This window comes from Cotesia typhae, unplaced genomic scaffold (assembly GCF_013202065.1).
Source record: "Cotesia typhae breed Kobodo isofemale line unplaced genomic scaffold, CoteBio_Ctyphae scaffold_45, whole genome shotgun sequence".
Lineage (NCBI taxonomy): Eukaryota > Metazoa > Arthropoda > Insecta > Hymenoptera > Braconidae > Cotesia > Cotesia typhae.
Window position 1 is genome coordinate 367,501 of NW_027423777.1, and position 140,000 is coordinate 507,500.

The 140,000-nt window shown below is 30.8% G+C and overlaps 18 protein-coding genes and 1 long non-coding RNA gene across 32 annotated transcripts in view; 5 read left to right on the top strand and 14 right to left on the bottom strand.

The window, feature by feature from the left end:
• The window catches only part of LOC141536733 (uncharacterized), a 7,903-nt gene extending 1,975 nt beyond the window's left edge, over positions 1-5,928 (bottom strand). Inside the window, exons 1-3 of one of the 2 annotated variants that reach the window (XM_074257440.1) lie at positions 5,759-5,928; positions 2,319-2,525; positions 1,983-2,243 (exon numbers count right to left, since the gene is read on the bottom strand). In XM_074257440.1, the coding sequence (XP_074113541.1) occupies positions 1,983-2,243; positions 2,319-2,525; positions 5,759-5,831 (541 nt within the window). In that variant the 5' untranslated portion in view covers positions 5,832-5,928. Of the gene's footprint in view, positions 1-1,982; positions 2,526-5,758 lie in introns of both variants that reach the window. The other variant, XM_074257439.1, reaches the window with a different exon arrangement.
• A 3,180-nt stretch (positions 5,929-9,108) lies between these two features.
• LOC141536841 (uncharacterized) lies at positions 9,109-12,627 on the top strand. 2 transcript variants are annotated; one of them, XR_012480801.1, is made up of 3 exons: positions 9,109-9,753; positions 11,975-12,186; positions 12,263-12,627. It is a non-coding gene; the product is annotated as an uncharacterized LOC141536841 (long non-coding RNA). The 2 variants fall into 2 exon arrangements; XR_012480802.1 differs by having other exon boundaries at positions 9,109-9,681.
• A 10,905-nt stretch (positions 12,628-23,532) lies between these two features.
• Positions 23,533-24,905, bottom strand: LOC141536825 (uncharacterized). Its single transcript, XM_074257577.1, has 2 exons — positions 24,834-24,905; positions 23,533-24,766 (listed from the first exon to the last, which is right to left on the bottom strand). The coding sequence occupies exon 2, from the start codon at positions 24,691-24,693 to the stop codon at positions 23,536-23,538; it is 1,158 nt and encodes a 385-aa protein (XP_074113678.1). The 5' UTR covers positions 24,694-24,766; positions 24,834-24,905; the 3' UTR covers positions 23,533-23,535.
• An 18,500-nt stretch (positions 24,906-43,405) lies between these two features.
• On the bottom strand, positions 43,406-56,438 carry LOC141536796 (uncharacterized). 2 transcript variants are annotated; one of them, XM_074257535.1, is made up of 13 exons: positions 56,190-56,438; positions 54,708-54,800; positions 54,439-54,570; positions 54,166-54,354; positions 52,974-53,243; positions 52,152-52,296; positions 51,906-52,078; positions 51,632-51,832; positions 46,790-46,933; positions 46,110-46,273; positions 45,256-45,364; positions 44,664-45,070; positions 43,406-43,926 (listed from the first exon to the last, which is right to left on the bottom strand). In XM_074257535.1, exons 1-13 carry the CDS (start codon positions 56,277-56,279, stop codon positions 43,779-43,781), a joined length of 2,265 nt encoding a protein of 754 aa, XP_074113636.1. In that variant the 5' UTR covers positions 56,280-56,438; the 3' UTR covers positions 43,406-43,778. The 2 variants fall into 2 exon arrangements, with proteins under 2 accessions (XP_074113636.1, XP_074113637.1); XM_074257536.1 differs by lacking the exon at positions 56,190-56,438 and adding an exon at positions 55,345-55,380.
• Positions 47,986-51,420, bottom strand: LOC141536903 (uncharacterized). Of its 3 annotated transcripts, none has more exons than XM_074257694.1 (2): positions 49,070-51,420; positions 47,986-48,715 (listed from the first exon to the last, which is right to left on the bottom strand). In XM_074257694.1, the coding sequence occupies exon 1, from the start codon at positions 50,482-50,484 to the stop codon at positions 49,624-49,626; it is 861 nt and encodes a 286-aa protein (XP_074113795.1). In that variant the 5' UTR covers positions 50,485-51,420; the 3' UTR covers positions 47,986-48,715; positions 49,070-49,623. The 3 variants fall into 3 exon arrangements, with proteins under 3 accessions (XP_074113795.1, XP_074113796.1, XP_074113794.1); XM_074257695.1 differs by having other exon boundaries at positions 47,986-48,730; XM_074257693.1 differs by having other exon boundaries at positions 48,833-51,420.
• A 1,938-nt stretch (positions 56,439-58,376) lies between the features above and the next one.
• LOC141536804 (uncharacterized) lies at positions 58,377-59,819 on the bottom strand. The gene is made up of 3 exons (XM_074257549.1): positions 59,660-59,819; positions 58,725-58,868; positions 58,377-58,629 (listed from the first exon to the last, which is right to left on the bottom strand). The coding sequence occupies exons 1-3, from the start codon at positions 59,732-59,734 to the stop codon at positions 58,495-58,497; spliced, it is 354 nt and encodes a 117-aa protein (XP_074113650.1). The 5' UTR covers positions 59,735-59,819; the 3' UTR covers positions 58,377-58,494.
• Positions 59,820-61,993: 2,174 nt separating this feature from the next.
• LOC141536851 (uncharacterized) lies at positions 61,994-71,033 on the bottom strand. Of its 2 annotated transcripts, XR_012480805.1 has the most exons (10): positions 70,591-71,033; positions 70,237-70,460; positions 69,698-69,793; positions 69,395-69,575; positions 69,103-69,224; positions 63,898-64,030; positions 62,953-63,081; positions 62,362-62,565; positions 62,219-62,281; positions 61,994-62,161 (listed from the first exon to the last, which is right to left on the bottom strand). XR_012480805.1 is itself a non-coding variant. In XM_074257619.1 (5 exons), exons 1-5 carry the CDS (start codon positions 70,742-70,744, stop codon positions 69,130-69,132), a joined length of 750 nt encoding a protein of 249 aa, XP_074113720.1. In that variant the 5' UTR covers positions 70,745-71,033; the 3' UTR covers positions 68,767-69,129. The 2 variants fall into 2 exon arrangements, 1 of the variants encoding a protein (XP_074113720.1); XM_074257619.1 differs by lacking the exons at positions 61,994-62,161; positions 62,219-62,281; positions 62,362-62,565; positions 62,953-63,081; positions 63,898-64,030 and having other exon boundaries at positions 68,767-69,224.
• LOC141537008 (uncharacterized) lies at positions 66,367-67,817 on the top strand. The gene is made up of 3 exons (XM_074257847.1): positions 66,367-66,789; positions 66,964-67,247; positions 67,317-67,817. The coding sequence occupies exons 1-3, from the start codon at positions 66,411-66,413 to the stop codon at positions 67,815-67,817; spliced, it is 1,164 nt and encodes a 387-aa protein (XP_074113948.1). The 5' UTR covers positions 66,367-66,410.
• Positions 71,034-73,132: 2,099 nt separating the features above from the next.
• On the bottom strand, positions 73,133-75,282 carry LOC141536847 (uncharacterized). Of its 2 annotated transcripts, XM_074257612.1 has the most exons (3): positions 74,843-75,282; positions 74,417-74,745; positions 73,133-73,987 (listed from the first exon to the last, which is right to left on the bottom strand). In XM_074257612.1, the coding sequence occupies exons 2-3, from the start codon at positions 74,587-74,589 to the stop codon at positions 73,603-73,605; spliced, it is 558 nt and encodes a 185-aa protein (XP_074113713.1). In that variant the 5' UTR covers positions 74,590-74,745; positions 74,843-75,282; the 3' UTR covers positions 73,133-73,602. The 2 variants fall into 2 exon arrangements, with proteins under 2 accessions (XP_074113713.1, XP_074113714.1); XM_074257613.1 differs by lacking the exon at positions 73,133-73,987 and having other exon boundaries at positions 74,139-74,745.
• Positions 75,283-80,616: 5,334 nt separating this feature from the next.
• On the bottom strand, positions 80,617-81,947 carry LOC141537009 (uncharacterized). The gene is made up of 2 exons (XM_074257848.1): positions 81,577-81,947; positions 80,617-81,491 (listed from the first exon to the last, which is right to left on the bottom strand). Exons 1-2 carry the CDS (start codon positions 81,752-81,754, stop codon positions 80,617-80,619), a joined length of 1,053 nt encoding a protein of 350 aa, XP_074113949.1. The 5' UTR covers positions 81,755-81,947.
• A 5,563-nt stretch (positions 81,948-87,510) lies between these two features.
• Positions 87,511-90,330, top strand: Arl6 (ADP ribosylation factor-like 6). 3 transcript variants are annotated; one of them, XM_074257629.1, is made up of 3 exons: positions 87,511-87,787; positions 88,236-88,415; positions 88,520-90,330. In XM_074257629.1, the coding sequence occupies exons 1-3, from the start codon at positions 87,610-87,612 to the stop codon at positions 88,732-88,734; spliced, it is 573 nt and encodes a 190-aa protein (XP_074113730.1). In that variant the 5' UTR covers positions 87,511-87,609; the 3' UTR covers positions 88,735-90,330. The 3 variants fall into 3 exon arrangements, with proteins under 3 accessions (XP_074113730.1, XP_074113731.1, XP_074113733.1); XM_074257630.1 differs by having other exon boundaries at positions 87,511-87,694; XM_074257632.1 differs by having other exon boundaries at positions 87,511-87,694; positions 88,257-88,415.
• A 1,669-nt stretch (positions 90,331-91,999) lies between these two features.
• On the top strand, positions 92,000-93,931 carry LOC141536858 (uncharacterized). The gene is made up of 2 exons (XM_074257633.1): positions 92,000-92,298; positions 92,398-93,931. The coding sequence occupies exons 1-2, from the start codon at positions 92,080-92,082 to the stop codon at positions 93,835-93,837; spliced, it is 1,659 nt and encodes a 552-aa protein (XP_074113734.1). The 5' UTR covers positions 92,000-92,079; the 3' UTR covers positions 93,838-93,931.
• Positions 93,883-95,557, bottom strand: LOC141536859 (uncharacterized). Of its 2 annotated transcripts, XM_074257635.1 has the most exons (3): positions 95,280-95,557; positions 94,862-95,165; positions 94,549-94,665 (listed from the first exon to the last, which is right to left on the bottom strand). In XM_074257635.1, exons 1-3 carry the CDS (start codon positions 95,408-95,410, stop codon positions 94,636-94,638), a joined length of 465 nt encoding a protein of 154 aa, XP_074113736.1. In that variant the 5' UTR covers positions 95,411-95,557; the 3' UTR covers positions 94,549-94,635. The 2 variants fall into 2 exon arrangements, with proteins under 2 accessions (XP_074113735.1, XP_074113736.1); XM_074257634.1 differs by having other exon boundaries at positions 93,883-95,165.
• Positions 95,558-99,039: 3,482 nt separating this feature from the next.
• Positions 99,040-100,386, bottom strand: LOC141537010 (uncharacterized). The gene is made up of 4 exons (XM_074257849.1): positions 100,083-100,386; positions 99,500-99,904; positions 99,275-99,424; positions 99,040-99,200 (listed from the first exon to the last, which is right to left on the bottom strand). The coding sequence occupies exons 1-4, from the start codon at positions 100,384-100,386 to the stop codon at positions 99,040-99,042; spliced, it is 1,020 nt and encodes a 339-aa protein (XP_074113950.1).
• A 103-nt stretch (positions 100,387-100,489) lies between these two features.
• LOC141537011 (uncharacterized) lies at positions 100,490-101,182 on the bottom strand. Its single transcript, XM_074257850.1, has one exon. The coding sequence runs from the start codon at positions 101,180-101,182 to the stop codon at positions 100,490-100,492; it is 693 nt and encodes a 230-aa protein (XP_074113951.1).
• A 4,201-nt stretch (positions 101,183-105,383) lies between these two features.
• LOC141537012 (uncharacterized) lies at positions 105,384-106,757 on the bottom strand. The gene is made up of 3 exons (XM_074257852.1): positions 106,626-106,757; positions 105,542-106,560; positions 105,384-105,413 (listed from the first exon to the last, which is right to left on the bottom strand). Exons 1-3 carry the CDS (start codon positions 106,696-106,698, stop codon positions 105,384-105,386), a joined length of 1,122 nt encoding a protein of 373 aa, XP_074113953.1. The 5' UTR covers positions 106,699-106,757.
• Positions 106,758-115,282: 8,525 nt separating this feature from the next.
• On the top strand, positions 115,283-117,035 carry LOC141536928 (uncharacterized). The gene is made up of 3 exons (XM_074257734.1): positions 115,283-115,298; positions 115,394-115,495; positions 116,129-117,035. Exon 3 carries the CDS (start codon positions 116,234-116,236, stop codon positions 116,891-116,893), a length of 660 nt encoding a protein of 219 aa, XP_074113835.1. The 5' UTR covers positions 115,283-115,298; positions 115,394-115,495; positions 116,129-116,233; the 3' UTR covers positions 116,894-117,035.
• Positions 117,036-127,774: 10,739 nt separating this feature from the next.
• Positions 127,775-132,794, bottom strand: LOC141536866 (uncharacterized). 4 transcript variants are annotated; one of them, XR_012480808.1, is made up of 10 exons: positions 132,439-132,794; positions 131,776-132,024; positions 131,614-131,682; positions 131,478-131,534; positions 131,141-131,350; positions 130,948-131,078; positions 130,649-130,856; positions 130,396-130,568; positions 129,187-129,560; positions 128,966-129,113 (listed from the first exon to the last, which is right to left on the bottom strand). XR_012480808.1 is itself a non-coding variant. In XM_074257645.1 (9 exons), the coding sequence occupies exons 1-9, from the start codon at positions 132,541-132,543 to the stop codon at positions 127,923-127,925; spliced, it is 1,281 nt and encodes a 426-aa protein (XP_074113746.1). In that variant the 5' UTR covers positions 132,544-132,786; the 3' UTR covers positions 127,775-127,922. The 4 variants fall into 4 exon arrangements, 1 of the variants encoding a protein (XP_074113746.1); XR_012480807.1 differs by having other exon boundaries at positions 129,187-129,647; positions 130,392-130,568; XR_012480809.1 differs by having other exon boundaries at positions 129,187-129,647; positions 132,439-132,778.
• Positions 132,795-135,326: 2,532 nt separating this feature from the next.
• LOC141536867 (uncharacterized) lies at positions 135,327-139,176 on the bottom strand. The gene is made up of 9 exons (XM_074257646.1): positions 138,715-139,176; positions 137,461-137,668; positions 137,222-137,266; positions 136,841-137,020; positions 136,637-136,772; positions 136,444-136,538; positions 136,156-136,369; positions 135,709-135,846; positions 135,327-135,591 (listed from the first exon to the last, which is right to left on the bottom strand). Exons 3-9 carry the CDS (start codon positions 137,231-137,233, stop codon positions 135,458-135,460), a joined length of 909 nt encoding a protein of 302 aa, XP_074113747.1. The 5' UTR covers positions 137,234-137,266; positions 137,461-137,668; positions 138,715-139,176; the 3' UTR covers positions 135,327-135,457.
• Between the last annotated feature and the right edge of the window lie 824 nt (positions 139,177-140,000).

Below are 140,000 nucleotides of genomic sequence, written 5' to 3' on the forward strand. Positions count from 1 at the left end.
AAGACTATTAAGAAAAAAAAATTTATTTCTTTACAAAAGATATAAAATAAAAAATTAAAAAATCCAAGTAACCGATATGGTTGTATATGATTTTCGAAAATTAAAAAAATTTTTGTAAATTTAAAAATTAAAAGAAACAATTTTGGAACGTACTTGGTGTGCGTTATTGTGTACTTCAATTTTTTTAAGTGTCCTAGCAGATGCAATTTAGGAATTTCATAAAAAGTGAAATATTTCGTAACTACACACACTACGTTCCAAAATTGTTTCTTTTAATTTTTAAATTTACAAAAGTTTTTTTAATTTTCGAAAATCATATACAACCATATCGGTTACTTGGATTTTTTAATTTTTATTTTATATCTTTTTGTAAAGAAATAAAATTTTTTCTCTTAATAGTCTTATGAACGTGGACTTGGCACGATTTTTTTACAGTGAAACTGTTTTTGTTCGGATATTGTTATCCACTACAGCTATGAAAAAAAAAAAAAAATAAAATATTTCACTTCATACCAACCAAATTCATGATTTATATATTTCGTACTTTTATTTAAAAAGTTTTCCTTTTACCTAAAAGTCATATTTTTTGCTAATATTTTTTTTTTGAAAAAATCAGAGAAAGTCTTTTTAACTCTTCATAACTCTTGCGAAAATTCCGAAATTTATGGGAATATTTGACTTTTGTAGGTTTTTGTAGAGTTATGAAGACTTTTAAACTCTTCCTTTTCCTTATTTAAGGTTATGTTGACTTTCAGAAAGTCTTATAAAGAGTTTTAAAGAGTTTTGAAGACTTTCTTCAGAGGAATATTTCCACAAGGGATTACTTTGAAATTCCAAGTTCGATCAATCTAAACTCAAGAATTCTTCATGAGACTTAAAAAACTGCGTCAAATGCCGCCAACTGCGTGAAAATCGGTTCATTCATTCAAAAGTTACTGCGGTTTGAAAATTCAAAATATAGTGTTTTATTAAACTTTTATCAGATTTTTTAGCTTGGAGAGCTCAAAATGACACGAAAATTATTTTTTTGAGCTCGAAGAGCTCAAAAATGTAATAAGTGCAATTCCGAACGCTTAAGTATGGAACTAACGGGAAGTTGCAGGGATAGCCTTTAAGGTCAACCGTTTTTTTAATTTTTTTTTTTTCACATTTTCAAAGCTTAATTCTTTTACACTATGTCTTCAGGAGGATTTAAGAAAATTCAAATCATTTTTAGAAATATGGCTGTTTTGCCAACGCGGCATCCAAACCAGTTTGGTCGGAACTAGACTGCGAGAAACTTTTTTGAAACTCCTCACCACATTAATTGCTAACTTTTTGAATTTTTAACTTTCTTAGGTAGATTTCATTAGGAATCTAACTATTGCATTAGTTCCCACGGTGGAATTTTCACCTGATTTTACAACCATTTATCAAAAGTTTAAATATGAGCTCAATTGGTCAATTAGTTTGGAAATGACAGCATTGAAATTCAAAAAATTTTTTAAATTTCATATTCTCACTACATCAAATAACTTTTGAACGTGTTGATATGGTCGATTTCTGTAAAATTCATCCGAAATATGAGATATTAAGCTTCAATTTACATGTTTACATGTTTCTTTAAAGCAAGAAGTATCCATCTTAGTATTCTTTTTACGAAATTTTACTGTTGCGGTTGTTTTGTCCAAACAACACTGACTGGAAATTACTGACATACAGTAATTTTATTCCATTTATTATTGAACGTTATTGACTTGACAGTAAACTTTAAGAGCTAAAAACGTTCTAAAAGGAAGTTTAAAATGAAATCTACTTCCATTCCGGATGTCAAATGGCTATATTTTCTTCTGTATTCTATAAATATTAATAAATATCTTATAAAAAATAAATAATAAAAACATTGATTGCCTTTTTTTACGGCACTTCCAAAATTACTTTAAATCCAAGTTTCTAGACCAGAATACCTCCTTAAGTTTTTGGACTAATTAAATTCAATTTACCTTTGCTTATAAGTTTGATACACTTCCAACTATCATCAGCACGAAGATCTGCTAAACGGCTTAGTCGGTTTCGAAATGATAATGAAGCTGTAATTGCAGCTGTTTTTGTTGTCAGAGATGCAGATGTATTTGTTGGAGGAGCTAAAGATGTAGTTGGTCTTGAAGGTACAGTTACATTTGACGGAGGAGCTACAGATGTAGTTGGTGTTAGAGGTGCAGTTGCATTTGTTGTAGGAGCTAAGGTTGGAGTTGGTCTGGGCGCTGTAGTTGTAATTGGTACAGTAGTTGTACGTGTAGTCGGTTTAGTAGTTAGAGATGTAGTTGGTTTAGTATTACCAGTTGAAGTTGGTCTAGAAGCTGGAGTTAAAGATGATGTAGGAACTCCAGAAGATGTTGTAATCGTACTTACTGTAGTTGGGTTGGTTGAAGAATTTGGTGTGGTACTAATATCTTCACCACATGTAACCAAAAGAGTTATTGGAGGATCAGCCCAACAGTCACCACTACTATCAGATTCGCATTGGTAGCACTCTAATGACGTTCCTACAAAATTTTTAAAAATAATTAGTGAAAATAAACAATTTAATGCTTAAGGATGTAGTCTAGTTGATGACTTTCGAAAATTCAATTTTTGCTTTTATATTTTTCAAATGTATGAGTGTCTAAAAATTTCATACAATGTGTTAACTGTTTCGGGCGAAGGCTCGCAGATTCAATTTTGGTACGATTATTTATGATTTTTTATTTAAAGAAACTTAAAACGCGTTTTTCTCTAAACTACATTTTCACCGACGGCCAACACGATTTTTCCGGAACCTGAGGACTGATCTTTCTGAAATTTTAACCACATATTCTAGACATGTATATGGATATATATGTATTGCATTTCATGTATATATATAATTATCATATGCTTATATTCTGTAATCAGAACATAAGTTATATTGTAGGTCTCTTAAGTGAAGTTAAAATCTGCCTAGGTCAAAGTCCAGCGAATTTTGTTGTTAATTAAAATTTTCTCCGTAATAACAACAATTCATCGATTAATGATCAATAAAAATAAAATGTATGTTAATCTCTTAGTCCGTTGACTCAATAGTTACATATGAAGTAAAATTTTAGAAACCTTATAATGATGACTTTTTATCTGCTGCTAAAGAGACGATTGTTGTAAGAAAATATAATTATTAAGAAAGAAAAAAATTTTAATTGGTTGTCCTTGGAGGCCATCCCTGTGATTTTTTGTTTCTCCTGAGATTCTATTAAATTTTATATCTATAGGAACAATGTGAATTTTTTGACAAACATCACTCCCGCACTCCTATGTAGGGGAGGAATTTCGTACGATCCTATTTGAAATGATTTCTACATTGTAAACAAAAAGTTCCAACAAAAGTTTGAGGCCATAAAAACTATTGTTTAAAAATAAGAGATTTTCATTGTTAACGCACGCGTAATCCCTTTTGAAGTCAGAATTCGAGAAAAGCTATTTCTAGCTGAATTTAACATCATATGTGAATTTATTTTGTTATTAATACGCTGAAAAATATGTAACCTTGAAATTATGAAAATATTTTTAACCGAGAACACCATTTTAAACAAATAAATTTTTTTGAGTCAATAGAAAAAATTATTGCCTCAAGGATAATTTCTGGGCAACAATTGATATCGCGACATGTTAAATGCGTAAGAATTATGAGGTAGATGTGTAGGAGGAGGTGGGTAGATCAAAAGTATTTTCAAATTCAAGGTTTGCAGGAGCTAAAGCTCGGATATTAAAAATCTTAATTGTTAACACCTACCCCCGCAATCCATATTATAAGTAGGCTATCATAAAATCCGCTCTTATAGCATTCCTACATCACATACAAAAGATTCTTACCACATTTAAAACCTGTAGAAGCTATAGCTTGGAAATTAAAAATCTTAATTGTTAACACCCACCCCTGCAATCCATTTTGAGAGTAGGTTGTTATAAAATTCGCTCTTACATCATTTTGAAATCACTTATAGAAGATTCCTACCAAATTTGAGAACGATGGGAGTTATAGCTTGAAAATTAAAAATTTTCATTGTTAATAGCCACCCCGCAACCCTTTATGGGGGTGAGATATCGTGAAATTTGTTCATAGATAATTTCAACATCTCTTACAAAAGATTCCTACCAAATTTGGAGTCGATAGGATTAATAGTTTAAAAACGGGAATTTTTCATTCTTAACGCCCCCGCAAACCCCTTTGGGGGAGAAATTTCTTAAAATTCGTTCTTAGCTGACCTCTACATGGTAAAAGTAATATCCCTACTAAATTTGAAGTCGATGGAAGTTATAGCTTGAAAATTAAAAATTATCATTGTTAACAGCCACCCCCGCAACCTCTTATGGGGGTGAGGTATCGTGAAATTCATTCATAGATTATTTCTACATCTCTTACAGGAGATTTATACCAAATTTGGAGTCGATAGGACCTTTAGCTTGAAAATTAAAAATTTTCATTGTTAAAAGCCACCCCCGCAACCCCCTGTGGGGGTGAGATATCGTAAAATTCGTTCATAAATTATTTTTACATCATTTACAGAAGATTTCTACCAAATTTAGAGTCGATAGGACCTTTAGCTTGAAAATTAAAAATTTTCATTGTTCAAAGTCACCCCGCAGCCCCCATGGGGGGGGGAATATCGTGAAATTCATTCATAGATTATTTCTACATCTCCTACAGAAGATTCCTACCAAATTTGGTGTCGATAGGAGCTATAGTTTAAAAACGGGAATTTTTCATTGTTAACGCCCCCGCAACCCCCCTTGTGGGTGGAATTCCGTAAAATCCGTTCTTAGCTGACCTCTACTCGGCGAAAGGAATATTCCTACCAAATTTCAAGTTTCTAGGTCTGATGGTTCCCGAGATATCGTGATGAGTGACTATATAGATAGGAATCTCTTATATATATATATATAGATTAATATATTATATTATCTGTAGCAATGATATATTTTACAAAAGATACATTACTGTTGTAAATTACATAGTTATAATTGAATACACAATGTTATTATATATACTCTTGTATCTTGGCTAGATGTGCCAATCAGAATTACTATGTGTACCTTTTTGTAACCTTCTTATTGGCCCCAAAAGGCTGTTAGGTTCATTTCAATAAAAAAAATAAAAATAAACATAAATACTCACAAAATACATGATTATCAGATTAAAATATGGATTTTGTTACAAATAACAAGCGAAAAAAAAAAAAAAAAAAAATTTTCAATTTTTTTGGTTTTTTTACATAAAATTATTTAAAATTAATATCTACAACACTTAGATTTTCTAGTTTCAGATAAGCCGTTGCCGAAATATCGTGTAGGAGCTGACCTGCCTCGAAATTATGGTGTTCCGTGTAAGTACGAATTTTGTGTAAAAAAACTGAGAAAAAATTAATGAAAAAATTTTTAATTTTGTTATTGAAGACTTCAGTTATCATTCCTAAAAACTTTTATAAACATATCTTTCATAGAAAGCTCACGAGAAATTCCCAAAAATAACCAACTTTTTTGGCGAACTAGACTACACCCTTAATGAAAATCAATGAAGCAGAATTATTTTAAATGATTAACTTTAGCCTCAAACACAAAATTTTTGTTCAATTTTTTCATTTTGATATAGTTTTATATATTTTAAAACCAACAATTGATTGAAATTTGAATTTGATTAATAAATTGATTTATGAGTATTTGAATACCGAACTTTGATGACATTTTTTCATTAACATACACAAATTACCTCTATGAAAATTGAAAATAATTAACAAACTCATGAACATCAATGATCTTAAATTAATTCGACTAGTAATCATTTTTGGAATTTATTGTAATAAAGTACACAAACTAAAACAGTACAATACAATTCTGAAGTTCCTAAGTCAATGATCAAGTTACAAGTCTGATCAATGTTCTGACTTAAACTATTATTTGAACAATAACCACTGTTAAGTAGAGAGACGAATTAACGGCTTATCATAAGACTTACAATCAATAACACATCATAAATTTATGGATTTAGTGGATTTATCATTAATCCATCGATAGTCAAAGTAATCGATACTCATCTAGGGAATCATTCGAATGGTCATTCTGACCAAAAATAGTATTTTCTATGGTAATACTTCACACGGAAAAAAATAAATAAAATATGCAATATAATATGAACCATACCCAGGAAAAACGGATTAGATCTGGCAATATATAAAAAGATCTGGCCAGATCTTTAAATTCTTTATATCTGACGAGACCTGGTCAGATCTTTAAATTGTCTCTATCTGGCAAGACATCGCCAGATATAACTAGATCTGACCCAGATATATACTAAAAAATTGTTTATATTAAATATTACAAGATCTGAATAGATGCCCTTGTGGAAATAATTCTCTGAAAAAATTCTTGAAAAGTCTTTATAAGTGTATTCAGATCTGATCAGATATTACCAGATAAACCGATGCAACATATCTACTCGATATCGATGAATACTCTTATAAAAATTAAAAATTATTTATGTCAAGTTCCAATAACTTAACCAAAATTTATTAAGGAATAAAAAAGAATGAATATATTTCTCAAAACATGAATGGTAAGAATTAAAGACTTATTGTTATTCATTCTTTATCATTTACTATAATATATGTATAACTACATAATTAGATATGATCGAATCTGATGCTGTTGACAGCTCCAACATAGTTATATCTGACCAGATATGGTAAGATCTTTTCATGTCTAATAGATTTTTCAACCCAGGTATAGTTATATCTGTTTAGATCTGATCAGATATGACTAGATCTGATTATGTCTTAAATCCCATATCTGGTTAGATCTAAATCTTTTTTCCCGGGTAGGTGGGTCACCATAAAAAAACATCATGTTGCGATAACATGGAAGTCATGTTATTGCAACATGAAAAAACCATATTCTAGAAACTTGATTGTGATGTTGCTACCAGTGCAGCCAGATCGTGCGATTTTTTTACCCCCTCTTTAGCGTCGCGCGCGCCAGGCACACAAGTAAGTGATGCCTGTCTGTGAGTCGGAAAACCGAGCGGCGCCGAGGGAGTCCGAGAAAGGTGAACGAATCGAGGGGAATAAGCCTCCTGCCACACGAAACAGAGGAATAACTCACACAACAGTAGCTCCCTGTTCGTGTGAAATTCTCAGAATCCGATTTCAGCCGAACATACAGCGGGAAAAAGAATACTTTAATTTTTATTAAAATAAATAAATAATGCTTTTTTGTTAAAAATATGTAGGTTTAATTTTTTTTCTATATAAAAAATAAATTTTTTTTATCAATAAAAATTAAAATACAGAATTTTTTTTCATAAAAAAATCATTGTTACTTTTTTACGCTGTTATTAATAATAATTTATTATTAAGTAATAATAATAATAATAATAATAATAATAATAATAACTGTTATTATTTTTATAAATAATAATAACAATGGTTATTTATAATAATTATTACTAATAATTTTGGTTATTGGGAATTCCCAAACGCAGTTTTATCTTAGTTTTCACATTTTACCGGCAAGACCTGCGGTGGCTGCGCGGCGTAAGTGTAAGCTTACGTCGGCAGAACTTTGAGATCGAGTCCTCGCCCAAACAAATTTTTTTTTAATATTTTTTTATGTTGCTACAAACAATAATAATAATAATAAGAATAACTGTTATTATTTTTATGAATAATAATAACAATGGTTATTTACAATAATTATTACTAATAATTTAGGTTACTGGGAATTCCCAAACGCAGTTTTTATTTTAGTTTTCACTTTTCATCGGCAAGACCTGCGATGGCTGCACGGCGTAAGTGTAAGCTTACGTCAACAGAACTTTTGAGATCGAGTCCTCGCCAACCAAATTTTTTTTTAATATTTTTTTATGTTCGTAGAAACAATAATAATAATAATAATAATAATAATAATAATAATAATAATGATAATAACAATGGTTATTTATAATAATTATTGCTAATAATTTTGGTTACTGGGAATTCCCAAACGCAGTTTTTATCTTAGTTCTTACTTTTCATTGACAAGACGTGCGATGGCTGCGCGGCATAAGTGTTAGCTTACGTCGGCAGAACTTTTGAGATCGAGTCCTCGCCCAACCAAATTTTTTTTTTTTAATATTTTTTTTTATGTTGCTACAAACAATAATAATAATAATAATAATAACTGTTATTATTTTTATGAATAATAATAACAATGGTTTGTAGCAACATAAAAAAAATATTAAAAAAAAATTTGTTTGGGCGAGGACTCGATCTCAAAAGTTCTGCCGACGTAAGTTAACACTTATGCCGCGCAGCCATCGCACGTCTTGTCAATGAAAAGTAAGAACTAAGATAAAAACTGCGTTTGGGAATTCCCAGTAACAAAATTATTAGCAATAATTATTATAAATAACCATTGTTATTATCATTATTATTATTATTATTATTATTATTATTATTATTATTATTGTTTCTACGAACATAAAAAAATATTAAAAAAAAAATTTGGTTGGGCGAGGACTCGATCTCAAAAGTTCTGTTGACGTAAGCTTACACTTACGCCGTGCAGCCATCGCAGGTCTTGCCGATGAAAAGTGAAAACTAAAATAAAAACTGCGTTTGGGAATTCCCAGTAACCAAAATTATTAGTAATAATTATTGTAAATAACCATTGTTATTATTATTCATAAAAATAATAACAGTTATTCTTATTATTATTATTATTGTTTGTAGCAACATAAAAAAAAATATTAAAAAAAAAAAATTTGTTTGGGCGAGGACTCGATCTCAAAAGTTCTGCCGACGTAAGCTTACACTTACGCCGCGCAGCCACCGCAGGTCTTGCCGGTAAAATGTGAAAACTAAGATAAAAACTGCGTTTGGGAATTCCCAATAACCAAAATTATTAGTAATAATTATTATAAATAACCATTGTTATTATTATTTATAAAAATAATAACAGTTATTATTATTATTATTATTATTATTATTATTATTATTACTTAATAATAAATTATTATTAATAACAGCGTAAAAAAGTAACAATGATTTTTTTATGAAAAAAAATTCTGTATTTTAATTTTTATTGATAAAAAAAATTTATTTTTTATATAGAAAAAAAATTAAACCTACATATTTTTAACAAAAAAGCATTATTTATTTATTTTAATAAAAATTAAAGTATTCTTTTTCCCGCTGTATGTTCGGCTGAAATCGGATTCTGAGAATTTCACACGAACAGGGAGCTACTGTTGTGTGAGTTATTCCTCTGTTTCGTGTGGCAGGAGGCTTATTCCCCTCGATTCGTTCACCTTTCTCGGACTCCCTCGGCGCCGCTCGGTTTTCCGACTCACAGACAGGCATCACTTACTTGTGTGCCTGGCGCGCGCGACGCTAAAGAGGGGGTAAAAAAATCGCACGATCTGGCTGCACTGGTTGCTACACTGTAAAAAAAGCGGTTAATAATAGAGTTTGACACTACTCGGTTTTAAATAACATTTACACCGGTATAGGTGGTGTCATTCTCAAGTGTTAAAATAAAGGTGCTAAATTAGTGTAAAAATTAAAATAACACATTAAAAAATCGGGAGTGTATTCAGAGTGTATTTTCACACCTGTCCCTAGGAACATCGGAGGGAAGAAACAAAACACTCCGTGACCGGTGTAAATCAAAAGTTTTTTTTTGCGAGAAGATTCTAAAATAAATGTGGACTTTAATCTATAAAATGTCCAAGTATGAAGTTGTTGAGATGAGAATAAATTTACATTCAGCTGAAATTAAATTCACATGCCAAATCTTTTTTTATTCAGTATAAAAAAATTTCAATCGTAAAAAAAATTAAATTCTGAAAAATTTTCCAAAAAGTTCTAATTTTGAATAAATAAAACAAAATTGAAAAAAATTTTTAATTGAAAATAAAAATGTTTATTTTAGCTTGAAAAAAATCCAGAATTTCCATAAAATTCAAGTTTTGAGAAAATTAATAAATAATTTTAAACAGTTTAACTAACTGAATATGAAAAAATCCTTAAATTTTAGTCAATAATAGAAAATAATCCCATTCTTTTCATCATGAACTTATTTTATTAAATAAAAAAATCATAAAAATTAAGGTGATTCCATTTTTTTTTAGTTCTCTTGATAGTTTTTTATTAGTCATGCGAGGAAAGTAGTATCTTGGCGCTCGCTGGTGCGATTGAAAAAGAGCTGTTTACCCATTTTAAAATTATAATTTTTATTATCACAAGAAATAAAAGTATTGTCAATTGGAAAACTGGAAATATTAAACTAAATATCTAATGGAATAAATTAAGCATAACTATTTTTGTAACTTAAGTTATATCAGTATCAGTACAATAAAGCTAGGATTTTTTTTTTTTGAAATTTTTCACTTTGTAAGCTCGTATTGAAATTAAAATTACGTGTGAGTTTTTTTTCATAAATGAATAGTATATTACATACCTAGGCCAGTAAAATAAGAAAAGTCTCAGATCACATGTAATTGTTAGCCGAGGCGAAGCCGAGATTGACAAACATGTGGTCTGAGGCTTTACTTTTTACTGGCCAAGGTGTGTATACTATTTTTCTGCTCGACGTAGCCGGAATGTGGCAACTTCGTTTACCGCAGCGGCCAGAAAGTTGCCACTCCGGCCGGAGGGCAGAAAACTGTTATTTGAGTACGATAAGTTTACTTGTCGCACGCAAATTATTCTTGACACACTCAAACTATCCTTGTCGCAGGCAATTGACTGTGAAAACTGATAAAATTAAAATAAATACTAAAAAAAAAAAAAAAAAAAACATAATCTATCTGTCAATATTAAAAAAGTGAGGTTGACATTACAAAGTTCATATTTTTAACGAATGTAAGCAAAATTAATTAATATCGAGCTGTTTAATTGTGATGGAAATTAATTTAGCAGAAATTTGATCATTTTAATAATTTTTGTAACAAATAAATTATGACAAAGAACAATTTTTTTTAAAATTAACTTGTAGGAATTTTATAAAATAAAAAATGCAATTTTTTATGAATAATTTTTTTGGAACAAATTTGTTTGTTAAAGAAAATTAAAATATACTATTGTATAATCATTGTGTCAAGCCATAGCAACGTCACAATCAACTTTAGGGAATAAGTAGTGAAGCTGGGGGTGATACCGATATTACAGAAATCTGTTTTACCGACAGTTTGAGGATATGGTCGAGGTTTTGCAGGTGGCGCTGGTGGTGAATTCCGCCGCCATCTTACTGTCCGCCATTTCCCCGCCATTTTTAAAATTTATCCGCCATTTTGAATTGTGAATCCGTCATTTGAATCCGCCATTTTGAATCCGTCATCTGGTGGCTGCTATCAGCCATTTGAATCCGCCATCTGGTGGCTGCTATCCGCCATTTTGAATCAGATTTCCGCCATCTGGTGGCTGCTATCCGCCATTTTGAATCAGATTTCCGCCATCTGGTGGCTGCTATCTGAAATCCGCCATTCTGAATCCGCCATTTTGAATTTTCTATCTGAAATCCGCCATCTGGTGACCGCTATCCACCATTTTGAATTGTGAATTCACCATTTTGTTAAAAAATGCACCTGTGATCTAACCATCAACTATAGTTGCTTAGATCACAGGTGCATTTTATTGTTCATAATCTGAAAAGGTTTATATATTCAAACTGCATGTATGACGAGTACATGCGAGAAGATACACCATCTGGTGAGGTTTTTGTCAACCTTAGGTTTAAGCCTGTTCAAGGTCATACGCAGTTTTCTTTGTTCTCCTGCGTAGTAGATGACGTCATCAGATAGGTTTGAACCTGTTCAAGGTCGCGTAACTGCGTAGTTTTCTTTGTTCTATTTCTAACTGTGTAGTAGATGACGTCATCAGACAGGTTTAGACTTGTTTTGTGAAAGGGGTGGGGGAAATTTCCACGAACCAGACGACTCATTCTGTTCTAGAATTTTCTTACTGCGCAGTAGATGACGTCATCAAACCGGTTTCGAGGTAGAGGAGTGGGGGTAACTACGCAGTATTTTCTGCCTATATAAGCAGCTCGCTGAGAGCGTACTTCATAAAAACGAAGTACACGTCTCCAGTGAAGTACCAGTTGTCGACAGACAGTAGTGAAGTATTGGTGATATACATCTTCTGCCTATCAGTATTACTAATTGTAAGTATTCATTTACTGTCTAATTAAAATATGAATTGAATGAAGAATCATTTAATTAATTAAAAAATTTTTACAGCTATCAATCATGGATTTTACCAAGATAAATGAGGTTAATTGTCTTACTCGGATTCTTCCTGTTAAAAAAATGATTCATTTGGAGTTTAATCGAGAATATAAGATTAATGGTATCAAAGCTATTACAACTCAGTATGGGACTAGGATTGTTGCCAATCTAAACGATGAATTTAACATTTATCTACCATCTAGAACTATTCAACATTTAAAAGATGATAACTTCCTGAAGAGTTTGAATGAATTAATAGATTCCAACTATCTGTTTCTACGTTTCCATGGTGGAAAATATAATAAATTTGAATTTATTAATTCTAGTCTTGATGTAAAAATGACCAGCTGAATTATTTAATCAATAAACTATTGGATTTCAATATAAATAATTCATTATTTTTATTTATAATTCCTCACATTTTTAATTTAAGATTAATATTTATAATTCAAATTCAATAAGTTATACTTAATCATAATTTTTTAAGTTACTTATCATAATGATAGTTTGAATTTCGCGCTTCTTGTACTAGAGCCATCTACTATCAGTTTATTCTTAGAGCGTGAAAGCTGTCAATTCATAAATATTAAAAAAATTTTCTAGTTATATATACATATACAGAATAATACATGACTTTTAATTTAAATAAAAGATAAATAATTATTATTAGTTTATAATATTTTGTTATTAATATTATTAATATTTATTTAAATTAAAAGTTATGTATTATTTGATAAACTAATATGGGGTTGATGTGCTCTGTATCGTCAAATCCAAAAATCTTCTATATATTTTGAAAATCAATACTCAGTTTTTATTTTTAAATGGTTATATAAAATAATGCATGACTTTTAATTTAAACAAATATTAATTATAAAATTTTAGAAAACAAAAACTGATTATTGATTATCATAATTAAAAATCAAAACCATTACGCCATCTGTTGATAAGTATTAATATCAGTAGTAGTGTTGGAAAATTATTTGAATTTAATAACTAACAATAATTAATTCTATTCTGAATTAAATGTGTTAGGATGAAATAATAATAACAATTGTAATTAATTTATTTTAGATTTATTGAGTGCTTACAAACCAATATTTTAAATTTTTTACATTTTCCAAGGCACATAAATCAGATAAACGATCATGATAATTACAAAAATGATTGTTACAAATTTTCATACTTTTTAGAGAGGGACATTTGAAATTATCGAGATCGATTACAATTTTATTATTACAATCAATTAAATTTTGAACCCATAACTTTTTCTCGATACCTTTGACATAAATAATTTTTTTATTACAAGTTAAATAATTAAGAACTTCTTTGAGCTTGTAATATGAAGTTGTTCCAGCGTTCCAACCGATTCCATGATAATTTCGAATCAGCCAGGTATTCAGACGTTGATAGTTGGCTGGTAGCACTTTCCAGTGATATGGCGGTTGAAATAGTGTGTATGACAACTCTTCAAGATTATCAATATCATGTTGAATTGTTATTGAGGCCAACTCCTTAACAATGAAGCGATTATCAGCTCCTCTGAATCCTTGAACGTCTAGAATGATCTCCATTTTTACTGCTCTTGACAACGAAGAGTGACTGAATGATGACTCTTACAATCAATTCAACCTTTTTATAACCCGATCTCTGGATTTTACCCCCACCACTCGATAATCTTATTGGTTAATTAATAATTTGATTGGTTATTCAAACTACGTCGTAGAGTTTTAAACTGCGTAGTAGATGATGTCATCAGACAGGTTTGAACCGGTTCAAGGTCTCGTAGCTGTGCAGTTTTTCTTTGTTCTATTTCTGTTGGGTAGTAGATGACGTCATCTCATTTTTACAGGTTATGTTTATGCTTTCCCGCCATTTAACTCATTTTACAGGTTATGTTTATGCTTTCCCACCATTTAACTTATGATTTCAGGTTATGTTAAACTTCTTGTGCGTCATCTATCATAACTGCGCAGTTTCTATTTTTAGATTATGAGTCATACTATTCTAGAATTTTTCCAACTGCGCAGTAGATGACGTCATTACCTTACTATAAAAGCAGCGCGCCGCGAGCATACTTCATCGAAGTGAAGTACGAGTGAAGTACCATAGTGTTGTGTGTTAGAAAATATCAAGCTTTTGAAATCTGCTGTTCTGAAACTGTTTTCTGAAGCCTGCTACCACCTGTTGAAATCTGCTACCTCGTGCTGGAATCTGCTACTTGAAATCTGCTGAAGAAATCTCAATCATGGCACCGTACCGTAAACATCCTGTTACCGATACAATGCATGAAATTGAGAGATCAACAACTTTCAAGCGTGTCAAAGTTGAAGATAAAACTCCAAGCCCGTTGATGTTCAAGAGGATGTGTGAACTTGAGGTGGGAAAAACTTACAAGCTAACTGGGATTAGAACGGTTATGACAGATCATGGACTCAACGTTGAAATCGATCTGGAAAACCACTTTTCAACGTTCTTCCCTGCTACCACCAACCAGAAATATCTCAACAATCCTGATATGATATTTAAAATGAAATTTTTAATCTTATGCAATACTTTAAATCGACACTACATTGGGGCCAATTATAATAAATTCAAGCTTATTAATCACTCTGGGAAAACAATTACAGAAATTGTGAGAGAATTGTGTTTTGATATGTGCACTTAACTTTTATTCTAAATAATTGTTTTATACTTAACTTTTATACTAAATAATTTTTTATACTTATTCTAGTAAGGTTTGTAATTAAAAAACATTAAATTACAAAAACATTGTTATTTATTTACTATTTTTAATTACATTAAGTTTATTTACTATTTTCCCTTGCGACTTTCAAATCATTCTGAAATCAGTCTGAAAAATTCTGGAAACGTTATGGAATCATGATGGTTTCAGAGTGGTTTTGTGCCTATTTTCCAGCATGAAACCAGAGTCAACCCAGACTAAAGCCAGAGTGGAATCAAAGTAAACTCAGAATTAAATTAAAGTGGAACCAGAGTGAACCCAGACTAAAGCCAGAGTGGAATCAAATAAAAAACAACTGTTACGCTCGGGAATCGAATCTGGGACCTGACGCTTGAAAGACTAATTCTTTACCAGTTTACCGATGAGAATTACTTGAATATTAGAGTTTTTAACAAGTACAAGTAATGCAAATCGTATACACGATCAATGCGTAATGAACAAAATTTTTTATTTCGTTTGTAAATTATTAATTATCAATATACACTGATAAAAAGATGTATTAACTATTAATAAATTAATTTATTCGAAGACAATTATTTAATTGGTTAAATTTTAATAATTTAAAATTAAAATAATTTAAAATTTAGCTCGATCAAATATTAAAAACAAATACATGTAATGACATATAGTTATATATAAATTATATGTAATTATATGTAGTTATATAAAAATTATATATAATCTTAAAAACAAATGTATGTAGTGACGTACAGTTATATATAAATTATTTGCAATTATATATAGCTTTATATAATTACATATAATCTTAAAAACAAAAATATGTAAAGACATATAGTTATATATAAATTATATGAAATCATATAAAGATTATATATGGTTCTATAGAATTATATATAATTTTTTTCCCGGGATCAAACTGATCCCTATGTGAATTTCTAGTATTTTCAAAATAAAATCTTTTTAAGTCATACAAAAATTCATAACATTTAAAAATTTTTAAATAGGGAACCAATTAATAATGTATAATACTAAATTCACCTGTTGACTTCATAATTTAATATAATAAAGATAAAAATAGACCTTTAACTAATTGAAAGTATTTTCAAATTACAAAATTTGTTATCTCTTATTTTGTAGAATGAAATGGTTGTTAATTATGTAGTCGAAAAATGCTATATGATTATCAATTTATTAACCATTTGTCGTCTAACTGTTAATATAATTAGGTAAATTATGAAAACTCAATACACTACACTCGTGTTAAAGTTATCATAAATATACCAATGACAAAATTGAGAATTATTCGAATTTACTCTGAAAAGCGCTAAACCCACGTTGAAAACATTATCAAGACATTCTGAAAACACTCTAGTTTCATTTTGAATTCACTTTAGTTTCATTTTGAATTCACTCTGAGATTACTCTGAATTCACTCTGGGATCACTCTGGATTCACTGTGATTTGACTCTGGAAAAAAGGCACAAAACCACTCTGGATCCACACTGGTTTCAATATGATTTCACTCTGACTCTGAATACAGAGTGATTCCAGAGTGAGGTGAAGGTTGCAAGGGTTTAATTACATTAAGTTTATTGATTAGTATAGGATCAATAATGTTATTGATTTGTTGTATTCGTCGGCGAAATCGTTCTCCGTCTCTTGCTGCTTGTTCCCATGGACCTTTCTTCGCTTGTCTGGATGCAAAGTCCCATACATACATGTAATGTATGGTGGGTTTGGGATCAAACTGCACCATTAAGTAAGTTTTCTCACAGTGCTGCTGATGGGATTGTACTCAACTATTCGGTCGTGAATTATCAAGCAGTAAGCAGCAGTTTGATTTGGAAACTGTGCTGATGATTCAAATTCCAGGCGTATATCCACAGGTCCAGACTTGATTGACTCGTTCTGCTTGGAACAGTTAATTATATACAGAGGTGCTGTACTTAGAAATTTTTTCTTAGCCAATAGCGGTTCAGCTTCTTTCCCATAGTAAGCACTTTGAAAATTTGTGTACATATCATACATCAAGGCATACTGATTATGCACAATGTTGAGGTTCAAATTTCCATATGGATAACTCTGAGAGTTCAAGAACAGCTTAATGTCTCTTATGCTGCAGTGATCAAACTCGCTTGCGTTTTGATTCGATTGATTCTTTCTTGCTGTTTGGAATCCAAGGATAACAAAACGAGGTTTCTCAAGCTGATTTGTCGTTTTGATTACCCAAATATGCTTGTTGGTAGCTGGTAGCAGTGGATACTCATACAATTCCCAAGTCCGGAAACTGATTGGAATAGCTGGATCGGAGGTTATGTAATTCAGCACCATAATTTTTTGCTTGTCAGACATTGTTATGTATGGTACAATCCACTCAATTTTTTGAATCGTAATTGAAACATTTTCATTCTCAACGGTAACAACATAAGCATTTTGATCAGTATTTGATCTGATCAGTATCAATTCATGCTTGGCATTCACGATAATTCGTTGATAATCTTCAGCAAATCCAAGAATGAAACTCAGCGGTACTGAGACATCAAAGTAACCGCTATTATCAGTCAGCTTGTTGTCATCTTCATTAACAATCCAACCAGCATTTTCCAGAATATTTTGTTGTCCCGGACTCAGAGAAGCGTATCCTTTCATAACACTGGTGATACCAACATTCTTACATCTATCGATTTCTACACCATTGAGTTCATAACGTATCTCTTCAAACATATGACAAACAGCCATGTTGACCATCTTCGTAGTAGCACTTACAGCAGTACCATCAGCTTTCCTCATTCTTCCATAAAAATGTAATGTGCTTTTGCTTGGGAGCAAGCACAGATCTTGATGTTGAACAGCAATCCTGATTTCATCACTGTTGTTGAATGTTGATGATGCATATGGTAAGTGTGAATGAGCTTCATAGTGTGCAATAGACTCATCGAAAATAATTGATTTTTTTATATCTAAGATTTCCGCCATGGTATCACACAAGCTAGACAACAAAAATTTATTTTTATCTTGTGAATTTTCCACGTAATTTTAGTCCTAGACTTTTTAGGAACTCTGCGTTTTGACGTGTCAACACTTTCAGAGCTCGATGATGACTGATAATCTTTGGACATCCTGCAATCCTTTTATACCCGTTACCAGTCTTTGTCTCATATACGATACCCATTACAGACTTTTTATATGCAGTCTTATCGTTATAGTCTCGCCACGGAAATTTGCTATTCTCCCATCCTGATCAACAATGCGGAGCCTCAAGTTGTGTATTGCTCGTACGGCGACTGGTAGGTAAATGATGTTTGTTGGCACTTCCACTATCTTATATCCTGCTGGAACCCTCGGGAAAAATTCATGGATTGTGTGATTCTTCTCACCATTGATGTACGATCCAGTAGTTATGTTGCACTCGACTCTCAGAGCATTGATTTTCAATATTTTGACTGGTAAATCAGATTTATGTGCTGTGTTAGGTTCAAGCACGCGGTTGGTAAATCCAAGTAATGATCCAATGGAATCTTCAGGTTCAAAATTTATATATTGATCACATTTTATTTCACTTCTCAACTCATTGTTGTTTGCTTTTAAAGTGAAACTTAATTCAGGTAATATCTTGTTTATATAAGTTTCAATATCTTTAATTTCATAACTCCCTGTTGGTATAGTTATTTCTTGAAATCTCTTGATTGTACTTCTTTTGGATCTTTTTGATGACACATAAAATTTATTAGCACCAACATCAATATTTGGTATTGAATTAAATGTTAGGAGCTTAACAAGCCCAAGAACATAATTTTTTGTTGGTGATAGCTCAATCGGTGGAAAATAATTTGCCTCCAGTATGGAGGCGTTTCCGGATAGTGTCAAGGTGAATGACTCTGCCATGACTGACGCTTGTTGTCTCGACTCACTTCAATTTATAGTTGTCCAGCCAGGAATTTTAAGCACAAATGTCCACATATGATTGTATCAAAGTCTTGATATCTTTTATGATTGTACTTTACGCTACCTACATCGAGATATTTCATCAAGTCTTGTGGGGGTTGTAGATTACCAAAACTGTCAAAGTAAATTACTTGATTATGATTCTTCTTGTATGCAACCCAGTGAGTTCCAGGCCCAAGTTTATCATCCAAATTTATTATTGCTGATTCGTTTGTCTTTGGTCCAGATTTTGGTAAATCATTTCTCATAAAAACTCCTCGAAAATTTGGAATTTTAAGCAGCTTGGCATACTTTAATAAGTCGATGTTAGTCAGTGCTCGATGTGGTAGCTCTACTGGTTTTTTGACTTCTTGCAGCAAGCTCCTTCTGGGTATGGTTTCAGATAAAGTCCCATACCACTGCGGTAAGGTTTGAGGTATAATCCTCTACCTACAGCTATTTCCTCCATCTTCAAGTTATGACGTTTCTTTTCAGCTAATTGATTTTTGGCTGCGCTGGCATCGTTCACAGCTTTTGCAACACCTGCAGCTCCACCTGTTAGAGCACCAACCGCTGATAACCCTGCAAACAGGGGAATCAAGAATGGAAGTACTCCACCAATCTTTGATGGAACTGGTAGAATACGAGGCAATCGAACGTTTTTCTTCCCACCAACTTTCTTGACAGCTTTGCGGGCACCTCCAAGAGCTGTTTTAACTGGATCTCCACCAGGCTGCATGGACTTTTTAGCTTCATCAACAATCTGTCTCAGAGCAACATCCTTCTTCTTGGTTGTCTTTCTTTTGACTGTCTTACGCTTCATTGTTTTTCTTTTAATTGTCTTACGCTTGGTAATAGGTTTTTCTTTTTAAGACCCATACCGAAACGTCTTTTCAACTTCATGATTTTATTCACACTCCAAGCAGCAGCTTTTTCACCAATAGTAGCGTCCCTCGCTTGAAATCGTTGCCACGCTTTCTCAGCAAGAATTTTATCAGCCTCGTGACGGGCTTCCAAATTTTCACGATTTTTAGAGTAAGCTATATCGTGTTCCTTACACGCAGAGTCCCAAGGATTTATGCCTGGATCACCTCGAGCTAACCTCTTAGCTAACTTTGTACCTGGACCACAATACTGATATCCTGGTATGTGAAGTTCAAGTGGAAGCTTATTGATTATGTTGTTGAATAAACCTTCACCACGTCTGCTCTCAGACATGTCACATCAAAGACTGACATGCTAATCTATATAAGCTGGTATATATACCCCTTGAGCTCAGAATCTAATCAGCAGTCATGGACAACAAACCAAGAGCTCAGTTGCCAGTTATCAATTTTGATCAAATTGTTCAAGGGACCGGTGTGAAACTCAAACGACACGGTGCATTACTTCCCAACAGTATCCGTGCAGTGTTTTGCGGACCATCAAACTGTGGAAAGACCAACGCTCTACTGTCTCTTATTGTACATCCAAACGGTTTGAGGTTTGAGAATATATATCTTTACTTAAAGTCTCTTAACCAACCAAAGTATCAGTTCCTGGAGACGCTGCTTAAACAGATTGATGGTATTGGATTCTTCACATTCAGTGAACATGAAGCTGTAATCAAGCCTGAAGATGCTAAACCTAACTCCCTGATGATATTTGATGATGTTGCTTGTGAAAAACAAGATCACATCAAGGCTTTTTTCTGCATGGGTCGACACAAGGATGTAGACAGCTTTTATCTCTGTCAAACTTATACACGAATACCGAAGCATCTGATTAGAGATAATGCAAACTTTCTCGTGCTATTCCGTCAAGATGAAATGAATCTGAAGCATATTTATAATGATCATGTCAATACAGACATGTCGTACAACTCATTCAGAGATTTATGCTCGGCATGTTGGAATAAATATGGGTTTGTGGTAATAGATAAAGACAGTGAATTGAACAGTGGTAGGTATCGCAAAGGATTCGACTGCTTCATTAGTATAAATTGAGGTACTTTAGAGTGTGATAGTCATACATGCTGTAGACGTTAACCTGTCAACATGAAGCCTGAAGAAATATCAAAGCAGAAAGATATTCTGCATCAGATATCTCAAGCCAGTGATGCCATCCGACGGAAGCACAAGATGCTGAAGTTGGGTAAAGATACAGCTGAGAAAGCTATGGAGGAAATGTTCAAGCCTATTGTGACACCACTCCAGAGTATAGTTGAATCTTCAAAGTTGAAAGGGGAAAATATTAAAAAAGAAGAAAAACCACAGGTTCAAAAACAAGAGGTTGAAAAATCTCTGTATGATGATCCAGAAGTATACAACAGTTTAATAACAGATGATGAAAGTTCATTTGATAATACAGCACTTGCTATTACTCAGCCACCACCATCAACAAGTACTCCAGCTCGTAGAAATCCTCTTCTCACTAATTATCTACAACGTTTAAGTAAAAACATAAAGATAATGATATGAGATATGGTGTACGCAGAAAACGCGGTGAAATGCATATGGGTGATTCACCTATTTCATTTGCAAATGATACAATAACTGTCAAAGAAAAAAATTATCCAATAACTCCTGGGTTGTTGGAATTATTATTTAGAAAATCACCAGAGGATGCACTCATCACCCCAGATGATAAGAAAAAGTACTTGGACATAATTCAACATACCAACGCTCATAGGAAAAATTATGATCCAAATCGTACCATTTATGAAGATACAACAATCAAGTTCAATAAATACATTGCTGATTTTATCACCAAGTTCGGTAAAGGGTTACCAAAATATATGATTGCAAGAAAACAGAGATTACCAATGGACTATGTTTACTGGGATGATCCAAATGAACTAGTTGATCGTTTGCGACTACTTATGGCATCTCAAGCTGCTGGAAATCCAAGTCACACGAATGAAATCATGTCAATTATTGAAGAGCTTAGGGAGGCTGGAGTTATATATTAAAAGCTTCTGAAAAATTAAATCATTCACACGCTGACAGTCAAAGTGTTCACAACCATGAGCATCGATATATTTGGACGTCCACTGGACAATAACTTAGGTCAACGAGGCCCTGCTGGTAGAGGTTTCAATGTAACTTCTGATGGAAACTATAACATTGAGAATAAAAGGCTGTGCAATCTCGGTAATCCTTCAAATGAACATGATGCGGCGACAGTGCAGTTTGTACTGAGACAGATGTCTGAACTGAATAAAAGTATAGACAGTGAACAGAAAGAGATTATTTCACATTTACACTCTGAAATAGTAATACTGAAAGCTGCTGTGGGAAATTTGCAGACATCTATTGAGGAAGTTAAAGCAGTACTTTCCTCTCACCAAAATAATATCAAATATCTCACTGAGAAACTCAATGAACGACAAAAAGACAGTGATAGCTAATGAGCTTCACAAACCGGCTCGCAGGAACTATAAACGTCGTCATGTTGACATCCGAGGTCTCGACGAGACATGGCAAGCTGACTTGGTTGAGATGATTCCATATGCGACAGTCAATAAAGGACACAAGTATCTGCTTACAATCATAGATATATTTTCTAAATATGCCTGGGCAGTTCCAATTAAATCAAAAGGTGGTGTAGATGTCACTAGTGCTATGAAGTCTGTACTCCAGCAAGGTCGTGTACCTAAGAATCTCCATGTTGATCAGGGTAAAGAGTTTTACAACAAAGAATTTAAAGATCTGATGAAGCAGCACAAGATAAATCTGTATTCAACATTCAGCAATCTCAAAGCATCCATATGTGAACGTTTCAATAGAACACTCAAGACTAAAATGTGGCGAGAATTCACAGCTCGTTGCAGCTACAAGTGGACCGATATACTTGATGACTTGGTGAATACTTACAACAACACTAAACATCGCACTATCAAAATGAAACCTGTTGATGTTACCGCTGCTCAGGAGAAACAACTATTGGAAAACATATATCAACCACTGCAAGTCAAATCACAACAGAAGAAGTTTAAAGTTGGAGACAAAGTCCGAATCAGCAAGTACAAGCATGTGTTTGACAAGGGATACACGCCAAACTGGACAACAGAAATCTTCACAATCAAGTCGGTGCAGAACACGAATCCAACGACGTACAAGCTCGTGGACTATCAGGATCAACCAATTGAAGGAGGATTTTACAATGAAGAACTCAGCAAAGTCAAATATCCAGATGTATATCTTGTTGAAAAAGTAATTAGAAAACGTGGAAATAAATACTATGTTAAATGGCTAGGATTTGATACTAAGCATAATAGTTGGATAAATAAATCTAATATGTAAAACACAAATTATATATTGTTTTTATTTACAAACCTTAAAACTATATTTACATTGTTTTTTAATATTACAAAACTTTTTGCTTCTTATTATCATTATTATTATCTTGCACAATCTTTCTTTTCTTAAAAACTAGTGGCCCCTTGTAACCCCATGGTAGGGTATCAGTGCTAGCCTCAATAAGTTGACGTTTATCATCACCCCAACTGAGAGCAAGTTTCTCCTGCTTTATTGTGTGTACTTGATGATTTTTACTTTTTATCATGTACTGCTCTTTTCTTAATAATACGTTTTCAAACAGACATCGTTTGAAGTCATCAAACGTGATTGTCTTCAAGGTAGATCCTCCGATACCCTTTGCCCGTTTCTTGATCCTATTCAGGATCCTTCTCACGATTGTGAATCTCGAAGGCGTAGAGCTTGGCTCTGAGACCCACAAACTCGGACATGATTTTTCCATTGTTCTCATCCTTCATAAGCCCCAGGACCTTTTTGTTTGCTAACGGCATGTTGAAGACATTTTGGGGTGGGTAGTCAGAGGTATCAAACCTTGAGATATCACGTTTGATGTCTTCGTATACGTTCGGTACATTAAATTGGTAAATAAGACTATCTGTATCGGTATACAATAATTTAGATGTCGTTTCATAATTTTTCATTACATAATTATAATGGAAATCGTAGATAAAAGTCTTGGATAAGTCTAAGATACTAAAGCCTACATAGATTGGCTTGTTAAAAACAACTCTAGCTTTTTTCATTTCAATTATGACTATATCCTCATCAAATACAGTTACGCTGTGGAAGGTTGGCTTACAAATCAGGTCTGATACCTGATAACGCCCCGCCCACTTTGTTCTTAACCAAACTTCTTTGTATTTACGAACATTCTCCATTGTCTTTCCGAAAACCGCGTTGTTCATCAACTTGTAAAAATTTTTCTCAAAATCATTTTTCGCTATTTTTCGACAATCAGTATTTTTATCAATGTATGATTTGAGCCAGTCTGATTGTTCAAATTTCAAGACTCTGTGTATTTTCTTAAGTTCTAAGCCTAAATCTAAACATTGTTTCAAATTCTTATAATGTATTACATAATTAGTCTTATCATACAGAGTTGTTGTTAATTTTTGTTGTTTGCTGCCAGGTGGTATAAAATGTTCAGGGCAGAGAGGCAAATCTTTGTGTAGATCATGTAATTTCTCAGGATAGTGTAGGTCTACTTCAAGGATGTAGCCTACACTTTCATCATCATTGAAAAACTGATCTACATTATCTACATTTTCAACCCATTCAAATTTACCCTGGGGTAAAGACATACTCATCGCTGCGCCATACAAATTATTTACATCGTAGTACATCAGGTATGTTTCGAGGTTGTTTGAATCAAAATCTTTGCCCATATACCGGTTGTTAGCTTCAGCATGTCTATTAGCACACATCGATACCCCACCACGAATACCCTTTTCAATGAAAAGAAGTATCTCAGGATCAGTTAACAGTTCAAGTTCTACTTCAGTATGCTTCAACATTGCAGAGTTTGAAAGACCTGGTGCTGTATAAAAATGTATGGCATCAAGATTGTATGTTTTGAAACAACTCAATCTAAAATTTTCAAACACGTCAGCTAAAAGAAGTACATCTGTTTTCAAATATAAATCTGAGTATTCACCGAGAGTACTAATATCAAACTCATTCCAAACTACTTGAGCAAATGCATAATCATTATCAGAAATGGTAGAGTTGGTTAATTTTGAAAAAATGAATCCTGATCAGGCAGCTGTTTTTCATCAAGTCTATCAATATTATCAATGTACTCATATGGGAATACACCCTTACGTGTTGCTAATTTGAATTTATCAGGGTCTGGGTAGTGTAATTGTGTAATTTTCTTGTCACTATCATCAAGGTATGAAGCTAATTTCTCTAAACTGGAAGCCATGAATCTAAATGAATCAATAAATCTTAAAGAGACTGAAGTATTTTTAACTGATTTTGTAAAAGAAATGTAACGCTCTTTATTGATCGGTAGTAATGAAATTTCACCTTCAAATACTGTAGCTAAGGATTTAATTATAAAGTGTGAGTCATAGCCGGATAAATTATGAAAGACAATGGGGATAATGGTAGATTTCTGATAATTAACGTTACATGATTTATGAGCAGCGTTTCTATAGTTCCCGGTGAAGTGACAATGATCATAAACTTTATCATTAGGAGATGTTATAGGTTTTTCACAGATATGACAAACAGTTGCCTGATTATGCCTATCTTGTTGTTCTTTGGTAAGAGGTTTCATTTTGATGGGATTCTTTAAAATTTTTTCAAAGTCAATAGCTAATGATTCTAATTGTTTAACAAACCAGTTGATACAATCTGGAGAACGGTTCAATTCAAATTTAGACAATGTATTGTCATAGCTACAATGTACATAGTAAGCAATACTGTGTGGAACATGCTTGTGAACTTTTTTGACATCATCTCCCTGGGGTTCGAGTATGCATTCAAGATCTGCATAGACTACAAACGGTACAGGATCTTTAGATTTGAAATCTTTGAATTTCAAAACTCGGTTTTTTTCGTTCGGAAAGTCCATGCGGACTTTGTTAGATTTGAAACAATCAGATATATGTTCTTTATAACTTTTTTGATGCTTAAAATGATTCAAGCAACGATCGCAAAAGTACAATTTATGTTTACCTTTAGTTATTTGTTTAGTAATTAATCCGGAAAGATTATGTATCCATGCAAAGTGATAGACTGACTCAATATGATCTAAATTATCTGTATAATTTACACTTTTTTTAATCATCAATAAATGAATTGCAGGTATTTTTGATTCAGAGTTACTTAAATATAATGGAATAATAAGACTTCTCTCAGACTTTTTACTCGTAAATTCCGACTCTATACTGTATACGTTAATGCTAAGATTATTCATTTTTTCAAATTTCGGAATGTCATTAAGTTTAATTGGAAATTCTATACCTTCATAGTTCAATCTGATGCTAAAGTGTTGATATTCTTCAGGTAGTTCTGGATTGAGAACAGGTGGATGTAACGCAGCATTGACGCATTCTTCTTGACAATATCCTTTGGCAATCTAACGAAGGTGGAGTTTCCAACTTGGGTTGGTGCGAATCTTGACATAGTCACCATCAAGCTGTTCGGTCCAAGCAGACTCCATCCAGAACCCTCATGTTCAAAATCTTCGATTCTTTGTAGTAATTTGTCGTAGACATGTTGACTAAACCAATCCTGAAGAGATGTGGCAGGGAGAATCTCGCGACTTTTGGTGACAAAAGATTTTCGTTCTTCTATGTCTTGTTGATGTTTCCGGAATGTGCAAAAGAGTTCAACATTCACTTTCAACCCTGCCAGATCTCTCAAGACACTCTGCACCTTGTTGATGACGATGTCCCGTGAGGCCTGGAGAAATGATGCTGGATCTTTGTGATGCTGGTTGATAATACATCCAGTGTGGATGTTACCAGCGAAAGCGTTTTCCAAGTCCCGCCATTTGACTCCTTGGTTAAGATCTCCACCAACAACTAGGTTACCGAGTCTGGAGAACTGATCGGCAAACCAGTTGAGTTGGTTGATGTGTGCTTGAACACTTCGTCTCACTTGAATTGATGTTCCAGGATCGAGTAATATAGTGTTGAAGTACTGGATAGTTTCATTGCACACCCTTAAACACCTTTGACGATGATTATCAGTGAGCTGCTCTCCTAACAGATCATCATATGAGACAGCAATAGTGTCCACCAAGTTTTTGAGAGCCTCAATGAGGTTAGGTTGAGCCATCTTGGGAAGACGCACACTTCACTACTGTCTGTTTACACAATATTGAAGGTTATATACACTGTTTATAGGTTATGTACACTTTTATAGGTTATATACACTGTTTGTAGGTTATATACACTGTTTATAGGTTATGTTCACAATAGTTTATACACACACTGAATTTACACGATAGTTTTTGGTACACTGGACTACAGTTTATGCACACAATAGTTTTTGCACACTGGACTATACTCGCGTACTTCACAACACTAAACTTCACTATATTTTATATAACACTGAATACTGTTTAATCATGAGAGATGTACTTCGTTTTTTATGAAGTACGCTCTCAGCGAGCTGCTTATATAGGCAGAAAATACTGCGTAGTTACCCCCACTCCTCTACCTCGAAACCGGTTTGATGACGTCATCTACTGCGCAGTAAGAAAATTCTAGAACAGAATGAGTCATCTACTGTGCAGTTAGAAAATTCTAGAACAGAATGAGTCATCTGGTTCGTGGAAATTTCCCCCACCCCTTTCACAAAACAAGTCTAAACCTGTCTGATGACGTCATCTACTACGCAGGAGAACAAAGAAAACTGCGTATGACCTTGAACAGGCTTAAACCTAAGGTTGACAAAAACCTCACCAGATGGTGTATCTTCTCGCATGTACTCGTCATACATGCAGTTTGAATATATTAATCTTTTCGGAATCACCTGTGATCTAAGCAACTATAGTTGATGGTTAGATCACAGGTGCATTTTTTAACAAAATGGTGAATTCACAATTCAAAATGGCGGATAGCGGTCACCAGATGGCGGATTTCAGATAGCAAATTCAAAATGGCGGATTCAGAATGGCGGATTTCAGATAGCAGCCACCAGATGGCGGAAATCTGATTCAAAATGGCGGATAGCAGCCACCAGATGGCGGATTCAAATGGCTGATAGCAGCCACCAGATGACGGATTCAAAATGGCGGATTCAAATGACGGATTCACAATTCAAAATGGCGGATAAATTTTAAAAATGGCGGGGAAATGGCGGACAGTAAGATGGCGGCGGAATTCACCACCAGCGCCACCTGCAAAACCTCGACCATATCCTCAAACTGTCGGTAAAACAGGTCACATATATCGACAAATGGTACTTAGCACGGACACGAACCATCTGTCGGTAAAACAGATTCCTGTAATGTTGATATCACCCCCCCCCAGCTTCACTACTGGAATATGAAAAAAAAAAAACTAGTTGATTCCAGAAACATATTTTTTTTTAATTTTACCCCTGTTTTGAGATAATCAGTTTGAATTAATTCAACAACCTAATCTGCGAATCAAGAATATCTACCTCTTGGATGACGAAATAAAATCCTGGATTCAACAATTTTACAAATTCAACTAAGCTTTGGGGTGTTTTTTATGATTATTTCATTTCCAACACAAAATTTTTAACAAAATTTGTAACAATTTTTCCCTGATAATTTAAGTCGTTAATGTTAATTCTAAGTATTTTCTTAAAGTGTGAAAAGAATTTCTATTTAAAATTCACGTAAACTTGGATTTTTAACTTCCCGCTAAGAAAATTGAAAATTTTCGAATATATCGAGTTTTCACTAGATCTCGCAGGTTTGAAGTCCTAGGAATCTTTTTTAACGATTTTTACGATGGCATATGTGTGTGTAAATTCCTGATAATTTTTTATCGATTTGAACGATTAAAACACGGTTGGCGCCATTCGAAAGGGCTTGACTAAACTTAAATTTTTGATATGATATTAGACCGACTTAGACCGGTAGATTTTAAGAAATCTCAAAAAAATTACAAGTAAAAATTTTTTTTAAATGTGGTTTGTTTTTAATAACTTTTCAACAGCTTTATCGATCGATTCCAAAAACGAATCAGCTCTTAACATAAGAAAACCACGTCTATCACGGCTGGGCTGGTCAAAATTGATAGATTCGTTCGTGAGTTATCGTTACCGACAAAATTCAGAAAACGTGAATTTTTCAGATTTCTCAAAAACTTTCAGTCTAATCAAATTGTGTTTAAAAGTAAATCATATGATTCGAAAAACTGTGTCAAATGTTGCCAATCACGTGAAAATCAGTTTATTCATTCAAAAGTAATTACAGTTTGCAAATTTAAATATTAATAATGTTTTATTAAACTTTTATCAGACTTTTGAGCTCGAAGAGCGCAAAAACATCGAACAGCGAACTCTTCTGAAATAGAAGAGCTCAAAAACGTCATTAGTGCAATTTTAAGCGCTTATAAGTATGAAATTAGCGGGATGTTGAGGGGAAGGCCTATAGGGTCAAGCGTTTTATTAATTTTTTCCTTCAGAAATTGCATCTAAGGTAAATGTTCCCGTAGTTGACCGGGCACCAGTAGTTGACTGCTTTCATAAGAAAGTCCAAAAATTATTATTAACTGCATTTTTTATGACCTTGAAATTTATTTTGAACTATTGTTGAACTTACAACCATTATAATAAATAGGTATTCCGAATATTATTTAATTTTTAAAACATCGAAAATAATTCATGAAAATTTTTTACCGCATGATCTGACTAAAATCGGTCAATTATTATAGTAGAGTATCCGAGAGGTGACTACATACTTTAATTAACAAAAAAGTTCCTATTAGGTTAATCTTGTCAAATTAAATTCTGAAGTAGTCTTTAATAGTTTCTTAATAAATCTTCTAATAAGATTTTACAAAAATAATCAAATAAATACCAATTCAACAACCGGTCAAATACTGGCACAATAAAACATTAAGCATAAATACTTCTTTATTACTAATAATTTAATAATTATTAGTTATTTTAAATAACAACATTCATATAAACATTAAATTATCACGTAAACAAATTTATATTTTTATTTGATAGAGGTTACAAACTTAAAAATGTGCATGCGATCAACTACTATCCGACTAGAAATTTTTTCGTGATCCTTAGAAGGACCGGACCGGGCATGCCCGATTTAGACCAGATAAGGAATGTAACGCAGATGATTTGCCTGGACCTGATCAGGAAAACCTTATCTGGACCCGATCAGGAAAATTTTATCAGGACCCGATTCGAAATTCCTAATCGAATCTGGATGAGATTTTCCTAATCGGATCCAAATCAATCATCTGCGTTATATACCTTGGCTAATTCAAATCGGGTATGCCTGGTCCGGTCCCTTTAAGAAACACGAGTGTTTGGTTTCGAGAAAATTGTTTGATAAAACAAATTTATCAATTGATATTATAAATGTGTTATTTCATATATTATTATATTTATCATTACACTATTATGTTATTATTAAATAAATATTATTAATTATATATTAAATATGTTTATTAAATATTTTTAACCAACTAATTAATTCTTATTAATTTTTTTGGTAGAATATTTTTCACAACAAAAAAAATGATTAAACAAAAATGAATAGGATAATAACGATGTTTTTTATTTATCTTCATTAGATGCTTGTTTTTTTATTCTTGAAACTCTGTGACCATCCCAATCTTTAGCATTATTCTATACTGAAGATAATGCTTGATGCAACTTGTTATCAGGAATAATTTCTTCATTATTTTGAAATTTCTGTGACTCATGATGTGAAACATGTCATACTTAAACATGACATACTTACACATTGCATTATGTTGACTTTGACATTTAGTGTAATAGCATACTTTATTATTAGATTATGTCATTATAATTAAATTTTTTTATATATTTTTCAAATTTATGAACATGATATGTAATCCTAAGTTTATATCAATGTAACTTTAAAAAAGTTTATTTATTAAAAATTGAATTTATTATTATTATTATTATTATTATTATTATTTGTTATTAATTGCTCAGGGGGGTTTTCCCCGGAGTCCGACTCTCCGAGGGCCCAGCCTGAGCGCCATCCATTACTGCTGCACCACTCCACACAACAAGGCGGTTAGTGAGTGCAGCAGGCCAAATTCATTTGCCTAAGTAGACGCAGGGATCCCAAAATGACAGCCTTTTGCATCCGCACTGCTAGAGACACGGCTGCTGAACTGCAAGCCGGTATCTTCGCAAGTGAAGACACAAAAGACTGTTTCATCCCTCCAAGGACGCCGACAACCAAAACGACGAGCTTGACACGGTAACCTGGGTACAGTTTGCCAATTTCAAACAGGAGATCCTGATATATCTGGTGTTTGTGCTCTTCTTTGGCCGAGATATTGTATTCGGCTGGGGCCGAAAACTCAATGACATAAATGTCACGAGTAGCCTTGTCAAAGAGCACAATATCAGGTTTGTTGTGGTCAATCCGCCGGGTTGTTGCGAATGGTATGTTCCAATAAATTTTGGAACTGTCATTCTCAACAACCTGCGGAATATCTCCTGGCAGATAAGGCAGCACTGGTGTCTCATCGATACCGCAGCTATATCTGAGATGATAATAGAGTACTCGCAAGGCAGCATTGTGACGCTGTATGTAGGCACCTCTTGCCAGCACAGGACATGCCGACAAAAGATGCATCAGCGTCTCCGGATGTTGTTTACACGTCCGACAGGACGTGTCCGGAAGCTGCGCCTGGAGCACCTTGCTACGGTATTCGAGAGTGTTGATAACACCATCTTGGCAGGCAAATATAAACCCTTCGGTCTCGGACATCAGGCCAGCTGACTTCAAGAAGGAGAATGTCAGCTGGGTGGACAAGCCATGGTCACGGACGTGTTTGAAATACACGCTGTGCATGGACTTGTCCATGTGTTCACCGAGGAGTTTTTTTCCTCGGCTATCCTGACGACGCTCTTGAACTCCTTTTTCGGGAGTTCAATGAGAGCGTTTATTTCTCCGAGACCTAAGGTATTTGCCGCGTAGATTGCTGCCTTATACAAGAACGACCCCTTCCGCGCATTTTCATGACTATGAACAAATTGCATCAGGAAGTCGTCCTCGTCTGCTGTGAAATTGGCAACCTCGTATGTTAAACCCAGAACCAAACGATCGTGAAGCCGCTCCAAGCTCTGCAATCCTCTCCCTCCGATGTTCCGGGAGAGGTACATCCTGGCGACTGATGAGTTAGGGTGCATGCTCTGATTCATATTGATGACTTTACGGGTTTTGATGTCGAGATCTTTCAACTCATTTCGAGGCCATTTCAGGATCCCAAAAGAGTAAAGTAGGACCGGGACAGCGAGCATGTTAGTAGCTGAGACTTTGTTCTTGCCGGAAAGTTCTGATGACCAGATCTTCCGGAGTCTCCTAACATACTCACTGCGAAGAGTTGTTCGGACTTCAGAGACGGCATGCATTTGCCGCTCTTCAATCCCTAGATATCTGTACAACTCTCCGGCGTCTAATTCTCTTAAGACGCTCCCATCCACTAATTCGACATCTCCACCCGTATCAGAGCACTTACCCTTCGCCAGGTGTACGACCGCACACTTGTCCAACCCAAAAGACATTCCGACATCTCGTGTGTACTCTGCTACGATGTTGATGGCCGTTTGTAGATGATCTTTGTTGGCACTGTATATCTTTAGATCATCCATAAACAGTTGGTGAGTGATCGAGTATACTCGATCACTCGGTAGCCCCGCAGAGTACCCACGAGTTTGTCGGAGGGCAACAGATATTGGCAGCAGTGAGATGCAAAACAACAGAGGGCTCAGAGAATCTTCCTGAAAGACGCCTCTCTTGTACTGAACAGTTCCGGTTACGTGCAATGCATTTCCACTTCCTATGTGAAAACGCGTTCGCCAGAGCTGCATCGTACGTTGTATGCATCCCACTGTTTGGCGATTGATTCCGAGGCATTTGAGCAGATAGAGAATCAACTCATGTGAAGTTGAGTCAAATGCCTTACGGTAGTCAATCCAGGCCATAGACAGGTTGCGTTGGTAGTAGATTGCGTCTTGAATGACGCATCTATCTACCAACAAGTTGATCTTGCAACCTGACACGCCCTGTTTACTGCCACGTTGTTCGTATATCTGTTGCCACACAGGCTCTATCTCCTGCAAGATACGGTTATTTAAGATTTTTGTAAAAATCTTGTAAACCGCATTCAAGCAAGTGATAGGCCTGTAGTTCTTTGGGTCGGACAAGTCACCCTTTTTAGGGATGAGTACGGTTCGCCCTTCTACCAGCCAGTCTGGAATTGGTTCGTCGCCCTGAATGTATGATGTAAAAATCCGGGCCAGATGAGCATGTGTAGAAGAAAATTTCTTCCACCAGAAGATGTTTATGCCATCTGGACCCGGGGCAGCCCAGTTCTTGCTGCCATTCAGGGCTTTACGAACCTCTTGCACACTGACTGCAGGGCTCTCTTCGGCGATATCCTGCCGTCGGTGTTCTCGACAGAATGCCTCGAAGTCGTGCAGAGCTGGAGTATCCGGGTTGACGTTTGGTTGATCTCCGTACAATTCACTCCAAAAGGCTTCCACTCGCTCAGATGATGGATAATTCTCGGGAACAGCGGTCTTAGGTGACAGAAAGCGTGAAGGGTTGGATCGAAACAAAGAGTTGTCGATCAACCGCTTCAGCCTTTTCTCTAGTGACTTTTGGATGCCACCAGAGCCCGCAACCTGTTAAGAGACTCTTCTTTGATGACAAGAAGAGTACTCTTGTTCAGTGTGTGATGTCGCCTTCGAAGTTCTGCCGCCAGGCGACGAACTTTGGCGTGTACGGTCTTTGAGTACTAACATACTCTATCACACACTGAATGCGGGAGACTTGTTTCCGAAATGTCAATTTTGTGTCCAAGTTGAGCGATGCGCAGCTTCAACTTCGCCTCGAAGGAGAGAGAATGTCTTCTCTCTATCGGCAGAAGCGAAGCCGCGGCACCGTAGACAACTTGGTTGACAGTGAGCAGAGTGGAGTCCTCTTGAAGCTGTGTGGGGAGATCTTCGTTCACCGTGTCGAGCTGTTGTTTTGAGTGAGTCATCTTTTGGAGATGCTCACTTGTCGACCTGTAAAGAGGTTGTCGTTGTCCTCGGAGAAACGGTGCCGTTCTTGGTGTAGCGGTGCTGGAAATGAAGGCCGATTAGACTGCCTTCTATTTGGCAGCAGCGATCGTCGATTATGCCGAAGGTATGAGGCGTAATTACGCAGATGTTTGGGCGTAAAATGTCTGTGCTCCGGATGCATGCCACACCAAAGTGTGTGCATCCGGGCCATATACCCTGATACCTCCGGCTCGCTGTTCTGCCAGCACACCAAGAGATCGGCGCGAAGCTCCTCCGTCCACTTAAACTTAATCCTATAAGCGCCGGGGTCGTCATAAGTCATCGGGTCCGGTGTGCTCCTCCCACCTGATGACTGGTCCTCATCCGAAGAGGACCGGTTGTGGGGAGCACTTCTGAGATTATACTGTTTTGGAACTCAGATATTACGGTGCAACGGGTAGTTGGCCCGTTGCTCCGGTTACGTTGTTAGCCTACAGACCAGATGTTGCGGTCTGCGTTTCCCGCGGTGCGCCACTAGGAGGCCACGTAACAAGCACCGCTATTATTATTATTATTATTATTATTATTATTATTTTGTTATTAAATGCTCAGGGGGGTTATCCCCGGAGTCCGATTCTCCGAGGGCCCAGCCTGAGCTCCATCCGTTACAGCTGGACCACTCCGCTCAACAAGGCGGTTAGTGATCACAGCAGGCCAAAGTCATTTCCTTTAAGAGACGGAGAGAACCAAGTATAACAGCCTTCTGCATCCTAACTGCCAAGAACTCAGCTTTTGATGAGCAAGCTGGAACTTTGGCAAGTGAGGATACAAAAGACTGTTTCATCCCTCCTAGGACGCCAACAATCAGGGCGACAAGCTTGACACGGTAACCTGGGTAAAGTTTGCCAATTTCCAACAGGAGATCCTGATATATTTGTCTTTTGTGCTCTTCTTTGGCTGAGATGTTGTATTCAGCCGGGGCCGAGAACTCAATGACATAAATGTCACGAGTAGCCTTGTCGAAGAGCACAATATCAGGTTTGTTGTGATCTATCCGCTGGGTTGTTGCAAATGGCATGTTCCAATAAATTTTGCAACTGTCATTCTCAACAACCTGGGGAATATCTCCTGGCAGATAAGGCAGCACTGGTGTCACGTCAATACCGTAGCAATGACGAAGATAGTAGTACAGTACTCTCAGGGCAGCATTGTGACGCTGGATATATACACCTCTCGCCAGCACTGGACATGCCGACAAAAGGTGCATAAGCATCTCCGGATGTTGTCTACACCTCCTACAGGAAGTGTCCGGTAGCTGCACCTGGAGCACCTTGCTACGGTACTCAAGAGTGTTAATGACACCATCTTGGCAGGCAAATATGAACCCTTCAGTCTCGGACATCAGGCCAGCTGACTTTAAGAAGGAAAACGTCAACTGGGTGGACAAGCCATGATCACGCACGTGTTTAAAGAACACGCTGTGCATGGACTTGTCCATCAGTTCGCCAAGGAGTAGTTTTTCCTCGGCGTTCCTGATGACGCTCTTAAATTCCTCCTTTCGGAGTTCCATAAGAGCGTTTATTTCTCCAAGACCAAGGGTTCTTGCCGCATATATTGCTGCCTTATACAAGAATGACCCCTTATGCGCATTTTCATGTTTATGTACAATTTGCATAAGAAAGTCATCCTCGTCTGCAGTGAAATTGACAACTTCGTGAGTTAAACCCAGGACCAAACGGTCGTGAAGCCGCTCCAAACTCTGCAAACCTCTCCCACCGATGGACCGGGAGAGGTATAATCTGGCGACTGATGAATTGGGGTGCATGCTCCGATTCATATTAATGATCTTACGGGTTTTGATGTCGAGATCTCGTAAATCCTTTCGGGTCCATTTCAGGACACCGACAGAGTATAGTAAGACTGGGACAGCGAGCATGTTAGTAGCTGAGACTTTGTTTTTGCCGGAAAGTTCGGAGGACCAAATTTTCCGGAGTCTCCTAACATACTCGCTCTGGAGAGTTGTTCGGACTTCAGAGACCGCATGCATGCGGTGCTCTTCCATTCCTAGATATCTATACAACTCCCCGGCGTCTAATTGTCTTAAGACACTCCCATCTACTAACTCGACATCATCACCAGTATCAGAGCACTTACCCCTCGCCAGATGTACGACCGCACACTTGTCCAACCCAAAAGACATTCCGACATCTCGTGTGTACTCTGCTACGATGTTGAGGGCTGCTTGTAGATGATCTTCATCAATAATAATAATAATAATAATAATAATAATTATTATTATTATTATTATTATTATTATTATTATTATTATTATTATTGTTGTTGTTGTTGTTGTTGTTGTTGTTGTTGTTGTTGTTGTTGTTGTTGTTGTTGTTATTATTATTACTATTATTATTTACTTGGCTGTATGAAATCTACAAGATCAATATCGAACGATTGAACTCATTAAAATTTTTTATGAAAAATATTTTGAATTGAATTAAGTTATCATTGAATATAGATAAATGACTCTTATTAATTTGATCTGATACAAATACAACCTAACTTATGGTATAAGTATGACAATCATGATGTGAAACATGTCATACTTAATAATTTTTTATACTATGATAACTGTATTTAGTCCTGATGCAGTATACTTTACAATACCTGATTATATTTTACATCAGGCTAGCCTCATCAAGTCCACACCTGGTCCTGATAGGGCTTACCGGATTTGGCAAGCCTTATTCTATCCTGATCCGGTCCAGATTTATTATCTGGTTCAGCCTAACTTTTTTTCTAGTCGGGTAGTATTTAGAAAAATCGCATGATCGAATAGATGACCGAGTGTCAAAAGAAAATTGCTATTTTTGCTTTTGATTTTACATAAATATTTGTTAACAGTTAACAAATATACATTAATTATTAATTAATATTTATTAATAAACCCTATGATGTTAACAAATCATTTATTAAGAGTTAATAAAGCTTATTAAATATAAACAAATCTTTCTATCAGTGTAACAAGTTTAAATATGAATTTTTTTATTGACATTAGAAATAATAGACATAAATTTACAGTAATTAATGTTTTATTTTACACAATACCCATTATTTTTAATAATAATTGCATGCATGTAACTCAACGAAATGTTTTGCCCTTGTCATTATTGAATCTAAGTTTAAATTAATTTACTAATCTGTTACGTTTTTACTATTATTAGTTTTTTTTTAAACTAAACAAATTTTGTTTACTAATAATATAAATATAATTTAAATAAATAAATAAGTATAAAAACATTATACATTAAACATAAAAAACTAATTAAAGTTTAAAAAATAACCAATGTTTGACAATCGGTCAACTACTGGAACATTCCGCGGTCAATTACTGGAACAAGCCGGTCAACTACTGGTGTTTTTATCTTACCTGCATTTACATGTGAATTTATATGTAATTTTATTAATAATTCAAATAAATAACATCACCTATCAAAAACTTAACTATTTAAAGTTTTTAAATTAACTTTGAATTATTTTTTTTTAACATATAATAATTAAATTACGATCAATTGAAATGTCAAAAATCCTTAATCGGTCAACTACTGGTATACTTACCCTATGATTCAATAACAATTTATAGGAAAAAAAAAAAAAAAAAAAAAGAAACAATTCAATAACAAATTATGCGGATAAAAATTAATCAGCGTTTTCAATGCGCCTAAAGATAGACTTCAAATGAAAGAATATTTCAAAAATCCAATTTCCGCTGAGTTTAATTTGAAAACTGACCTTCGTTTTAAATGAAAGTAATTCAAAATGTGTAGATATCACCGTTAGATCGGATTAATTAATGATAAAAAAAGTGACGGTGTATAATTGTATAAAATATTAAAGTCAAGGTCACTGTCTGCTTGCAAGATATAACATCGAAAAAATAATAAATGAAATATAAAAAGGGAAAAACAAATACTACTTCTTCGTATATATTAATAAATGTCATGTTGAGTGCCGTAATTTACTGACTTATATTACTAGTGTTAGTATTATTTTTTATTTTTATTTTATTAACGCCGTTTAATGTTAAACCCATGCAGGATAAGATAACGTATGCTGTTTCCGTATTGTCTATTATCGATATTGATGGAGATAATGAAAGTACTATACGCTTTTAGAAATAAATAAAAATTTTTAAAATAAGTAACACATATTCAGAATAATATATCAAATATTAGATATAATGTCCCTGATTTATTAATGTAAGACGAAAGTTTATTTTTTGAAATAAAGAGGACACTATAAGATATAAGTAACAATAATTTATTCTTATGCCGTGGGATAACTCATACAATGTAACGAAGCGCAATTTCGTTAAAAAGTTGTATGCGGAGAAGAATTGTTTTCTTAACATTCCCATCGTATTTTTTATTTTAGTTTATTCTTTTCAAACCTTCCTTCTCTCTTCTACTTGTTTCTGACATCTAATGCTTACTCCTCCCTCATGTCTTCTGTTTATATATGTATGGATGTATATATAGTTAAAATGGCGGATTAGGACCAACACTCCTTACACCTGTAAACATATTTCCCCTCCACTCTTTCACTTCCGCAGGTTCCTTCGTATTACTTCGCGGTCCCTGTAAACATGTTGCTACGTCCTTATCCTGGTCCCCGTGGTCATCCGACTGGCTCTACTCACCATTACATCGTCTTAGTCTGCACCACGGAATGTGGTTGTACCACTTGGGTATACATTTATATACTTGCATGGCTGCAGCTTAAACTTTGTTCTTTATTGCTTGTCCAAAGGTTTTGCTTTTGGTCCTTTGGCCTTGTTTCATGGATATTAGGTATGATATGGTAAGTTGTCAATAATTAATTGATTAAGTGAATTCCGAAATAATTGATTTGAATCAAAGAGAGGTAATTTTTCACCCAATTTATGGTGAAGACAATCGGTTGTTAAGCTTCAAGAATTTCTTGTTTTGAATTTTGCGATCTCGACGCAAGAGACCAATATCTTCGGTTGATAAATATTATTTCTTAATCCAAAAATATATTATCTTCAATTAATAGAATCGAATTTCTCAGCCAAGAATGATTCTCCAAAGCTAATAATAATTTTTTCTTTCAAGAACTATATATTTTTCATTTAAGAATCAATTTCCTTATTTAAAGTACTAAAAAAATATAATCTTTCAAAAAACCGAAATTTTATTGCATGCCTTACGTGCGAAGCGCGCAGGTATGCTCTACTCTCGCCTAAAAATCGTGATTTCGATTAAAACGTGATTTTCATCATTTAAGCGACAAGACTTATGTATGAAGAGCATATTGAGATAAACAATGATAACTACAGAACACGTTAAAAAGATTTTCTTATTGATTCAATAAGATTTCTCAAGAAAAATTCGTTTTTCTGACGAATTAAATGAATAAGAGCGTGATATTCACAGGACCACTGGGCTTGATAACACCACAACTTTGTCAAAAATCATTTTCAAGATTTAATTTTTTTTTGTTGTATTCCTTAGGAAATTTGCCAAAACGGTTGTAAAAATTGCGTGTCAAAATAATTTCGTTTTAATACAATTAATTTTTTTCGACTGTCAGTTCGGTGACTTTTTCTGCGATTTCGGCAGCCATATATATTATTTTTCATAAATAGGATTGGAATAACTATAAACAAGCAGAAACTAATCATACGTGATAGTATAATTACTAACTGTTTTATTATCTGTTAATATTTTTTTGTAGCTCGACCTACGGAGAAAATAACACCACTCGCGGGAAAATTCAAACAAAAAAACGAATAATAAAGAATGAAACCGTAACTCTGTAAAGTCTCAAACGAAATAACAGTCAATCTAAATAATTTGTGTATGACATGAGCGCTTAAGGCATGCTCATTTGGATTTTCCAAACTTTTTTCAACATATTCTTAAACGTATTTGAAACTTTTCTGTTTTGTATAGAAAATAACAAAGCTTCCAAAAATTTTTGTCAACTTTTTAAATAATTCGTCGACCAAATATGTGTGTCTTGTTCAAAAACAGTACATTTTTGACTTCTTGCTAAGAAAATCAATGATTATCAAAAATCGGGAAGTTATTGGTTTTAACCTGATTCTCAAAAATCAAGTTCTTATCAGGTCTTCACGTTTTGAGGTTCTAAGAAAGCTATTCTGACTATTCCTATGATGACGGTTGTATGTTTGTCTGTGTGTGTGGAGGAGTTTGTAAGCCTCTCAAAACTTTTAAACGGCTCAACCGATTTGAACGAAATTGGCGTCATTCGATAGGGTTCAACGAAACAGACTTCCTCGTAGATTTATACCGATGCAGTGCAATAGATTTCAAGAAATTAAAAAAAAAAAAAAACGAAAAAAAAATTGCTAAAATGATATCTTTTCGAAATAACTTTTGAGAAACTGAGTAAATTAATTCCATAACTTAATCAGCTCTTAACCTAAAAAAAGTCGTTGAATGCCGTTTGAAAATTCAAAATCAATTCATTCGTTCGTGAGATATGGTGGACGAAAAATTTTGAAAAAATTATTTTTCTAAATAACTTCATTTTTGATGCAATAAAATAACTATTAATGCCCCAAAAACTGCATTAAACGTCGTCAATATCGTCGAAATCGATCAATTCATTCGTAAGATATTTGATTCTAAAAAATTCCAAAAAAGTGTTTCTTCAACATAACTTCATAACTTTACATCGAATCGTATGTTAGATAAGAAATAATCTTTTTATGCTCAAAAAGGCGCAAGCCTCATCAAAAATTAAAAAAATTTTCCTGTTCGTCATATATGAAACGCTGAAAACACGGTAACTTGCGAAAAAATAATCCATTGATTGAGTCTAAATTTTTTTTTGAAACATTCTTTGAAATAATTGTAGGCCATTGAATGGGAATAGGTAGATAACCTAGTCGTTTATTTGCAATAAATAAAATTTATAAAAAGCCAAAGGATTGTATATCTATATGTACATATTGAGCACATTTATCCCACTAGAAGCGCGTGCACATTACCATTCTATTTCAGCTGTTTAATGATTTTTTTCACATTCACTTTATTTTATTATTATTTCATAATTAAATGAGCATTATAATTATAATTATAATCTTAAATTGTGACTTAAGTCATGCACTTTTGGACTTTCCAAATTTTTTTGAAATTCTACGTGAAATTTTTATGATATTAAATGGTTGCTTTTAAAATACAGTTTCTAAAAGTTATCTTTTCTCTTTATCAAGCTTAGTTTAAATAATGTAATACAAAAAGTTAGACTCAATTGAAAGTGATTTTTACATAAATATTTATTTAGAATACAGTTGTAAATGTAACCTGTTTACATAAACAATAAACAAGTACTTTACTCTTTATATTTAAGTATGATACATTACACATTGCTTATATGTTGATAATTTATGTTGCAGGTAAAATTTATTTTTTTCATGACAATAATTTATAATTCGCTAAAAATGATAGCGAATTCATAATATGTCATTCGTGATTAATGATTAATTTCTGTAGCATTAGTAATAATTATAACTATTATTATTTGTTTCAGGAACTATATAATTTTACTTTCAATGATAAAAATTATCAACAACAATTATTTTCTATTGAACACTTACAATACCATGTTGATGATAAATTTTTCTACTTTATAAATTCTAATGACAATTAAAGAAATTAATAATGACTTGAAGTTACATTGCACTTAGATCAATAACTTTTGACTTGAGAATTAAAACTTTCTTTTTTTAAGTGATTTTCTGAACACTGAATATCAATACATTATTTTATATATATTATATAAATAATTATTTCTTGACTGAAGACTTTATAGTTCAAGTATTCAATTACACGTTTTTCAAAATAGTTTATTAAATTACTTTAACTTTGAAAAAAATACACTACTGGAAAAAATTAAGGGATCAAAAAAAAATTCCAAATTTTTCGGTAGTTTTCAACAGGCCGTAACTTTGAGAGAAATGGTCGTACAGGAAATAAAAAAAAAGGAAATTGTAGCTCCAAGTGTCTAGTTTTTGGATTAGAACTTCAAAATTTTGTAGCCTCCGCGGTTTCTGAGTAATCGTAGAAAAACCAGCAACAAAAAAATTCTCAAAATTTTTTTAGTTTTTTTTTTTGGTCTACGGGCGTGGAAAAAATTTTTTTAGCTTAACCACCATAAGGATCGGATATTTTGTTCATTTAGCTTTAATTTCTTTTTTTAAACACCCTGATACGTCCACTCCTCGCTGAGATATCGGTCTTCAAATGGAAAAGGATCTTTTTGTCTTTGATTATCGATATCTCAGCAACCATTGATCGCACAGAAAGTTAAAGGTGGGTTTCAAGAACTTGAATGAATTCCCTTAACGATTGTCCATTGTTTTTCGAAAAAAATTTTTTCTTTCCGTCACATGAATTTGAAAATGCAACAAAAAAGGGATTTTAGTGGTTTTTGGAAAATCAAGCGCTGGATCGAAAATATTGAGGAAACCACTAATGTTAAGTGTGCCTTTTACAGTTCAATATGTCCACAAAAACCCTACAAAGAATCAAATTAATCCAGCCAGCCGTTTTTTGTTTCACTTGATCGAATTTTTGAAAAAATTAAAGGATCACGTTTTTGCTCTGAAAAGCTCATAATTTTTAAAAATGAGAAAAAAAAATGGTTTTTTCGAGCTTTTCCACATTTTCGTTCCAAAAAGTGCTTAAATTTTCAAAAAAAAAAATTTTCAAAAAAAAATTTTTGAAAAAAATTTAAAAAAAAATTTTTCAAAAAAAAATTTTCAAAAAAAAATTTTTCGAAAAAAATTAAAAAAAAATTTTCCAAAAAATTTTTTTTTAATTTTTTTCGAAAAATTTTTTTTTTTGAAAATTTTTTTTTTTGAAAATTTTTTTTTAAATTTTTTTCGAAAAAATTTTTTTTTGAAAATTTAAGCACTTTTGGAACAAAAATGTGGAAAAAGCTCGAAAAACCATTTTTTTCTCATTTTTAAAAATTATGAGCTTTTCAGAGCAAAAACGTGATCCTTTAATTTTTCAAAAATTCGATCAAGTGAAACAAAAAAACGGCTGGCTGGATTAATTTGATTCTTTGTAGGGTTTTTGTGGACATATTGAACTGTAAAAGGCATACTTAACATTAGTGGTTTCCTCAATATTTTCGATCCAGCGCTTGATTTTCCAAAAACCACTAAAATCCCTTTTTTGTTGCATTTTCAAATTCATGTGACGAAAAAAAAAATTTTTTTCGGAAAAACAATGGACAATCGTTAAGGGAATTCATTCAAGTTCTTGAAACCCACCTTTAACTTTCTGTGCGATCATTGGTTGCTGAGATATCGATAATCAAAGACAAAAAGATCCTTTTCCATTTGAAGACCGATATCTCAGCGAGGAGTGGACGTATCAGGGTGTTTAAAAAAAGAAATTAAAGCTAAATGAACAAAATATCCGATCCTTATGGTGGTTAAGCTAAAGAAATTTTTCCACGCCCGTAGACCAAAAAAAAACTAAAAAAATTTTGAGAATTTTTTTGTTGCTGGTTTTTCTACGATTACTCAGAAACCGCGGAGGCTACAAAATTTTGAAGTTCTAATCCAAAAACTAGACACTTGGAGCTACAATTTCCTTTTTTTTTATTTCCTGTACGACCATTTCTCTCAAAGTTACGGCCTGTTGAAAACTACCGAAAAATTTGGAATTTTTTTTTGATCCCTTAATTTTTTCCAGTAGTGTATATTTATATTAATGTTTCTTTTATTTTATTTTCAAATGAGTGAAATTATCATCTGTTGACCTTAAACTTTCGATTAGTGCGTCCACATAGAAGATTCTTGTAATTAACAGTGAAATTTAGCCCGCGGTCAAGGCAGCAAACTACTTCTTACAGGTCGCTTGTACTCATCGTCAATTTCGTGAAGATCAGGTGGATCCGCAAAACCACTGTCATCATAACGTGTACAGCGGGATCCAGGAGACCGAGGTGGATGAACGGAATGGACTGGATGGATACTATTATAAAAAAAAAATTAGTAATCTATAGACTAATATATTCTTTCAATTGAGCTGAAATTTTTCACAACGTACAGATAAGAGAATACTCAGACTTAAATTTAGGTTACAAATTTTGAATCCTAATATCTTTAACCAAAATACTACTTAATAGATTTAAGAGTACTGTCAAGACTAAAGATTAATATCGTAAACTTTCGATTGTTTTTTTTTTCTTACATTTCATTTTTAAGATTTTTAATCGAGTATAATCGAAATGAAATTATCTATATTAGCATACAAATATTTAGACTGTATCCATAAATACAATTTTCAAAAATTTTGTTCAACATTTTTAAAAAATAAATTTCTAAAAGATGAATAAGGTTTTAAGAAAATTGAATTAATATAATTTCGATGGAATAATAATTAATCTTGACAATTCATTAAAAAGTTTGTGTTGAAAAATTCGATAGTTATACCGATAATGTTCGAAAAAACAACTCGATTTTTGAATCACCAATAAAATATTTGAAACATTTGGTAATTTTCGAAAAAAAACTTTCAAAATCTATACTATAAGTAATTAAAACCACTTTTTTTATGTAAAAATATCAATTAATCGGTTTAAAAAACATTTTAACGAGTCGAGGTATTATTTTTTGGTTTTAATGAAGCATACCTTTGCATGCAATATGACGTCGCAAATCAAATAATAACAATAATAGTAATAATGATTTTTGTTAATTTATCATTACCTAGTGCAACGTGATGGATTGGTCTCCAAAGGCTCGTCGTATCTGCGCGATAACATTGTAAAGTCTCGATGAGCTGATACCATTTTTTGCAAACGCGAAATAATTTCATAATCAGGTGTACAAATAGGTTCCGAGAGTGTTTTAACAACAGAGACTCGGAAAGTCTGCAATTGTGATTCTCTTCTCGTGACCTCCGCTAAATTTTGTTTAACCTGAGCCAGTTCGTCTCTAAGTAATTGTAATGAATGATCATTAATCGATCTTTCTTGATCAGCACTCTCAGTCGTTGTCCGCATTTGATCTTTCAGCATCGTTAATTTTCTGCTGTAACGGGTTCTAAGCATTTCACTCTCCACTAGACGCTTTTGCAACTCTTCTATTTTTCGACTGCGCTCTAATGCCGCAATCTGTCAAATTCAATTATAAAAAAAATCATTTTTTTTTTACAATATTCTCAATACAGTCAATCAATGTTATATAAACTCTCTTCATCGGTATGAAAAACAAGTTATGTTCAAAACAATAATTTGTTGTATTGAAAAATATTTATTTAAATTAATATGTCGGTAATTTAAATTAATTGAGACGATACCTTGTAATCAGCAGCTTCTGTTAATTGAGCACTCAATTCACGATTCCGGGATTTTTCTTCCGCCAATTGTATCTGCAGTCGATCTATTTGCTTCATTGCTTTCTTAGCTCTGAAATTAAAAAAATCAAATATTATGTCTTCTTAATCCCTTCATTTATCTAATTATCACCACATAGAAAAAAAGGTTCACTTGAGACAAGAAAATATTTTTCTTCCTAAGTATTTTTTTGAGCGAAAAAAAAATTTTTTTTTGACACAAGAAATTTCATTTATTCCAACAAAATGATAATTCTCTTGCTTTAAGAAATACAAATCTTGATCCAAGAAAATTTATTTAAGTCAAAAAAATCTTCTAGTTTTGAGAAATTTCAGCCTCTTACTCCAAAAAATTAAATATCTTGATAGAAATAAATTTTCATTAATATTTTTATTAATTAATAGGTCAAATGGGAAGATCAAATAATATTGAATCATTTTTTTTTTCATTCAACATGTATAATTGCACGCTAAAATAATATGAAATGGGTATCAAATATTCAAGAGAAAAATTTTCTCGAGGTGAGAAAATTGTTTTCTCAGCTGAAGTAGATAGTGCCGCTTCCCTAAAGTATCTAAAAATCTTGATCAAATATAAAAATTTATTGTATAAAATATTTATGATAATTTGAATTAAGAAAAAATTACTTCCACCAAGAATAGAATTTTAAGAAAAATTTTTACTACAGCCAACACAAGTTCGATTTTCCTTCAAGCACCCAAAAATTGAGTCAAGAATTTTGTTTTCCAGTCAAGAAATTTTTCTTTCTGTGCACTTTAAAATTAAAAATTAAAGTAAACTCGAAGAAACAAAATACCGTAAATTAGCGTCGTCTCTCTCCGCTTGTAACATCGACTTAATTCTCACGCCATCTTCCTGCAGTGAAAGCTTTCTACGCAATAGATCCAAATGTAAATCCCGCCGCTGCAATTGTTCCCGTAGAGTTCTTACTCGTCTTTGAAGTTGATAAACAACAGATGTCTAGTAGAGATAAAAAGTCATCATTAGTTACAATAAAATTTTCGACATAGAAAATATTTCGTAATATTATGATTATAATTTATAGCATTATTTTGTAATTTTAACTATCAATACAGCAGTATAAATTGATAATATAATAAAAATAAGTGAATAGGTGATGAGCAGTGCTATGAAGAAATATTCTACAGTTAGATATGAAAGATTATCTATTATTGAAAATACAGGCTGATTTTGGACGTTCGTAATTAATTTTCCTGCCTACTGTATTCGGCTTACTTCTTTTAGACAAGGAAGCTCGAAGGACCGCTCTCGCCGTATCCTGGGAAATGTTGTGTAGTTGTAGACTAGCTGTTAAAGTACATACACGGGACAAGACAATAAACACCGAGATTAGAAGCAAAACACTCAAGGACAACTAACAATTAACAATTTTTTCTTTTAATTTTAATTATACACTTATAAAGCTATTGTTCCTTATTAATTATCAATAATTGTTGTTTATTTGGTTTCTTTTACCTTGTCAACGAGCTTATCTGTCTCAAGGCGTGCTAACTGTTCAGCTCGTACTAACAGAGCTTCTGTTTGAAGATCCAAACCGATTTCTTGAGAAATATCATCCATTTGCATAGCTTTGCCCAGACGTTCCAAAAATATTGTAATCTATAAATTAATATAATTATAATAATACAGATATTTCTAGGTAGAGTTTCTAAAAAAAAAACAAGTTAAAACGATTAAAAAAAAAAAAAAAATATTATTTTGAAATTAGCAACATCAAATTTTTTTTCAGTTTTCTTCAACAAACAAATAAATTAATACTGAAATTTAATTCTCAATTGCCATATTTCATAGTTAAATTTATCATTTATTGATAAACTTGGAATAAAGAGATTAAAGGCAAAGAAAGCACTTTATTCATTGGGAATCTTCGTAAAATGATACTGACAAAAATATTCTGAGAAATTGACAGGGAGCGCAGTAGCCTACACTGACAGAAAATTTATGTTGACTCAAGAGATATTTCCTTGATCTAAGAATTTATTTTGGAAGACAAATGATTATTTTGCTTTAAGAATTTCTTGTCTTGATTTAGATTTTCTTGGCTTAAGAGCTATATTATCTTCAATTGATACATTTACTTTTTCAACCAAAATAACATTATCGTTCAAAAAACTTAAAATAATTCATCAAAGTATATTTCAAAAACTAAATAGTCTTCAATTGTTACACCGACAAAAAATTATTTCTTGGAAATAAGTAAATTAATGACTCAAAAAAAAGCCATTCTTAACACAAGTCGGTAACATCTTGAATCAATGCTATCGCATATCTTGAACCAAGAGACAAAAATTCTTGAAAGAAATATATCTATATCTAGTTGAGGCTGGTAATAGCTTGGTCGGCTCGGTGCTCGCTTTTCGAAGGAGTGGAACCCGGGTTCGATCCCAGCACGCACCACTATTTTCAATGATTATAATTAAAAATTATGTGCGTTACATTGCCAGCCTTTGGATGTGGCAGAGATATCCGGGTGGCACACGTCTGACTTGGGCGATCACACATTTAAGCAACAACTTGAATGGGTAACCACTTTAGTTGGCGTTGGCTAGCGCGAGGGATCTCTGCACACTCGGAGAGGTGCCTAATGCTCCAGTGGTCGATGGAGAAGAGTTATTATCAATCACTGTAGACTTTTCCCAGCTCCGACTGTACTAACATAGGTTTTCTCTGTGGTTTTCCCATGTTACTGTTTCAATAGCCGAGTGGTGAGGATTAGGGTGAATACGGTATAGAAGGCACAAGTCGGTCCACAGCTGCAATAAAAAATGGAGAAATAGTTGATTCCCTAAAAAAAGCGTGGGGATATCAGCCTTGTAAAATCCAGATAACGGTATACAAATAAAACTCAAAATAATAATAATATTATCTATATCTAGTTTCAAGAGTTCAAATTTTGAAGAAAAAAAGTTTCTTGAATCAAGATTGTTTTTCTATCAGTGTATCGGATCTGGTCCTTGCTTTCCAAAATGTATTGGACCGGGTTCGAGTCCGACGTACACCAATGATTATTTTCAATATTTAAGTGTATTATTATTCTGCTGAGCCCAAAAAGATAAAACGAGTTCCAATCTCAAAAAGTTTACCCTCTACCGTAGTCGCTCATGACCTTAGTAGTTTATGCGACTTTAAACAATTGTTTAAGGGGCACACCTAGTGTAACGGCCTAAAAAAAACGTGATTTTTGGGAATTTTTATTAAAAAAAATACTTTATCAATTATTTTAAAATTTTAAGAATATATTTATACATGTTTTAAGAATACATAATGAAATTTTTGTAGAAAAAAATTAAATATTTTTTAAGTTATCGTCGATCTCTAACGGCGCGAAAAAAAAAGGTCCTTCACTGCTGCAGTGATTCCGGCCTTCTCCGTGGATGAAATCTAAAAAAAAAATATCTCGTTAAACTAGATAATATTGTCTGTACAATGACCTACGATAAAAAAAAAAATCAAAAATTGACAATATGGCGGCGTTTTAAAAAAATAGTCGAATTTTACCTAAAATTTTGGTCGTTTGTGGCCTGCGAAAATTCGATTTTTGATCAGATCAAAAAATCGATAGGTCATTGTACGGAGAACTATATATAGAACATGTAAAAAAAATTCGATAGTGATCGGATCATTTGTTTTTGAGTAATCACTGCAGCAAATTCGGAAAATGCTGTTTCGAGAAAAACGCGTTTAAAGATAAAATGATCGTCTCCACTGTTATAAGTGGTTTAAAATCATATTTACAGCTAATCTGCTATTCCAGGGCCATATAATACACCTTCCTCTTCTTCGAAAAGGGCTTGTTCAGCTGAAGAAGCTTTTCTTCGAGATGATCGACCTTCTTTTGAAGAAGCCCTTTGGCGATAATCAGCGATTCGTATTCTCGTGTCGTCCTTAAGAGCCGCAAAATCTCTTGCTGCAGGTCCAACTATCACTCCCATTACATTGAATATCTTCAAAATTGACGAATAACCGTCATTAAATATTGCAGTTGCAAAATTATTTGACAATTCAATAGTTTTGAAGCCATTATGAAGATGCTTGGGTGAAAAGTGCCAAAGTAAACCGTTGTAGCTTTCATTGTTGTTTTGAGTATTGTTAATTTCTTATTAATGTTCTTTACACTTCGGCAACGTGTTCCCATTATTTTTTCACATGTAGATAGCATTCCAATTTAGCAACAGGAATATCATAAGGATTCAAATCTATAAGTCCTTTGTGGGTAGCGCTATCACCATCACCAATATAGCGGGTATATTTTACACCATATTCACTAATGGAACGACCAAACATGTCTTTTACACTATCCACTTCCATTTTTGAGGCAGATCCTTTATGATTGGCATCACATTCTTCATCGTGTAATGATAGCCATTCCTCATAATCTTCAGGTTCGCTATCTTTTTTTTTCTTCCAAAAACACAACTCTGACAATATGTAGATTTTACGCATGAATCAAGAATTTTCTTGCTGTATTTTCCTGCCAGCGTAACTACTCCAAAACGGGAAGTATGGCCACGTTTTTTCCAGGTACCATCGCCGCTAACAGTCAAATTTGTCTCCGAATTTTCTTTCTTTAATGTAAGCTCTTTTTCTTCATTTATAGCTTGCTGCATACTGAGCTTACAAACAGTTTCGGCTGCAATATGTAAATTCGTAAAACATCCCGCAAAAGTTTGGTCGTAAAATTTGCATGCTAAATCCATTAATCCACAGAAAAGATTTATCCCATTTATTCCGATGCCCAATAGACGCATCACAGCAACAATACGTTTATTTATTTCAAATGCGTTATTAATCATTGGTCCAGAATTAATATACGAATTGCCACATTCACAAATAATAGCAATTTTGAACCCTAGGCCTCTTGAACTTGCTTGATTGAAAGTAACTTTTTTTTGACAGGTTTTACACACCACTAAATTACTAATTGCACTAAAAACTGATAAAAATTGCAAAATACAATATCCATGAGATGGGTCAATCACAACATTATTGTCATTATTTTGTAATAACTTTTCTGCGGACGTACTGGTATTCGCAGTAGATTGCTCAAATGTAAATCTATTTCCGGTAAACTTGCGTTTTTTCGCAATTGATCGATGCTTAGGAACATTGTGAGTTCCTTTTTTATTTGAATATGAAGATTGATCACTCATTTTCAAGAAAATAGCACGTGTAAAATTATGATGCGCTCGATACAACGATCACAATGAGACTAAATGTGTCTGGCTCCGAAAATAATTTACGTGGCAGTAAACGAAAAATTTTTAGAAATTTGTAGAAATTATTATAATGATATATTTTTGTATACCTGAGAGCCAACAATAGAAACTGGAATCGTGTTATAGGGGCTGGAAGAGACAGTAGACTCTGAACAATACTTCAGGTACGTCTCGCAGCTAATGACACTCTAGCTGCCGAGCGGCTGCTCTTTAAAATGTTATAACTCAAAAACTATTTGATATATCGATTTGAAATTTTAATATGTTATTTTTAAAGGTGTAATCTACCGAAATATGAAAAAAAAAATCGACTTTTTCGAAATTTCACACTAGGTGTGCCCCTTAAACAAATAAAAAAAAAAAACAAAAAAAAAAGAAATTGACATTTAATAAAGTTTAACCGATATTTATTTTATTTTTTAAATCGTAAGACTACCAGATGTTTGTTATGTTTAGTTTTATAGAATAAAAAGAAATTTCAATTTGATTTTAAAAAATTCGAGAAGTTATTGGTTCCACGACGATTTTCGCAAATCGAGTTTTCTTAAGATAACATCAAGATATTTCTATCAGTTCGTTCTGCTAATTACAAGTAATTTTCTTATGCTCAAAAAACTACATTAAATGTCGGAAACCGGATCAAGATCAGTCAATTCATTCAATAGATAATGCTGTCAAAAAAAAAAAAATCAGAATAACTTCGTCTTTTTTTTTCGTCTAATTTCGACATTTTTTGTCGAATCATTCTGCAAGAAAGAAATAATCATGGTTAAGTAAATTTCAAGCTTTATCCAATCCACTCTGTCAGCAATAGAATATATTTTTTTAAACATTCGCAATCAACTTTTTAGAAAGGGGTTGAATGACTTTTGTATCACGCACTTCTAAATTTTCTAAAAATTTTTTAGATTAATCAATTTCAAATACTAATTAAATCGTTCAAAATTAAAAGTTTTATCAAAGTTTCAGTTTCAATTATAAACTAAATCCACAAGCTAAATAATTTTTTTGCGTCTGTAAATAGATCTAAGCATGTTATATTATACTACGCATTACATAATTGTATAGTTTAAATACTTACACTATGTTTATCACGCCTGAGTGACTCCTTAGTCAATTCACAACTTGTTAATTCAGATTCTAATTTATGAACTTTAGATTCTAAACTTGCACGATCATCTTCAAGGCTCCTTATTTTCATCATACTTGACTCTAATAACTCACTTTGCCGATTTGATGATTCCGACATTGCGTTTAATTTTTCTTTCAGGCTATGGATTTTCTGTTTCAAAAAATCATCACATTGTATATTATAAGAATGGAAATTTCTTCACAACTTTTTGTTCAAAACTTACAAGGATATAATCTTTGTTTTCGGCAGTGATCTCACGTATCCGATCTTTTATTGAATTCTCATGAGACTCAACAAATCTATTCGGAGTGCTAACGAGTATTGCTAAAGATTCAAGAAGATGACGCAGTTCGTTTTGTACTCGAGAGAGTTTTTCTTCTCGGTTTTTTAAATCATCTAGGAAATTAATTTAAAAAAAAAATGATCAAATCAATGATTAAATTATAATTTGAAGTATGATAATTTTTACCTCGTAATTGACAGATGAGCGTTTCTTGACTAGAAACGTTTCCTGTAATACTCGTGAGATTTCTATTAGCATTCACTAATTTGTCCCTGAGTTCATTCAATTCCCTCTCAGTGACCCTGTACTGCATTTCAAGGCACTCTTTATCCTGTAAAGCGTCGTTGTTAATTTAATCCTATTTTACTAAATATAGAAATAAATATAGAAACGTTTATTTTTTATTTCTATAAATAATTATTAATAGATAATAATTTTGTAATTAATTTAACTTAGGTCGTTTTAATACCTTATAGTTAATAAAAAATTTAATGGAAAATGTGACGGAACTAATAGACGATTCAAAACTCCTCCAAGATTTTGACATAAAAAATCGACTATTATTTAAAAGTACATAAAATCGTAAAAAGGCACAAATTCACGTCAACCTTTCTGATACCAAACTTAACTATAGAAATTCCTTTTAAAAGAAACATATGCTCGTACAAAATTTTCTTTATTCTCTTAATTGTTTAGATGATAAATTTATTATAACCGAAAACAATATTAAACCTTGAAAAGACATAAAATTAGGTTACGACTTTTCTGATAGTACTAAATTCCACTCGGTTGATATTTGAATCTATTTATAACTACTCCGAAAACTTATCACAACAAATTAACGATTGTTAAAAAGCATATAAAACTTTGAAAAAAACTAAATTCAGGTTAACGTCTTTCTAATAATGCTAAATTTAACTTTCAAAAACCCTTTTTATATGACAAATACGCCGAAGAAAAAATTTTCATCATTTTCTTAATTACATAGAATACGTGATAAAAATTGACCTGACGAAGTCGTTCCAGTTCAGCTGATTGCGTGCTAACTTGTCGTTGCAATTGATCTCTTTCAATACTAGATCGTTCTAATAAATCTCGGCAGCTCTTAGATTCAACTTCTACGCTAGTTAATTGGCTTTCAAAATTAATACTCTTGGTACGGAGTCGATTAACTTCCTGAACAAGTTCTTCAGCTTTGTGAATCACCATTTCTGGACTGTGGTGTGTACTGTCACAAAATTCACTGTTCAATGCATGCGCTAATCTTCTTACAAAGTCCTGAATTATTCAAATTTATAGTCGTTAGTATATTGTAATTGATTAATGATGCTTGCAAATAACAAATTTTTAAGATTTATAATTCATTATGTAAAATTAACACACTACAAAAAAAATTATTTCCTTAGAAGTTTCTCTCTTATTTCTATTAATAAATGAAAAATTTTTCAGAAGAATTATTAAAGTATAATTAATAAGTATATTGTATCATAACTATACATAAAATATTAATTTATTGCTTATGTAAACAGATATTCTAGATACTTATTTATTTAAAAATCACTTTCAATTTTTGTTAATTTTTTTTATTACGTTATTTTATCTATGCTTGATAATAAAGATAATCTATAAAAAATTTCTTTTATAAGCAAACATTTTTTATCATAAAATTTACCCACAGAATTTGAGAAAAATTTTTTTTGACGAAAGAAAATTGAAAACGACACTGAAAAAATAATAAATCAAGAAAAAAAATTTTAAGCGAAGTAAATAATTTTGAAAAGTTTCATTGTCTCGAATCAAGATCGAAAGTTCTTGAGCCAAGTAAAATTTACTTAAAACAGGAAAAATTTTTAGTTTAAGAATTTTTCTACTCAAATAAAAAAAATGAAGTTCTTCAAAATCAGTGACTGGATTCAAATAATTTTTTTTTGTGTATTATTACAGTTAGGTGAAAAAAGGCATATAATAAAAATGTTAGTTTTATTTTCTTCTTTTTAAAGAAACTTATTTCCAATCTAGATATTTTTGCATATCGTTTACTAGACGGAATTTGAATTTCTTGTTGAACAAAATAATTTTTTGTAAAATATTAATAGAATTAATAACTTAATCATGAAAAAATCATGGCGCTTATTTGAAAAGTTTTTTCATCCAATTTTGTCAATTCAATTGATTAAAATATTAAAAAGAAATGTAAAACCTGTAAATTTAACCGCGCACGTTCTTTTAAATCAGTTTCTTCCGTGATGTGATGTTCTAGTTGTCGCATTTTCTTTTCATACTCCCGATTTTTTTCTTCATGATATTTAACATCACGTTGTAAGCTTTGAACTGTTATTTCAGTACGCCCATGTGTTGCATATAAATTTCTCTCTCTATCTTCGAGATCCTAAGAAAAAACAATAATTTTTTTATAAGTCTCTAGCTAAATTATTATAATTAAGAATAAGTATTTAATAAATAAGTTAATAACTTGTATCCTTTTTTTAAGACTAGAAATGATAGAATTTTGTCTAGCTGCTTGCTCACGAAGTTGATCAGCCTCCATCTGTAACTCGGTTACCCTCTGGTCTCGTGATCTCAACGTAGTCTTCATCTCTTGAAGCTTTAAATAACAATTCATCAATTTAATTGCGAACGTAAATCATAGTTGCTTGTAGTACTTGAAGTTTTTTTATTCATTGTTATTATGAAAATTAATTAACACTTGAGTTCAAGATAATAAACATTAACCAGGCTTACTTCAGATGAAAGTCGGTCTCGTTTGTATTCCAGAGCTGCTAATTCACTTCTTAAGCTTGTTGTGACGTCATGCGTCATATCCTCTTGATCAAACTATAATTTTTATTCTAAATTTATTTTGTGTCAGAAAAAGATCATTGATGTTTAATAAAAAATTCTTTTTGTTAAATCAATAATTTTACATATTTTTTTCTAATTTAGTCAAATTCTTCTGTAAGAAAAAAAATTGACCAAAACGTATGTTTTTTTTTCTCAAAAATATAAAAAAATATTAAAGGTAACTCTCAATAATTTTCATCTGCTTTTTTCTAAAGAGTATTTTAAATGGGAAAAAAAAAAAAAAAAAAAAATCAACTTTTTTTTTAATCTGTAAAGTTTTTTGGTTGGTTAAAAAGTTGGAACAAGTGTTGAGAAATTTTTTTCAATGGAGTAAAAAAAAACTAGAAAATATTCAGTCAAATCGGAAGAGGTCAGTATCATTAATACCCAAATGAACGCTTCAAATTAATGTAAAAAAAATTTCTTTTCTCTACTATACAAAATTAAAAAATTAATTTTTTTTTTATGATCAGTTTAAAAAATATTCAAACAGTTATATCATAAAATTTTACAAAAAATAAAACAAACCATAAATTACCTTTAAACATTTGATTAATAATCGTGAAGTGTAAAGTTTGCTCCATACAAAATATTTATTAATTAACGAAATACACTTATAAAGATTAATTGTAAAACTTTGTCAGATAAATTTATTGGCAAGGACAAAAGTTCTAAAAAAAAAAAAAAAAAAAAAAAAAAAACCATAAAACAATAAAATCTCAAATAATAGAATGAAAAACAAATTTTTCAAAACCTAAATGTATATCGAAGTAAGCACAGCATATTGAGAACTGAGAGTTATTAAGATTCTGTCAAATAAACAAACGTTCAAAACAATTTCATGTATGTGTACAAATATTCACCAGTACATTTTTGTATATGTGTATAGAAATCCACAAAATTGGATCGAAACTCGTGATAGAGCGTTTCGTGATGTACTCGTGCTATGCACGAGTTAACTCTATGAGCTAAATTTTGTTGGATAAATAACATTTTATATAATACAATTTAAACAAATAATAAATCATTTTCAATATCTTTTATCAGATTTATAAAATGTTTCAGATTTATAAAAATTGAACAGTTAGTACAGTGACAGGTAATATCGATTCGTTGTAATACTATGGCAACGTGTACACTATTCTCAGGTCAATATTCGTTTGTGTATTATTATACAAGCAGCACATGTACTAAATTAAATAAATTTATTTAACTAGGCTATTTAATATTTTAAATAAAACGTTTCCGAACAAATTATAGGTCGTTTTTTGGATAAATAATTTTAATTTATTTGAATCTTTAGTTTTCCAACAAAATTTTATTGTTAAGTGTCTTGAAATAAAAAATTTATGATAAGCTACTTGTTAAATATAAAAAAAAAACCTTGTCTGGTGAAGAAATATAAAGTGTCTCAAAAATCTTCAAATCTTCCTCTGTATTTCCAGGCAGATCCTTAGAATCTTCCGATGCCATCTTCCGTCAATTGAATCGTCACAGGTTTTAAATTTAACAATCGTTTAATTCAAAAATACAAGAAAGAGAAAATATTTTTTTTTACTAAAATTTGCTTAACAACTTTCATTGTTTAAATTAAATGATAAAGAAACGCGCACGTACGACGCGGACGCAATGCAAAAGCGCTGGCTTCGTCGATTGAATGTCAACACGCAAAGTCGAAGGGTTAATCGTATGACGCCATTGTATGCACTAGTTTACCTTTGAAAATAATCGAAGAAGTAACGAGCAATCGTTCATCTAAAACTGCTGGTTTCTTCATGCTTTGAATTTTAGTTTTCAAGTATAATATTTTTATTTTGTTGAAGATATTTTAAACCTGAAGAAATTAAATGTTAATAAACAAAGAAAAACCTTCATTGTTTTAACTTAAAAAATTTTTCATATCGCTGGTTGTTTTGTTATAAAGATTAAAAATTAAAAATAACTTATCTTTTACGTGGTGCTGAGAATCCCGCATGCGATATAAAGTGATAATGGTGATGAAAATAAAAATCAAATTACATACATGAATTAAATTGAATATGGGCGATTATTGATGTTAATAAATGCTAATTATTCAGGAGAAAATTTTTTTTTCTATAATTACAAGGATTTACGATTGGTTGTTAAAATAAATTACTGTACACTATTAAATTTGAGAAATGTGTAATTGTTTCATTTCTCAGTTCTTCATTTTAGAAATATCTGATTAATGAGAAAGAAAACAAAAGCACTTTAAAAAGATATAAATTAAATTTTACAACTTTGAATTAATTAAATTTAAATATAAATTAGTTATTAGTTCTTATGAGTCTAATTTTTCAGCGAAAGTAAAAATCCCATTCCGCTTGTATTTATTTATACCATAATTAAAGTCTTATGTTTGTATTTTTTTATGATTCGTGACTAATATTATTTATTCATTTATTCATAAAACTATTGATTTTATTTACTACCGCTATGTTTATAATTTGATGAAAGTGAAACTTCAAATTTCAAGCGATATATTTTTTTTTAATTTTATTAATTGTTGTATGTTTTAATTCGTGGTTTAACAAAAAAAAAATGAATTGATAATTGATCATTCATGTTTTGATAAAATCAGATGACTAATTTATTAAAAGAACTAAAATTATTTCTGTTGACAAAAATTTGTAATCAACATTTAAAATTATAAAGATAGTAAATAATCTGAATGATAAATCAGAAAAATTTTTTGACCATCATTGATCTTAAATACTTCGTATTTGTTTACATGTAAATCTTAGTACTTAAAAAGCCAATATTGATAATCAAAGCAATAGATAATGAAATATATTTTAAAGAATCGAATATAGAAATAGAATACAAACATGGTTGCATAATTATATTCAATAAATTTTATAAACAAATTACGAAAGTAGCATTTTCATAGAAAATTTTTACAATACACTAAATAATACGAAATGAATGTAAATAAATTCAGCTAATATAACAGGGCATCAAGCACTATTAATATTTAATCTTGCCTTTTTAGTACTTGAGAAAGCCAGAAAACTGGCGAAACGTACAAAAATTATTAATAAAGATAATAATGCAAAGTATCTTCAAAACTGTTAGAATTTATTTGATTAATATTTAATGATTCATATCCAATAATTCTTATAGCAATGGTTTTAAATAGTTTATGAATCTATTAATTCGAAAAAAAATAAGATTAAAAATAATAAAAAATTTAAGATGAAAAATGAAAACTTTAAGTCGAATGTTAGCGATTTTTGTTTAAATTGACATTTTTTCAAGCAAGTGGATTAACTTGAGAATTCCAAACAATTTTCAATTTTAGGGATATTATTTATGATTATAAAGAATATTATTTAATGGAGATATTTTATAAATTAATTGAAACTTGTAATACTTTTCATTGATGACCTAATCGTTCAATTATGTTTTCATCTATTATTTGATAATTTTACCAGATAAAAAATTATTCGTATTTTTTCATCAATTGAAAAAAAATCTAATAAAGACAAAAGTATAGAATTGGAAATAAAAAATAAGTATTGAGTAAAATATTATAAAATAAGAGTAAAGTTACTGACAATGATTTTTATTGAAACCAGAGCTGACAATCATTAGTGATTTATAACATTTAAGCATCATCTAAATAATTTAATTGATAATCTATTAACTTTAAAGTTTAATAAAATATTTATTTGGTCCAGATGTAGGGCCAGTAGAATTTTGCAGACATTCCTAGACCAAAAACGGTCAATGCGCAGGTGAAACCGAACAGAATTTTGTCAGGAGTACCTCCCATCAAGAAAACTGGCTTTGTAGTGTCCATCTGTAATTAGAATTTTTCAATTAATCGCAAGTGATCTTATTTTGGTAGTTGAATAAATTTATTTATTAAAATATCGAATGTTAAATTTTTTGTACCTGGAATTTTTTCATTTTTGCTTCCAGTTCTGGAGGAATAGTTGAGTAAGATGCAGTTGCTGCTCTGTCGACTGAGACAGGTTTAGTTCTCACTGTATCATAGATCATTTTTGGTGCATCAGTTTTATTCAATGGAGTTGGTTTCTGTTATTAAGAAAATAAATATTAATGTTGTATCTTTGAATTATTTTAAATAAATTTTGATTTTTTATATTTTTATGGTAATTTGTTCAAATTTAAACTTGTAACAAATCTTTCAAAATCATTCTTAAGTCAGCATTGACGGTGCAGTTATTGTAAAAAAAAAAAAAATTGCTTATTATGTATTAATGGATTATCTAAATCAATATTCTTTAACAGCAAAAATTTGTTAATTCTCTAATTAAATAAATTAAATTGAGAATAAAAGTAATTTATAAATATGAAATTTACTCATGTTTGTTGAATTTGTTTAATTTGATAACTATTTTCAGTTTCGTGACTTTCTATATAAAAATGGAAACGTATATATGTTCATAGACTTATATAAATCATTGTATAGAAAATTACTGACATAAAATAAAAAAAAAACTGTTTTACTGACAAAATTAACGACAAGGCGTATTTTTAGTTTTGAGAATTAATGTTACGAATAATAATTAATTTTGTGAATAAATCTCAAATCCATTGACCAATTGAGGTTAAGATTCCAAACTAATTTCTGATAATAATGAATATTTTAATAAATTATCAAAAAATTAATCACACCACAGTTAACAAACCTAAAAGATTAAAACTTAATTAATGAATTAATAATAATTAGTTGAATGTATTAAAATAATATCATAAGGTGAGTTGGAGTGAGTAAAAGGGGATTTAGACGAGAACATAGTAAAGGTTTTTCGACATGGATGAAATGATGTTCCGATTAATTATTAGTAAATCATGTAACTTACCAAAGGAAATAAAGGCTGCAATTTTGCAGAAGCCTGCAATTTTCCAGCAAGTCGATTAAATTCGCGAAATACCATTTTGACTTATTGCGCAATCAACTCTACAAGAACTTTGTAAAATAGTTGTCGATGGTCGCAGCTCTGAACTGTAGTAAAAAAATTCACAGACTGCAGCGCTATGAAGAGAAACTAAGTCTCACGATTCAATTGGTATGGAAGGGAATTACTCGATCATATGATCAAAATGTTGTGTACATTATTTTGCAGTTACTGCTCGTTGTTGGCTCAGTCGGCTCAAGTAAAAAGTAAATCCCACAAAAAACAGTTTCACTGTAAAATGCCGCGCCAAGTACACGTCCAACTATTGTAACAGAGACGATGATAATCTCATTTTTGCAAAAATAAAAAAATCTGATCTTTACAAAAAAATATGAAATAAAAAAATCCAAGTACACAAAACTCTGATTAAAAAACAAACACTCATTGAAAATAGTGAAAATTCAAAGAAAAATTGGTGTAGTTTGCTAATGAAAAAACGAAAGAAAAATTTGCTCTTTACAAAAAAATATAAAATAAAAAAAACTAAGCAACTGCTGTGATTTTCAGTAATTGCAAAGTTTTTGTGGCAAATTTAACAATTGAAAACATTTTTTCAAACGTACTTGGCGCGCGTCATTGAGTACCCCCAATTTTTTCATGACTGATGTAGCGCCAGAAACTTGGTGTGGAAAAGGAGTTTATGAGCAACAATTGTAACACTCCTTCGACACAGTCGTCGACTTCATTAATGATTATTTTGATGTTTTCAATTAAATCAATTACATCTAAAATTCAAGCTCGTTCTCATTTTTTCACGAATTAGATTATATTTATACTCATATGTATATGACGCTTTCTTGCATTTCAAGTGAATTAAGAAAAAAGCAGAGGATTTGATCACTAGTAAGATAAAGTACTCAGTAGCTCCTCAGGAACCTGGTACCTTCCCACTCTTTGTATTTGTATATTTCCATTTGTAAATATAGATATACAAACACACAGAGTGGGCAGGTACTGGTTCCTGAGCATTTATTGGGTACTTTACCTTAGATATTTATTAAATTGCTTTTGAGAAATATAACATTGATGTATGTTTGAGCAACACAAACTTCTCAAACTAATGGTTGACATTAATAAATTATCTTAGTGATATTTTGTGAAATCATTGACGATACATCGGAAAAAATTGGGGGTACTCAATGACGCGCGCCAAGTACGTTTGAAAAAATGTTTTCAATTGTTAAATTTGCCACAAAAACTTTGCAATTACTGAAAATCACAGCAGTTGCTTAGTTTTTTTATTTTATATTTTTTGTAAAGAGCAAATTTTTCTTTCGTTTTTTCATAAGCAAACTACACCAATTTTTCTTTGAATTTTCACTATTTTCAATGAGTGTTTTTTTTAATCAGAGTTTTGTGTACTTGGATTTTTTTATTTCATATTTTTTTGTAAAGATCAGATTTTTTTATTTTTGCAAAAATGAGATTATCATCGTCTCTGTTACAATAGTTGGACGTGTACTTGGCGCGGCATTTTACAGTGAAACTGTTTTTTGTGGGATATCTCTTTTTTTTGTAAAGAATATATTATGTAAAAAATAATTACATTTCATATAAACACTTTAAAATTTTAAATATGTACTCCTTAAGTAATTCATCAAATTTTTTATTCATAAAATTTCTCAAATAATTTAATAACAAAAAACGTTACTACTATAACAATACTTTTACTTTAAATGACGCGTGTGACCAACTAATGCAACATCTTCGTATTATTTTTGATTCTTATTATTATTATTATATTATATTGCCACCGAGAGTATGTTCTCATACGGCCGTTGGGTTATTTGTGTTAAGGGAGCTGTGTTGGTTAAGAACTTGCCTTAAACCTAGGCGGCGCTGGAGCGAACTTCAGAGAATCGAAAGATATCAGCATGTGAAAAATCTTTCGACTCGCCGGGATTCGAACCCGCGCCTTGCCACTAGAGTTGTATGAACGGATCAACGCATTGAACCGCTCAGCCAACATCGAGGCGTATATTTTTAATTCTATTTGATTTTTGAAGTTAACATAGACCATGCGTTCCCGTTATTCCTCCCGTTCAAATATTTAAAGTGTAAAAAAGATATCAGGTGGTGTTACGGGCAACTTGAGCGGCAGTTGAAATCAATAATTTAATTAAAGGAAATCATTTTTTTTTGTTTAGTAATAAATCATGTAATAAGCTCAAATATGCATTTAAAATAAACACATTTTTTATTCTTGTCCAATATATGATATATTGTTCCAACAGTTGATAAGAAAAATATTAAAACGTTAGATTTATTAATTTCTTTATTGTTTTCTTAAGAATAATCTAAATCCAACTCCATACGAAGAAAGTTATATATATTTACTTGAAAACAATGTACTTATTATTTTGTTTATTGTCCTTTACGGCCTTTAGATATTTTCCTTTCCAGAAACTAAAAATTTAAACAGTAAAGAAATGACTTCAATTAAAATTAAGAAATACTACATACATAATGTCTCGCAATTTTTGCTTACTACCAGCTCTTTTCCGCTTAAGGTTTTTATTCTTGTACCTGTAACAATGGGAAAACGAATTGTATTCACAATGATAAAAGTATGACAAACTTCAGAAATTTGAAGTAAAATTACTTACTCATTATCATAATTTTTACCCGGATAAGTGTCGCCATATAATATTTGGTATGCTTGACGAGCTTGATTTAGCCGAGACTCAAGATCATTAATACTAACTAATAAACTTTGAGCATGATTCCTTTGGTCAATACCAAAATGTGGAGGATAATCCATTTTATTTTTATCACCATTCATGGTATTTTTATCAGCAATCTAAAACTCACTATAATAACTATAATAACTCACGATAATAACTCGCAATAATTTTATGAACGTATTATATGTAATTTAATATAATGATTATTAAATTTGACTACAATTTCAATGGACAATTTTATAAAGACATGAAAATACCAAATAATTTTTTTATTTAGAAATTTTTAAAATATAACTCGAACATACGTATGAATTTTTCAAATTTTGAATTATCTCCATTTCATTCACAAAATATTAGTTTTGATAAGTATACGTAATCACAAATGCTGTAAAGACTGCAATATTCCATTTATTAAATAACTAAAATATTTACTATGTGCAATGACACTATCAATAACTATTCGAATAAATAAAATTCGAATAAATAAATATACCAATGTTATTTTTAATTTACCTCTGTCGTATTTTCTAAATCAATTTTCATGCAGCTACCGATATGTAATGAAGTTAAACAGCCCAAACTAGTATGGTATTGTGGACTAGACTGGCCACTGGATTTAATGTATTTTTATGCAAATTGTAGCTGTAAAAGTGACAAATTTGAGTGACATTAAATTTCATGCTACATTAGTGTGTTTACACATTTTGGTATATACATAGTGAAAGTAACTACAGGTGGCGCTAACAGTACTTAAGGACATTTACAATATAACTACTACAAAGACTGCTACTTGGTTAATTTACCTATACCTAATGTTACTTTACTTTTTTGTTACCATGTTGACAGTCGGAAGAGTAATTACAACAATACGAAATAGTTACTGATTTCTATTCATCACTAGCTGGAATAATATTGTGACCGGATATATTTTTTTCATTAATCTTAAAACTTCAATTATACGAAGAATCAAATTATTTCATTACAAATTAAATAGAAATTTCAGAATTTGTGACTAAGAGTATTTATGTGCTGAAAACTTTCCACCTGAACACAACATAATTAGTAAAAAGTCAAAGAAAATATGATTATTCAACAAAAACAATAAATATCATAAAAATATTGAATATATAACTAACCTTTTAAAATAAGTTAATTTTATAATTAAGTTGACAATAATTAAGAAAAGTATTACGCAAGTGTGATAAAAAATGCCGCAGTAATAGTTTCAAGTAGATATTAAATAATATTGATACATAAACCTGAAAAAGATTTATTAATTTTGACAGAAAGTGTCAAATAATTACAGAAATTTGTCTATTTTGATCATCAATAATTTCTTACAGACTATGATCACTGCCACCTAGTGGAATAGTTCAATATAATGGTACCGAATAAGAGTTGGGATCGGCAGCCAGTACAGCCAGCTGATTAGATAATAATAATAAGATATATACTTACACAGTAGTGACATCTAGATGCGACTAAAAACATCGGAGAAGTATCCATACTGATCTGATGTAAACATAAATACTTATTGGCATCTTCAAATAACTTAAACACGTATATGTATGGTAGTGACATCTGTATGCGACTAAAGAGCATTGCAAATGTGTATATCCAAATCATTATGTTATTATTAGCATGATTAATTAAATTTTGTTAATTTGTTAAATCGTTATATAAAACTTCCGCTAAATTTGATTGAAGTACCACCTATATCTATACACTGCTCGAATAGAATTACTCAGAGAACAACTGACTTTTATAAAGAAAGCAAACCCCAAACAATTTTAGCTCTCTTCGGTATTAACTCTAATTAATAAATAAAACTTAATTAGAAAGTATGATTTAAAATAATACATGTGTGAAAATGTTCGATTGTTAATTCTAGAAATATTATAAATCAAGAAATTTTAACGTTTTTTCAAATTAAAAAAATTTTTAATTCAAAATTTGTACTTTTTCCGCGGATATTAAATGTTCATAAGATTATTATATATATATATATATATATATATATATATATATATATATATATATATATATATATATATATATATATATATATATATATTAGGGTGGGTCAAAAAAATCGAATAATTTATTTTTGACTTTATACTCTGAAAAATAGGTTCGTAGACACCTAAAAAGAATTCTCTCCAAGTATAAGCTCTTAATTATAACGGGAAGGTCCTCCGCTTTGCGGGTTTCTATTTTTTTCGAATAATCAGATAAAAAAATTTATATCTCGCTTCCAACTGCTTGGAAAAATATTCCGTGGCATAGATTTTGTGAGAAATTGAATGCTTTACAAAAAAGGTCTCTTATGACTTTTTCAAAAACTCAACCGATTAAAAGATATTCATAGTTGAAGTTTGGCTATTTTAAGGAAAATATTCGTTTTTATTATGAATTTTATAAGTCGATGAAAAAAATTATTTCGGATTGCGGAACTCATGATTTTGTAGGAAATTTACTGCTCTACAAAAATGGTCTCTTATGATTTTTTGATTAAGTGAAGCCGTTACGAGATATTCATCGTCAAACATTAACGAATATCAATATTTCCAGTTTTTGATCAATAATTCGATAAATTTTAATTTAAACTATGAGTTTCAGGAAAATTTACATAAATTTAAATTTCTATCATAAAAGTCACTCCTACAGGAGTTATTTGTTCAAAAATTCACTAAGAAGTTTTTGTTCTAATGATATTTTTGTAAGCTTTATTTGTAATAATTTAAAATGTCAATTGCATTGGCATTTCATATTATTACGGTTGTTTAGTATGTATTTTCAAATTTTATTCTACCAATTATACATAAATTTTTTTGTGAGAGAGGCTTTTTGTTCTGAATTACATTACTTCTTCTGTTGGTACTCTAACGCTAGCGCCACCTATGTTGTTTTTCTTAACTATCTTCGTTGTCTACTTTTTATCAGTACATTTTCAGTGCTCCAAAAACTCATCATTTCGTATACATGATAATAACAATTTTTTCGAAATAAGTCATTTTCTCATTATATAAATTCATTTATTATCAATAATTCTACAATGAATAAAGAAATAGGTTTAATCGGTATACCTGTGCAAAAACTCACTGACCGTAAGTTACCAAAAGTGAAAGAGGTTATGAGAGTGTTTTTCTATCAACTTAAAGTTTTAAAGTTTTCAATCAAACAAAGTGCAAAAATTCAGCTGACAAGGTTATTGAATTGTGGAAAATAAATCAGATCCCTACGAGTGAAGCTCCTAATGTAGTCAAAAAAATTCTCCGTTTTCATAGTGAGTGGTTGAAATTACAAAAAGATTTTAATAAGAAAAGTGATAAGGTAAAGGAAAAGGAGTTTCAGACTGATCTTGAACAATTATTCGACATTGTAAGTAAAAATTTCCTAAAAGGGGTGGATGATAACATTAGGAAGTTGTATTTGGATCAAAAATTCTGTACACACAAAGAGATTCTTTCGAATATTGTACCTGCGTCAAACTCAACTACAGATATGATGGAAATCGATGAAAGCAGTAAGTATCTGAGATAAATAATTGTTATAAATTCAGGTAGGAGTGTAAAACTTCCTTTATATTTATTATAAACAATGAGAATATCATTTTTCTACTTTACTTGCATTATAAATATCAGTATTCCTACGTATGACATTTGACTCGACGGTTTCTGGTACTCATGTTTAATTGCTTCTCATCATAATGAATAAGTGTTGGAAATTTTGTCTGTTTAATTTAAAAATGAACTCTTATTACAGACTTGAATCAGCCGTCTACCAGTCATGGGATTGTTTTAAGTGGAAAATCAGAATCATTCTCGACGCATACATTAAGTGGAACCACAAATTCTGGATCTGATTTGGAGTATGAACCCCCAATTCCGACAAAACGAGCAAAAATAAATGTCTTAACTGCTGAAGTCGTTTCTGCACTTGACAGAGCTAATGTCAGCAGTAGAAACGCGATGTTCATTATTGCTCCGGTTTTATCAGCTGTTGGTATAAAAATTGAAGATACAACGCTCAGCTATAGGTCCATCCAACGAGCTCGTATGGTTCAAAGAAAAGACATTGCTCAAGGATTAAAAGACAATTTTAAAACACACGATAAATACGTAGTGCATTGGGATGGTAAAATGCTAAATGATCTAATTGAATCCAAATCTGTGGAACGACTACCGGTTCTTTTAACTGCGTATGGTACTGAACAATTACTTGGAGTTCCAATAATGAATTCTGGGACGGCAGTTAATCAAACATCCGCCATTTTATCAACATTGAGTGAATGGGGTATTATTAAGTATGTCAAGGCGATGTGTTTTGACACTACGGCTGTTAATACAGGTAATCAATCAATTACAAAAATATTTTATTGTTGTCATTCTAGTTTAATTTCTATTTCTTACTGAATTTTACTATCAAAATGTATTAATCGTTTACTCGTTTGGATTTGAAATATAACCATTGATTTTTCTTAAATACTAAATTTAACGATAGTCATTTATTATTGTTCTACAGGAATTCACAACGGTACATGTAAGGAAATTGAAAAGATTTTGGGAAGAGAGTTGATCTGGTTATCATGTCGTCATCACATTTTTGAGATCGTATTAAGGGGCGCATTTGAAGTATTTTGGCCTGTGTCATCTGGGCCAAATGTACAGATGTTTGGAAGGTTTAAAAAATTTTGGGATGATATAGATATAACTAATTATAAATCTGGTGTTGAAGATGCTGTTGTTGCTGATATCATTTCGAATAAAAAAGATGAAATCTCTAGTTTTATTACGAAATCTTTACAGGTATGATTTAACTGTGATTTAAATTATAAAAATTTCGTTATTTTTGACAAATTTTTTTATTTTTGATAGTTACTACAACCCCGAGATGATTATAAAGAATTATTGGAATTATCATTGATTTTCCTTGGAGAAATGCCTCAAGAAAAGATTTCTTTCGAACGTCCTGGTGCTGTTCATCATGCTAGATGGATGGCTAAGGCCATTTATAGTTTGAAAATGTATCTATTCATAGATGAATTCAAACTCTCTCAGAAAGAATTGCATGGTCTTCGTCATTTCTGTATTTTTATAGTCACATTGTATTTAAAAGCTTGGTTTTCATCAACTTCTGCAACAACTGCTGCTTATCATGACTTGCAGTTTATGAAAAATTTATTGGAGTACAAAAATATCAATCCTTTGATTTCTTCAGCTACGTGTGAAAAAATGATTTCGCACTTATGGTATTTGAGCGATGAACTTGCCATTTTATCACTGTTTGACGATGGCGTTCCATTAGAAGTAAAAAAAGTATTGTTGAAGCTGTTAATACTCGTGAAGGTACAGATTCTAAAGCTAAAAGATTTGTAATTGCTAAAAAGATTTGAATTCATTGGCGCAGAGAACTCTGAGTGACTTTGTGTCTAAAAAGTCATTAAATCTTTTCAAAATCTTCGATCTACCGTATGACTTTCTTGATGTCGATGTTGAATTATGGCCTACTAATGAGAGTTATCTCGAAAATAAAGAATACTTTCAACAACTAAAAGTTGTCAATGATTCAGCAGAGCGAGCTGTTGCATTAGTCAGTGAATATAATCAATGCTTGACAAAAAATGAAGAACAATTCCAGTACTTATTGCAAGTTGTCAAAGAACATCAAAAAACATTCCCAAATTGTAATAAAAGAAATTATTTATAGTAATAGCGTACTGTTATGTTAAAAATATAGACAATTATATTGCAATTGATAATTCAATAAAAAATTTATCTATAAAAAAGTTAAATACTGGTTGTTTCTCACTTGATTCAATACTTTTCATATTAAATTTGACAAAGAAATATGTCATTCACTTCAAATTAAACTAATCATTGGCTATATGTCGAAAAAAATGCTCTAATTTCTTGTTTTAATGCAATCAAACAAGCTCAAGACTGAAAACAATATTAAAAAATTGTTTATAACATTTCTTTATCGATCGAAACTCAAATTTATGTAAATTTTCCTGAAACTCATAGTTTAAATTAAAATTTATCGAATTATTGATCAAAAACTGGAAATATTGATATTCGTTAATGTTTGACGATGAATATCTCGTAACGGCTTCACTTAATCAAAAATCATAAGAGACCATTTTTGTAGAGCAGTAAATTTCCTACAAAATCATGAGTTCCGCAATCCGAAATAATTTTTTTCATCGACTTATAAAATTCATAATAAAAACGAATATTTTCCTTAAAATAGCCAAACTTCAACTATGAATATCTTTTAATCGGTTGAGTTTTTGAAAAAGTCATAAGAGACCTTTTTGTAAAGCATTCAATTTCTCACAAAATCTATGCCACGGAATATTTTTCCAAGCAGTTGGAAGCGAGATATAAATTTTTTTATCTGATTATTCGAAAAAAATAGAAACCCGCAAAGCGGAGGACCTTCCCGTTATAATTAAGAGCTTATACTTGGAGAGAATTCTTTTTAGGTGTCTACGAACCTATTTTTCAGAGTATAAAGTCAAAAATAAATTATTCGATTTTTTTGACCCACCCTAGGGTTTATCACTAGGAACAACACTCGTGAATTTGTTGTCTTTAACGCCGGTGAGATCATCTAGTTCGTATTCATCAAATAAATTTTTGCTTTTATCATCTGAATTACCTTTTTTGCTCATTTCTTCGTCTGTGTCTACTTCTGAGTCAGTTCGAGAATCATCGCAATTCTGATTTGCTGTTTTGGATGATTTTTAACAATCGAAGAGTTAAACTCTTTCATTGATGTAGCTATAGAAATGATAAAGATTTTCAATTAACCTTAATATTTACCTAAATGTGATTATTTATATTTTTATAATTTGAATATGATAACTTTAAAAAATACTTAGAAAAGAAAAGAAGAGTTGAAGAAAATTAAGAAATAACATTCTATAATAGAAAATGAAGACGATATTTACCATTAACCTTTTCGGCAAAGGCAAGTTTGTTTTGAATTTGTTCCAGCATCTTTTTCAATTCATCCTTCGATGGACTAGACGATTTTTTTCCAGGGACTTTGTCCGTCTTATCCAAAATACTCTGTTCAATTGATGATTGAATCAAATCATCAGCCTTCTTTTTATAACTTTTTTTTAAGTCCTGGGGGAATATATTTTATCATCAAGCAAGTACTTAAAAAATCCATAGTAAAATTTTTAATGAAAAATTTTCGCGGTAAAATATTAAATGATTATTAATAATACTATAAAAGAATATATTACATCTTTATCGCTTTTACGGCTCTTTTTATGAGAATTATTTTTATTGGATGATTCAAATTCATCAAGGTCTGTCTTCTTCCGTTTTTTCAAAGAGTCCTAAAAATATCAATTTTTTTTAGAAAAATATTATCCACAATTTAGTACAAAATATTAACAATACAATTAATATAGAAAAAAACTTTCTAATTTTTATTTAAAACTATAATTAGCCTCAATGTAATTTGTAAAAAATTTTTAGATCATTCAATTTAAAGTTTTAATATTTTCTGTTAATAATTTTACTGTAAATAGTCAACTATTATTTTAAATTATTTATAAGTACATATACTCTACTCATTAATTATTAAAATTATTTAATTTAAAATGAAGAATTTGTCAAATTACATGAAACTTAATTAAATTTTACATAATAATAACAAAATTTTTCGTTATAAAAAAATATAAAACATCAAACGTCTTAATAAATAGTATTTGATATGAGTGTTTCATACAAATAAAATAAGATCTTAAAAATTTTCCTTGAAATACAATCAAATTACCTGTGACGAATCATTGTTCAGCTTTGTTAAATTAAACAAATCAAGATTTTCGTACGACTCTGATGAGTACTTGTGATTAACCTTTCTTGGTCGTTTTTTTGGAAGAGTCCTTGTTTTAACATCATCACAATCGTCATCATCACCAGAAGACGAAGACAAAACGTCAAGCTTTCTGGACTTTTTCGTTAATTCATAGAAAGTTTTGTCAATAACACTCACATCATCTGAAAGATAATTTCATTGAAAGACAATGCTGATCAATTAAAAAGAGAATCATCGTACTAAATTAACGATAGCAATGACACAAAAATAAATTTTATTAAGAAAATTAAAATGTATTTGAAAATTACTTACTAGATATCATGACAACTTCTCCTCGCTCTTTAATTTTATTATAAAAAAAATAGACTTCGTCACCTTCATTGGGTGGGTTAGCTTTGTCAAAGATGACATTTTTGTCATCAACTTTAGCGTGTGAATTATCACGTCCACATTTGACAATAAACATGATGTGGTTTTGTTTTTTAATCAAAATTTTTATTATATTGAAGCAAATAATATATTTTTTTATATAACACTATTATTCACATGAAATATTTAAATTCAACGAGTGGACACACACGCTAACTTAAAACAAGTTTTGATCTGCTGTAATGACGCCAAATTAAACCTTCGAGAACCTTCGATAGCCCGCGTTGCTCTAATATGCTTATTGCCGGCGTGCCCTACCTAAGTTTGTAACATGATCCTCATACAAAATGGCTACCGTTATTCTAATTCCGCGGTCAAAAATTATATTATCGATTGGGAAACTGAGGATTTAAATACGCCGTCTGGTGGTTTAAATTCAAACTAGCGATTGTAGGATAGAATCATATGTTTACCACTATGTCAGTATCAAGACATTAGCAAAATACGGTGTAATTTTCATTTAAACAAAAAATAACCAATACAAAAAGTGAATTTCGTTATCACACATTTATAAAAATTATTATACATACATCGATATATTTTTAAAAATGGAGTTTTCTCCTCATAAAAATAAAAGTCATGTGTACTGCTGTGTTTATGGCTGTCAAAGTCATGCATTTAAGCATGAGACAGTTCGTTTTCATTCTTTTCCAAAAAAAAAAGATAGTTTAGTGAAAATTGTAAATAATTTCAATCAAGAAGAGCTAGTCGATAGACATGATGTTTGGGTGAAAGTTTTAAGAATGGGAAAAAAATATCAACCTCCATGCGAGTGTGTTCACGACATTTTACTCAAGATGATTACATTCCTTCTTGTAAGTATATCAAATAAATAAATATTTCAATTATCTTCAATTTTTATACGATCAAAGATTATATTTTTTCTGATTTTTCAGTAAGCCAACAGCATTATCTGAAGAAAACAGCTGTCCCTTCAGTTAATCTATCGAAAAGCTCTGTTGACTCCTCAAAGAAATCTAATCATGTTCTATCGGCTCTACGAGAGCAAAGAAAAATTAAAAGATCATCTTTAAAAATGAAAGTACTACTTATAATATTCAGCAACAAACTTTAGAGGAACCTAGTGATTTTAATACTGCTAATAATTTTCAAGATTTTGTGGTTTTGGATGATCAGATTGATCAGAGACTGCTTGTAGAAAATCAAACAAAAAATTATGAAAAATTTAATCTACAAACTGATCAAGATTTTGGTACTGAAGAGGCCCTAGTCTACAAACTAAAAGACTCTAATCTACAAACTGATAAAGATTCTGGAACTGAAGAGATGTCAAGTGTCAAAAGTAATCTTGGAATGTCTATAAAACAATTTAAAGACGTTGCAACACAAGTGAAAACTGATAATTTCATTCCAAAATTTTCTGACTTTATTTCCAACGACAGCGAACTAAGTACGTTAACTGGGATTCCTAATTTTGGTTTATTAAACACAATTAAAAAATTAGTCAATAAAAAAAAACCGGCAATGTCGCATTCTAATACTAAAATGGATATGTTAGACATAATCATCATGACTTTTATGAAACTGAAGCAGAATATGTCATATGCACTTCTAGCCTTTTTTTTTAAGTCTTATACTCCAGAAACTTGTAAAGATAAAATTTTGCAAATGATTGACCTCTTATATATTTGTTTAAGGCCAGCAATACAATGGCCCAATAAAAATAATATTCTTAAAAATATTCCTCTCGATTTTTTAGGATTCGAAAATGTTCGTGCAGTAATTGATTGCACTGAAATTTCGATTCAAAGACCAAAACATCTGTGTTGCCAAATTATGACTTATTCTCAATATAAAAGTTGTTACACAGTCAAGTTTATGACTGCTGTCACACCTGCTGGTTTGATTTCCTTTATTAGTAAGCCTTTTGGTGGGCGAGCTTCTGATAATGCTGTCTTTGAACAGAGTGAAATCATTAAAAAATTCGATCAGGAGATGATGTCATGACTGATCGAGGCTTCACTGTCGATGAACTCTGCAAGAAAAATGATGTGAAATTAATTTCACCACCTTTTCTAAAAGATCGAAAACAATTTTCTAAATTGGAAGCAATGAATGGAAGACGAATTGCCAAAGCTCGTGTACACGTCGAACGCAGTAACCAACGAATTAAAACTTTTGAAATCTTATCATCAAAAATGCCGATTGGTCTTGTTCATAAAGTTGAAAAAATTTTTACAATTATTTGTGCAGTTGTAAACTTAAGTCAGCCTATCTTAAAAGATGAAAAATTTGTTCAGGATCAAAATAATATTGCTACGGATTAAAATAATGTTATTACTGATTAAGATAATTTATAAAAATATTTTATTACATTGTTAAGTTATTTTTCAAAAGAACGTACAAATTAAAATTAAAAATAAAACTTATAAGTAACAATTACAGTATTTTTATTGTTTTTTTGTTTTTCACTCTCCTCTTTTTGTTTTATACATATATTGTGTATCATTTTCTTAAAATATACTTTCTTTAAAGTTATTAATAAATGTTTGGTGAATTTTTCATTAAAACTAACAGGTATTATTTTTATATTTTTGTCAAAAGATGAATATATTATAAAATCTGTAGAAGATAAATTAAGTATTGCCATACTTATTTGAATTTGAGCGTAATACATATGCTTTGATTTCAAAGTTACTTCACCATGTTCTTCAGTTAACCATTTAATCGATTTAACAGTATCTTCAATACCTTTACGTTTACCCTCTTTTGGACACTTAATTTCAATAAGTTTAAATGGTTTATTATTCTCAAATACAATACCATCTGGAGAACAGCCTAACCAAGGATTCAATTCAGAAATAACTAGACCACATTGAACTACTTCCATAGACATTAAATTTTCATAAATTTCACGAGCATAAGTTTCCTGTTCTAAGCCATATTTTGTATCGTCATTACTAAATGAAGAACCGTAAAAGTAATCATTTGATTTTTTTTTTTCCAGTCTGGATTTTTATTAGAAAAATACGTGAATAATGAGTAAGCTCTACTAGCTGTTATTCTATTTTCTCGTTCAGCAAGCCATACAGAATAAAATTCAGTACTTTTTAAACAAATTGTAGAAGCATCCATTGATAGACGGCTAAAAGTTTCAACACAGCAATTTTGTATGTGACCAATTTTAAAATTTTTCAAAACAGAAAGTAATTCCGATGACTTTTGGCAATCGATAATTTTCTGTAGTTTTTCAGGAGATAAAACTAAACTATTATTATTATTATTATTAATTTCTTTAATAGCTTCATGTCTTCCACATCTGCATGTATTAAAAAAAAAAAAAAAAAAAAAAAAAGAAAAAACATAATTAATTAGTAAAAGTATTATTACTTAAAATCATTTTCCAAAATTCGAATAAATTAACTTTAAAAGAATTCATTTCGGTGTAAATTGATGATGTAAACTATTTACAAAAAAAAAAAAAAAAAAATTTCGGAGTCAAATATCAAATTGATCATCTAAACTCTTTACAAAAAAAAAATTCGGAGTCAAATATCAAATTGATGATGTAAACTATTTACAAAAAAAAATCATTTCGGAGTCGAATATAAAATTGATGATGTAAACTATTTACAAAAAAAAATCATTTCAGAGTCGAATATAAAATTGATGATGTAAACTATTTACAAAAAAAAAAAATTTCAATAAAAAAAATCCATTGAAATAAATTAAAATAAAAATTATTTACAAATGTTTTGCTAACGCTGATGAAGGATTTTCTTCCACCATTATTTTTAAAAATTCTTCATATTCTGCTTCATCTAATTCAGTTAAACCCATGTTTGAACATACTGAAGGATCAGTAGCAGCTTCTTGAAATGACGTATTTGCCTTAGAGTGATCTGACTTAGATTTCTTCATTTTAACTTTATCTTCATCTTTTTTTGTTTTCCTTCAAAACATTTGTGTTCAAATAGAGGCTTCGCCTCATATTTTTCAAGAGCTGATTTATAAGGTGCATTCCAGGCACATTTCTTATCTGTACACGTAATATCTTTGAAATCTTCTAAGTTATTTCTGTAAGTACAAAATAATAAAGTCAATTATTTTTATAATTATTTAATAATTTTAGAGTTTATTGATCAACAAGACAGAAATATAAATTCATAATTACCGGTTACAAAATAAAAGGACTGCCACAATATGTTTGCAGGTACTTCCCAATCCAGCCTTGCAAGAGCATTCCATACCAATTATTTTTCCGTTCTTTGAGATTTGACCATTTATTTCATGAGGTTCATTTCTTAAACCAGCTGTTTGTAAACAAAAACCAAGGATATGATAAACATCACTGTCATCACTATGATTCACTTTCCCACAATTCAATAAATGACCACGATCAATAATATTTTCTCCACCAGTAAAATTCCTACTAGCAGGTGTAGCTGAAGCAAATTTACAAATTTCTTGTAAACTTACACGCATTTTTAATTGAATTTTGGTCACACGTAATTTTTAATTTAATTTTTTATCCGGTTTACACGTTTATTTGCATGCATCAGCTGTCTCTAGAATCCTACAATCGCTAGTTCATTTTTTAGCCACCAGGCGACCAAAAATTAAGCCACGCCTCTCCCACGGATCCCAATAGATAAGCTATTATTCATAACACTGAAGTTGACAGATATAAAAAATATTATTAAAATTTTATGGCAATTAAATTGTTATAAAAAAAATTTCATATGTGAAAATTAATAAAAATTACAAGTAAAAATTTTTAGATGTATTTTTTTATTGTAATTGATTTATTATAAACATTTTTAAAATTGACAGCTCACGGCTAACTTCAGTATTATTATTATTTAGTAGTTCAGTGGCGCTAGTGTCATACGACATACGTTATTAATATATGCATATATATATATATTTTTTATCAATATATGATTTTTAGTAGTGCGACAAATCAAACATAATCGAGCTCAATTATTCAGAAAATCACTTATCCTGGAAAATAAAATTGATTTTAAAGTTAATTTGAACAATGTCAAAGCGTGGAAATAGTGACGATAATCCGCTATCTCCGATCCATGGTAAAAAAATACAAGCTTTACACATCTGACTCATCTATGCAGGTAAGCACAACAGTTTTTATAAAGAAATAAATGAATTATATCTAAATAATAAATAACTGTAAATTAGTTTCTTCAAGTGCATAAACATTTCTTTACAATTAGTAATTATATAATTGTAATTGATCTATTTATATTTCAGATTCCATTGAGGACACTATGTCGCTGACGGTCAAGAGGTTATTTCGATGAAGACATTTCGACTCCAAATAATAACTTTAATAATTCTGATGATGATGATAATGATAATAATGATCAGAATAGTAATTATCAATTACAAGAGATTTTGAACCGTTGTGACACTGAAAATGTTGATGGCAATGATCCTAATAATTTATTATCTGATTGTGACAGTGTTTCCAGTGAAAATACAGATGATGAAAATCCTGCTCCATTAAATATAAGTGATGAAGAATCAATAAATAATGATATAAGTGACAATGATGATAATTATAATGAAAATAATTTTGATGAACAAGTTGATGAGAATAGTGATGACAATGATACTATTGGTAATGCGTATGAATACGAAATGTTGCATGAAAACAGCAATGTAACGACGGATGAATGTGTTTTACAGTTATTAGATTTTTATGTGAAACATAATATTACGAAAATTGCTTTGCAGCAGTTGTTACAAATGCAACTAAAAATTTTACCTGCAGACAATCAATTGCCAAAAACAGTGTATAAGTTATTTCAATATGCCCAAAATATTGCTCCTGTATGCCGAGTTATTAAACATTATTATTGCAGAAAATGTTTATTTAATTTAAAAAGTCAGATGTTAAACAAGAAAATTACATTTAAGTGTTCTATATGTGCGACAACTAATTCAAAAGATTTTTCTTTTTTCATGAATTCGATATTGGTGATCAAATTAGAATTTTATTTGAAAATTACAACTTAGCTGAAAAGTTAAAAAAACCTACATTGCAAAATGTTGAAAATATATCGGATATTGTTGATGGTAGTGAGTACATCAGAGTTAACTCTCGAAATCAAAGAACTAACTTTGATTTAACTCTGATTCTTAATACTGATGGCCTAGCATTAGTAAAAAGTGCTAAAAGCCATTGTTGGCCGGTTTTATTCATCATCGCAGAACTTCCCCAAGATATTAGAGATAAATATGTGATATTTGCTGGGCTGTGGTATGATAACCTTATTAAACCACCGATGAATGTTTTTCTTATGCCAATTTGTTTAAAACTAAGAAAATATTTTTGTAAAGGTATTGATTGGACAAATCCTAAAACTAAAGAAATAGTTAATACTAAAATAGTTGCTCCATTAGTTATTGCAGATGCACCAGCTCGGGCGCAATTGCAAAACATCTTAAACTTTAATGGTCGATATGGATGCAACATTTGTGAAATTAAAACGGTTAAATGCACAAAAATTGCTGGAAAAAAAACTGTACGTTGTTATCCTTTTCGAATTGATTCTAAAATTAGAACTGGTAAAAGAATGGAAGCACAAGCTGAAAAATTACGTCAACTAGAGAATAAAGATCAAATAAGAGGTGTGAAAGGGTATTCTATTTTATCTTGTTTACCGTTAATTGACATTGGAACATGTGTCATACCAGAATACATGCATTCGGTTTTACTTGGTGTTGTTAAGCAACTCATGACTATTTGGTTTGATAAAAAAGGTCCTTGGAATATTAAAAACAAAAGCGAAGATATTGATAAGTTTATGTGCAGTATTCGAGTTCCTCAATCTTTTTCAAGACTACCAAGACAGTTATCTCATTTTAAATTGTATAAAGCCTCAGAAAATTATAATTTTCTGTTATTTTATTCTCTTCCTGCACTTGTTGATCACTTACCTCAGAAATATTTAGAGCATTGGCTATTGTTAGTAATATCAATTTTTAATTTAGTCAGAACGACAATAACTCAAGATTATCTTGAAGAATCAGATAACTTGCTGCAGTTATTTGTATCTCAAATCGAAAGTCTTTATGGTGATAGAGCTTTGTCATACAACTGCCATCAACTTATTCATTTACCACTTTGTGTTAAAAGATGGGAACCTTTACGATCAACTTCTGCCTTTGTATTTGAAAACTACAATGGTTTCATTGCAAAATGTGTCCACGGTAATAGGAATTTTGGCCAAGAAATTGTCAATTGTGTTCAAATTGCTCAAGGCATCCAGATGTTGAAAAATCGTATAGCTGAACGAGGAAACGTTACTGCTAGAACTAATCAGTCAAAAAATTATGAACTTTTAGGGCATAACGTTATAAAAAAGAGCTTGATGTTGCGGAACGCAATATATTATTATCTAATGGTTGGGAATTTGAAAATTTATCTATTTACACACGTATTAAAGTTAATAAAGTTATTTATACATCTGAAATTTATAAAATTACAAAAACAAACAGTCATACAGTCCAAATAGATACTAATGTTTTTACTGTGTATGGTTCAATTAAATTTTTTGTTCAGAATCAAAATGATATTTTTATTGTGATTCGTCGTTTCAATGTAACTCATATCAAAATGTTTCATAATTCTTCTACTAAAAAAACCGTTGAGCATGTTATACCGATTGTGGAAACTAATAATTTGATGTTGTTGAATTTAAACGATATTAAATCAATGTTTCAACTTGTGCGAGTTAGTCATTATATTTGTAAACAACCTAATGATTTTAAAATGGTTTGGTAATGATAATGAATGTTTAAAATAAATTCAACATTTTATCTTTGATGTAAAATGGTTTATAAATTATATATGCTGCACTATTATGTCCAACGTTTCATAAAATAAACTTTTTTTTTTTTATTTCCACCACAGTATAATTATTTAAGACCACCAAAACAATAATTTAAAATTTTGAATTTGTAGAATAAAAAATGCAGTTTTTATTTTTTTATTGTTCACATAAAAATGTTTATGGTTTTGTTTCTTCTATCAAAAGGTTTATAAATTTATATAGTTATTGTAAGTTTACAAAATATTTTGAATATGACACTGTAATACCATATATATATTTTAAACTTAGTAATTTGATTTATCAAAAGTTGTCTTAGATTAAAAAAAATTCATCTTATTTATAGAGAGCGTATAAAATAAATTTTTTAGAAATGCAATATAGAAATTGATTTTATGATATATTTAATCTCATTATAACATCACATTTATATAAACAATAAAGTAAATAATGATTTCATTTGTAGACAGTAAAAGAGCAAACCAAGACATCTCATAGAAAACGTAACAAATTTTTTATTTCAGAATTATATGAGCTTAATGTTAAACATTATAATGCACTTTATGTGATTTCTAAAAGAGATGTTTTTTTTTTTAATTTTCAAATTTATAGTCTTATGGCAAAAATATTGGTCATTTAAAAAAGTCTTTTAATTAAAAGTTGTTCAAGATTTAATTTTATAAAAAAAAATGTCTCATAATTATTTCTCAGGACCATTAAGGAAACCGTAATTTTAAAATTAAGATTTTCATAATTAGCTAAAATTTAAACCATCAATTATAAATCTCAATTTTAGAATTACGGCGAAAAATATTATTGAGCATTTCAAAAATCATAAGTGCCATTTTTGCATAAAATTAAATCACCAGAAACTTGTGTTTAAAAAATTTTTCTATAAGACCAACATTTCCACCGGAATATTCAACATTTAAACCTCTTTCAATCGAAATTCAAGGAAAAATCTTGATCCTAATAAACACATACGATGAACTTATATATGTTTATAGCAACCAGGTCTAATCAAACCTAATTATATATGAACCCATACATAATCAGATCATAAATGGACGTATATATATGATTATGATTAAATTTTTTATTTCAGAATTATTTAAACGTAATGGTAAATATCACATTCTACTTATTGTGATTAGCAAAAAAAATTTTTTTTTCAAAGAAAAAATTTTCATAAACATCTGACCATGCAAACCTGATCAGATCTAATTATATATAGACTCATATCTAATTAGATCTAATTATATATAAACTCATATCTAATTAGATCTGACCATATATAGACTTATATATGATTATATATGGAGTTGTAACAGCCAGGTATGATCATATCTAAATATACATAGACTAATATATAATCAGGTCTGATCATATATAGGCTTATATATGGAGTTATAACAGCCGGGTATGATCAGATCTAATTATATATAGACTCATATATAATCAGGTCTGATCATATATAGACTTATACATGCTTATATATGGGGTTATAATACCCAGGTATGATCAGATCTAATTATGTATAGGCTTATATATAATTATATATGATCTCATGTATAATCATGTATAGTTATATATAATTTCATATATAATTATATATAATTATATATGATTATATATATGATCATTTATAATCATATATGATTAGACAAAATCTTTTTTCATCGGGTATATATATATATATATATATATATATATATATATATATATATATATATATATATATATATATATATATATATATATATATATATATATATATATATATATAAGCAACAAAATGAAATTTAAAAATAATAATTGTATGAGTAAATATTTAAAAAAAAAATCCGATCATTTAGCCAATAGCATTGAGTAATAAATGTATACTTACTCATTTTTTAGACATTCAATATCAATCGTCATTTTTTTTTTTTTAATTGAACTGATTTTAGACAACTTTCATTAGCGACTAATGTAAGCCAGGAGCTTGTGCATGGTGACAAGCTCCTGGCTTACGAAAACTAAATTTTTCGGGGATGACACCGATAAAAACTAAAGTAAGCTCTAATAACTCTTTGTAATCATCACGAGGCAGTTATGATGCAAGAGTTTCAGTCGCAAAAGTTCTAATAGATTCAATTTTTTCATTTGTCAAGATATTATCATTTTTCGGATCATCTAAACCTGTTTTGTAACTGAGTTTATTTAAATCTCCCCATTGCTTTTGGAATCGGATAAAAAGTGGAACATTAGGACCAACAGTATTTGGAAAAACAGCTTCGAAGACATATCTTAGGACTATTTCAAATATATGATGCTTACATGGAAGATACAACAAATCTCTTTCTAACAATTTTTCCAGTAATGCAGCAGCACCATTACGAAGGCCTAAATTTGAAGGAGTAGTGTCACAGCATATTGCTTTTACAGATATGTCGAATCCCCAGTCACATAATGTCTTATGAACTACAGAAGCTTGTGCCATTCCAGTTCCATCTTCACTCGTTGGTACACCTAACATAATTTCTTTACTTTCTGAAGTAATTATTACAGGCAATCGATGAACAGTTTCTGTATTTAACAAATTAGGTAATAATTTTCCATCCCAATGTACAACAATAGATGATAACTTTAAGTCTTGGAAATGTTTTTTTATTTCTATTGATTTTGACTCTCGCATAATAAGCCGACATCGGCGAATAGATGCTCGATTGACAATAATGGAATTAATATCCACTTCTAATAATTTTAAATCGATAAGCGACTGACAAATAGCTGTAGTTATAAACACAGCATCTCTGTCGCTTACTTTACAACGGTCAAAAGTAGCTACAACTCTTTCGTTGAGAATATTGTGAGTTCCTCTTATATTTCTTGATTTAAATTGGCCGGCAGTAGTTGGAATGTATACTTCTCCACTAGAGACTGATTGAGCACTTCCTTGGCTTGATAAGAGTTCAACGTTTTTGTCTACAAAAAGGATAATGATAAGACAAAAATATCTTCACTATAAAATAATAAAATATCAATGAGTAAGTTGATTATTATAATTTACCAAATAATGATTTTTCTTTTTCACTTTCCAATTTAGGTTTTTCGAAATCCAATTGTTTCTCTAATTTTTTAACACCAATTTCATCGTCATCGCATTTCGTCTTAATATTTGCAATAAAACCAATTCGTTCATCTGATCTCTGATTATTCAAGAATTCTTTGGAATTTTCATCAACCATTTCAAATACATTTGACGGTGCGATGTCAAATAATTTTTTAATGAACAGGAAAATTCATTTTGTTTTTTCACAGCAACTTCACTCCGATTTCTATGTTTAAGAAGTATGCGCCACTCATCATACAGTTTTTTCAACTTATCTCGACATCTTTGCACATCTTGAACGGGAATTCGAGCTTTCTTCCAAAACACAATAATTTCATCAACCACTGCAGCAACACTATCTGTGATAGTATTATTTAAAATACGTGTATAAAAAATAACACTTTCAAAGCTTGCAATTTCGATGGTAATTTGTTACCTACGATTTGAACGTCAACATCACCAATCAAAAAAATGTTTTGACGTAAACGTGATAACTCCATATTTAACTGATTACTTAAATATCGGATAAATGAACTCAAAAAATTTATTTATATATCAAAAAGGCATCAGTACTAGTAATTGAACGATTTTGATCAAGCTGAGAAATAAATGTAGGTTATGAGTAATCTGAGAATTAATTTTAGTGTTAGAGATTGAAGTAAAATCTAATAGATGGCGGCATGATCGGTTTCTAAAATGTTTTTAACCAGAAATCAAAATTTGAAATTGGAGTTTGTTGATATTTGTACCAATAACAATAAAAATCGAGACAATAGGTCCCGAATTTCTTTTGTATCCAAAAAAAGTTAAAAATCTTTAAAATGTTCGACAGTTCAGGCTAAACAAATGAATTGGTGTTACTATTATTCCAAAGTTACAGTTACTTTGAAAATTTTCTAAACAAAAAATCCAATGAGATTATAAAGAATAACCGGTTCATGATTTATGAACTATTAAATGACCAAAAAAACAGAAAAAACGATGAAAAAGATTATAGTTTTAATTTAGACCTCGAATAACTTCAAAACCGTTAGAATTATCAAAAATGATAAGAGACCTTTTTGTAGACCGTTAAATTTTGCATTAGAAAAAATATTTTTTGATGTGATTTGTTGGTTAGTTTATGACGTAAAAAATTCCAAATTAAAAATATAACTTTTCCCATGTTATTTTCCTTTAAAACTTTGACCGTCGGGGGGCGCGGGTTAATATTAAAATTAAGAGCTATAACTTGGCATGATTTTTTTTTTATAGATTTTGAACCGATTTTGAACTATCGTGAAAAAAAATTTCAAAAAACCCAACATAAGGACCACCCTAATATAGATATACAGTCTTGTAGTTTTCGTTTTTTATTAATTGCAATTAAACGACACTGAATTAATTAATCATTCGCATTCAGTAACCTACAATCGTCGATTAGAATTAAAAAAAAAAATTTAACTCAAATAATGGATTTTTTCACAAGTTACAATGTTTCCAGGTTTCACACATGACGGACAGGAAAATTTTTTGACCTATTTTGGTGTTTTTTTTTCAAATTCTATTGCAGTAAATCAATTTTTAAAAAAGATGGAATTAATCTTCATTAAATTATCTCGACAATAGTATGCAAAATATCTTGATTCCGTGAACTAACAAGGCTATAATAATAAAAATAGCCGCCAAAATGAGGTGAAAAAAATTTTTCGATCGTAAAGCACTCTCTGATGCTTCGCATCATGAGTCGTGCAAAATGACAAAACCGGCGTATCATTCCTCCATAAAATGTGAAGAGAAGAAGAGCCCGACATCACTAACCTCTCAAGATTCGATAAACTCCCATGCTTTGAAATCCCTCTGAAACCCCAGTTAGAACAAATTACACAAAACTTCGACATAGGAAAAAGAATAAAAAAGAAAGAAGCCAACGCTGAAGACTTCACATCTGAAATTACAAAAATTAGACCCAACTGGACTACGATATACACTGATGTATCTAAAACAAAAGAGGACCAATACATTGGAATTACTTTCACCTGCTCAAATCCAAGAATGGAAAAAAAATATAAAATAAGTTCCAACTTCAGCATAGCAGAAGGAGAAGCTCTAGCAATTCTCCAATCCCTCAAGACAATAAAAAACATGAATATAAGCAAACTCCTCATCTGTACGAACTCTGCAAGCACGCTAACAGCTTTCAACCACATTGGCCTGTCGGGGAAAACCAGCCCAATAATTCTTGAAATAAAATCTTTAATCAGCAGATTAAAAATGGCGGGTAGAGAGACGGAGCTCTGGTCGTGCCCAAGTCATCTAGGTATAGAAGGCAATGAAAAAGCTGATGAACTTGCAAATGAAGTCAGACTATCCAGCGAACTACTACACTGATAAAAAAATTGACGACTCAAGAGCCAAATTCTTGAACCAAGAATTCCATTTTGAAGAAAATTATTTTCTTGATTCAAGAGAATAAATTCTTGAAACAAGAAAATTCTCTTAGACCAAGAATAATTTCTTAGCTCAAGAATTTATTCTCTTGACTCAAGAAAATTATTTTCTTCAAAATCGGATTCTTGGTTCAAGAGTTTGACTCTTGAGTCAAATCAGTTTTTTTTATCAGTGTAGAGCTAAAACCTAACTACAGAATATACAGCCGCATGCTACAAAAAAAATACAAAACAGAAGACGAAGCAATCAGACACGATGACTATAAAAAATCCGGATCAACATATCAAAAATTTAAAACCTCACAACCAAACAATAGCAAAAAAGCATGGTTTGAAAACAAAAATCTAAAAAGAATCACCATAACATTAATAAACAGAATGAGATCTGGACACATATGCACCAACGAATACTTACACAGGATAAAGGTTAAAGACGACCCGACATGCGGCTGCGGACACGAAACACAAGACTTGAACCACATCTTCTTCTACTGCAAGCTAACAAAAACAGAATTAGAAAACTTATGCCAAATACTGAAACAAGAAAAAATACAGACACCCTATGACATCAGAAATCTAGTATTCACAGAAAACATAAAAATTCTCAACAGTATAACACAATTTGCCATAGACATCAGAAAAATGATCAACCTGACATACATAGTAATAGACGACGACAACAACGATGACAATACATGATTCAAACATCCGCGGGATTCGATCCCCCACCACAACTACACTAACCACACCACAAACATTGGCTGTACGGGACTCCCCAAAGGCCAGCTGAGTACAACTCAGCAAGGAAAATAAAAAAAAAAAACCTACGCAACTGCTGGTTGACTAGCGGGGACTTATACAAGTCCAGCACTGCGAGTTTTTAAAAAGGCGAGCATAGGCCAACGTCGGGTCTTTGTTAGTTAATTCGACTTCCGCGTTAAACTTGACGGGCCCGTGCCTTGTAAAAGTCCCTTATCTTAATTTGCGCTGCACTTAAGACGAGTTCAGACACGGTTCAACCGGCAGGCCACGTATTACTTATATAAATTAATCGTAGAGAGTCGTATTCTCAAAGTTCTAATTCGCTCTACACTTAAGCAAGAATCCGGTCATTAAGTTCATTTAAAATCTTTCAAAAGCTAAATTTACGCACTTTAACCTACGGAGGACTGGAGGACGTTAGCTCAAATAAATAAAATTCATTAATACAAATTTCAATTAAATACGATTGTGAAAGTGTAAGTTTTAGTGTTTATAAATAAATCCTAAAAAGAAGAAAAATCAGCTATTTTCATTCATAAAATAAGAAGCCCTTAAGATAAGCAGCCCAACTCCATCCTACTCCACCTGTTGCTAGAACCAACCGAAGGGCCCAATCAAAGAAGAGGCGCCAACAGCAGCCCCTGGAATCACGGATCCAGCGATAAGAAATAATCCAGCAAGTAGTAAGTCCATCTATCTACACTAAAAATCCCTCAGTCTCAAACGAAGGCGTACACTGATAGAAAATTTATGTTGACTCAAGAGATATTTTCTTGTTCTAAGAGTTTATTTTGGAAGACAAATGATTATTTTGCTTTAAGAATTTCTTGTCTTGATTTAGATTTTCTTGGCTTAAGAGCTAAATTATCTTCAATCGATACATTTAGTTTTTCAACCAAAATAAAATTATCGTTTAAAAAATTAAAAATAATTCATCAAAGTATACTTCAAAAACCAAATTGTCTTCAATTGTTGTACCGAAAAAAATCATTTCTTGGAAATAAGTAAATTAATGACTCAAAAAAAGCCATTCTTAACACAAGTCGGTAATATCTTGAATCAATGTTATCGCCTATCTTGAACCAAGAGACAAAAATTCTTGAAAGAAATATATCTATATCTAGTTTCAAGAGTTCAAATTTTGAAGAAAAAAAGTTTCTTGAATCAAGATTGTTTTTCTATCAGTGTAGTAAGTTCGTACGTCGAAAACGTCCCACATAAATAATTAAAACAACGGAATTAAATCCTCCGTTGGGTATTCTTTAAACTGTTAGTCCAAACCTCCACCGTTTACGCTACCGCTCTAAAAACGCCCTTGGGCATAACACAGAGCTCACCGAGATGAAAATGAAAAATTATTTATTAAATCAGTTAATATATTACTTAAATCTTAAATCTCATTTTTAACATTGTAATGTTATATTATCTAATTATATTATTTTCTAATTAAAATTTGATGTCTAATATAAATATAATTATCTTTGAATAATTTGATGATTTTTTCAATTATTTATGAGTAATTATAAAAATGATAATAGTAATTATTGATTTATTATTATTATTAATTAATAATTTACTACCTATTATAATAGTAATTAGTAATTTATTATAAGATTTGTTAAAAGCTAAATAATTAACTATAATAGTTAAAAATAATAACGGGACCGACTTTGCATTTATACTTGGACCACACATGACAGTCATGATGGATCAGTTTTGGTAAGACAGCATTGGCTCAACTCTGGTGAAAGCCTGGTGATCAAGCTTGGCCCAGTCATGGCAACCAACCGTTGCCCCATGTTATCATTCCAGATTTCCACCAAGGCTGGGCCAATTCTGACTTACAAGCTTGGGCCAGAGTTCAACAAAGTTGGGCCAAGCCTGGGCCCGTTGTTCTTTCCTATATGGGTTTTAATAGAAAAATTGATTTTTTCAAACATTTGACTTTTTTTTTTCAAAATTACGATTTTTTTTTAATTTGAATTTTTTTTCAATGTAAACGTTTTCTCAAGTCTGGATTTTTTTTCAAAATTTTTTCCAAAGTAATTTTTGTAAAATTACGATGGAAATCATTGCAAGTAAGGACATATTTGGTTTGATATGTCCTGATTCGACTTTTAAAATGCCCAGATCAGAATTTTATTCTCAAGAAGACAATCTTATTCAAATTATACTCTTACTTTAAAACTTTTTATCTTCAATTCGATCATTCATCAATCTTCTGTTAAAACGGAAAATTTTTCGTCTCAAAACAACTCTCGAAAACTAACAATGTAAATTTTTTTTTTCTTTTTATGAACGTCGTTTTTTTGTAAAATCATAACATCAGAATGTCCATCATAATTTTGTTAAATGAGAAAGTTATTGTTATCGCTACACCATTTATTAAGTTTTTCATAATTATTAAATTACAAAATAAAAAGAAAATATATTTTCCTAAACAAACTTTTGTATTGAAGCATAATTTTCAAGTTATGAAGTTTATAATTTTTTATTGTTATTTATTTTTTTAGCTGATATTAATTTTAAATCCATGAACTTCACATCAAAAATACATACGAACAAAAATTTATTCAAAGTAATATATTGATTATTTATATATATTCACTATAGCTTATGTTATTCAGGTACAGGTAATGTTACAACCTGTAAGAACTATACTGACTATACCTGTCATTATTGATTAAACTAACGTGAAAACACTCTTGTAATTCATGAACAAGTTTAATGTTTAGATCGTTCAGACGTTAAATTGTGACATAAATATAAACACAAATGTGAAGAGTGACGAAATTTAAGTATGAAATTATTTGATCGTCTCGTTCATGCACTAGGACTGAAGAAAAAAGAAGTTAATGTTTTAGTTGTTGGACTCAACAACAGTGGTAAGTCAACGGTGATAAATCATTTCAAACGCGAGGACGAGCGATGCATAGACATTGTGTCTACTGTTGGGTTTAATGTGGAAAAATTCGCATGTAAGTTTTGTGAAACCGTGTTGAGTGCTCTTTCATCGTTTACCTTATTTTTGAAGTAATTGATAAATTTAGATAATAAAATTTTCAATTCCTAAAAATTTTTAATGTTCTTTTTTTTTAATACAAATTTTATGGGTATGGTTCCGTATGGGTATGGCATTGTTCCATGAGATAATTAAAAAAGTCTAATCGTTTGATTACGGATTACTTAAAAAACAATGGTATTAGACGCGTATAATTTTCAAAAATGTGATTCAATACTGAAAAAAAAAAATTAATATTTTGTTGATGTATGACATAAGTTGGGAGCACCAATTATTGACTCTCTATTTAATTTTAGAATTTATTCAACAACAATCGAATATTTTTATACAATACTTTATCTTAAAGGAATTTTGTTTCTTTTTTTTTTTAAATCAATGAAACATAAATGTTCAATTTGTTGCAGTTAAAAATGTTCACTTCACAGCATTTGACATGTCCGGGCATGATCGGTACCGATCACTCTGGGAACATTATTACAAAGACTGTCAAGGAATAATTTTTATTATTGACAGCAGCGATAAACTACGATTGGTAGTCGTCAAAGAAGAACTAGATATGTTACTTCAGCATCCAGATATTGTTGGTAATTATTAATAACAAATGTTATTAAAAACTTACATGTTAATTCTTTAGAATTTTCACATTAAAAGTGTATTGAATACTAACAAATGCATTTATTTTTAACAGGACGCAAAATTCCGATCTTATTTTTAGCAAATAAAATGGACTTACCGGATTCATTAACGTCTGTCAAGCTTGTTGCAGCTCTAGGACTCGACAGAATCCACAATAAGCCTTGGCACATACGAGCTACAAATGCTGTTACTGGAGACGGATTACAGGCGGCTATTGAATGGCTCACCGATCAAATTCGTGATATTTATATCAATAATAAAAGATAATAGTGATGAAAATAAAAACCAGCAGTTTAAACTCCCATGTAAATACTGAATTTAAACGTTGATAAAATAATTACTAAAAAACATTCAATTACACAGAAAAAAAGTTCGATAAAATCCCGAGTCGAAATTAAAAAAGTGATTTGAGCCTCATGAGCCTCCTTTCTTTTGTTGTTGGGTTTGCATTGAAATTTAAAACTGTATTTTTACCCTCATCGGCCTAAAAATAGGCTGTGGAGGTCAAAATCACAGTTTTAAACGGTATTTTGAGCCTAAAGAGCCTCCATTGAGAGTCTGTAGGTTGATTTCATATTTTTATTTTTTAAAACATAGAATTTTTTCATAATAGAAAAAATTTTTTAAGTAAAAAACTGGACTTAGAAAACTATTAACTTTTATCTGTGCAAAAAATTTTTTTAGTACAGAGTTGAAATAAAAATTATGACTATTGTAATTAACGTTGCAACAATTTAGCAATCATCCATAAAATATACGGACGGTAATAAGCAATAACATCTCAACTTATATCTTTTCTAACGTTTATCGTTAGAATATTGGAGTTAATATATGGGGCAGAGCATTTCATGCCAAATCGACCACTTTTGACCCCATCGATTTTCGATTTTTTTGAAATTTTTGTATCTTTCTCTACCCTACAAAAAACACTTTTTAGAGACTTTTCGAATTTTTTTACCCAACCAAAAAAAAAAAAAAATTACGAGTTATTTAAAAAAAACTAGCTTTTTTTTATTAAACAGCCTTAACTTTTTTGAAAATTAACTTATTGGGATGTTTTTTTTTTAATTTCTTTTTTACAATCTCCTTTTTAGAAAAAAAAGTCAGAACAATAATTCGAATTCATATTCAACATTTTTTTTAAACTTGTAGAGGAAAACGAAAATTTGAGGATGATGCTCATTTTTGATTATCGATTTATTTTTTTTTTAAACCAGTATTTTCCGCGAATGTCTTGAAATTTTCAGTAGCATTTTTTATTCTCTCTATTTTCTGTTTTAGAAATGAAAAAAAAATTTTTTTCCTTCAATGTTTGTTTTTCGTTATACCACTCTGAAAATTTTTCAGCAGATTTAGAAAACTTCAAAATCCATGAAAAAAAAAATTTTTTTTAAAATTCAAAATGACAATCATCGATAAGATTGAATTACTTTCTTGTATTTTTTTTTCGAAAACTATTATCTAATTGTGAGAGAATACTCAAATTATCCGGAATTTAGGATATGTAAATTACTTAAACGTGTAAAAAATGAAGTCATATTCCATTCACAAGTCTACTGTTTATAAATCATTCCACAAAAATGTTTTTAGCTGTGTAAATGAAAATAAATTCAATCAAATTTTGTTTGAAATTAATTGCCTCAAAATTTTTGAGAGTTCATGCATTGCTCTAAAATGGATCGAACAACAATTTTTTAATTGTTTTATTTTTGCATGTAGTTTTGGAAAAAAAATACAAAAAAAAAAATTCCATGGTTTTTTTGATTTTTGATCTGACTTTATTGATAAAATAATTAAATCTTTTGAATGATTATTATTTTTATTTTTTTTCTTGGATTTTGAAGTTTTCTCAATGTGCTGAAAAATTTTCAGGAGAAATAAACATTTAAAAAAAAATTTTTTTTTTCATTTCTAAAAAAAAAAAAGGAAAAAAATGCCACTGAAAATTTCAGGAGATTCGCAGAAAATACTAAAGTATTTTAAAAAAAAAAAAAAAAAAATCGAAAATCAAAAATGGCAATCATCCCGAAATTTTTGTTTTTTTCCAAAAGTTTAAAAAAAATGTTGAATATGAATCCACATTATTATTTTCATTTTTTTCTCGAAAGTACATTTAAAAATAAGAATTTTCAAAAAAACAAAACATCCCAGTAAGCCAATTTTCAAAAAAGTTATGGTTATTTACCCAAAAAAAAAGTTATTTTTTTTAAATAACTCATAACTTTTTTTTGGTTGGGTAAGAAAATTCGAAAAAATTCTGACAATTGTTTTCAATAAGTTAGAGAAAGATAAAAAAATTTCAGAAAAATCACCATATAGATTTAGCTTATAACAATGATGAGATGTGAATTAGCTCATCGGTCATACGGTCAAAGGGTGTAGGGGTTAGTTATCAATCTGGCAAGCGCGCGGCTCAGGTTCGAATCTCGGTTAGAACACATTTTCAATTTATTTCTATAGTTAGCAAATGTTAGGTCTAAATTAAGAATCACACGTTACTGAACTTGCGATAGCTCTACACCAACAATAAAATAGAGATATGACACTGTCAAAATCCTTCTTTTATCATTTTTTATCAAATGGTATTTATTTATTTATTTATTCAAAAATTTAGACCCTGAAGCCGAAACTCCAGGTATATGAGCTGAACATAGCATGCCTCTAACGGCAGCCATTTTTATCTGGATCCATTTCTCTTTCCTTTCTTTCTCCTCGTCTACATTATATTAACAAATAAGAATCTTTTGTACGGTAGAGATGTAGGCTCAGTAGGCTCAATTTATGGTTCTAAAACCGTGATTTCGGCCTAACTTTGGTAAAAGCGAACAAAAATACCACTTGTAGGTTGAAATTATGGTTCTGATATACGCGTCATCGTAGTCGAAAAAATCTAAAACCATAATTTCAACCTATAACTCCTCTGGTAGGTTGTAGAGGCTCAAAATATGTTTTTAATTTTGACTCAGGATACCAATTTTAATTTCTAAATTCAATACATTTTTTACTGTAATCAAATAAAAATTTTTGCTTTTGTTCAAGATAAAAATTCTGCATAAATTTTTTCGTTTATGACTAAAACTGAGGATTAATAACATTATTTTCATTTTTTAAAGTAATTTTCTCGTCTGCAGTTTATTTAAATGAATAATAAAAGTAATAATATGATTAATTATACAAAATTGTTTAAAATAATTATTACGAATCACCCTCATATACAAACAATTTTTTGCAAAATAACTTTGGAATTCATTCACGGATAATAGAGAAAGTGCATGTTTTGTAATTATTTTTTTATTCGAAAGTTTGATAGGAATTATTAAGACACTTTAAGTAAAAAATTATTTAACAATTGATTTTTTACGTAATTGTCAATTAAAAATTATACTTTGAACATTTATTTTTAAATGAATGTGACGTCATTATATCGGTTCAGTAACGCCACCACGCGTCGAGTCAATGAAGCATCCATGTTTATGTTTTTAAAATAAATAAAAATAGTTAATATTATATAGGTTATATCTGTTTTGAAAAAATTAATTAGTGTGATTAAAAATTTTTGTCGACTAAAAAAATATTAGAGACAATTAATAATATTTGAAAAGCGTGAGCAAAATGGTTTCTAACAATTTAAAAGTAAATATTTCACCAAACCTAGAAAGTTATAAATATTGTTTTGTACCTTCATGTCGCAACACAACTCATTCTACTTCGGAAAAACTTTTTATTTCTGTTCCCAAAAGTGATGAAGTAAGAAAACAATGGTGTATTGCAGCTAATTGTCCTGATAGATGTCTTCGAACAGTGTCGTATTGTTGTGAAGACCATTTTAATGTAAGTAAATATACATAGATATATTTGACATAAATAAATATATCTTGTTAGCAATCGAATCACTCAGCATTTCTAACGATTTTTTATTTATAATTGCAGCTTAAAGAAGATTTAGAAAATTATTTTTATGTAAAAACGGTACCTAAAGCTCGAAAAATTAAAAAAAAAGGAGTTGTGCCTCGATTTTTTAATACAAGTAACACTTCAACAAAAACGAGTTTATTGAACTTGTCTGAATTGAGACTTCAGGATGTGGAAGAAGTGGAGAATATCAGTCCAAATGCTTTACATAAAGACAATAGCAATAATTTCAACCAAATGTATGGTAGTCAATCTGAAAATATAATTCAAACGGATATCACTGATTCAGTAAACGAAAATAGATCACAAGTAATATTATGCGATAAAAAGATACAAGTGAGACCTTACTATCGTAGCGCAGGTATTCAATGTCAGTTAGAAACTAATGTAATTAAAGCTCAAGTAAGATCCATAGCTTTATCACCCATTAAACAGTTTAGTTTATTGAAACCATCTGCAAAAATAAATACTTCAAATTCGTCGTCTGAAGTAGGAGAAAGTAGCTGTGGTCTCACAGAATCTATGGATACAAGTTCTTTCACTGAGCCTTCAACTTCAACAACCTCACAAGAGCTACAATCAAGACTTATATTATTAAAAAAGGATTCGTATAATGTTAACAAATCATTAATAGAAACTGATCCTTTACTTTTTGTCGGCATTGAAAAAGAATGTTATTTTATCATAGCAGAGATTGAAAAAATGTATCCAGTAGACTACGTTCTTCAAGTTTTTAAAAAAATCCGTTTAAATTGCAGTAATGCTATTTTAGCTTATGATTTTGGCATTTCTCAAAGCCAAGTGGGGCGGATTTTAAACAAATATACGAAAGAAATAAGTCAAATCTTAAAGTCGCTTATAGTTTGGCTACCAGCTAAAACAATACTTAAAAATTTATCAATACAATTTAGATTAAACTTTAATAAAGTTCAATCAATAATTGATTGTTTTGAAATAAGGATTGAAAAACCATCAAATGCCGTTCATCAATCAGCTACTTGGTCTGAGTACAAGAAAAGTAATACCATTAAATATTTAATTTCCTGTACACCGGATGGACTCATAAATTTTATTTCAAAAGGCTACGGTGGTCGAACTTCAGACACAATCATAGTCGAGAACTGTGGTTACCTGGATATTATACCTGATGGCATAACAGTTTTAGCGGATCGTGGATTTAAGAGCGTAGAGGCATTACTTCAGCAGAAAAATTGCACTTTGATGCGTCCACCAAGCGTCTCAGATGGACAGCAATCCACGGAAGCCGAAGTAATTTTGACTCGACAAATAGCTAGTTGCAGAATACACATCGAACGGGTAATTAAAAGGATGAGAGATTTCAAATTTATTGAAGGCCATGCTCTACTAGATCATAATTCTTTAAATATTCTTGATGATGTTGTCGTCATTTGTGCAGCTCTAGTAAATTTGCAATCACCGATTATTGCTTCAAGCTAAATAAATATAAAATAATAATATTAGTTATTAATTAATGCAATAAGATTATATTATATTGTAGAATTTTTGTATTCTATAACATTAAGTTTGTGAATTTTATTAAAAATATACAACGTATAAACATTTAAACATTATCTGTATTTAACATTATTACAGAGAAAATGTTTTTATGCCAAAATATCATTGCTTTGTGCATTACTGAGTTGATATAATTAAAATCAAAATTTTCCTGAATAATTGTTACTTTATTATTTTCTTTAAAATTATGATCAGCAACACAAAAGTAACCTAATTTTTTTTTGGCAAAAAACATTTGCATTTGGATTTGGGCTTTATATTTTGCAGTTATTTTTCCACGATTACAATAGTTTTTGAATGATTTTTCATTAGTTGGGCATTTTACTTCAACGACAAATGTTTCTCCTACACCATCTGGTGATGCACCAAACACTGGAAAGTCACTACTCAAAAATAATCCTGATTTTTGTATTGGAGAATTTATTGTACTTCTAACGATATCAATTACACTGTCTTCTAAGTCTCGGCCTCTTTTCATAGCAAATGTATCTCTTATTTTTCCTCCCATCAAAACATTGAATAAACTACCTCTTTCTGTTTTACATTGAGCTACATCATATAATTTGGATGCTGTAATTCTTGCATATCGCAGTTCATACCACAAGTGATTTTTACTTTGTTCCTGTGTGGCTTTTTCAATATACTTTAAATTTTCAGACGATAAAAAACTAGCACAATGTTGCAAAAAAGAATTAATGTTTTTCCTATCTCCTGAATATGTTAATCCCAAATGATAAATGGAGCATAACTCTAAAACAAATGGAGGAGACAAATGCTTGATTAGATGAGATTTTGAATAAGCTTGAGGTCCTGACTCTAAAATATTTTTTACAAATTCTTCGGGTTGAAATGATGAACTAGCATTCTTATTTTCATCATTCAGTTGTGACTGAGGTGACGACTTAATTATTTCAGTTAGCTCCAAAAACTTATCTTCTTTACCTACTCTGGCAAGTTTAGGTTTAACCCAATAAGCTTCAACAGAAGTACATGCTGGCTCTTCAGTACGGCGATTCAGCCACTTTAATAAAGCTGCAACATGTTTGCATCCACCTTGAGCTGCAGCACAACTGAGACAATGGGCATCTTCTATTTCTTGTTTCACTTCATTGACAGTAACAGTTAACATATACAGTTTTCCACGTATTTTATGTTCTGGACAAATTTTTGCTTTTACAAAACATTTATTCTTTCCCCTTTTTACTTGCACGTAACCAATAGCATGATCACTATAATCGAATCTGGACGACCTATTATTAAAATTAAAAAATAATTTGTGTAAGTGTAAATAATTTTAAAGAATTATAATTTAATTATTTGATGATTTTGTAAATATATTTTTAAATTTTTTATTATTGACTTACCGGTTCATTTTGACACCACTTGACTCCACTACATTATAACATGGATTTTCATAAATATATTTTAAAAACATGTCAAAATCTACTTTCGGCAGATTTTGAGATGTTGCTTTTGTAAAACCAACGTCAACCATATTCAATTTTAATGCGAAAATACTTCAGATTTTTATAAAAACAATTTATAATATCTCGTATTTTTGTTGTGATGGTTGTTTTTAAGAGGTTAAGTGAGACTATTTTGTTATGACACATGGAGAACTGAATATAGAAAATACAAGTGTATAGTACGATTCTGATTGGCTCTCACTCTCAACGGATATAGTGACGTCACAACCAATGAGGAATCGTTTTTATCGCGCCTGAATTTATTTATTTTTTATAATTTAATTATAAAAAAAAAAATTTGTTATTTGAAAAAAAATTTTTTAAACATGCTTCAAATTAATTATTCTTTCATATATATATGAATTTGTAAGGATAGTAAATTTATGCAACTTCTCTATTTTAGTTAAAGTACTTTCTACATTTATTCATCACTAATAATTGTGATATGCCCAGATTATAAATTTTATTCTCAAGATTTTATTTTATTCAAATTGTACTCTTATTTTAAGATTTTTTTGTCTTGAATTAGAGCACTCGGCTTATTAATTTGATCATTTTTAATTCTTTTCAATCAATATTTTTAAACAGGGTTTGTGCAAGACGTATACGTAGATGGAGACGCTACAAACGATAGATTTTGCACAAGGTTCTGCAACAGGAATCTTGCTCAAACACGTATTTCTTGGAAATATTCCTCGAAATCTATAGAGGCTTTCTAGATAAAATTTTTTTCCTCCAGTATACCGATACACAGAAAAAAGTAAACTTTAAAATTCACTCGGATTCCAGTTAATTTTTATAGTTCCAAAAAGTAAAGCGGACATCGGGGTGGCAAAAATATAAACATTACAGAACTTAATGTAAAAAGGGTAGAAGTCAGCACGCATGAGACAGTTTTAAGTGTAAATAATCCTTTTAAAATAATGAGTTAGAAAATCCGGAGGCACTGTCGTGCCTCAATCAAGCCAAGTACACGTTCAACAACACACATGAAATGTGTGTGAACGTGTAGGCGCGAGGCTACAGTGCCTTTATTCTCGAGTCAGATGTCAACATAACCTCACTTTATTGAGTGTGGCTATTTGCACTTACCCGTGCTGGCACGGAGCACGGGGAAAATGGTCATTTTACCCGATTTCGGCGCATGCGCACGGGTAAATTGCCAAATGCTCTGAAATCTGACCAACCCGTGCTCCCGTGCTTTCGCGCGTGCGCACGGGGTAAATTATCAAATGCTCCGAAACTTTGGCAAACCCGTGCCACCGTATTCCCGTGCCATGTACTCCCATACTCCCGTACTCCCGTGCCATTCCGTGCTCTCGTGCTTTGACGCGTGCGCACGGGTTATTTTTATAGAAGGCGCTAGAAAATTTACTAACTTTTTTTTTTAAATCTTAAATCCTGTGCCCATGAGAAAAATCACGGCACAAGGAAATTCTTTATGAGTGATACGTGGAATTAATTAATTAATCATAACTAACGCCGTTAATTACTATGGTATTATTTGCTATTATAATAAAATTAGATATTTTTTTAATATCTCTGATACTGAGAAATTGTAATTGTAATTAATAATGATAATGAAAGCCTAATTTTAAAATCTGGACTCCCGTGTTCGCCCAGGTAATTGCTTCCAAGTTATACACACGCAAGGGAATTTTTCTGTGATTAATTCTTCTTTTACGCTGATTAATTATGATTGTAAACTACACTACTAGTCATGGTAATCATTACGATAATTAATAGTTATACTGTTGCTTGATTTTTGAAGTGAAACTTCTTTAGGCGCATGAGGGTAAAATTGTTATGGATGAAACGCAATAATAATAATATAAGCATCACGAAGATGTGCAACGTTTTTGTCGAAGAGGAAGAGAGCGATTGAGAGAGATTCAGAAAGGGCGAACGTAGTATGAAGCACATAGCCATGGAGCGAGAGTAGGGAGCAAGCGAGTGAGAAAGATCGAGAGAGAGTAAGAAAGATCGAGAAAAAATACACGCTATTAGTTGATGTATTCGTTTAGTAGTTAAATATTAGAATATTTTACCTGAAAATTTAAATCAATATTCTTAGTAAATTTTGAAAAAAGAAAATTATGAACGAAGTATTTTTATCGTATTCCGAAATTGATCTCTTCATTTGAGAGATATCACAATTTTCTAAAATTATCAAAGAAGTCTTTTTCCAACATTCATACAAGATTTTCGAGCTTGACAATATATAAAACTCGTATTTCAAGTTTATAAATTTTCGAAAATCGGGAAGTTATTGGTATTACCCCGTTTTCCGAAAATCGATTTTTCATCAGATCTCGACGTTTTGAGGTCCTAGGAAGATTCCCTGACTATTCCCGCGATGGTCTCTCTCTCTCTCTCTCTCTCTCTCTCTCTCTCTCTCTCTCTCTCTCTCTCTCTCTCTCTCTCTCTCTCTCTCTCTCTCTCTCTCTCTCTCTCTCTCTCTCTGTGTGTGTGTGTGTGTGTGTGTGTGTGTGTGTGTGTGTGTGTGTGTGTGTGTGTGTGTGTGTGTGTGTGTGTGTGTGTGTGTGTGTGTGTGTGTGTGTGTGTGTGTGTGTGTGTGTGTGTGTGTGTGTGTGTGTGTGTGTGTGTGTGTGTGTGTGTGTGTGTGTGTGTGTGTGTGTGTGTGTGTGTGTGTGTGTGTGTGTGTGTGTGTGTGTGTGTGTGTGTGTGTGTGTGTGTGTGTGTGTGTGTAAACCTCTCATAACTTTTGAACGGCTTGATCGATTTCATCGCGGTTGGTGCCATTCGAAAGGACTTGACCAAACTTAGATTTTGAATACAATTTGGACCGATTCGGACCGGTAGATTTTGAGCAATCTAAAAAAACTACGAAAAAAATTTTTTCAAATGTGGTTTTTTTGGAATAACTTTTAAACGGCTTTATCGATCGATTTCAAAAATAATCAGCTCTTAACAGAAAAAAAAACCACCAAGTCGATCGCCACCAAGCCGGTCAAAATCGGTTGATTCGTTCGTGAGTTATCGTTGACAAAAAAATCGAAAAAAGTGATCTTTTCGAATTACATCAGAATTACCAGTCTGATCAATTTGAGTTGAAAAGTATATCATAGAATTTGAAAAACTCCGTCGAATAAGGTAAAGGACCATATTATGGAACACTCTATGAAAAGGAATTGTATATTTAACTGAGTTTTAGCTGAAAATAATAAATTAATTGAAAAAAAGGTGAGTACTTATGACCGTATTTATGGAACAGTATGAAGCAGCATGTACGGGTGTTTCATAAGGTATGTCCCAAATTATGAAACACAAAATAAATTGAAACATTAAGATTAAAAATTTTTTTTTTAGTCTTTAATTTGTTTATCCATAATATTAAATGTTGTTTAATATTTTTATCGACTGTTAATATAGTTATATTTGAAAATAAAACGAATTATCAAACAATAAATAAACATTGATTTAAAAAATAAGCATGACAAGAACAGTTTCGAATCTTTGGATGAATAATTAAAAAATAATGACAAGATTTATTTAAAATTTAACTATTTCGTTTCTTCTTTGATTTTTGCTGTATTGCTTTCATTTTATCTTGTAATTTTTCTTTTCTTCAGCTAGAAGTTTCTTCTCTTCTTGTAATTTTTTTCTTTTTTGTAACTTTTCTTCTTTTATTTTCCTATCATTTTCTTTTTTGAGTGATATTGCACCCACTGATCAGATGTACCAGCAGAAGGTAGTTTGGATTTGCCGGATGACTCCAGTTTAATCCTTTTTTCTTCGGTAAATAATTAGTTGGCATCTTAAATGCGTCATCAAAAGGATTCCCAGCATCGGTTTCAACTGAAAAATATCACAAATATTATTATTAAAGTTAGAGTTTCTTGTCAGTAATTTTTAAATATTATTTTACTAACTTTTATTAGCAGATATAGAGTCATTTTCTTTACCAATAACTGATTGACTAAATGTTTGACAATCTTGAACCTCAGAATATTTGTCAAAAGTTGTCGTAGTACAAGCAGCAGTAGAAACAGTTGTAATAGCAGATGTACTGTCAAGAAAATCTAAAAAAAAAAATATATTTTTATTCTTAAATCCATATCAAGTATGAAGGATTGTTTTTTAATTTGCTTACAAACCTGTTTGATTATCAACATCCAAAACATTTGATTCAAATATTAATTCATCACCAATGTTACGTTCCAAAACATCCGATAAATTTAATAAGTTTAAATTCTCACTTTGATCAGTACCTGACTGAGCTTGAGAGGCAATTTCTATAGGTTTATTATCTACTATAAATTCGTATAATACTTCAGAAGATACTGATGTGTCTATTTCAGGATTAGTTATGAAAGGAAGAAACTCTTCATTTAAAGAATGACTATGATCGTTAAGATTCATATCAGTGTTATTATTATCATTCGAAGTAGACGCTTGATCATTAATTAAATTATTTACGGGTTGTTCTTGTCTTACTATGTTTAAATTTAAATTTACCAACATCACTTCTTTGACAATTGGTTTACTTTTTTCATGAGAACCTAAATATCAAGTTATAAAAATATAACAAAAAATTTTTAAAATAAAAATATCAATATGAATATCTATAAAAAAAATCAACATAGAAAAATTAATTCATTAAAAAAATAGCTATTTATAAAAATTTTTATGTATACCGCAAAAATAATGATTGAAATAAGATGTTATTAATTTCTTTACCAGATTTTCCACTGATATCAAGCCAGTATTTATACAAGCCTCTAATTTCTAGATCTCTGGGCAATGTCTGATTTAACCAAGCAGTATTAAATTCTTCCAGAATATCCTTTGATAAATTGTTTTCGAAGGTTAATAGATGTTTTTCCTTATCTTCTGTTACTTCATCTTGTACATTTTCTTTAGTTACTGTTGTTTTAGATTTCTTTCTTTTATCAAATACATCATAGTCAACGGCAGAAGGATCGAAAGGATACAAGCCTGCAGCTTTGAATCCACTGATAACAGCATTTTTTTCTTGTACCATAGCATCCAATGCAAACTTTAGAACTAATGGAAAATCTTCTTTTTTTACTCGGGAAACATTTTTAGAATTTTTCCATCTTGGTACAGATTTTTTCCATGTCTGTTTAAATGGGTGAAAAAAAACTAATGTCAAGTGGTTGCATTATATGGGTTGAGTTGGGAACAAGTTCAATCAACTCAATACCATTTTCACGACAAAATGTAACCAGATGCATAGTCATATGTGATGAATGATTATCCAAATATAACACGATTGGAAACTGAGTTCCTTGTTTCACTAGCCATGGATAAAATATATTTGTTATATACTCATAGAATGACTCAGAGGTCATCCACCCATTATCTGAGAGCCCAACACCCCAACCTTCAGGACAATTTTTGACAATTTTCTCTGGTACTTCTTCTTTATAAGGAAACATGATCATGGGAGGTGCACGATCACCATTAGCACTATACATAAACAATACGGTAAATCCTTCTTTATCAGAATCAACCACCTTATATGCAGAACGGGATCCTTTAGCTAACAATACTTTTTCAGATGGAGGGCATAAACTTACATAAGTCTCGTCACAGTTGAAAATTCTCGTAGAAGGAATCTTCAATAATTTTTTTTCAGTTAAATACTTAGCTTGTTCATCAAACCAATCTTTCAGATCATCACCGGTCACTGCTGCTCTACTATGAGTCAGATGTTGTGGTTTCCTGATTGACATTTGAGGGTGTCGTTTTCGAAAGCCCTCATACCAATGTCGGCTCGGCCGACTATCAATACATGGAGTTTCTTTTTTTGACATTTTCACATATTGTTGAATAGAATCTAAGAGCTCTGTTTTAGTTACTGGTAAACCACGCTGAGCTCTAAAAAGAATCCAGTCAACTATTTTTTGTTCTTCGGTATTAGAAAAAACAGTTGCTGGTCCAGTTTTTTGTTTGGATATTTCAGGGTTCCCTTTTTTTCTAGAGAGTGTAGTTGGGGGAACTCCGTACACTGCAGCAGCTTTTCTCAGTGAAACACCTGTGTCGACAACTTTCAAAGCATTAGCTAAATCATCAGGAGAATAATTTATACGCGTAGATTTATTTTTTTTTGAAACCTTCTTACACGTATTAACAAAGACAACAGCCGTTTTTGGAGCCTTGGAATTGTTGTTAACACTTAGATTCACAGATTTAATTTTATTTTTTTTGCTTGATTTATTTTTTTGGCATTTTTTTGTAGTCTTTCCCATATTTACGCAATTTAAATTCTTATCTGAAATAAAAAATTATTGATTTGATTAACTTAAACAATATTTATTATCCAACTTACAAATTTTAGAGGTTAGTTTTTAATTTTGATAGAATTTTCAAATTTAAGTACTTACCTAATACAAATTTATAGAAATATACACTGAAGTAACATTTATCTGACATAAACTGCTTTTTTCTAAATAATTAACAATTATTAACACTAAATTAAATAAATAATGCTCTCACGAGTCACTGTTTCATAATTACGGACCACATTGAAAAATGAATGTACGTGGGACATGGAACACGGAATATACTGTTCCATAAATCCGGACTATTAAAGAATTTTTGTACCTATTATGAAACACTTGAAATAAAAGTAAATACTTTATTAAACTACCTAAAATTCATTATCAATAGGAAGATAATAAGCTCAACTTTTAGTTGAGATGTTTCAAGTATTTTTAATCATTGATATATTTCTCAAAAACTTGAAATAATTGCATTTTTACACACGTGACTATTTTACTCCAAAAAGTTTTTTTCATGCAACTTGACGCGGGCATTCAATATATTTTTTTCTCTACATTTTAAAGTATTCCTGAAAATGAATTAATTTAATCAATATATTAGTAATTAACGATCATAAATATTATTTTATAAGTACCAAATAAGTTAAAAATTATTTGTTATTGAGATTTTTATCGAATGTTTCATGAACCAGGACAGTGTTCCATAATATGGACTTTTACCTTACTGCCCACCGCGTGAAAATCGGTTCATTCAATCAGAAGTTATTGCGGTTTGAAAATTAAAAAAATCGTGTTTTATTAAACTCCTATCAGACTTGAGCTCGAAGAGCTCAAAAGCTTAGAAAAGCTAACTGTTTGAGCTCGGAGAGCTCAAAATAACACAAATTATATTTTTAGCTCGAAGAGCTCAAAAACGTCACAAGTGCAATTTTAAGCGCTCCGATATGGAATTAGCGGGAAGTTGTAGGGGTGGCCTTTAGGGTATTTTTCTCAATATCTTGTTGTGGTAAATTATTTACCACATTTTTATTATTTTCTGTAGAAGAATTTGTTATTTTTGGGCAGAAAGTGATAAATTTTTTGTTATAAAAAGAGTAGAATGTATTCCATTTGAGATAAATTTATTAATATGACTAATAAAACAAATTCACGGCTGCGAAATAAACTTTTTTTTCTTTACTTATAATATTTATCTATGATTAAATATCTGATTTTTTACAACAGTTTACAGTATGCAAACTACTTTTTTGTTTTTAAATTTTAACTCGACGATACCATAGTATTAGATTTTGCTTAAAGTAGTAATCATTCGTTTATTCATTGTAAGAATTGACTTACTCATGAAAAGGATAATTTTCATGGTAAAAATGAACTTTCTGAATTCTTAAACATTTATTAAATTCCTAGATGGAATAGAATCGCTGACTTGACATTAAATGACATACATCCAAGGTTGACGATCTATGTAAGTTTGATACGTTATAATAATATACGTTTACTGATACTAGAATTTAAATATTATTATAAGTGATATTACAGATTTTTTAAAATTCAGTCTCATAGTAAGTAATTTTCAATTTATTGCTGATAAATCGCTCTATGTCATTAAACAATATTAATAGTCAACATTCTTTTCAAACGTATCGAATAATATTGAAGCTTCAATGTTATTCCATAACAACGAACTATACACATTTTCGTAATTTGGAAAATCAGATACCGAAATTCAACGAATTAGATCGTCTATTGAAGATTTTCATCAAAAAAACACTAAATTATTTCAAGTACAGAAGTCTGAAATGTAAAAACATTGAACATTCTCATACTGACATCGTTGAAACAAGATTGAATAAAGATACTTTTGCTACATATGAACTAACTTATATAATTTGAGATCATCTATATTTACAACTTTTTTAAATATTCTGATTATACTTGCGTTAAATGCAAATTGTTTATCAGAGTTATTTTTTTTTTTTTAGAAAAGATAGATTAATAAGAATAATAAGTTATGGTTTATATTGCATAGATATCTATAAGAAGAGTTTTAATAAATATTATATTATTCATTGTAGCAAAATAAAGTTTAATGGCTAGTTTTTAGTAAAGTACAAAAATAACATAAGGATTGAAGTCCATTAACAAGAAACAATCCTTATTATTAATATTACTATTATGATTATCTTTTGTTTTTATTACCATTATTAACTGGCAGATTATCTCGACTATTCGAGTTATACAATATTTTTTATTATCCGATTATTCAGAACTTAAAATTGTTATTTCAACGATATTACGTTTAGTTTCCATGTATTATAACGTTTAGTATAATAATATTATATATTACATATTTCCATTGTCTTTATCACTGTATATGATTGAACAATAAAGATTATAACAATAGTAGCCAACAGAAAAGGGTCTGTAAAAATTTTACAAGATTAAAATTAAAACTATACAAAATAAATAAAAACAGTAGATTTAGCAAGTAAAATAAATAATTGTTCTTTTATTTTGAATTGGAATAAACTTATCACTTATAATATCTCGAGATATGATCATAAAATATAAAAATAATAGTTAGTGCTATTGCTTCTAAATTTAAAACATTATATGTTCAAAAAAAAGATCTTCCTGACAAGAAATCCTCAGTGCTTCCTGCTAGAAAGTTGAAGAAATTGCATTCACACCTAAAAAAAACTAATAAATTTAAAAATTCGTGAAGCTCAAGCTAATAAAATTTTCTTCGAATTGTCGAAGCTTGTGGTATTAGGATTTAAAAGTGACATTGAAATTTACCAAATTTTATCAAAATGTATTAATATCGAAGGAATCTTCAGGATATTTCTCCTTACAGCTGCTAAAAATTAGACAATATATGGCGATGAATAATGCGATAATGATTTACTTCCTTTTTGGGTAACAACTTGTTGTTTTTGAGAATCCACTAGGACGTCCGGTTAGTTTAATCTTAGACGGTAGTGTCATATTACACAAGAGCTCAGGATCCGATAGATTTGAAGCATTATCTAATGAATGATTGGACTGTTCATTAATTGATAAATTATTTAAGCTGTCCTCCAAAGTGTTGGTCGCTTCATTTGCTACAATTTTAAAATCAATTCCCTGAGAATAATAATGAATCAGTGTTTCTAAAGTTTTCACATGCTGTTCAAATTTTTCACCACATGACAAGCTCAAAATGTTCGTCAGTTTGGAGCATAATACTGAGAGTTTTTTCCTTTTTTCACTAACAGTTATGACCTTTTTACTTTTTTTTATTGAAGTTGCCGTCACAGTACATTTAGAAACTTTTTTAATTTTTTGGTGATTATTCGTTGATTCTTTGTTATTTTTAATATTATTATTAATATTAACATTCAATAATGTATTTTGAGTTATTTGTTGCTCATTTGATCCAGAAACTTGACTCCATTTTTTATCATATAAGATTTCATCATATATTGATAGTTTAAAATATTGGCGTACATCAAATATATGTTTACATGGTAAGTATTCGGCTATAAAAAATGAACAAGTACATGACGTAGGAGTAACAACATAAAAATCATCACCCGCTACAGTACATTTCATAGTGTCATCGTCTTTATGAAGTATGAAATCATCATTATTCGTTTTATATGCCTCGCAAATTTTTTCCAATGTAGTTCTTGTTACGAACTTACCATACGTTTTTTCTAGATCACCAATAGTTAATTGAGTATTTATAGAATTAGAAAGCTGGTCTCCAATACTTGAAGTACTATTATCATTTAAATTATTGCTCAAATTTTTTTCAGGCGCTTGTAACCTATTTAATAGATAAGCTTTCGTCCACCGTATATGACATAATTGCTCATCATATAATGACAACTCGAAAGATTTTCTGACAGCAAATATATGCTTGCATGGAAGATTCATTGACAAGAATAGTGCACATTCGCAAGATGTCGGTGTAACATTCAGGAACGTTATATCAGCTACAGTACATGTCATGGTTTTTTTGTTGAAGTAAGTTATTAAGATGTTGTTTATGTTTTGTAATTCAACTAATACTCGATCTGATGCAAATTTTGTGAGATAATCAATATACAGCTGTTCTAGACTATTATTCAAAAATGTGTTATTACAAGTTTTTAGAAATTGATTTGCTGTTCGAAAAGTGCTCTCAGATTTATGGGATGCATACCACTCAAAAAAATTTTCTATCATAACTATTGTAGGAGATCTTTTGTGTAATACACTTTTAAGTTTCGCGTTGATGGATTCTACTCTATTATTAGTTCGATTACCGAGGTTTTTGTTGTAATTGAAATTGACCCAATCTTCTGTAATATTATGCCAATTGAAATTATAGTACTCTACCAATTGCTCCGGGCTAGTTCGACAAAACTCGTAATACAATTCATCATATTGATCTTGGGTTTGCGAACGTGCTATTCTGTCGAGTATCATCTTTGCTTCAATTTGCTGTTCTTTCGTTAATCTCATTTTTGGATCTTCAACTTTCCCTTTAAATATTTTTAAGGTATGATACAAACAAATATAAGATGGTATTGCTGGGAATAATTCTTTTAAAATACTTCTCTCCGTCAAATCTTTATCAGTCATAAAGGCTTTTACATTCTTAAAAGCTTCTTCATTGTCCCGTTGAAAGACCTTTAACATCCACTCTAATACATCTCGCTCTTCCGTGGCTAATAAACCAATTCCACCAATTTGTCCTCTGCCGTTTCCATCTTCTACTGCAATAACCATCGTTGTCAAGTCGTTGTCTGTCAATTTGTATGTACCATCTATAAAAATTATTTCAGGCCAAATTTTGACATCTTGTCTCATTTCTGGGGTCGAAAAGAAAATACCTTTACACTTATCTTCACCTGAATCATTATAAATATCAACTGTTGCATCTAAAAATTGAAAAAATTCATAAGTTTGAGTTAATTCAATAAAGTTTATAAGTTTAATTTATTACCGTAAGTATTAAGAAGTAATTTCACTATTGACTGTAAATCGTTTTCTTTATCTTCCAATGTCGCTGTATTCATATTGTGCAATGTTTTCAGTTTAACATGCTTGTTAAAATTATTCAGTATGAGATTTTGGATTTTCTTTTATTTGCATCCATTTGTAGCAAAGTATTTATCGTTTTCTTTTCTTCACTATTCAATTTATTATTTTGTGGTAGAAAGTGATAAAATTCCTAAATGAAACGAAGAAAAGTGTTTTAATCAAAATAACTTACTTCATAATATACAGCAAAAAAAGTAGGTATAAAATAAATATTATATTGTCATTTCATATAACTGAAGTTAACTGAAGAATAACACGACTCTATAAAAAAAATTTTCGTTCTTTGTCCTAAAGTTTATACTATTATTTTCCAGTTAGTTATGCACAAAAACGAAAAGAAAATATCTTTTTTCGGTATAAAGTTTGCTTTTGTGATAGTTGTAATAATAATACTCATTTTTCAATTTTTTCATAAATTTTAATTGATTTTAATATTTTTAAAAAGACCGCGCGGTGAGAGTGGGGTATTAACGTTTACACTGTGCCGCTAGATGGCACCCGAGTGATAAACAACCATCAGGTGTTATTTACAAGCCCAGAATAACTTAAAATGTCGTCACGAAAGTGCAAATACGATGCTGATGCATTTTGTTTTATATGTGGTCAATTTATTAAAGTTCGAGACGTGAAATATGAACTAAAGACATCTCACGTTCTCTGTGAAGCCTATGAAGCATATTTTGACTGTCCTGTACGGAATCAAGATAAGCCATGGGCTCCACATGTTGCTTGTAGTTATTGTAAAAGGTGTTTGGAAGGTAAGCAATTTTCATTTAATTAAGCGATGAATCCAAAATAATAGACATATTAATTTTTATTTTTATATTTTTAGGTTGGTATCGAGGTGAGAAAAAGTCTATGAAATTCGCAATACCAAGGATTTGGCGAGAACCAAAAGACCATATTACTGACTGCTACTTTTGTATGGTGAATCCGAGTAAAAGACGTAGAGGTAAAAATGCAAAACCTATTGAATATCCTCACCTCGAATCTTCTTCTGCTCCAATTGCTCATGACCTGACACGACCAGTACCTGAGCCACCAAAAAAATTATCGCAGAAAAGTAGCTCATCTTTTAGTTCTTATAAAAGTAATTCCGATAAGGAGTTTTTGCCTACACCTGAACAACCAAAACACTATCTCATTACTTCAGAAGATTTTAACGATCTAATTAGAGATTTAAATTTGCCAAAAAATAAAGCAGAGCTTCTAGGCTCTCGGTTAAAACAGTGGAATTTGCTTGATAATGTTAAGATCACGGATCAGCGGACTAGGCATGAAATGTTTGCAACGTTTTTCACGAAGGAAGATGAACTTTGTTTTTGTAATGACATTAAAGGTATGTTTGAAGCAATTGGCATACCCTGTGTCCCTAGCGAATGGCGTTTATTCATTGACAGCTCTACAAAAAGTTTAAAAGCAGTTCTATTGCACAACGGAAATAAATTTCCGTCTCTTCCAATTGCTCACTCAGTACATCTTAAAGAAAATTATGAAAGTGTCAAAATTTTGCTTGAATCTGTAAAGTATCGTGAGTATAACTGGGAGCTGATTGGAGATTTTAAAATGGTGGGATTTTTAATGGGGCTACAGGGTAGATATACAAAGTATCCGTGTTATTTGTGCTTGTGGGATAGCAGAGCGGATTCTAAACACTATATTCAACGGTCATGGCCTGTAAGAACAGAATTGTGTGTCAGAAAACAGAACGTCAAATTTGAGCCGATTGTTGAAGCCTTGTTGAAGGAAAAGGTGTTAATGCCGCCTTTGCACATTAAGTTAGGGTTGATGAAACAATTTGTTAAAAAACTGGATGAAACTTCAGAAGCTTTTGGATACTTAAAAAAATTTTTTCCGAAGTTATCGGAAGCAAAGGTTAAAGCTGGGGTTTTTGTTGGTCCGCAAATAAGACAGATTTTCGCCGATGAAAAATTTCCAACGTTGCTGAATCGTACTCAAAAAGCAAGTTGGAACAGTTTTAAAGCAGTAGTTTCTGGATTTTTAGGAAATAATAAAGCTGAAAACTACGAAAAGTTGGTTGAGGATATGCTTACAAATTTTAAGGCCATGGGCTGCAGGATGTTATTAAAAGTACATATGCTGCATGCTCATTTGGATAAATTTAAAAACAATATGGGAGCCTATTCCGAAGAGCAAGGAGAACGTTTCTATCAGGACATCATGAATTTTGAACAACGCTATCAAGGCCAATACAATGAAAACATGATGGGCGACTATATTTGGGGTTTATTGAGAGAAAGTAGCTATGAACATAAAAGAAAAAGTAAAAGTGTGCACTTTTAAGTTATTTTCCACTTTTCTGTAAGCTAATTTGATAGCAAAACTTAATAAAAATAATAAGCATTTTTATTTCAATAGTTTTATTTTCAATCAAAAATTAAAATCCGAGATTTTTAAAAATTTCGTTCAATCAGTCTTCTAAGCACAAAAGCAAAGTTGTTCATGCCATATATTTTTTTTCCGTCTCATTACGACCTAAACTACCGAAATTTAATGCTTTGCAATCAAAGTCAAATTTCATGTTGACCCGTGTAATATAACTGATGACCTAAAGACCGAATATCGCAATTTTGAACCAAAACGCGGAAAAAACACCATCAGATTAGAGAATAAAAATTTTTGACGACCTTAGGTGGTTTTAGTTAAGTAACTAAATTGATTCAGGCCTTACCAAGTGTCGGATCACCTGAAAATCCAAGGCTGAAAATTTTTAGGACTCATAGAAAATCTTCGATCCATTTTGTTTTGAAGTATTTTTAACTGTTTTTTATCTATAATTTTCAACCAAGACTGGTTCGCCATAGAATGGCCGAAGCAAAAGAACCTAGCCTTGGGCCAAGACTGGGCAACCAAGCCTTGGCCGGCCCAATGATTACTCGAGCTTGGGCCAGAACTAGGTTCCCCAGCCATGGCCATTCAATAGCGACCCAGACTTGGGCCAGGACTGGACAATCTAGCCTTGGCCGACTCAATGATTACCCAGCGTTAGTCAAGACTGGAAAGCCTAGCCATGGCCGTTGAATGGCAACCCAGACTTGAGCCAGAATTGGGTAACCTAGCCTTGGCCATTCAATGGGAAATCTAAACTTAATTAATCATTAAGTAATAGAATTTTAAATAGTAAATATTTATTGTTTAACGAATATTTGTTAGCAAATGCTAAAATTGAAAATTTGTTATTTAACAAAAACAATTACATATCGTCAAGATTGATATGGTCTTAAAAAAATTAAAATATAATAATTTACAGTTGAATTTGTAATATTGATAATTTTAAACATTAAAATTTACAATAAAATATTAAAAATATACAGAACGATGTACAAGATCTAAAGTATTATAAGAACTTGACTTTAAAATTTTTTTAATTAATAAACATTTGTAAAAAATAGTTAATTTTCATCAAAACAAAATATTAAATTACATAAATTATATAAATAATAAACCGTCACATTCCGTCACCATATAGATTAAGCTTTTAAGAATAATGAGATATGCAACAACTTATCAGCGAAAGTTAGGTTTAAATTAAGAGTCAAACGATCTAAACTTGTGTTAGCTTTACATCAAAATTAAAATAAAAAAATCATGATTAAAAAATTATTTTTTTATCAAATGGCATGAGCCAAACTTGAAAATTAACTATGGCCCAGTCCTGGCAACCAGGTATGGGCCAGATTTGAAAATTAACTGTGGCCCAATCCTGGTAACCAGGCATATTATGGACCAGTCGTGGTAACCAGACTGGGCCAACTCTGGCTTACAAGCCTGGCCCAGAGTTCTGCATAGTTGAGCCAGGCCTGGGCCCGCCATACTTTCCTACATGGGATACTACAATTTCTTTTTCATGTAGAAAATACAGTACTCAAAAAATTAGAAAAACGAAGAAAAATTCAAGTTTGGAGTGCTTTATGATTGGTTGTATTTATGTATGAAATGTTTATTCGAAAATTAGATAAACATTTTTTGAAAAACTTAATTAACAATTTTTTCGCAGTGAAATTTTTTTTTTCACGCTACCCCGAATTGCTGCGAGGGTAATGTTGCTACTGAAATTTCTTAATTATAAAATTTAAGGTTTTGAAAGAAAGAGTTTTAAAGGTTCAGAAAGCTTGTATTATTTCCTGCTATGAAATTCAATGGTTTTTAAAGAATCGGCAAGACATTGATCTTGAGCCTATTTTTCAAAATTGAGTACTTATCAGATCCCTATATTTTAAGGTCCCACAAAAATATTTAAACAATTTTTACAAGGATGTAAGTGCAATACTCTAATAATTTTTTATCAACTTAAGAGACAAAATCGAGGTTGGCGGCATTCGATATAGTTTTATTGCCATTAGATTTGATGAAAACTAAATACATCGTAATAAGTTGATCTACGAATATCTCGAAAATATTTTAAAGTCAATGACTTTTTAGATAATTTGTAAAGCAACGTATCAATTAATAACAGAATCTCGCCCAATCTTCAACTTATAAATTTTCTTCACCAAGTTAAAATATGTTCGTGAATATCTGTGAGCCATAAAAATTTTCCACAATGATTTTCCAGTAGTTTTAACGTTGAAATAAACAGAGATTACGTCTATATTTAAATAAAAAAGACCATTCGGCAGCCGAAATGGAAGTAGATTTCATTTTATTACTTATTAATCAAAATTACAATTAGATTTTAACGTACGATTTTTATTGTAATCATTACAATCAAAGTTTTCTAATTAAAAAAAAAAAAAAAAAAAAAAAAATTATAAAACGAATGCAATAGCAAATTTCATAATTGGTATAGCGAAATAGGACTTAATTTTAAGACTACACATATTATATGGTACTCAAATTGAAGCTTATTTAAAGAACTTTCAGATGCAGTTTAAAGAAATTCAATAAGTTATCCCATTCAAAAGTTATTCGAGTAAGAAAGTGAAGAAATATGAATTTTTATGATTTTGAAAATTTTGAAATCCTGGCATTTCTAAATTACTTGACCGATTAAGCTCATCTTCGAACTTGACTTCGGTATCTATCTGAAGAATAAGTATGTTGAGTTTGGTAAAGATCCGTTCTAAATTGGCGACGCTATCGTCGTGACAAGCCGCGTTATATCGGATATATATATATATATATATATATATATATATATATATATATATATATATATATATATACATGTGTAAACTTTTGAACCATATGTATTTTTTGACTCAGCTCGTCAAGTTAAGTCGGAATATAGCAAAATTTTTTAAAAGTTCCGTCAAGAGGACCAATGCAATGGTTAGATTTCTATGAAATCTAGTAGAAAAAGATAGTAATTTAGATCAGCCGTAGATGTTTTTTAATGCAATGGAATGTATCAATAATTTCATGTGAGCCTGAAAAATTTTTCAGCCCAGAATTTTCAAATGATATGACGCACGTTGAGAACTTGATAAATAATATTCTGAAATAAAGAGTCACCAGAGGTCGTCATGAATTTATCTTAGCGGGGTAAAATGTATCAGGAATTTTCTATGAGCCTTGAAAATGTAAGCTTTGAATTACAGGCGAGACCAGTGATTGCAGTTTCAATCGGTTTAGCGAAACGAATAGAAATTTTGAAAAAACGTTTTTAGAGATAATAGATAATTTAATGAACTATTTCACCACAAAGCGTTTTTTTCAAAAATTTCATTCGTTTCGTGAAACCAATCGAAACTGCAATTGCTCTGCTGTTGGGAGTGCGACAGAGATAGTTTCGTTAAACTCCGTGAGAGCAAAGCGAGAAAAAGATGGTCTCGCCTGTTATTAAGATAATCCAACACTCGATCAAGCCTGAATTATTGAAATTATTTAATTAGAGTCACCAAAGGTCGTCAGAAAATTTTTTCAGCGAATTATAGTGTTCTTATAATTTTATTTTTTTTTTTTTTTGAAGATATGATATTTTCGGGAGTTCAGATACCCAGACGCGGTTGGAATAATGAAAATGTAAAATTTGATTGACTTTAGGTTTGTTTTAATTTTTTCCAGTGGGTTAAAATGTACCTATCATTCTCCTGGAGTCGTTAAAGTCAATTATGTATTTGATTTATCTATATATATATTGGTGGTCAGTTGATCGATCGCAACTTCAATTACATGTCATTTCAAAAAAATTTTTAAAGAAGCAGAAATTATTTTGGATAAAGTGAAACCATTTTGGACTTAAAAAGTTTGTGTGCTTTATGGTAAAAGTTAACTTACCCCTGAGTGTGGATGGTTCTCATGACAGAAATTAACATCTTGAATTTCTAAGTATTCAAACTCAATCAATGATACACGAATGAAAGCTGGACAATTTACTTTATATGTTCTGTAAAATATAATGCACATCAATATCTCAGACAGTTGATAATATTAATATAAAAATGAGATTATTGTGTACTTAGTTGCTCGCTGTGTTGTAATAGATGTTTTACCACCTCCAAATATACAAACAAGTTTAAATCGTAAAAATTTGAATTTTTCAATAAGCTCTTCAGAATGTCTATCTTTTTTTAACGATACACTATCTCTAGTAGCGTAAACTTGTTTATTTTCGAATTTATATTTATCAAAATAATCATTGAACTCCTGGATAGAATAAAATTTTCGACCTGGCAGTAAATCATTAACATGGCTGTCCATCTGTATAGTTATAATAAATAATGATGTAATATATTATTAATGCTACAATCACTATATAAATATCGCGTTACTGATGCCATAAGGGCGTATCTCGAAAAAATACCCTTAAAAAGGCATAAGGGCGTTTTAAAAATTTTTTCCGGGAATCGACGTAGTTATGCCTGAAACGGGCAGAAATGCAAAAAAACTTTGGTACGCCCTTATGGCACCCGGGTACCATAAGGGCGTATAATAACTGATACGCCCTTATGGCATCTATAACGCGATATCATAAGAAGTATAATACTTACTTTGTCTGAGGTTAAGTCAAATAAAATTTTATAAAATATCAGGTTACTACTTGTAACAATAGTTATAAACACGACATACGCATATTAATATTTAGTAGACCATGAACTCTACTTTTATTTACTACATAATCATAATTTAAAAATTTTTTTCTATTTTAATTTATTCCGTGTAAAGCCAAATAATATACAAGAATATCAATTATATATTTTTGTTGATAAAGATTTGTTGAAAATTCGTGATAAATATCTTATTACCCTGATAGCCAGCGCTTTCTCAGTAAGTGTTTACTCCCAGCAGTTACGGTTAAGTTATACATCAAGTTGGCGGTAATTCTTCACTCAACAACAGTTGTAAGCAAATTGACAGAAATCTACGGCCGCAACTTGAATACAAGTTAACAATCAAACTTGTAGTTAAATTTCCTTTCAACTTTACTACAATTTGAAGGAAATACTTGTACAGCAAGTTTTGACGTCTATTTGCAGAGTAAGTTATAGGTAACTAATAGGTAATCGCTCGCTTTGCCAACTCTTTCCGTCAAGTTTGCTTCAAATTGCGGACGTAGATTGACAGTAAGTTATAGGTAAGGTGGCTATCAGGGTAGTTTCATACTTCTATCGACATTTTATTACCAACTTAAAAGAATTGCAGAAATTTTATGGTAATAAGTCATTATTATGTATCTGTTGTGTTGTGCATTCACTGACGCTGTAAGTATAGGTTTAGCTAAATAAAATCTAACTTATCAGCTACTAGTACAGGCCTTTTACTCTGAGTTTATCGGTGAGAGAACCTATCTTAAATAGACAATATTTCACCACTCCCCGTGTACTAGAAACACTTATAACCTTTGCAAACATTTACAATATTAATAAAGTTACAAATTGTTATTATAACCTAATTATATTGTTATTTTGAATAAAAAGTTATCCAAAAACTTGATTATGGGTAATGAGCAGTTATTTAACGTTGGCGATCTGTTCGCTAGTTACGATGAATTTGAGGCGAAGCTAATCATGTACCAAGAGAAAGAAAAATATTCGTTTACTAGTACAACTGCGAAAAAGTTGGAAAGCATGAAGAATTTACGTCAGGATTACAATTGTGCTTTAAAATACGATGAGCGTTATTTTAGGTGTAGCGTTAATCCGAAACCGGTAACAGTTCGAGAGTTCAACAAAAATACCCACAGTTTGTTTTTTTTTTTTTTTTTACTTATAAAATCATTTAATTCGTTAAAATTATTTTTAATGCTTCATTTATTCATTTTCATTTTCAGCATAACTGTAAAATTATGTCCTGCTGCTTTGACAGTGAGAACGACAAAAGATAAACAGTTTTTAAGAATAACAGCATTTATGCCAGATCATGACCATGAACCTCATGCGGTAAGTAAAAAAAAGTCAATGTTGGTGATGAAGAAGTTAAATATTACTTATTTATGTTGGAACATCAAGAATTTCGCTTTTTTTCATCTTTGTGCGATTACTTACGACAAAAAAATTTTAACTTCTTTATTATTATTTGATATTTTAAATTTAAATATTTGCACTTATTTTTTACAGCTTCCACGGCTTCAAATGTACTCAGAGATGGCTGAAAAAGTATTGCTCAGGGAGGTGTAAGTTTCGTAATCATTTAGCAATTATTTTTAATATGATATTATTATAGTTATCAATCTTATAATTTATTTTGATACTTGAAATATTTCTTTAGGGTCGTAAAAAGGGCACACAAGCTTTTTCAACCCAACCTGCTTCATTGCCGAAGAAGAATGCTCTTGAAACTTTTGATGAGCAAGATCAAGATCTATCAGATGTAAGTTCACCATTAGTTTCATAATCATTCATTTACTAATTGAAAGTAATTAAAACTAAAAGGATATATGTGACAAAAATTTTTCTTTAGTATGTTTTTTTAAAAGAACAATTTTTCGCCCTAATTAAAAAAAAGATTTAAAAAGATTCAACCCATGCAAAATGTATATCTATATATATGTCAAAATGAATCTTTTTTAATCTCTTTGAGCCATTTCGAATCTTTTTAAATCTCTTTTTCTAATCAGGGCATGCATAAAAATGACATTGACACAGTCCAGTCAAATGGCATTGACGTCAATATATTTTGGAAATTATCCAAATAACACAATTTATTTGCGATGGGGATTTTAGTGTTTTATTTTGTTTTTTTTTATTTTTTTTATTGCTAATTACTTGATTTATTTAAAATTTTATAGCTTGATGAGTCTTGGAAATTATCATCGGAATGCCAGATTATGACAAGATTAACCGTACATGCTTCAAAATGTTCATAAATTAAAAACAATATATTTTTTCTTAAAAACAATATATTTTTCTTAAAAACAATATATTTTTGTTACTTATACCGTTTTAGATCTAATTGTTTAATAAGAGACCATTTTAGTTATCGTTTTATTTCAAATAATTTCAGAACACTCATGTATTACCGTTCCAAGAAACTGCCAGTTCACTTGAAGCTTACAATGATGTCGTCGATTCAGCAATTGTATTAGAAGATAATTTTAATGAATTATTAATGAAACTCCAAATTAACATAGTGGCTTCAACCAATGAAGAGGAGAAAAAAAATAAATTACTTCAAGTTAATGAAATGTTAGTATTTTTTAACAAGGATTTAGTTCAATACCACGTCCAATCAAGAGATGAAGATATTTCATCGAAATTAAATGGTGGTTCATTAACAATTCATTCGAGTCGTTCGCGAGGACGTGGTAAAGGACGCCAACTTCGTCCAGTCGGTTTACCTATCCGAAGAATATCTTCCAATAGTAAAACGTTCGAAAATATGAAAAAGACGGCCAAAAGTTTTATGGTTTTATCTATGATTATCAAAGAAAGGTCTGTAATCAACGATATCGTACTTGGTAACAAAAAAATTTCAGAAAATGATTTAAAACATCTAGAATCAACAAACATTAGTGATGTTTTAGCGAGTACTTCAATAACCAATGATCTGATTGAAAAGTTTTTCGAACCTAATGCGTTCGTTGTGTACCAAAAAATAATTGAAAATAAACTTGAGAGCAATAATTGGACGTGCAAAGAATGTCAACAAAATTTAGAAAATAATAATAGCATCGAATGTGACCTATGTTTATACTGGTACCACTGGAATTGTGTGGGCGTTACTGAAGAAATCGTAATTGAGTGGCTCTGTCCGAAATGTTTAAATTAAAACTATTGTCAACTTTCTTTTGAACTGATAATTATTATTACAGACTATTTTTGCATGAAGAATTTTATTACTAATTGTAAGAGTAACTTATTTTAATGATAACTGGTTTACTTCTATTCATAGCTCTATATTTTGAATCCTTTTCTATAGCTGAATATTATACATATTCTATACATTGATTATTAGTTATCGATAAATAATTTCCAAAGTAATTACTTTTATATAACAATTATTTTCATATAGACGTCTATCAACATGGTAATTAAAAAAAATATACATAGAACATATATATAGTTAAAACAGATAAAGTAACTATTATAATAATAGTGATATCTCACGAAATATCAAAGTTAGATATTTAGTTCACTGTAACTTTTTTGTAGCAAATTAAATTTCCTCCAAGTTGTTTATTTACGTTTTTCATATATCTCTACTTCTTCACAAAATAGAGACAAAAAAACGTCAATTTTATCAAAAAATTGAGTTTAGTGACCCGTACTACCTCGCCCGTATGAGTTACGACTTTGCCGTAATGGGCACTTTTGTAGAACGTTCAATTTTGAACAAAACCTATTGATCGTCGAGATTATGCCATCAAATGTCTCTGAACTGGAGAATTTTAAAGAAAAAAAAAATCAAAGTTCCTGTGTATTTTAAATGGGAAATCTTCACACGCTCCGGTCGAGTACTTAATTTTAATATTAAGGGCTTAAACTTTCAGGGAATTTTTTTGGGGGTATTTATAAGAAAATTTCGGGATGAGAGCGAAAAAAAAAATAGTCGCAAAAAAAAAGCACCCTAATTTACAGTCAGTCTAATAACCTCCTTCAGTGCATTTTACATGTGGTTCAAATAAACAAACCGATATATTAAATTGACGTTTGTTGTCACTGGTCCAGACTGAATTACCGACATCAGACTGTACAACATGTTCTTAAGAAAAAAATATAAATTACATAATCAAATACTTTGAAACAGAAAATGTGATACAACATGGATTCTTAAATCATATCTGATTAAATTTTCTTTTATTGCGAGTATTTAAAGCTCAATAACTTTTTACTTGTTAGGATTACGAATAAACTACCTCAGTACTTTTTTTGTAGAGAATTGAATTTCCTACAAGAATGATCGATGAAAAATACAGAAAAAAAATTTTTCCGTAGTTTTACTGGATGAAAACTTAAAAAAAATTTTTTTTACGTGTTATTTAAATAGAAAAATAGAAATTAATTGAGCTTCATGGAGAACTAAGATATCAAGCTGGACACTTTGGAGGGAATTTTTTTTATACCTAAGAGAAGCTTTTAAGACTACAGCACTTGAAAAAAAATAATAAATGTTTTTTTTGGGCCACTCTAATATATATACACTGAGAGAAAAGCATGGTTGTCTGAACTAGGAAATCTTAATTAATTTACATTACCACTATTTAATTATAGTTCCAATTAACGAAATTTTTTTATTATTTGAACCACAAAAATATAGTGACATCAACTATATTAAGTTACATATGAGCTTCATAGTTATCTTGATTTGTTTCAACTTAGTCTATTTAGCTATAAATTTTATGTTACTGTCACTCAAGTATCTTTCGAGAGTGAATAATATCCTTGTTAAGAAAATCAATTTACTTTATAGTTATTTAAAGTATACAGTTTTCATAATTCAGACCATATATTGTCAATTAAACAATAGCTTAAAATTGCTTCAATTACTATCATATCAGTTTCGAAAATAATTTATTTATAGTTAATTCTACTATTTTACTCTATCTAATTTCATATAGTTATCAAAACTATAAAGAATTGTTAAAAGAAATTAGTAACTTCAAATTATCATAGCTGTGAGAGGTATAGTTACTGCAACCAATTTTTTTTTATCAACATGATATCGAAAACATATTTACAAAAACATACTTTATATAACTATTCATTAATATTGACTTCGGCTAATGTATGGTTTTAGGAACTACGAAAAATAATTGTGGAAATTACATTTTTTTAACGGTGATGTTTTAGTTCAGCTAACTATGGATTTTTCTCTCAGTATATATATATATATATATATATATATATATATATATATATATATATATATATATATATATATATATATATATATTGTAACAGTTCTACCTGCTCAGGTTAGCCCCTAATCAATTTTATAAATAACTAAACAAAACTAACAACAATAAAAATTATCAGGGCGCCACCAGGATTATTAATCACGCTTCCTGGAACCGGTCCAGAGCTGAGAAAACTTATCTTAGGGTAGAGAGAGTGGAGGAAGGTGCTGTTGAATAACAAAAATTTAATTAACAAAATTGATCAATATTTATTAACAATAATAAAAAAACTTAACAAGGTTTGTCTTAAAACTAGTTAACAAAATACATTCACTCACACACTAACCACACTTAACAATATCTTAATCTCGTGTCGCCCCTCCCGGTGTCTACCCGATTTCTAACTACTGTCACCTGCACAGAGACGAATCATATACTAGGATCGTTAACTCGGCTCACAGGAGTAACAGCCCAGCGACGAAATATAGACCTAGATGTTCTGCAGCATACTTTCATAACCCGCTCCAGCTACAGCAGTAACGGCCCAGCGACGAAACATAGACCTAATCACTCTGCAACTCACACATAACCCACACTTGTCTCACACTCACACTACTAACTTGACTCTTATTAATTTTTATTTTAATAAAATCGAATGTAATTAATTTCTAGTTAAATATTTTAAATTAAATTATTCAATCATTAGTAATTTAATAAAACGACAATTTTCAACTAACAATCAATTTCCAAATCGCTATTACAATTCTCAAATTCAAATTGTTAATTTCATTTCTATTAAAATATTAAAACAGCTTAAAACTCTTAAGTCATCATTTCGAACGAGAAGCTTAATACCTTGAATTAACTTTTGTTAAATAAATTAATCACAATATAAATCCTTCAATCACTTCAAAATTATTAACACAAGTTTAATTAACTAATTCTGACTAAATTTTTACTGTGACAATTTTTGACTCAATGACTGATTTCTTGGACTTGATGTCCACGCCGATAATTATCAAATTGGAATAAAAACTAATTTAATTAATTCACGGACTTAATCCCCAAAAATTGCTAAATTTCCACGTGATATAAAATAATTAGTTTTACAATAAAATATTTTCAATAAATAATTCCTAATATAATATTCTTAATAATTTTCCACTCCCTTCCCCTTCCCCTTCTATAGAGCTACTTATTCATTTAAATATCTGCTTTTTTTTTATTTATTAAATTATTTAAATTTTTAAGAACAAAATCGAAAAATTTTTCTTCCAAAAATTTTAAAAAATTATATAGAATGTAAAAATATCAAAAGTTTATGAATATCAAAATCATGCAAATACCCAATTGTCTTACTACGTCCACGATGTCTGTCTACCGTGGTGAGTCCTCCAGGTAGCGGTTGTTAGGTTCTTTTTTCACTCCGGGGAATTGTCCTCACTCTAAGTTCAGTTTTTCCTGTAACAGAACCAATGTTAGAAATCTTGTCTAAAAGATTAGAAAGACAATCTTAAAAAAAAAATCATCGCAGCGTTCCGAAAATTCACGTGCGAAAAAAATAATTACCTGCTGTTCCGTTGAGTAGTGACCGGTGCGGCTGACTATCAAACCTCTTCTCATTTTGTCACTCTCCAACTCCCGAGCACTTACCCATTCCACCCCCTCTTAATTACTAAACGGAAGACCCCGAAGATCGGGGCGCGCCAGTGCTGAGTCGACTAATTATCGATCTCTGGCGACTTATCGATTTAGGGTAATTTACCCTGTTATAATATATATATATATATATATATATATATATATATATATATATATATATATATATATATATATTACTAGCTGTTACCCGCCCACTCCGCTGGGCATTTTATAGAATTGTATTTTTAGATCTAGACTTGAAATTTAATTGAAGTATTGTTTTGACTTGCACAGATTCTAAATTCCATCGGATTGGCCTGTACCTTTTACCCATGTGATTATTCTAGCTAATATTCATTGTAACTTTCAATGTGCAATCACTATAACATTCTCGTGGCTTTCTTCCAAAAATGAATAATAATTGACACGAAGAAAAAATTTGAAATGAGCATTGAAAGTTTCTATTAAAGTAATTGCAGGTTTCATAAGTGAAGTTGAAATCTGCCTAGCTTAAAGTGCGACGAATTTTGCCGTTAATTAAAATTTCCTCCGTGACATCAATTTTTCATAGAAAATTATTTATACATGTTTTTTACGAATTCTCTTAAAATAAGTAGCCAAATTTCTTCTCCACATCTCAAGTGTTTAGAAAATGCATTCATTTTAATCTGTTACATTCCCGCGATCCCGTAATAAGAACAATTCATCGGTTATGTGATCAGTAAAAATAAAATATGTGTAAAATTCTTAGTCCATTGACTGAATAGCTACATGTAGAGTTAAATTTTAGAAACCTTACAATGACTTTTTCTCCGCTGCCAAAGAGACGATTGTTGTAAGAAAATATTATTATTAAGAAAGAAAAATATTTAAATCAGTTGACCTTGGAGGCCATCCCTGTAATTTCCTGTTTGTCTTGAGATTCTATCAAATTTTATATCTGTAGGAACTGTATTTGAAGAATATGAATTTTTTGCCAATTATTACTCCCACACTCCTATGTGGGGGAGGAATTTGGTAACATCCTATTCGAGATGATTTCTACATTATAGATAAAAGGTTCCAACAAAACTTCGAGTCCATAGAAACTATTGTTTGGATATGAGAGATTTTCATTGTTAACGCCCCCACAATCCCTTTTGGGGTTTGAATTCGAGAAATTCTTAGCTGAACTTGACATTATCCACGAAGATTCATACTAAGTTTGGAGTCTGTAGAAGTTACAGTTTGGGAATTAAAATTTTAGATTTTAACACCCACCCCCGTAATTCCTATCAGGAGTAGACTTTATTAAAATCCATTCTGAGATAATCTCTACATGAGAAATTATATATTCCTATCAAATTTGGAGTTCTTAGAAGCTATATTTCGAAATTAATATTTTTTATTGTTAACACCCACCCCCGAGTTCCTTATTAGGGGTGGTTCGTCATAAAATACGCTCTTAGATCATTTCTATATCACATATAGAAAACTCCTACCAAATTTGGCAACTATAGGAGCTATAGCTTGGAAATTAAAAATTTTAATATTTAACACCCACCCCCGTAAACCCCTGTAAGGTGAGCTATCGTAAAATTCGTTCGTATATTATTTCTACATCTCTAACAAATAATTCCTATCCGATTTGGAGTCTATAGAGCTATAGTTTAAAATCGGGAATTTTTCATTGTTAACGCCCCCGCAATTTTTTTGGGGGTGGGATACGGTAAAATTCGTTCATAAATTACTTCTACATCACATATGGAAGATAGCTACCAAATTTGGAGCATGTAGGACCTATAGGTTGGAAATTTTCATTGTTAACACTCACCCCCGCAATCCATATTATCAGTAGGTTGTCATAAAATCCGCTCTTATATCATTTCTACATCACATACAAAAGATTCTTACCAAATTTAAAACCTTTAGAAGCTATAGCTTGGAAATTAAAAATCTTAATTGTTAACACCCACCCCCGCAATCCATATTGGGAGTAGTTTGTTATAAAATTCGCTCTTATATCATTTTTACATCACTTAAAGAAGACTTCTACCAAATTTGAAGTCGATAGTTATTAAATATTGAAAATTTAAAATTTTCATTGTTAACACCCACCCCCGCAACCCCTTGTGGGATGGGATATCGGAAAATTGGTTCATAAAATATTTTTACATCACTTACAGAAGATTCCTACCAAATTTGAAGTCGATAGGAGCTATAGCTTGAAAATTAAAAATTTTCATTATTAATACCCACCCCGCAACCCCTTATGGGGATGAGATATAGTAAAATTCGTTCATAGATTATTTCTACATCTCTTACAAAAGATTCCTACCAAATTTAAATCTATATATAATTAGATCTGATTAGACCTGAGTTATCTAGGTCCATACATGATTATATATAAATCTATATATGATTATATCTAATCAGATCTAATTTATATAGGACCATATATATAATTAAACGTAAAGCTACCGGGGAAAAAATGATTTTGCCTAATTATATATAGTTATTTATAATTATATATGTTATGTCCAAGGGCGTTTTAGAGCGGTAGCGTGAACGGTGGAGGTTTGGACTAACAGTTTAAAGAATACGCAATGGAGGTTTTAATTCCGTTGTTTTAATTATTTATGTGGGACGTTTTCGAAGTACGAATTTACCACGCCTTCGTTTGAGATTATTGGCGGATTTATCGAGAGTAGATGTACTTACTGGTTACAGGAACTTTGTTGATGGTCAGATCCGTGATTTCGGGGCAGCTGTTAGCGCCTGTTTCTTGATTGGGCCCTTTGGTTGGTTCTCACAGCGGATGGAATTGGATGGATTTGGGCTGTTTATTCTAAGGGCTTCTTATTTTATGAAATTAACGAACTCGAATGGAATTTCACTTCTTTTTAAGATTTATTTTTATAAACACCAAAACTTTTACACTTTGACAAATTTTATTTAATCGAAATTATATTAATGAATTTTATTTATTTCAGCTAACGTCCTCCAGTCCCCGTAGGGTAAAGTGCGCGAAACTAGCTTTTTAATAGATTTTGAGTTTACTTAATGATCGGATTCTCGCCTAAGTGCAGAGAAAATTAGAACTTTGAGATTCCGATTCTCTAAATTATTCTTACTGACCGAATATACTCGCCTAAGTGCAGAGCAAATTAGAACTTTGAGATTTCGGTTCTCTATGGTTGTATTTAATAACTAATACGTGGCCTGCCGGTTGAACCGAGTCTGAACTCGTCTTAAGTGCAGCGCAAATTAAGATAAGGGACTTTTACAAGGCACGGGCCCGTCAGTTAAACGCGGAAGTCAAATTAACTGAGCAAAGACGGGGCGTTGGCTGTTGATCGCCTTTTTAAATACTCGCGGTGCTGAGCTTGCAAACGTCCCCGCTAGTCAACCAGCAGTCACGTAGATTATATTTTATTGTGGCTTTCGCGCATGGAGAAGTCTTCCATCTGCGCGGGTGATTTAATTTTAAGAAAAAAAATTGTAGGTGGACATAACATATATAATTATATATGCAACTATATATAATCATATATAGTTGAGACCTATATATAATTATATATAGACCTATATATAATTATATATAGACCTATATATAATTATATATGACCATATATAATTATACACAGTGAAAAATTTTGCGTCATTGCGTCAAAAAACTTAGTGTTAAAAATTTTTATGTTAAATATTTAACACTTTTATGTGTTGATTTAACAGAATAAGTGTTAAAGTTACACATAAAAGTGTTAAATATTTAACACAAAAATTTTTAACACTAAGTTTTTTGACGCAATACGCAAAATTTTTTACTGTTTGTGTAAAGCTATATTTAATTAGATCTTACCAGACCTGGCTTATATAGGCCTATATATAATTAGATATGATCAGACCTGACTTATATAAGTCCATATATGATTATATATAAGTCTATATATGATCAGATCTGATTATATGTGGGTCCATATATAATTAGATGTAATTATACTTGGTTAACGTATGATAATTATACATAGGTTCATGCATAGTCAGAGATGAGCAAAAATTTTTTTGGATATCACTTAAAGTGCAAAATGATGTTTAACATTACGCTTAAATAGTTATAAAATAAAAAATTTATTGCACTTCCTATAGGATGTCTTGGTTTGCCCTGCTACTGTTTAATAATAAAATCATTATTTGAATAAATATGTTATTATAATGAGATTCGGTGAAATAAACAAATCAAGAGTTTTAAAATAGATTATAAAATTAATTTTTATATTATTTTTATGATAAATTGATTTGATACGTTATATACTGCATAGAATCATTAATAATTATACAAAAAAGAAAATTTCTAAATAAAGTAACTTCATTACGTCAAAATTCAACTCTAAAATCGAAAACCTACTCGAATTAATGGCCACAACTGTATATATCATTTTTTTTTATTTTATGTTTTTATAATAATTAAATGTATTTATTGATGTTCAGTTTAACATGTCTTCCTATAGTCGTCAATAACTGACGATAATTATCGGATCAATCTTCTTTGACAATGACTATAGGGTATTTCTATTTACTTTTAATTTAAGCAAAGTCTTCTTTGAACTCTTGTATTATTTAAACGCTATAAAACATTACGATGATGTATTCTTTTTATAGTTATTTACTTATTTGTTAATTAAAAACTATAAATTGACGACAGAGTATAATTATTTTTATGAATTTGTGGTGTGATGTTTAGTCTAATGCCTGATATTTTGGCATACATAACCGCAAATGACTCATATTTTATAAATTCCCAAAAATAAATACCTTCATAGAAATAAACATTAATAAAAATGGTATATTTAGATAGTAAAATTCTAAAATTAAAAAAATATAATACATTAGAAAATTAAAATAAAATATGATAATATTTTATTGTTAAATAACAATTAAATAAAATTCCATAACTAAATTATAATCCGAAAAAATCAAGCGACAGTATAACTATTAATTATCGTAATGATTACCATGACTAGTAGTGTAGTTTACAATCATAATTAATCAGCGTAAAAGAAGAATTAATCACAGAAAAATTCCCTTGCGTGTGTATAACTTGGAAGCAATTACCTGGGCGAACACGGGAGTCCAGATTTTAAAATTAGGCTTTCATTATCATTATTAATTACAATTACAATTTCTCAGTATCAGAGATATTAAAAAAATATCTAATTTTATTATAATAGCAAATAATACCATAGTAATTAACGGCGTTAGTTATGATTAATTAATTAATTCCACGTATCACTCATAAAGAATTTCCTTGTGCCGTGATTTTTCTCATGGGCACAGGATTTAAGATTTAAAAAAAAAAGTTAGTAAATTTTCTAGCGCCTTCTATAAAAATAACCCGTGCGCACGCGTCAAAGCACGAGAGCACGGAATGGCACGGGAGTACGGGAGTATGGGAGTCACGAAGCCTAGATAGAAGGAGAACGATCGCAGTGTTAGGAATGTGTCTACAGATATGAAGCATGATCAGATGATTTATACTGCCGCTAGAGAGCGCAACGGTTAGACAATTCAGATTTTTTAAATAAATGTATTACTGATTTAAATCGGAAATAATTGACAATTATATCTATTAATTAGATAATAATTTCTAAACTAATGGAAATAGAATGACAAATGATGATATCAGGAAATTAAATATTGAAAAGAATGACACTAAAAAATATAAAAAAATCAACCTATTTACTCATGAAATAAAATGATAAATGATCAAAATGGAATTAATAAGATTTTTAATTCAGCAGTTAAGTTAAAAAATCATCTAAAAATTAAATTGATAATTAAAAGAAGCTGAAAAATGTATAATTGTAGATTACCTGATGAGCTGTAAGGATATAAATCGATTAATTAACGTAAAATAATAAAATAGTTGAATAATAGCGAAAAAAATACGACTTATAAAATGATCTATATTTTATTTTTGAGATAAACATTAGAAAAATAATAAAATAACATAATATTGATTAATTACATTAACTTTGCAGTTTTACGATATTTTCTTGTTAATAACTTTCGTTGATTTAGGTTTTTGTTAAACAATTTAGCCAAAAATTTCCCCGCATAGCTATAAAATAATTAATTATTTTCATTATCAACTGTTTAGAGTGATCAGGGCACCCAAGTGTAGGAAGAGACTTTCTTAACGATATTCTATCAAGAATTTGATGCATCGTATTGCACTTGATAGTTTTTGTGCCGACAATAGTTAGTACGTCTTCCTCAAGACTTTTAATAAGTAAAAATAGATTTTCGCTAGGGAAGATCAATCCACCGTCACTCATTAACTCAATAAATTTATCTCTACCACTTGCTGCTTTATTAGCCGATTGTAATGTCTCAATACACGTGAAACATTTTGTATAGCGACTGGTCTTTCTTACCATGTAGCCAGCAATGTACGCGACAATTTCATCACTCGATTTCACGACATCGTAATCATGATCATGATGAGGATCTTGAAACGCCACGGTGTATTCCTGATCTGGATGGTATTCATATTCGTCCTTATTATCATTGTTGTTGTTGTTATTGATATTATTGTCCTCGTCATCACTATCATCAACCAAGCTTTCAAACGGCTTTCGACTATGAACTTCGTGGATTTGGTCAGTTTGATCTTCATCATCATCATCTGTCGTATCAACAAGACTTTCGAATGGTCTACGATCAACATAAACTTGTCCAGTAAACATGGAATCATCTTCTAGGTGATTTTTAGATACATTTTCATCCTCACCAGTACCATTATCACTTCGTTCTTCAGAAATGTCACAAATACCCTCTTCTACAATATCATCAAGTTTTTTCAGCCATTCGTTTTTAGGAGTAGAAGCTAAAGCCAAGGAATCTTTTGTCTGCATCAAGGATTGCAATAGTTCCCCAGCAGTAACATTCGAACCTTTTGGTGGAGTCGCCAAAGAATAAGAACAAAGCAAACGATAAACTTGACCAAATAACATAACGTCTGGATGATCGTTACATCCGCAGGCACTTCGCATAATCCCAAAAAATTTCTGAAAATAAGAATTTAGTTAGTACATACCTCAACTAACGGCTAAGAAATAGTTCGAAAGAAAAAGAAAATAAATATTAAGTTCAAAGTCATTACCTCCAATGCATCTTGGGTAAGACGTATAGTCATTAGATAATCATAATTACATTCAGTGTGTAAAAATTCTACTAGTTCTAGAGTTGCTCCAAGCGAAATTTTTAACCCACTTAGTGTACTTGAAGTAATTGCGAAATCAAATTTCCCAGGTAGCTGGTCTTCATCTAAATGCTTTTTCAAATATTTATATTTTTCTTTTTCTTCAATTGACTTTTGTTCCCACTCTCGAAGGTATTGAATAAACTCAACGATAGCCTACCGAAAAGAAAGCTTGAGTAAATAAGAGTAAACGGTTTTGTTAAATCACAGAAAATAAATTAACGTATTTATATTCTTTTTTTTTTTGTAATCAACGGTAAGTATGGAAAAAAGGCAATAGATGGAAAAAAATGTCATTGATTCAACAAAAACAAACTCAACAAAAAATATTGTATGAAGACCACACCCCTTCTACATTACAGTTAATACGATGAAAATGATACAACCAGATGCATTGTGCTAGAGACACGTTATAAAAAAACAGGTAGGATGCTTACGTTAGTCAATACAACTATCAGAGGACCTGTTACTCAGTTCATCTAATTTGTTACGAATATGAATAAACATACATACAAATATTTTTGTTTTGACATTTAGAGAAATTTTATAAAAATACAACGCATACAAATCACACCTTTCCAATCGTAGTTTATGTTACATAAGTGATACAATCAAATGCACTATGTAATTGATGCGAAATAAAAAGCAGGCAAAATATTCAGATCAGTTAATAGATTGATTATAAGACTTGTTATTCAAGTCTTTAGTATTTTTAATTGACTTACTTACTCTAGTCATGTTAATCATCAGTAATGGATTGAACTCTAATTTTATTATCACTTTGATTAGTGAAACATTGTTTGTGGACAGCCTGTCCAGGCTTTGATACGTCACTACAAAATATTTGAACAGAATAATATTTTTATATAAAATATGTAAGATACCTGTCTCATTTTACATGAAATATCTGGGCGTAAAGCATTCCGTGGAGTTCTTGAAGTCATGGCTGTTATAAGACGGTCAACTCTCTCCATAAAAACAATTGTGGATTTACAACCTTTTAATTCTGGACATTTCTCTTCAAAAGCTCCATAGCCACTCTTAATCGTTTTGAAAACAACTACAAGTAAACTTGTTACGCCAAAAACTAACTATCATGAGTATAAATTAATTTACCTCAATTGCCAAAAGTACATTCATTTTTGGAATTGTTCAGGTTTTATGTGCCCGGGTGTCAATCTGTACGTTACAGATAAATTAGCCTTGAAACTATTTTCGTACTTTAAAAGAGCCTCCCAATGCTTCCGATAAACATAACCATCTGGAGTCTATAAATAGTGGTTAAGCAAGCTAATATCTAACAATTAAATTGACATCTAGTAATTTTCATCAAAAATTTACCCAAAATGATGGTGATTCCATGATTTTATTTCTGAAATTTTTAAGTAAATGAGAAAAATCTGAGATGAACCATAAACGCCGACTTGAATCATGTGGATGTTGACAGCTGAATTTATAATCTTCGATGCCAAATAACTTCCACGCGCCTCGATTCCATTGAGCTCCATCACAAGTTACTGCATCAACTTTAAATCCAGCGTTTTCCAGAAGTAATACACATTCAATTATTAATTTGTGTAATATGTCACTGACAGTCGCACTTCGACTCAGAAAACAGCCTATCACTTGTACCCAATCACCTTCAAAGGGTTGAAACATAAATACTAAAGCGTGATCAGCTCTGGTGTTAAGATACTTTTCTGGCGTATGAGAACCTAAATCAACAAAACCATCTAACTTCATTGTTCGTTGATTTAATTTTACACACTCGCTTAGAGCTACTTCATCAAGAAGTAAAGTGCCTAGTGAATGGAGAAAAATATTTTTCATCAGTATATGTATAATTCGTGTTATGATATTGTACACTGATAAAAAAATTAACTTGACTCAAAAGCTAAAATCTTCAACCAAGAATACCATTTTGAAGAAAATGATTTTCTTGAGCGAAGAGAATAAATTCTTGAGTCAAGAAATTATTCTTGATTTAAGTAAACTATTTTGTCTCAATAATTTATTCTCTTGACTCAAGAAAATCATTTTCTTCAAAATGGTTTTCTTGGTTCAAGAAATTGGCTCTTGAGTCATGTTAATTTTTTTATCATTGTAAGTATTAAGAAAGCTCATGAGAAAACTAAAAAGAAGCAGAAAGAATAGATTTTGAAATAAAGCAGAGTAGCAAATTATAGCAAAATAGAACGAGTTAAAAAACGAATATAACTACAGCACCAAAGTTTTATTATTAAAAAGCTATAGTGTGGTTAGTTGTAAGTTAGGAAGTACGTTTTTAACGATTGTTAATTCTACGATCTGCTGCAACACGTTTACAAACAATGAAATAAAAAATACCCCTTTTTCAAGTTAACTTCCATTCTAGAGCCTTTAAGTTTAAGGGTTTCAAAGAGAGCATCAGAAAAACCGAATGAGCTATCTAACTTTTGAATGTATTTCTGCAGGGTATCTTTACACGGGAGGGGTAAGATTTGTCGAGATCTAAGTCGTTCATAAACCGCCGCACTTTTTATTCTTAATAAAAGACACTCGTATACCCACTCAATAGTGTATCTTCTTTGCCTAGAATTTTTGACTTTAGCAGCAGCAAAACACGCTCTAACTGTTTCCTGTTGTATTGGTGGCATAAGTAATATTTCATTTTCAATAGCACTTTCAGAAGCATTAGCACACTTTTGCTTTTCTTCTTCAATTGTTTCCTTTAACCGAACACTCTAAATAATCAATGAGATGTCTATATTTAGAAATTATAATTAACGATTGCAGGCGTATGTTAAGTAAAAAAGAAACAAACCTTATTAATTAACCTAGTACATTTCTTCTTCACATTGTTTAGCTCCAGTTTCATTTTCTTATTCTGATCATCGGCATCTATTTTAGGTCTATATAATTGGTTACGTAATTTTTTCCTAAGTTGCCTACATTCGTCACACCGGTATATTCCTGCTTGTTTTTTATACTGTTCATCAACTGTCAAAAAAACTGTACAAGCTTCCGATGACCTATCACAATATGAGTATCGTAGTTTCAAACGAATAGAACGTATATCATTAAAAACAACATTAGCCCAAGACTGTATTTAATAATACGTACTTTTGGTTGTCAAATCCACTACCATTACATATTTGTGATATCTCCAATATTTCAAGAAATTTCCAAAATTCCTTTATATTGGATATAATAAAATCACTTTTCACTGATTGATTACTCTTCGCATTCGTTACCTATAAAAATAAATAATTAATTTCCTTCTCTAAAAATTGTCAACGAATAAAAAAATTCTTACTGTTATATTCAGAGCTTTATCTACTTTAACACGAAACTTAACATCGTATGATTTATAATCTAAATGGCAAAGAATGACAGCAGGGGAATCAAAATGATCCTCAACCCAGCTCCATTTTTTAGGTAACTTAGAAGTTTCCAAAGATCTTACCAATTCATGAATAGAGAATTGAGTATTTAACTTGGATGACTCCGAATCAATACGTGCGTTCTAGAAAAATGTGAAAACATTATAAATACCGAAGAAATTTTAGAATTATTATTATCCAAATATCTTAAAGTTCCCAGGTCAATTATCATCACCCTATATAATATATAATGAAATTTTCTAGTCCTACCTGCACAATATTATTTGCTTCTACAACGTAATTATCAATTTGTAAATCAACTGAAATCTGTTAAAAATTTCTTTAGTTTAGCCCTTTTTTTCATTATAGTTTTATTGAATCGTAAAAATAATAAAAATAAAAAAACCTGATCAACTTCCACTAAGTCCTGACTTTCAATAAACTGACGTCCATCTGTGAGATCTACAATAATTTTCTGTAAAATAAGAAATTCAATGACATTTGAAATTATTACATGATAGTAATTATTTGAAATTAAAATTAATAAAATTTTAACAGCAGCTCTCACATTTACAGTTTCATCAAGTGGCACATTAATTAAAGGTGACGTCTCGTTGATATTTTTAAATAATGTAGGAATAGCACCAGGTTTGAGAGTTATTTTTTTCCTCTCAGATACGTACGGTTCTTGACCAGGGATATTTATCACATCTTTCCTTAAAATATATTCCTCATCAAAATGCTTATCACAAATGAATGAACTAAAATCTAAATCTTGTTCTAATATTTGACTCCAATTTCGGACTATCTCAGGATCCTACAGAAAGTATGTAAATTTTTCAATTAGTTCAATATATGTAAGCTTCATTGTATGAAATTATTTATAACTAAAATTGATATACAAAATAAATGGAGAAATGACTGACAACTGGGTACTAGAAGTTATGAACTTCCCAATTTTTTTGAAAAGCGGAAAAAGTAGAGATTTAAAATTTTTTTTAGCTTCTTTTTATACATGAATATTTTTTCCATAACAAAATTCAAAGACATCTGCTATTTACGTTTTCAGAGGAATTAATTATTTTTATAACTTTATGCATCATACGATTTTTAAATATTTATTTGGATTTTTAATATAGTTTAATTGAATGAAAATTAATAAATAACATTACTTAATTATCAAATTAATATTTTTACACGGAGTAAATTAAAGCTTTAAGGTTATACTTACTTTAGGTACTGTAAACATAGAATTTTTCTGTAGTTGTAATTCTTTTTTTACTTTTTTATTGTTTTTGCTATTCGCACAACTCACCACAGTACAATATTTAACCATATTTCACTTTTATTTATAACTAATAACAGAATAAATATTATACAACACTACTTGTGTTTACAAAAACACATATATAAAAATCTGAACTCCCGAACAGTATCGCCGCCCTTGTGGAGAATTATTGTACCCGATATTGCCTCATTTTTGAGGACACATATACGGCGAGGAAACCTATAGCGATCGTTCTCCTTCTATCTAGGCTTCGTGATGGGAGTACATGGCACGGGAATACGGTGGCACGGGTTTGCCAAAGTTTCGGAGCATTTGATAATTTACCCCGTGCGCACGCGCGAAAGCACGGGAGCACGGGTTGGTCAGATTTCAGAGCATTTGGCAATTTACCCGTGCGCATGCGCCGAAATCGGGTAAAATGACCATTTTCCCCGTGCTCCGTGCCAGCACGGGTAAGTGCAAATAGCCACACTCCACTTTATTTTCAACTTGATTTATCCGGAGGCACTGTCGTGCCTCAATCAAGCCAAGTACACGTTCAACAACACACATGAAATGTGTGTGAACGTGTAGGCGCGAGGCTACAGTGCCTTTATTCTCGAGTCAGATGTCAACATAACCTCACTTTATTTTCAACTTGATTTATTTTATTACTATATACATGTCAACACTTGTCACGCACTTTAAATAGTTTAATTATTAGTTCTTTTTATAAAACAGCAATAATTATATAATTTTTTTCATTTTTTAGCGTTATCTTAATTTATAAAATTTTCGCTCCCCCGTTTTTCGATACTACGAAAGATTTTACTAATTTCGGTCGAATTTTTTATTTCGAAGTTGGTACTTTTCAATTTTCTGCGTATAGTATACCACCGAGTATTAGAGTTAGTCCGTTTCCATTTAACGCCTGAGATCCTCTCCGGATAGTTACTCTGTTCCAGATTTTTTATTTTTAAGTTGGAACATTACATTTTGTGAGAATAGTATACTACTATATAGTATCAGAGTTGTTCCATTCCCATTGTAAGTTTGATAAAATAGGCGGTTAATTCAAATCTAGTCTATTTAAAATTGTAATTTTATTCTATTTTAACGTTTGATTTTAATTATTATAATCAATATTATTGTTATCATTGTTTAACTTAATTATAATAATGAATATTTGTTGTAGACATTTGATGTAAATATATAGTGTGACTTGTTTTCATTACTTTTTCAGCTTTGAACTGGGATACTCCTAAATGTATCCAGCAGGTGTCACTATGTGCCAGAAAGGCGCGAATTTGAATTCATTTTAAATATATTAAAATTAATTAAAATTTATTGTACTCATACATAATCCTAATACATGCCCGGCTGTGGGCTGTATTGCTTTTAGATGCACCTGGCATGTCTGAAAAATTAAGCCGTTATTTTGAATTTAAATTCATTGATTATTTCTTTACATGTATTTGTAAAATAATTAACACAACTTTATTTTAGAAAACTTTTTATTATTTTATTTTTTTTAATACTTGTATATTTCTGTCTTTATCATAATTATTGTTATAGAGATATTATTATAATAATAATAATAATTATTATTATTATTATTTTGTTATTAAATGCTCAGGGGGGTTATCCCCGGAGTCCGATTCTCCGAGGGCCCAGCCTGAGCTCCATCCGTTACTGCTGGACCACTCCGCACAACAAGGCGGTTAGTGATCACAGCAGGCCAAAGTCATTTCCCTTAAGAGACGGAGAGAACCAAGTAAAACAGCCTTCTGCATCCTAACTGCCAAGAACTCAGCTTTTGATGAGTAAGCTGGAACTTTGGCAAGTGAGGATACAAAAGACTGTTTCATCCCTCCTAGGACGCCAACAATCAGGACGACAAGCTTGACACGGTAACCTGGGTAAAGTTTGCCAATTTCAAACAGGAGATCCTGATATATTTGTCTTTTGTGCTCTTCTTTGGCTGAGATGTTGTATTCAGCCGGGGCCGAGAACTCAATGACATAAATGTCACCCCTGTTGAAATAATCCTATAGATTCCAATAAAAAATAACTGTATTGGGGTCTAATGTGCTTTTGTCGCTGCAAATCCATATACATATCTATACAATTTTTCAAAGGAAAAAAAACGGAAAGTTTAATGGAATTTATATGTCACGAGAATTTCTATCTGGATTTACCAAGCTGCACTAAAGCAAGTGGGTTCTATTAGAAAATCCAATAACATAGCGTAATGATAAAAAGTGTTTTCTGTTGGAGTGTCCAGTTGTATGATAACTTTAGTTTAATATGTTTTTATCGGTAAATTAACTTTAAGAGTATCTTACGTCTACTTATATCAATCGGACTATCCCGAGTGGATTTTTATGCCAAGTCTATCGTTATACGACTGGATATACCTAGGAGTAGTTGTGGGCCTCTATATTAAAAGCCAGTATTATATTACAATCATTTTTATGTATTTTCATCTGTAAAATGCAATCAAGACTATCTTATAACTATGTGGTATCAAATGGATAATTCAGATTGGACTTTTGTTTCAAGTCTAATGTTATGTGTCTGGATATACTCAGATGTAGCTATAGACCTGTATAGGAATATCCGATATAAAAATAAGAGTATTTTAATGTTTTTATCTGTAAATAACAATTAGAACTACCTTAAAGCTTTATGAGATCGATTGGACATCCATACTAAATTTTTATTCCAAGTTTAATGATATATATTTGGATATACCCAAGTGTAGCTGTAGGCCTTTACAGGAATATTCCATGCATTAATACAGATAATTTTATATATTTTTATCTGCAAATAACTATTAAAAGGACTTCAGAGCTATATAAAAAATGGATGATCCATATTAAATTTTATTTTTATTTTAATAGTGTTTATTAGGCCATTCACAAGTTTAGCTGTGGGTTTTTAATAGGAAAAAACAAACGAAAGTACAAAATAATCTTTAATTTTACTCTACACTACTTTCTTCTGCTGCATCTTCTTTTTGCGTCTCTTCTTCTGTGTTCTTCTCGTCATCGGAGCCAACAGAGTTTTGATAGCTACTGCTACTAGATTCCTTAGGCTTCGGCGGTACTTTAGGAACTAGTTTATCAGTTGATAAAGACAAGATGAAATTAAATATATGTATTCTGTTTCTAAATATCGATTAATATTCAGATTCCAATAGTTCTCTATAAATGAAAAGCATTATTTTCTTACCCTTTAGCTTAGATGTTTTCGGTGGTCGGAGTAAATCTGAAATTTTTGCTCTGATGTGGTCTTCGTACGTGTCTCTCTCTGACAACAAATTCGATCCGATTAACTGTTTGTTAGTCTTTAAATAATACTCAAATATATCTGAAAAATATACGTTAGCAATGTTTATATATGCATTTCACTGAATAAAGTATAAACTGCTCTAAATTAGCTTATTAACTTACAGTCTAATACTTCTGTTACTTATCATAATGTGTTAGACATACATAATTTATGATTTTACACAATGTGTTTGTTACTTTGTATTAGTATACAAAAACATTCAAAATTAATCATTAAAGAAATTAATCTTTAATGACGGTAGATTTTACAATAGGAATAAGATATTTATAGATAGTGATAAAAAGTAAACAAGAATCACAATGACATAAATTATATTAATAATGTTACCTCGTATAGCTAGAGCCTTGGTAGGATCAATTGCTGGCCTTGGTTTGCTCTTCGTTTTGTTGCAACCTTTGCCTTTTACACTGTGCTCTTTTAAATATTGAGAACCAAAGACTGCCATTGCAATATTTTTGACAAACATTGAATTTGTTGCAGCATTATAAACTGCATCATCATAGCTTTGTTTTGGTAGCCATACGTTTTGACCTAAGTGGATCTAAAACATCATTTAAAGAAACTATAAAACTAGCTATATATAAGATGACTTCAGTTTGAAACAATTTTAATTACCATATTGGTGTCAATGCGCACATATCCAACCGCTGGAGGACGATTGATATCTTCAATGGTGAGATTTGGATTGTTTGATGGAGCTTGTTGTACATCTAAAAATTTTTAAATTAATAGTTGTTTCTTAAATTATGTTTGTTAAATTAATTCAATAAAAGATTGGATAAATACAATAAAAATAATTATTACTTACGTTTCACTTGGTTCCAATTTTCTAAGTTTGCCGTTAGATTTTCAATAATAAAAGACTCTAGTCCGGTATGATGCTTTTTCAGCCAATCGACGTCGTCACTTATTTTATTGAGAATCTTTAGAATTGCATCATAATTCTAGAATAATTATGTTACTGTATCGATTCATGTCGTCAATTAAAATTTAAAATTGATCTTCAACTTACCAACTCTTTCTCTTTTGTCTTGCGGGATTTCTTCCCTGTTTTAGAAGTTGACCTATCAGTTTTCACTTGAGAATTATTTTTATCTAAGGGAGATGATGGGATGAGGGCAAGTTGAGCTTCTGATTCAGTAGTAGATATATGATGATCGGCGTTTGAGGTTACTGTTGCCGGAGTTACCACCTAAAATTTATTTTATATTAATTAAGTTATTCTATACATATTCTGAAAGTTATAAAAAATGATACTTTTGCTATGTCTTCATAATTTTTTTTTTTTTTTACGAGTTCAAAAATTGAAGAAGTTTTATTCTTAGCAGATCTGTAAAAGTTTCATTTTCAATAACCTTGAGATATATGTAAATATCTATATTTTTATACATACTGCCTGGTTCATTTCTGATTTATTATTATCATCACTGACCTTACGCTGCAATTAAATTATTAAAAATATTAAATCTCTGTCATACATAACAATGCTATTGTTTTAAAGTTAATGTATTATTAAGATCAAAATTCAATAAAAAATATTGAAAAAATGACGATATTCAACTAATAACTTGTAAATTCAATGATATTTGCTGTCAAAAATAAAACTTGTTTATTAATGTTGACTCGACTTACTTTTTTACTTTTTTTGATGATTTGCCTTTGCCAATAAGTGATCGTTTCAAATTTGAACTTGTTCGAAAGGGTTCAGCATCGTTCTTGGAAACTTTAGATGATTCGGTGCCGTCGACGTCGAGATTTCCGTCACTCGACCCCTCGTCAAGAAGCTTCAGCTGTTTTTAAATTTTTCGCCTAAAGTCGAATTCTTTATAACTTTCCTTACCTAAAAGAGGAAAGAAATATCGTATAACTGTAATTTAAACGTATATGAGGGAAATAATGAATCCATTTGTATTACACAGCATTCCAAACTGAAAAAATCGATTAGAAAAGATTTTAAAACTTCAATTTTTTTTAATCACTGTGAATCTTGAATTAAGACTAAGAAGAGTTCAAAGTAATCTATTTTGTTGAAAGAATAAGCAAAACTTTGTGGCCAATGTATTTATATGATAAAATGGATTTTTATGGTTAAGTTTGGTATCGTTAGAAAAGTCTTGACCTGGAGTTGTGCTTTTTCATGAATTCGTATCATTCTCACCAATAGTCAATTTATGATAAGTATTTAGGCTGCATTTAAAAATGCTCTATCTCTAGATACATAATTAAGAAATTGACCTTGTATCTCGTGAACTATTGACATTTTTAAAGATATAAGCTCATCCTGATGTTACACTCATTAAGACCTTTCATTTGAGTACCCACATCAATTTTTCATATATTATATATATATATATATATATATATATATATATATATATATATATATATATATATATATATATATATATATATATATATATGTATACATGAAAGATTTATTAAAATGCATATGGGTACTCAAATGAAAGCTCTTGATGACTGTAACATCGGTATGAGCTTATATCTTTAAAAACGCCAATAGTTAAAAAAGTAAAGTGCAATTTGACAAAAGTCATTATTTAATAAAACAAAATTTTATCTATTTATAGTTAACAAATCACGGCAATCACATAGTGACTGCAAGGTTGCTAGTTTTTATTATTTTCATCATTGTAACTATCCAAAATAACTAAAAATCAACAAATCATTTAAGTGTGAAAAATATTTTTAAATTGAATTGAATTAATGCAATAATTGGATACCAAGTAGTTTCAGACCATGAATGACGAAATTTCGTTTATAAATGTATTTTTACTCTTCTTTAATTGATTTCAATTAACATATTTTCAAAATGCCTATAAGTAAGATATTTATTATATTATAAATTAAAAATTGAAAACTTCAAACCTGATCATTCTTTTTGATTTCATTGTTTTGATAGCCATCATTCTCTACAGAATTTCCAGATGTTGACAGAGTAGCTTCAGCGGGTTTAGAGTGAATTAATGGTTCATTTATTTCAGAGATATTTATAGCAGAAGAATCGTTTTCTTTATCCACTTCTACCGCTTCTTGTTGATCCATTTTCTGTTGTAAAAATAATTAAACACCATAGTATTTTTAATAATGAGACCGATTCATTATTCCAAAGAGTTATAAAATTTTATAATGTTCAGCATTTGTAGAATTGAATATATTAATTTGCCTTCTATTCGAATAAGAGTATTATATAGGTCAGAAAATCTGCATGCGAGTCACTAGAAAAAACCTAATATATAATTAAATTTAATTTCAATAGCTGTTTAAAAAAGAATACATTTCAAGCATGCCAAAAAATTTTTATCGAAAACGATTCGAGAAAGGATTGGAATAAAGGAATATTGTTGAAATTTTTAAATCTTAAAAATTTTTTGCTTAGTGCTTTATATTCATAATATTTTCAAAAAAAGCAAAGTATTATTCATTTTTAGTTTTAAGTAATAATAAGATTATTCATTTTTATTCATAGTAATAATTGCTATTATTACAATTGTAAATTGAAAATATTAATATAAAATGTTTCTCGAATAATGTTACAGATTTCAATCATGCACGTAAATTAGAATTTTACAATATTTGAAACACTTAGACCAAATAAAATATCCGCATGAGAAAACATAAGCCGTTAGTCAAGTAATTAATATTTTAAAGTCTTAATGTAAAATATTTCTTACATTTAAAATTGTTCTATCATCTTGTTAATTTCCTAAGTGTCTTGGTAGCAAAGAAACATAACTCTTTACTCCAGTGGTGTAAAATGATAGTTTTACTTCAAAACACTCAGCATTAACAAAAATCTCATCTCCTCGGATATTGTCTACTTCGAATATATGATTTAAGCGTGATGTAAAAAATTCAGGTGTACTCGTTATAAGTTCATGTCCATATAAATAACAGATGTTATTTGCAACAACAAAGTCATGTATTTGCATTTTTTTCTTAGTTTTCAATAAAATAGTAGTATTATCAGTTTTTTTTGGTCTAGTATACTTAACACTATGAATAACTGTTTTTCTAAAGAAACATCTACTGTAAACCTTAACATCATGTGTAATTTCAATATTCGATTGGCGAAGCAGTTGAAGAATTCTCCCATTTGGTTCATCCGCTTTACTAGTAAGCATTGCATCATTACTTGTAAGTAAATATTTAGT

Excerpts from the sequence above, each read along its gene's own strand:
- LOC141536825 (XM_074257577.1), bottom strand. The coding sequence starts at position 24,693 with ATGTTGAAGCATACTGAAGTAGAACTTGAACTGTTAACTGATCCTGAG.
- LOC141536903 (XM_074257694.1), bottom strand. The coding sequence starts at position 50,484 with ATGAGTGATCAATCTTCATATTCAAATAAAAAAGGAACTCACAATGTT.
- LOC141536796 (XM_074257535.1), bottom strand. The coding sequence starts at position 56,279 with ATGGCATCGGAAGATTCTAAGGATCTGCCTGGAAATACAGAGGAAGAT. Across the intron at positions 54,801-56,189 it reads ATATTTCTTCACCAGACAAG|TTTGATCAAGAGGATATGAC; the intron begins GTTTTTTTTTTA and ends TAAAAATTATAG. Across the intron at positions 46,274-46,789 it reads CAGATAAGCTCGTTGACAAG|ACATCTGTTGTTTATCAACT; the intron begins GTAAAAGAAACC and ends TATCTCTACTAG.
- LOC141536804 (XM_074257549.1), bottom strand. The coding sequence starts at position 59,734 with ATGGTATTTCGCGAATTTAATCGACTTGCTGGAAAATTGCAGGCTTCT. Across the intron at positions 58,869-59,659 it reads TGCAGCCTTTATTTCCTTTG|AAACCAACTCCATTGAATAA; the intron begins GTAAGTTACATG and ends TCTTAATAACAG. Across the intron at positions 58,630-58,724 it reads CAAAAATGAAAAAATTCCAG|ATGGACACTACAAAGCCAGT; the intron begins GTACAAAAAATT and ends TTCTAATTACAG.
- LOC141537008 (XM_074257847.1), top strand. The coding sequence starts at position 66,411 with ATGTTCATTATTGCTCCGGTTTTATCAGCTGTTGGTATAAAAATTGAA. Across the intron at positions 66,790-66,963 it reads CACTACGGCTGTTAATACAG|GAATTCACAACGGTACATGT; the intron begins GTAATCAATCAA and ends ATTGTTCTACAG. Across the intron at positions 67,248-67,316 it reads TTATTACGAAATCTTTACAG|TTACTACAACCCCGAGATGA; the intron begins GTATGATTTAAC and ends TATTTTTGATAG.
- LOC141536851 (XM_074257619.1), bottom strand. The coding sequence starts at position 70,744 with ATGTTTATTGTCAAATGTGGACGTGATAATTCACACGCTAAAGTTGAT. Across the intron at positions 69,794-70,236 it reads TGAACAATGATTCGTCACAG|GACTCTTTGAAAAAACGGAA; the intron begins GTAATTTGATTG and ends TGATATTTTTAG. Across the intron at positions 69,225-69,394 it reads CTTTGCCGAAAAGGTTAATG|CTACATCAATGAAAGAGTTT; the intron begins GTAAATATCGTC and ends TCATTTCTATAG.
- LOC141536847 (XM_074257612.1), bottom strand. The coding sequence starts at position 74,589 with ATGAAGAAATCTAAGTCAGATCACTCTAAGGCAAATACGTCATTTCAA. Across the intron at positions 73,988-74,416 it reads TCAGCGTTAGCAAAACATTT|ATGTGGAAGACATGAAGCTA; the intron begins GTAAATAATTTT and ends TAATACATGCAG.
- LOC141537009 (XM_074257848.1), bottom strand. The coding sequence starts at position 81,754 with ATGGTTGATGAAAATTCCAAAGAATTCTTGAATAATCAGAGATCAGAT. Across the intron at positions 81,492-81,576 it reads AAAAGAAAAATCATTATTTG|ACAAAAACGTTGAACTCTTA; the intron begins GTAAATTATAAT and ends TCCTTTTTGTAG.
- Arl6 (XM_074257629.1), top strand. The coding sequence starts at position 87,610 with ATGAAATTATTTGATCGTCTCGTTCATGCACTAGGACTGAAGAAAAAA. Across the intron at positions 87,788-88,235 it reads TAATGTGGAAAAATTCGCAT|TTAAAAATGTTCACTTCACA; the intron begins GTAAGTTTTGTG and ends AATTTGTTGCAG. Across the intron at positions 88,416-88,519 it reads TCAGCATCCAGATATTGTTG|GACGCAAAATTCCGATCTTA; the intron begins GTAATTATTAAT and ends TATTTTTAACAG.
- LOC141536858 (XM_074257633.1), top strand. The coding sequence starts at position 92,080 with ATGGTTTCTAACAATTTAAAAGTAAATATTTCACCAAACCTAGAAAGT. Across the intron at positions 92,299-92,397 it reads GTTGTGAAGACCATTTTAAT|CTTAAAGAAGATTTAGAAAA; the intron begins GTAAGTAAATAT and ends TTATAATTGCAG.
- LOC141536859 (XM_074257634.1), bottom strand. The coding sequence starts at position 95,410 with ATGGTTGACGTTGGTTTTACAAAAGCAACATCTCAAAATCTGCCGAAA. Across the intron at positions 95,166-95,279 it reads AGTGGTGTCAAAATGAACCG|GTCGTCCAGATTCGATTATA; the intron begins GTAAGTCAATAA and ends TTTTAATAATAG.
- LOC141537010 (XM_074257849.1), bottom strand. The coding sequence starts at position 100,386 with ATGGTACAAGAAAAAAATGCTGTTATCAGTGGATTCAAAGCTGCAGGC. Across the intron at positions 99,905-100,082 it reads TGATATCAGTGGAAAATCTG|GTTCTCATGAAAAAAGTAAA; the intron begins GTAAAGAAATTA and ends CTTGATATTTAG. Across the intron at positions 99,201-99,274 it reads CTCTATATCTGCTAATAAAA|TTGAAACCGATGCTGGGAAT; the intron begins GTTAGTAAAATA and ends GATATTTTTCAG.
- LOC141537011 (XM_074257850.1), bottom strand. The coding sequence starts at position 101,182 with ATGTCAAAAAAAGAAACTCCATGTATTGATAGTCGGCCGAGCCGACAT.
- LOC141537012 (XM_074257852.1), bottom strand. The coding sequence starts at position 106,698 with ATGAATACAGCGACATTGGAAGATAAAGAAAACGATTTACAGTCAATA. Across the intron at positions 106,561-106,625 it reads ATTACTTCTTAATACTTACG|ATGCAACAGTTGATATTTAT; the intron begins GTAATAAATTAA and ends TTCAATTTTTAG. Across the intron at positions 105,414-105,541 it reads CATGCAAGCATATATTTGCT|TACTTCAAGTATTGGAGACC; the intron begins GTCAGAAAATCT and ends AAATGATAATAG.
- LOC141536928 (XM_074257734.1), top strand. The coding sequence starts at position 116,234 with ATGAAACTCCAAATTAACATAGTGGCTTCAACCAATGAAGAGGAGAAA.
- LOC141536866 (XM_074257645.1), bottom strand. The coding sequence starts at position 132,543 with ATGGTTAAATATTGTACTGTGGTGAGTTGTGCGAATAGCAAAAACAAT. Across the intron at positions 130,857-130,947 it reads AGTGGATTTGACAACCAAAA|GTCATCGGAAGCTTGTACAG; the intron begins GTACGTATTATT and ends ATATTGTGATAG. Across the intron at positions 130,569-130,648 it reads GTACTAGGTTAATTAATAAG|AGTGTTCGGTTAAAGGAAAC; the intron begins GTTTGTTTCTTT and ends TTGATTATTTAG.
- LOC141536867 (XM_074257646.1), bottom strand. Across the intron at positions 135,847-136,155 it reads CAAGGCTCTAGCTATACGAG|ATATATTTGAGTATTATTTA; the intron begins GTAACATTATTA and ends TATATTTTTCAG. Across the intron at positions 135,592-135,708 it reads GAAAACATCTAAGCTAAAGG|TTCCTAAAGTACCGCCGAAG; the intron begins GTAAGAAAATAA and ends CTGATAAACTAG.